We start from the raw sequence: 144,179 nt of genomic DNA on the forward strand, positions 1-144,179 counted from the left end.
CACTCCCAGGTCTTTGACGTTGGTGTTTCGCTCTATTTTGTGGCCAGAATTTGTTTTGTACTCTGATGAAGATTTAATTTCCTCATGTTTACCATATCTGAGTAATTGAATTTTCTCATCGTTGAACTTCATATTGTTTTCTGCAGCCCACTGAAAGATTTGGTTGATGTCCGCCTGGAGCCTTGCAGTGTCTGCAATGGAAGACACTGTCATGCAGATTCGGGTGTCATCTGCAAAGGAAGACATGGTGCTGTGGCTAACATCCTTGTCTATGTCGAATATGAGGATGAGGAACAAGATGGGAGCGAGTACTGTGCCTTGTGGAACAGAGCTTTTCACCGTAGCTGCCTCGGACTTTACTCTGTTGACGACTACTCTCTGTGTTCTGTTAGTGAGGAAATTATAGATCCATCGACCGACTTTTCCTGTTATTCCTTTAGCACGCATTTTGTGCGCTATTACGCCATGGTCACACTTGTCGAAGGCTTTTGCATAGTCTGTATATATTACATCTGCATTCTTTTTGTCTTCTAGTGCATTTAGGACCTTGTGGTAGTGATCCAATAGTTGAGACAGACAGGAGCGACCTGTTCTAAACCCATGTTGCCCCGGGTTGTGTAACTGATGGGTTTCTAGATGGGTGGTGATCTTGCTTCTTAGGACCCTTTCAAAGATTTTTATGATATGGGATGTTAGTGCTATTGGTCTGTAGTTCTTTGCTGTTGCTTTACTGCCCCCTTTGTGGAGTGGGGCTATGTCTGTTGTTTTTAGTAACTGTGGGACGACCCCTGTGTCCATGCTCCCTCTCCATAGGATGGAAAAGGCTCGTGATAAGGGCTTCTTGCAGTTCTTGATGAACACGGAGTTCCATGAGTCTGGCCCCGGGGCAGAGTGCATGGGCATGTCATTTGTCGCCTGTTCGAAGTCATTTGGCGTCAGGATAACATCGGATAGGCTTGTGTTAATCAAATTTTGTGGCTCTCTCATAAAAAATTAATTTTGATCTTCGACTCTCAGTCTGGTTAGTGGCTTGCTAAAAACTGAGTCATATTGGGACTTGAGTAGCTCACTCATTTCCTTGCTGTCATCTGTGTAGGACCCATCTTGTTTAAGTAGGGGCCCAATACTGGACGTTGTTCTCGACTTTGATTTGGCATAGGAGAAGAAATACTTTGGGTTTCTTTCGATTTCATTTATGGCTTTTAGTTCTTCCCGCGATTCCTGACTCCTATATGATTCCTTTAGCTTAAGTTCGATGCTTGCTATATCTCTGACCAGTGTCTCCCTACGCATTTCAGATATATTGACCTCTTTCAGCCGCTCTGTTATTCTTTTCCGTCGCCTGTAAAGGGAGCGCCTCGATAGATGTTCAGTATCTTAACCTTAATAGGTGTTCAGTTTCTTCGAGTTTTATCTGTCTCAAGCAAAGGCTTGAGGGACCAGCCTTATATACTGGGCCAGAGGAAAGGTACAACATTTGAAGACAGCGTCACATCTGGGTGGGACCCACTAGTGGAAGTAGGTCATGCTCATAAGTCGAGCCCACAGTTATCTGAAGGTTACTTGGAGTCATTTCCGGAGGTGACCGCCCAAGCAGCCTGATTGCTGGCTTGATCAATTAGGCTGTTGGTGTCCGCCGCCCGTAGCCTGACATGCACCACATCCTGGCTGATCGGGAACTTGTCGAACTCCCTATTGAAAACAGCCAAGGGTCTGTTGGCAATCCCCATTAAGCATGAAGGGGAAGGCGTTAAAGAGTCGAGTCGTGGACCCTGTACACTTACTGAGTTTTCTCTCAGGATACTCATCGCTCCCCTATTCTTCATCGGAGCTGTGTTGCACGGTCTACCAAGCCACTTGATTATGGTATGCAGATCTGGGAGCAATTCCAGAATACTTCTTTTCTTATGCCAAATCTAGGGCAAAAACCACATCCAATATTGGACCGCTGCTTAAACAAGATGGGACTTACACAGATGACAACAAAGAAATGAGTGAGATACAGAAGTCCCAGTATGACTCAGCGTTTAGTGAGCCGTTAATCAGACTAAGAGTCGACAATAGAAATTAATTTTTTATGACCGAGACTCAAAATATAGTTAATTAAAAAATTTCTGATATTATCCTAACACCACAAGAATTTGAAAAAGCAGTAAATGACATGTCTGTGGAAATTTTTTACATATTTCCTAAATGTAGAACATTTAAACGAATAATGTAACAGTTGCGTATTAAAATGTGATGCTATTTGGACCCTTCGAGAAATTTCGAGTGAGGGGGAGGCAGAACAGCCGTGGGAGTGATGCTGCAGAGAGAGACACCATTGTAATTGGCGGACACGGGTTGTCGTGGGAAACTCTGCTAATAATCCAGCCCGTGCTAATGTTCCCTGCTGAAGAACTGGGAGAGGGGATTTGCGGGACTTCAAGAATTACGTGTGGATGGTGGAAGATAAGGGATACGATCACTCGCAGAGAAGCCTATCTGATGTTATCCTGACGCCAAATGACTTCGAACAGGCGATAAATGACAAGCCCATGCACTCTGCCCCAGGGCCAGACTCATGGAACTCCGTGCTCATCAAGAACTGCAAGAAGCCCCTGTCACGTGCTTTTAACATCCTATGGAGAGGGAGCATGGACACAGGGGTCGTCCCACAGTTACTAAAAACAACAGACATAGCCCCACTCCACAAAGGGGGCAGTAAAGCAATAGCAAAGAACTACAGACCGATAGCGCAACAATCCCATATCATAAAAATCTTTGAAAGGGTCCTAAGAAGCAAGATCGCCACCCATCTTGATACTCATCAATTACACAACCCAGGACAGCATGGGTTTAGAGCAGGTCGCTCCTGTCTGTCCCAACTACTGGATCACCGCGACAAGGTCCTGGATACACTAGAAGACAAAAAGAATGCAGATGTAATATACACAGACTTTGCAAAACCCTTTGACAGTGTGACCATAGCGTAATAGCACACAAAATGCGTGCTAAAGAAATAACAGGAAAAGTTGATAGATGGATCTATAATTTCCTGACAAATAGAACACAAAGAGTAGTAGTCAACAGAGTAAAGTCTGAGGCGGCTACGGTGAAAAGCTCTGTTCCGCAAGGCACAGTACTCGCTCCCATCTTGTTCCTCATCCTCATATCAGACATAGACAAGGATATGAGCCACAGTGCCATGTCTTCCTTTCCAGATGACATCCGAATCTGCAAGGCTCCAGGCGGACGTCAACCAAATCTTTCAATGGGCTGCAGAAAACAATATGAAGTTCAATGATGAGAAAGTTCAATTACTCCAATATGGTAAATGTAAGGAAATTAAAACTTCATCAGAGTATAAAACAAATTCCAACCACACAATAGAGCAAAAACTAACGTCAAAGACCTAGGAGTGATCATGTCAGAGGATCTCACCTTCAAGGACCATAACATTGTATCAATCTCATCTGCTAGAAAAAATGACAGGATGGATAATGAGAACCTTCAAAACTAGGGATGTCAAGCCCATGATGACACTCTTCAGGTCGCTTGTTCTATCTAGGCTGGAATATTGCTGCACACTAACAGCACCTTTCAAGGCAGGCGAAATTGCTGACCTAGAAAATGTACAGAGAACCTTCACGGCACACATAACTGAGATAAAACACCTCAATTACTGAGAGCACTTGAAGTTCCTGAACCTGTACTCCCTGGAACGCAGGCAGGAGAGATACATGATTATATACACATGGAAAATCCTAGAAGGACTAGTACCAAACTTGCACACGAAAATCACTCCCTACGAAAGCAAAAGACTCGGAAGACGATGCAACATCCCTTCCCCCAATGAAAAGCAGGGGTGTCACTAGCACGTTAAGAGACAACACAGTAAGTGTCAGGGACCCAAGACTGTTCATTTGCCTCCCAGCATACATAAGGGGGATTACCAATAAACCCCTGGCTGTCTTCAAGCAGGCACTGGACAAGCACCTAAAGTCGGTACCTGACCAGCCGGGTTGTGGTTCATACGTTGGATTGTGTGCAGCCAGCAGTAACAGTCTGGTTGATCAGGCCCTGATCCACCAGGAGGCCTGGTCACAGACCGGGCCGCGGGGGCGTTGACCCCCGGAACTCTCTCCAGGTAAACTCCAGGTGAACATTTAGATCTCTAGCTGGCTAGTGGAGGGTCTAGGTGTCAGTCCGGTGTTGTGGTGTGATCCATCTACAATAATTAAATGGTAAATGGCAATACAAATTTCTTTTGTGTACCCAGCAAGCCTAATCATATACAGTCCACAATTTTAATTTACCAGAGTAGCTGGCTTTTTGTGAGAGTGGTGAAGAAGTGTGCATCGAGGGAGTTACAGTTCGGCGACCTACTGTGACTTAAGTCCCGCTTATCTTGCCCAAATTACTTGCATGTAATAAATCAGGTAATACCCTGTAAACATCATGCAGGTAATTTACTCACATAATAATAATAATTTACAATGCCCATGCACTCTGCCTCAGGCCCATACACGTGGAACTCCGTGTTCATCAAGAACTGCAAGAAGCCTCTTTCACGTGCCTTAAGCATTCTATGGAGAGGGAGCATGGACACAGAGGTCATCGCACAGTCACTTAGACCAACAGACAAAGCCCCATTCCACAAAGGTGGCATGAAAGCAATTGAAAAGAACTTCAGACTGATATCACTATCGTTTCACATAAAAATCTTTGAAAGGGTTCTAAAAAGATGGCCATCAGTTACACAACCCAGTACAGTATGAGTTTTGAGCAGGTCGCTCCTGCCAGCCCCGACTACTGCACCACTGTGACATGGTCTTGGATCCTCTGGAGGACAAACAAAATGCAGATGTATACACAGACTTTGTGAAAGCCTTCAACAAGTGCGATCGCAGTGCAATAGCACACAAAATGCGTGATAAAGGGATAACATGAAAAGTTATGCCAGAGGCGACTACAGCGAAAAGCTCCATTCCACAAGGTACAGTACTCACACCCATCCTGTTCCTCATCCTCATATCTGACATAGACAGAGATGTAAGCCACAACACCGTGTCTTCCTTTGTGGATGACACCCGAATTTGCATGACAGTGTCATCCATCGATGACACTGCAAGTCTCCAAGCGGACATAAACCAAATCTTTCATTGGGACGCAGAAAACAATGTGAAGCTCAATGAAGTCAAATATCAATTACTTCGCTATGGAAAACTCGAGAAAATTAAAAATTTATCTGGGTATAAAACAAATTCTAGCCATACAACAGAGCGAAAAACTAATGTGAAGGACCTGAGAGCGATAATATCAGAGAATCTCACTTTCAAAGATCACAAAAATGTATCTACCACATCTAGAAAAATGATAGGATGGATAACGAGAACCAATAAAAACTAGGGATGCCAAGCCCATGGTGATTCTCTTCAAATCGTTTGTTCTCTCTAGGATGGAATATTCCTGTACACTAACGGCCCTTTCAAGGCTGGCGAAATTACAAACCTGGAAAATATACAGAAAAGTCTCACTTGATAAAGCACCTAAATCACTGGAAAAGGTTGAAGTCCCTTCATTTATATTCCATGGAGGGCAAGCGAGAAAGATACATGATAATATATATTTGGAAAATCCCAGAGGAATTAGTCCCAAATCTGCACACGAAAGTCACTCCCTACGACTTTGTACTTGGTCACGAGTGTGACCAGATCTAGTTCATTACCTTTGTAACTTGCTCAGCTATCAGAACTTTGGAGTCTAGTCCCTGGACCAATTATGTACCTCTGTAATCTTTTGACTACCGCCCACAGGATGGGTATGGGGTGCATAATAAACATATTAAACTAACCTACGAAAGCAAAATTTAGGTGTTTGGCTGAGGTTATATGGGCTGCGTAGGTTCCCTGTACATTTTCCAGCGCTGCAACTTCTCCCTTCTTAAAGGAAGCTGTTATAATACAACAATATTCCAACCTAGAGAGAATGACTTGGAGTGTGTCATCAGTGGCCTGGCATTTCTTGTTTTGAAGTTCTAGTTTTCCAGCCTATCATTTTCCTAGCAGATGTAGTAATGACATTGTTGTGCTCCATAAACATGAGATCTGACATTATCACTCTCAAGTTTCACATAAGACTTATACTCTACTGAGTAGTTTGAGTTTGTTTTGTACACCGGTCTTGTTTTTATTTCCTCGATACTTCTGTAATGTAGTAACTAAAATTTGCTCCCACTGATCATCACACTGTTGTCAGTAGCTTGCTGGAAGACTTGTTTGATATCAGCTTGGAGGTTTACTGTGCCTTGTTTGGATGCCGGTCTCATGCAGATTCTTGCATCGTCAGCAAAGGGTGATACAGTGCTATGGTTAATGTATGTCCCTGTCAATGTCAAATATGGGAATGAGCAAGAGAAGGGACAGAGGGCTAGTACTGTGCCTTGGAGGACAGAATTCTTCACCGCAGCGGCCCTTGATTTTACTCTATTTACTACTACTTTTTTGGGTTCTATTAGTTAAGAAGTTAAATATTCCTCTGTTCATGGCAACAGAGATGTAGAGTAATTCTCTAACATGATTCCATGGTGTTGATGTGTCAGACAAATATCATTACATTAATGGTTTACATTACTGATAAATTGACGAATGAGACACATGTGCAACACCTGGCTGTCTTCACTGACCAGAAGTCTTGGTTGCACAGCAGGTTTTTTCAGTCTAATACAGAAGTGACTATTATACTGGAGATAGTGGAAGAATGGAGAGGTAATTTTATAGTGTTCAGTCCCTAAGGCGTGATAGGTGTTGTCTCTTAGCCTTGAAACAAGGTGTTCAGTTCCTTAGCCTTAATATACTACATGTATATCAGAAGTGCGAGTATGATGACTTGCATATAGGAGACAGAAGAGAGGTGCAGCAACTGAAGACAGCATTACAAGTGGGGAAGATCAACCCACTAATCAAGTAGATCATGCCCAGCATATGGGTATAACCTACTTCCATTAGTGGGTCCCGCCCATCTAAGATGCTATCTTCAACTGCTGCCTACTGGTTTAGCACTTCCCAATAATAATAATAATAATAATAATAATAATAATAATAATAATAATAATAATAATAATAATAATAATAATAATAATAATAATAATAAGAAGAAGAAGAAGAAGAAGAAGAAGAAGAAGAAGAAGAAGAAGAAGAAGAAGAAGAAAAAGAAGAATTCAAGTGATGCATCTCTTTAATTTACATAACTTGAGGGGGCATTGACCCCCGAAACTCTCTCCAGGTATAGATTATGTGATGGTTAATAACTGAGTGAAGCCTGAGCTTGCTACCATCTGCAGCTCATAACACTGCCATCCCCATGAGCCCCTTTGAGGCGGGGTAGATGGCAGACCAGAGGCCTAGCTTCTCCCTACGAGCCCCATGAGGGCGGGGAATGTGGCTAGGCCTGGGGACACTTGGTCCCAAAGATGAGGAGGTACTATACCTCCTCCCATGGGAGACTTAAGTCTCGAGACACTCCCCAGATAGGGAGCCAAGGCCGGGTCACCACTACTTGGAAAAGACCCGGGCTGGGAGAATACCGGCGAATAAAAAAAAAAAAAAATAACTGAGTAGAGATTGCTTGATGCTGGTCCTGCAGTGAGGAAAGGTGAGCAACATTGTCCCTAAGGTGTGACGGGACTTAAAATTGTGCAACCTACGTCCTGTTGCAAGAGAAGGAAGTCATAAGGTTACGTTACCGTTACGAACGGTGGAGGTGTTATTTTGTTTATCATGAAACAGCACAGTGTCTCCTGACACAATATAATGAATCGTTCAGTGGTATAGCATCCGCCGGCCAACTCCAGCTAGACTCTCACCCAGTTAAAAAAAAAATATATAAAATAGTCTCCTGGGATGCTTCCAAACAGTGGAACGTGTAGTTTCCAACTATTGAAATCAGATGTTACTCGCCCCTTATTGTAATTTATTGTTGGTTAATTATCCACAAACTGAGGTTCAATACGGTTGATGTGAGTTAACCTAAATTAATATTTAAGTATCTCAAAAGGAGGACTTTTAAGAGGTTGCCTGAATTTTTTTCTTTTTTTTTTTCTTACTCCTCTTATTCATCTATGTCAATGATCTCCCCAATGCATCCCAACTCCTTACACCAGTTCTGTTCGCAGATGACACTACATATGTCTACTCCCATTCAGACCCAGCTGTACTTAGAAACACTAAACAATGAACTGCTAAAGATATATTCCTGGATGATGACCAACAAACTCACACTCAACATAGACAAAATATACTTCATGCTGTTTGGCAACAGAGCTTCAAATATCCAACTCAACATACTGTTAAATGGTTCCCCTATATCAAGATACACAGAGGGCAAATTTCTAGGTCTTCTCCTTGACTGTAATCTTAAATTTCAGTCCCATATCCATCACATAGCCAAGAAAATTTCCAAATCAGTAGGACTCCTTTCCAAGATACGATACTATGTACCACAAACGACTCTCCTTACCCTATACCACTCTCTAATATATCCTTACCTCACCTATGGTATCTGTGCCTGGGGCTCAACCACTGCCAACCACCTTAGACCCTTAATAATCCAACAAAGAGCTGCTGTGCGGGTGATAACCAGCTCCTGTGCTAGACAGCACATCCCACCACTTTTCAAAAGACTCAACTTGCTAAATATACAAGACATAAAACCTATTTACTCACTGAGTTATTTAAAAGTTGATCAGTCTTCCTTAGAGAAAAATTTGGATTGGTTTTGGCCTGTGTATGTTCCATTTTCATTTTTAGAACATAATTTGAAAAAAAATGAATACTGCTGTCCATGAGGTAATTTCTGAGCATTGCATCTGATTAGCTTCAACCCTTCCATGCTGATAACTAGATAATGCAGTTTCTGAGTGGCTTTAACATTAATGTGTTTTGGTCTCTTTGATTAGATTTTGCCACCGAAGTGGCTAGTTTATTGTGCACCTCATATCCATCCTGTGGACGGTAGCGCAAGAGCATATGGTTACACAAAAGGCCTAGGAACTGGGCCCCAAAAGGGTTAACAGGTGTACATATGGATTTATATCTATATATCTAAAGTTTACATATCCGTTACAAGCAAATTTAGGAAATTTGCTTAGTATATCTGGTATCTTATTTTCATTAATAAGATACCTAGTCTATCTCTGTATTCCTCCATAAGTGGACAATTAAGCACACAGTGTTCAAGACAGTGACCATATGCCTGATCACATAATTTGCATTTAGTTTGATCATCATCTGTGTGTCTCCCAAACTGCCAGAAGTACTTGTAACCAAGCCTAAGCCTGGCCACTACAACATCAATCAGACTGTTCACATTGCAAGTTGCTCCATAAACATACTTATCTACGTTCATGTTATCGTAGTGGGTTATAGATCTACTCAGGCTTCTAACTGCATTCCTATAACAATCATTTTCATTATTTACCTCTCTCCTAATATTATTCCTAATGCTAGACACAGATATATTAAAGTTATATTCTATATTCACCTTCTGGGTACTCTTCTTGGCTAACATATCAACTTTATTATGAAGGAGTAATCCAATGTGCGATGGGATACATAGCAATTGTACATTAATTCCATTGTCCTTGATTTTTGAGTATCTATACCTGGCTTCTCCAACGAGCATGATGTTGGAGTCATTATGAGTTAAGAGCATTTAATGATGACATAGAATCAGGCAAGAGACTAAGTTTACTGAAAATATCTCCAAATGGCACAGGGATTATGAACCTGAGGAGTTTATTGATAATATTGTAGCTGCAATACATTTTTTAAATTTAGAGTCAACTAAAAAGAAAGGCAGAAAAAGGTAGCATGAAGGACAGTTACGCACCTTAAGGAAACCTTTAAAAATGAAGGACAGCGTCAATATTATGATGACCTCAAACTGAGAGAGCTTAAGTCAGGAGCTAGACAAATTTGGAAAGGTTATAAGCGCCACAGGACTCCTCAAAAGCTTAAATTATTTCAAGCCTCTCTTGGTGCTGTAAAGGAAAGACTAACTGAACTTAGGCAAAATGACTAGGAAAAATATGTTCGTAGACTCAAATCAACACACTTCCCTAAGCAAAGCATGGAAGGGTGTTAATAAAATAATTGAAAAAACGGAGTAGACAAGTTGCTGACCCAAATCCAATACACATGGCAAAGGAGCTAATCACGAAATAGGCACAAGTTTCTTGTTATAACATGTTACCATCACATATTAGGAGGACTTAGAAAGGCCAATGATAGATGTAAACTTATCCAATTTATGCTAAATAAACAGCCTGATGAGTGTGATATCCTATATACAGAATATGAACTAGATGCTGCCCTCATCAAGGACAAAGCCATTGCCCCTGGGGAGGACAACATTACCAATGACATCATTAGATTACTAACACGTATACCTGGTAACCCACTGTTAAAACTGTACAATATAGGTTATGTTTTGGGTCAGTTATCTTCCTCGTGAACCAATGGCATTATTGTACCAATTCCCAAGCCTGATCAACATAATGTGTTTCGCCCCATCTCGTTCACTAGCTGTCTGCATAAAACATTTGAAAGGATGGTGCTAAACAAATTACTGTACAGAATTAAAGAATACATGTCACCCAATATAATGGGTTCACACATGGCAAAGGTGTATCAAATTATGTCGCAACATTTTTAATTGTGTAAGGGACCCTAGGCACAAGTATACGACTCTTTTCGATATTAAAACTGCTTTCTATATTTCAAATAGACAAGTAATTTTGTCTTAACTAGTTAAAATGGACATTGTTGATGTACTTTTACATTGAATACTTGGGTTATCTCACTAACAGAAACTCAGCTGCATTGTTTCAGGGATACATATGTAAAACTAAAGAAAGGTAACTTGGCACTGTCCAAGGCGGTGTATTAAGTCCTACGCTGTATAACGTATTAATCAATGCCCTATATGAAAAATTTTGAATTTTCCCAAATTCAGCATGTGTAAATTTGAGTAATATAATAATTATGTATTAAAATGATGCTGATTTAACCTTCAAGAAATTTTGTGTGAAGGAGGGTGTGTAACAGCTGTGGAGTGATACAGGAGAAGCCATTTGTAATTTGTGAGCACTGGTTGTCGTGGAAATTTCAGCTAATAATCCGGCGTCACTGAGGCCAGATTGGTGGGTTTCTGCCTGAATTTGTAATAGGAACCCATATTAATGTCCCCTGTTGAAGAATTGGGACAGGGAATTTGAGGGACCACCAGAATTACATGGGGATGACTGAATATAAGAAGACTACATCATCACTCACACAGGGAAGTGTGCCATTAGTCCTTCCATTTAGATTTCTCATTAGTATTATTGTTTAATATTGTAATTATTAACTTAATATTAGTTATAGCTTTTTTGAGAGTGGTGATGTAGTGTGCATCGAGGGAGTGACAGTTCTGTAACCTAGTGTGACTAAGTCCCACTTACCTCACCCAAATTACTTGCAGGTAATCCTGTACCCTGTAAACCTCATGCAGGTAATTTTCCACACCCTACTTAAATCTATAACAGATACCTCCCAGCAATATCATGATTAGCTATGCTGATTTTATTCTTGTGTATACTAAATCGCATCGTGAAGTGCGAACCGCACAAATCAAATATAGACAGCCTGTGATAATCTTGTACTTATAATTTCTGCAGAAAAGACCAGTGTTTAACAGTAGTCATAAATGTGGACCATCAATATTAAAGGTCAATGACAGACATATTGATTATGTGTACTATAAATACCTATTTATTACTTTTCCGTGTACACTAATAGCTGTGAATAAAATTAACCAACAATGTAAGGATGAACTTAAGCCTTCAACACTGTCGTAGGGAATAATCCCAAACATGATGCAAATGATAGAAATACAAAAATGATATACTTAGTAAACATAAGATCGCTGACAAATTACTATGCATCAGCTTTAATCCTGTAAGACAGTACAACCAGTGAAAAACTCGAAAAAAAATGAAGCCCTGAAAATTATTCTGGGCTGTCATATGACTACCAAGATACTTAATAAGATGAAAGAATTAAATATACCTAGTGTGGTTGACAGAATACGTGAAATCAGCGTTGTGACAGTACCGAAGCTCCTGCCTGGTGATCAAAATGATTTATTTATTTATTTATTTATTTATTATTAATTTGGACATGATACATAGATGTACAAAGAAACACAGTGGTTAAGTGTAACATGCCAAAAGCCCCTTGTATGCAGAGCATTATGGGCAGGCTTAAAATTAACTTAAGATTAACTAAGCAATGATATATTCAGTGGTAAAAATTATAGTAAATGACCACTTGACCTGTCTTTGAAATACTCATTTGTGCTTAATTGTTATTTGTTTACTATATTCAGTGGTAAAAATTATAGTAAACAAATAACAATTAAGCACAAATGAGTATTTCAAAGACAGGTCAAGTGGTCATTTACTAAGTTGCTGAGCATTCAGTAGAATGGAATATTCTGTTAGGTAATGTAATAAAAAAAAAAAAAAAAGTTTGATAGGGTCACAGGTTAAACAATTATGAGATACAGTTATTCAGTATTTATTTAGTTGTGGGTGAGTAAGTGATTTTAAAGAAGAGACTTGAATTTATAAGCTGTTTCTTTTATATTCACAGACAATAAATTCCAGATTTTTGGGCCTTTTATGTGCATTGAGTTTTTGCATAGTGTGGGATGGACACGTTATGGTCATGTGTTCTGTTGAGGTTGGTAAGGAGACGTTTGAGGGAAGGGTTTATATCCGAGTTAAGTGTTCTTTGTATGTAGTAGGTACAATAATAAGTATGAATGTTTTGTACGGTGAGTAGGTTTAGAGTTTTGAATATTGGTGGAGTGTGCTGCCTGTAGTGGGAATTTGTTATCATTCTGACTGCAGCTTTTTGTTGGGTAATTAATGGTCTGAGATGGTTAATTGTTGTTGAGCCCCATGCACAAATTCCATAGGTGCGATAGGGGTAAATAAGAGTGATATAGGGCCAGGAGGGCTGACTGTGGAACATAGTACCGTATCTTCGATAGTATGCCTACGGTCTTGGAAATTTTCTTGGAAATCTGTTGTACATGTGTTTGAAATTGGAGTCTATTATCAAGGTGGATTCCTAAGAATTTTCCCTCTGTGAGCTTTGTGATAGGTGATCTGTTTATCATTATGTTAAGAGGGACATCTGTAGCTCTGTTTCCAAACTGAATGAAGTAGGTTTTGTCAATGTTGAGAGTAAGTTTGTTAGTCATCATCCAGGCAGATATTTGCTGTAATTCGGTATTTACAGTATTGGCTAGCATGACTGGGTTTGGGTGAGAGAAGACGTATGTAGTGTCATCTGCAAATAGTGTGGGTTTGAGTAGTTTCGACGCATTTGGTAGGTCGTTTATGTAAATGAGAAAGAGAAGAGGGGCCAAGGACACTTTCCTGTGGGACACCAACTGTAATTGGCTGCACGGAAGAGTTTACTCGATTTGCGTACACATATTGGCTTCTGTTGCTGAGGTATGACTTTAGGTAGTTGAGGGAGTGCCCTCTTATACCATAGTACGACAATTTTATGTGGAGCAAATCATGGTCAACTGTATCAAAAGCTTTACGTAAATGTTGTCTCTAAAGAATTACTAGAACATATAACTCATGGGACATGTGAATAAAGATGGATTCCGATAACATGAACTGTATCATGTTAGCAAACAACAGCATTTCCTGCCACTCTGGCAGGTAACAGCTTCTGATATCACTATGTGCACCCTATCCTCTCAAGAAACAAATCAGTATACACAATCCTCAACATAGATTACTTTCTAAAACCAGTGCTAAGGAACACGTACACACGACCTTAGATCAAGGAATACTATCATACAGACTATTTATGCTAGAGGCTCCCTTAACATGACAGTGGGAGGGCAGAAAGCGCTATTATTACCTGATGGCAATATAATAAGGAGGTATACTGGATTTAATAAATGAGTTTCCACCCTACAAAATGAGCTATTTTTCATACTTGTTGTTCTCAAGATTATGCTGTATCCCAGCTACAAGGCACCGACGACGAGTGTAGCTAACTGCTACACTACTTGTGCTGAAGACTCACTGTACCCTTCTCAAAGGGCTGCCCCAGTCATAAGGCTGTAAACGGTACTCCACTTGACTTGAAGGAGACCCACCGTGCTTTTGTTATTAGGTTGCCCCCGCTATAGGGCTGGAAACGGTACTCCATTTGATTCGAATGCTCACTGTGCCCCTGCCGTAATAATAATCTTTATTTCTACAAGTACATGTACATGGTATACAGGCCTAGTTGACATCAGTGACATACTACTCTACAAAAAGCCCCTTGTTATGTAGAGCATATCGGGCAAATTATGTCAGCTTTTTTCTAGGATGCGACCCACACCAGTCGACTAACACCCAGGTACCCATTTTACTGATGAGTAAACACTGGACAGCAGGTATCTTAAGGAAACACGTCCTAATGTTTTCCAGCCGTACCGGAGCTCGATCTCTGGACCACTGTGTGAGCTGAGTGCGCTAGAAATCGAGATAGGGATGTAAACGGTACATCACTTGTAAACACTCTGGTACTCCTTCTGGAGCCACTACCGGGTAAGACAAGATAAGATTTTGTTCGGATTTTTAATCCCGGAGAGTTAGCCATCGAGGATAATCCAAGAAACTCAGTGCGTCGGCTATTTTATTTAATTCATAGTTTTTTTAGGTTCTTTCATTATACACAATATTAAAAAAATGGCTAAAAGTTTTCTGAAGCATCGCCTCCATTAATTTTAGCTACGAGCCGTCACTGGTAGGACCCATCTTGTTTAAGTAGATGCCCAATACTGGATGTTGTTCTCGACTTTGATTTGGCACATGAAAAGAAATATTTTTGAGTTTCTTTCAATTTCATTTATGGCTTTTAGTTCTTCCCACGTTTCTTGACTCCTGTAAGATTCCTTTAGCTTTAGTTTGATGTTTGCTATTTCTCTGACCAGTGTCTCCTTACATATTACAGATATATTGGCCTCTTTTAGCCGCTCTGTTATTCTTTGCCTTTGCCTGTATAGGAAGTGTCTTCTCTTTCTAGTTTACATCTTCTCCTTTTCCTTAAAGGAATATGCCTTGAGCATACCTCGAGTGCCACAGTTTATTTGTTCTTGACATGTGTTTGGATCCAGTTTATATCATTAAGAACCTAGTTTACTTGGTCCCACCTTATGTTTTTGTTATTGAAGTTGAATTTGGTGAAGGCTAGTTAGTTAGTTTAATATGTTTATTATGCACCCCATACCCATCCTGTGGGCGGTAGTCAAAAGATTACAGAGGTACATAATTGGTCCAGGGACTGGACTCCAAAGTTTTGATAGCTGAGCAAGTTACAGAGGTAATGAACTCACAATTTACAAAGGTAATGAACTCACAATTTACAAAGGTAATGAACTCACAATTTACAAAGGTAATGAACTCCAGGTAAGTCTGGTCACAATCATGACAAGTTACAAAGGTATTTACAGATTACAGAGGTACGTAATGGGTCCAGGGACTGGGCCCCCAAAGTTTTGATAGCTGAACTAGGTACAAAGGTAATGAGCTCACAAGTTACAAAGGTAATGAATTCTGTAGAATGGTTACTTACGTTTATACTTTGGCTACAATCATGAACAAATTATAGAGTAATGAGCAATTCACACTTCCACACCCGGTCACAACTGTAATGAAGGCTCCCTCGTGACTGGTCACATTTTGTTGGTCTGGGGCCCCGTGCATACTTGTCTGAACCTCCATTATGTTGTGATCTGAGTATATTGTTTTTGATATGGTAATATTTCGCATCAGATCATCACTGTTAGTGAAATTGAGGTCCAGTGTATTCTCTAATCTTGTAGGCTCTATTGTTTGCTGGTTTAAGGTAAGTTTGATGCAGAGATTTAAAAGCTTGGGTGTGTGTGCGTGTGCGAGTTTTCATCTGAGCTGCTTCCTGAGACTGGTGCTATTTTTAATTTGTATTTTTATATTATTAGATTAAATATAGTTGTACTATAGTTCATTCTAGCTCAAAACATAGACTCCACAAAAGTCATTATATTAGACCTTAGTGCAATTACAAGTGAGAGTCTTGTTCTATTTTAAATTTGTATTTTTATATTACTAGTTTATACCTAGTTGTACTTTGGTTCATTCCAGCACAACATATAGACAACATCAACTTCATTATATGTAGTAGTGACTATACTCTATATGACCAAAATACTCTAGCTATATACTTATCCAAACTTCCCACCACTACAGATATCAGTACTAGAACTCAACACACAACTCAGGATATAAATAACCATAATTTAAACCTAGAAGATGATTGATCACGTTGACCCTGATCTAAACCTCCATAATCTGACACCCAATCAAAACCTATTGGAAAGTAACTGCCTTTATTACACAGCAACAAAAGCCAGCACTATCCTAAACAATGCTAAAAGTCTATCAGTATTTAACTACAACATCAGGTCCTTAAGCAAACACAATGATGACCTCCTGGCACTCCTTGAATCACTAAAGACACCCTTCTCCTGCATTATTCTTACTGAGACCTGGCTTAAGCAGGACACAATAGATATCTACCCTCTACCAGGATACACAGCAATTCACAACTGCAGACCAAACCAAGTTGGGGGTGGTATTGCAATCTATTACTCTAACCAATTATCTTGTATTAGTACCACTTGCTTTAGTGATGAATATGGGGAATACATTTTTGCTAATTTTACTGTAAAAAACAATCGGTGCCATTTACCGGATACCTCATACAAACATCCCAAATTTCAGTGAGAAATTAAAGTCACTAATAACAAACAGACAAATGAATAAGCACCACCTTCTCTTAGCTGGAGACTTCAACATCAACCTTGGCTTACTAGATGATCAGCCTGTAACTGATTTCATCAACAATATGAACAACACACTTCTCTTACCAACAATAACTAAACCAACCAGGCTCACTGAGACAAGTGCAACCATAATAGACCACATATGGACCAATATACTAGCCCCCCTTAAATCAGGGATAATCACAGATAGCACTACAGACCACTACCCTACCTTCCTCCTGACAAACATTAGTAAACCACCACTTGAATACAACAAAGTCTCATTTAGACTCCATGACGAGGCCTCAAAAAGGAAGTTCACAGCTGACCTAGAGATTGTTGACTGGCCTACAGAATTCTCCAAGGCCAATGGTATTGATGACTGGACAGACATTTTTCTTAACAAATTACTTAGACTATACAACAAACATTGTCCTATAAAAACGAAACAGATCACAAACAAACGGCTTGGTTGCCTATGGCTAACCAGTACCAATCTGAAATCCATTGACAAGAAACACCAATATGAAAAGCAATATAGACAGGCCTTAATACACAAAGATATTCTTAAACACTATTCATCAGTTCTCACCAAAGTAATAAAGAAAGCCAAACAACTATACTACTCCAGTAGATTCACAGACACTAGAGGAGATATAAAAAAGACCTGGAAAACACTCTCTCAGATTCTAGGGGCCCACAAACTGAAAAAAAACAAGAATATTGTCCTAACTAAACCTAATGAAACACCACTACATCCCACTGACACAGCTAACAAGATAAACGACTTCTTCTCAACCATAGGATCTAATCTCGCCAATAAAATCCCACATACCAATGCCCATGCTGGGGACTACCTAGATGGGAATTTCCCAAATTCCTTCTATCTTGCACCAACTGAGCCCTCGGAAGTCACCGAGATTATAAAGTCACTTAAAAACAACTCAGGGAATCTGTCTAATGTCCCACCATTACTGTACAAGCGAGCGGCCCATATCCTTTCGCATGCCATTTCATTACTTTTTAACAAGTCACTAGAAACTAGCACCTTCCCGAAACTACTCAAGATGGCAAGGGTTACACCAATACAAAAAGGTGGTGACCCTACAGACTTAAACAACTATAGGCCAATATCAAACTTACCATTGCTATCCAAAATCTTTGAGAAACTCGTGCACAGGAGACTATATTCATTTATAACAACACAAAACATACTCAACCCCTGCCAATTTGGATTCAGGAAAAATAAAAGCACTAATGATGCAATCATAAAAATGCTAGATCTGCTTTACACAGCATTGGAAAATAAGGAATATCCACTAGGAATTTTTATTGACCTAAGAAAAGCTTTTGACACAGTAGACCACGACATCCTACTCCACAAACTTGACCATTATGGTATAAGAGGCCATGCGCTTGCTTATTTCAAATCTTACCTTACTAATAGGTATCAGTATGTCACCATTAAAGACACAGCATCAACAACACGGCCACTTGATACTGGAGTTCTGCAGGGAAGTGTCCTTGGTCCCCTGCTCTTCCTCATATACATCAATGATCTTCCAAACGTATCCCAACACCTGAAACCCATTCTCTTTGCTGACGACACGACTTATGTCATCTCTCACCCTAATCTTGCCACCCTCAACACCATTGTTAACGAGGAGCTGATCAAAATATCGACTTGGATGACAGCCAATAAACTTACGCTTAACACTGACAAAACCTACTATATTATGTTTGGTAGCAGAGCAGGAGATGCACAAATTAACATTAAGATCGACAACACTCTAATTACCAGACATAATGAGGGCAAATTCCTAGGCCTATACCTTGACAACAACCTGAATTTCAGCACCCATATCCAACACATATCAAAAAAAGTATCCAAAACTGTTGGGATCCTCTCCAAGATACGATACTACGTGCCGCAAAATGCCCTTCTCACACTATACCACTCACTTATTTATCCATACCTCACCTATGCTATTTGTGCTTGGGGATCAACTGCAGCAACACACCTAAAGCCAATAATAGCCCAACAAAAAGCTGCAGTAAGAATAATCACTAAATCCCATCCCTGGCAACACCCCCCCCCCACTCTTCATAGATCTAAACTTACTCCCTGTTCAGTACATCGACACTTACTACTGTGCAATCTACATCTACAGGACCTTAAACTCCAATATCAACCTTGACCCCCCTAGGGAAATCCCGGGAAATGCAGACCCCCTTCATCCCCAAAAAAACTACCATTAGAAACATCTTATTCCTTTTAAAACCCCCCTCCCAAATAACTACACGGGAAAACCCCCTGGTGGGTTCACACTTCCCCACTCACCCATTTTTACCATAAACAGAAATATTAATCTCCCAAACTTAAAATAATGGAAACCCCTTTATACTCCCAAAACTGGAAAAAATATTCTGTGCCAAAAAAAAGCATTCACATTTTCTAAACTCACAAAAGTATTTATCACTTAGCCCATAAAACCAACTTACCTCATAATTTGTTATTTTAAAATAAAAGGGAAATTTAAAATTTAAATCTGCCCCAAATGCCTAGCCATGCTAACGTTCCCAAAAAGTTTCACTCTGTAATCATTATTTAACTTTTCATTAAACCACACAACAACCCCAAAATTTAAAAATTCAACATTGTAATCTTTATAGAAAAATAAACTTTGAATAATTACAGGGGGGTTATAGAACCCCCTTTGCTGGGGCCTTTGGAAAAAATTAGATTAATTTTTTGAAAACCAAAAATTTACAAATTGTGGAAATAATTGATAAATCTGGTTGTGGTTTTAATGTGAGTTTTTGGAAAATTTTTATAGTTTTTATATTAGTATCACCAGCTTTTTGACTGGGTTTGGAATTTAAATTTTAAAATTAAAAAATACATATTTCTGTTGCCTTTTCCCAAAAGGGTGAATGGTGTTTTAAAAAAAGAACCACCAGTAATTTTTATGTAGTTGGTTGGGGGGTTTTCCCAGAAGATGTTTTTCTAACGGGTGGAAAGAAAGGGGATGTGTGTCTCTTCAAATTTTGAGTTAAAGGGGGTTTCCAAAACCCCAAAAAGGGACGAAAACATTGAAATTTAGTTCCCGGGCGAGGAAAAGAATGTTTGTGTCTGGGGTTTGCCCTTTTTCTGTCAACTATCAAAACTTTTGGTCAGGGGGTTTTGTAATTTTAAAGGGCTGTAACATTATGGGGGAGTAAAATTTTGGAAAGTTCTGAACGAAATTTGGGTTAGTCAGAAAATAAAATTCCGGGGATTTGTGTTTTCTTCGCGGCTTTTTTTGAAATTTTTGGCTTTGGAAAAATTTACTGGTTGGGTCCCCAACACAAATCATAAATAACATGGGCAAATGAGTGAAAAGGGAAATTGGCTTTTGCGGCCCTAAAATTTATTCTTGGAAAAGGGGTCCCCCCTGTTTTTAAAACTTTGATATGTAAAAATTTAACAACAAACCAATTTCGGAAAGTATGAACCAGGGAAACCCTTTATTCTGGCAATTTGAAGTGCTGTCGTCTTTGTTTGGTGTCCCCACCCGCTCTGCTGCCAAACATTATGGGGGGTCGGTGTTAAGTGGAAAATTTTGGCTGTCTCAAAATTAATTTTTGACAGCTCCTCGTTCTTTAATTTTGAAATAACCGGGGGAAGTGGAAGTTGATTGTCAACAAATAGTTTCAGGTGAGGAAAAATTGGGAAAATCTTTATTAAATGAAAAAGGAGTCAACAAAACTTTCCGCGGAACTCCCGTATCAAGGGTTATATTTATGGTTTTACATACTGATTTTTTTATTTATTTATTTATTTAAAAATTTGAGCCCCACATACAGAGGGGACAACAAAAGCAGGTAAAACGGTATCCCGGGCCCCTTATACCTAACTTTAAATTCGGCTGGCTTAAAAATTTAATTTAAAATTAACTAAGCAATGATGAAATCAATTTATATTATTAATTTTTTAATCAAAAAAGCGCCTTAAAACCCAAAGGGGTATACAAAAAATCAGTGATAAAACATTAATGTAAACAGGTTTTCTATAAAAACACAAATGAGTATTACAAAGACAGGTCAAAGGTTGTATGTTGTTGGGCCCTTCAGTAGAATGGGGTATTCTGTTAGGTAGTGTATTTAAAAAAAAATAAAGTTAGATTGGGTTTTTGGGTTTTAAAATTTTGTGATATTTGTCTAAAACGCTTTCTTGATAGTTGTGACAGAACCCACAGGCATAACACCAGACACAAACATCTCTATGACATTCCCCGTGTCTGACTAAACCTTTACAAAAATTCAATGTATGTCAAAGGCCCTAAAATCTGGAACACCCTACCTGAGAACTCTAGAACTGCAGACACATTCATCAACTTCAAAACTACCATTAGAAAACATCTTATCTCCCTGATACACCCCATCAACTAACTACACGAATACCACCTGGTGGTTCACACTTACACTCACTCACCCATTTGACCATAAACAGAAATATTAATCTCAATCTTAAAATAATGAATCCTATGATACTCCAATACTGAAACTATGTACTGTGCCAAAACAAAAGCATTCACATTGCTAAACTCACAAACTAGTATTTAGTCACTTAGCCATAATACCAACTTACCTCATAATTTGTAATATTTTAAAATAAAGAATTAAACTAAGTCTGCCCGAAATGCCTAGCCATGCTAGGCGTTCTAGTGGTACACTCTGTAATCATTATTTAACTACATGTAAACCACACAACAACCAAATTCTGTAAATTCAACATTGTAATCTTTATAGAGAATAAACTTTGAATAATTACAGAGGGGGTCACTAGAACACCTAGCATGGCTAGGCCTTTAGGGCAAACTTAGATTAATTCTTAACCCTAAATTATTACAAATTGTGGAGTAAGTTGACTAAATACTAGTTTGTGAGTTTAGCAATGTGAATGCTTTTGTTTTGGCACAATACATAGTTTCTATATTGGAGTATCACAGGCAAACTTGTGACTAGTTAGGAATCATAATTTTAAGATTAAGATACATATTTCTGTGCTTATAGTCAAATGGGTAAGTGAGTGAGTGTAAGTGTGAACCACCAGGTGGTTTGTATGTAGTTGGTTGACGGGGTGTATCAGGGAGATAAGATGTTTTCTAACGGTAGTTTTGAAGGTGATGAATGTGTCTGCAGTTCTAGAGTTTTCAGGTAGGGTGTTCCAGATTTTAGGGCCTTTGACATACATTGAATTTTTGTAAAGGTTTAGTCGGACACGGGGAATGTCGTAGAGATGTTTGTGTCTGGTGTTATGCTTGTGGGTCCTGTCACAACTATCAAGAAAACATTGTAGGTCAAGGTTAATATTGGATTTTAAGGTCCTGTATATGTAGATTGCACAGTAGTAAGTGTGGATGTTCTGAACAGGGAGTAAGTTTAGATCATTGAAGAGTGGGGGGGTGTGTTGCCAGGGATGGGATTTAGTGATTATTCTTACTGCGGCTTTTTGTTGAGTTATTATTGGCTTTAGGTGTATTGCTGCAGTTGATCCCCAAGCACAAATAGCATAGGTGAGGCATGGATAAATGAGTGAATGGTATAGTGTGAGAAAAGCATTTTGCGGCACATAGTATCATATCTTGGAGAGGATCCCAACTGTTTTGGATACTTTTTTTGATATGTGTTGGATATGGGTGCTGAAATTCAGGTTGTTGTCAAGGTATAGGCCTAGGAATTTGCCCTCATTATGTCTGGCAATTAGAGTGCTGTCGATCTTAATGTTTAGTTGTGCACCACCTGCTCTGCTACCAAACATAATATAGTAGGTTTTGTCAGTGTTAAGTGTAAGTTTATTGGCTGTCATCCAAGTTGATATTTTGAGCAGCTCCTCGTTAACAATGGTGTTGAGGGTGGCAAGATTAGGGTGAGAGATGACGTAAGTCGTGTCGTCAGCAAAGAGAATGGGTTTCAGGTGTTGGGATACGTTTGGGAGATCATTGATGTAAATGAGGAAGAGCAGGGGTCCAACGACACTTTCCTGCGGAACTCCAGTATCAAGTGGCCGTGTTGATGATGGTGACATACTGATTTATTTATTTATTTATTTATTTAAAAATTTGAGCACACATACAGAGGTACAACAAATACAGGTAAGAGCAGTATGCCAAAGCCACTTATACTATGCATAGCATTACGGGCTGGCTTAAAATTAACTTAAGATTAACTAAGCAATGATGAAATCAGTGATATTATTATTATTATTATAATCAAAAAGAAGCGCTAAGCCACAAGGGGTATACAGGAAATCAGTGATAAAACATTAATGTAAACAGGTTACTATAAAGCACAAGTGAGTATTACAAAGACAGGTCATATGGTTGTATGCATTGTTGTACATTCAGTAGAATGGAGTATTCTGTTAGGTAGTGTATTTAAAAAATAATAAAGTTAGATTGGGTTTTAGGTTTAACATTTATGTGATATAATTGTGAGAAACATTTAAGATATACAATTTATAAGGTTCAGTTATTCAGTATTTATTTGGTTTTGGGTGAGTAAGTGATCTTTGAGAAGAGACTTGAATTTATAAACAGGTAGTGTTTCTTTTATATTTACAGGTAATGAATTCCAGATTTTAGGGCCTTTTATGTGCATTGAGTTTTTACATAGTGTGAGATGGACACGAGGAACATCAAAGAGTGATCTGTGCCTTGTGTTATGGTCATGTGTTCTGTTGAGGTTGGCAAGGAGATGTTTGAGGGGAGGGTTAATATCAGAGTTAAGTGTTCTATGTATGTAATAGGTGCAGTAGTAAGTATGGATGTTTTGTATGGTGAGGAGGTTCAGTGTATTGACTATTGGTGGAGTGTGCTGCCTATAGTGAGAATTTGTTATCATTCTAACTGCAGCCTTTTGTTGGGTAATTAGTGGTCTGAGATGGTTACTTGTTGTTGAGCCCCATGCACAAATTCCATAGGTGAGATAGGGGTAAATAAGAGAGTGATATAGGGCCAGGAGGGCTGACTGTGGAGCATAGTACCGTATCTTCGATAGTATGCCTACAGTCTTGGAAATTTTCTTAGAAATTTGTTGTATATGTGTATGAAATTTGAGTCTATTATCAAGGTGGATTCCTAAGAATTTTCCCTCTGTTAGCTTTGTGATAGGTGATCCGTTTATCATTATGTTAAGAGGGACATCTGTAGCTCTGTTACCAAACTGAATGAAGTAGGTTTTGTCAATGTTTAGTGTAAGTTTGTTAGTTCTCATCCAGGTAGATATTTTCTGTAATTCGGTATTTACAGTATTGGCTAGCGTGACTGGGCTCGGGTGGGAGAAGACGTATGTAGTGTCATCTGCAAATAGTGTGGGTTTGAGTAATTGCGAAGCATTTGGTAGGTCATTTATGTATAGGAGAAAGAGAAGAGGGCCAAGGACACTTCCCTGTGGGACACCAACTGTAATTGGTTGTGCAGAGGAGTTTGCCCCATTTGCATACACATATTGGCTTCTGTTGCTGAGGCATGACTTGAGGTAGTTGAGGGAGTGCCCTCTTATACCATAATGTGACAATTTTACGTGGAGCAAGTCATGGTCAACTGTATCAAAAGCTTTACGTAAGTCAATGAAGATCCCCAGTGGGACTTCTTTTTTCTCTATTGCAGTGTATATATGTTCTAGCATGTGTATAATAGCATCATTAGTATTTTTATTAGGCCTGAATCCAAATTGGCAGGGGTTGAGTATGTTTTGGGAGATAAGGTAGGAGTAGATTCGTTTATGAATTAATTTTTCGAAGATTTTTGAGAGAGGGTGTAAGTTGGATATTGGCCTATAGTTATTCAACTCTGTTTGGTCTCCTCCTTTGTGGATCGGGGTGACCCTTGCTATTTTGAGTACTGTAGGGAAGGTGGAGGATTCAATGGATTTGTTAAAGAGTGTTGCAATGATTGGTGATAGCACTTGTGACACTTTTTTGTATATAAAGGGTGGTAAGGTATTTAAATCTCCTGCCTTGTTTTTTAGTGTGTTGATAATAAGGGAGACTTCGTATGGGTTAGTCGGAGCTAGGAACAGTGTGTTCGGGTAGTTGCCGGTGAGGTAGTCATTTGGTGGGGTATCTGAGCTTGGGATTTTATTGGCAAGGTTTTGTCCTATAGTGGAGAAGAAATCATTAAGTCTGTTTGCTGTTTCTGTTGGTGGGAGTTGGGGTTCATCTGATTTTGCTAATTTTATTTCGCTATTTCGTGATATCTTTTTTGTTCCTAGAATTTCTGATAGGGTTTTCCAGGTCTTTTTTATATCACCTCGTAAGTTGGATAATCTGTTCTCATAATACAATTTTTTTGCCCTTCTTATCAGGCTGGTTAGGATTGACGAGTAACGTTTTGTTTGGTCTCTGGTTATGTGACCCATTCTGTACTGTTTTTCATATTGGTGTTTTGTATTTATGGATTTGAGAATGCTGGGTGTTAGCCAGGGACTGTTCAGTCTCTTAGCTGTCATCTGTTTAGTTTTTTTTAGGGCAGTGCTTGTTATAGAGGTATTGGGTCTTTTTTAGAAAATTATTAATACATTCGTCAATATCTGTATAGATTTCTAGCTCAGTGTGCCAGTCAATGTTTGCTACTGCTGTTGTGAAGTTATTAATGGCTGCCTCATTGTGAAGTCTGAAGGTGACTTTAGTAGTGTCTTGGGGTAATTTACCAAGAGTTGTTATGAGGAAAGTCGGGTAGTGGTCTGTGGTATTATCTGTAATTATGCCTGATTTTAAAGGGGATATGGTGTTGGTCCAGATGTGGTCAAGTAGGGAAACACTAGTCTCTGTAACTCTTGTAGGTTTTGTTACTGTTGGTAGCAACATACAGTTACTCATTGTGTTTGTGAATTCAGTAACGTGTGGGTCCTGGTCTTGCAGGAGATTTATATTGAAGTCACCTGAGAGTAGTAAGTGATCTTTGTTCATGCGTGCATCAGTTATCATACTTCCTAGGTTTTGACTAAATTGGCTAATGTTTGACTGTGGAACTCTGTAGATGTTTATCAATGTGAGAGGTTTTTGTAGGTATTTGGATTTGAATTTGGCTATTATATATTCCCCATGTTCATCCCTTGTGCAAGTATTAGTGATACATTCTAGTTGGTCTGAGTAGTATATGGCTGTGCCACCCCCTTGTTGGTCTGGCCTACAGTTGTGTATGGCTGTGTAACCAGGAATGGCATAGACATCTGTACTATCAGGCTTTAGCCAGGTTTCAGTTAGTGTAATGATGGACATATTGGCATGTAAGGAATTTAGTAATGCTATGAGGTCATCGTAATGCTTGCTTAAAGATCTGATATTGTAGTTAAAGATAGTTATGTTGTTGTTGGCACTGAGAAGTGCCTTTGATTGTTCTGCAGTGTAGTAATTACAGTAACTGTTTGATTCATTTAAGTCATTAAATAAGAGATTGGTATCAGGATCAATGCTTGTAATCATAAGATTTGTAGTGAATCTATAGTTAGAATTAAGTATAAAACAAAGTAAATAGTCTTAAGCTAAAAAATAGCACCTGAATTATTTAACAAATGTAAAATAATGAGCTAAGGTAGTAAGGTAGGATTTGAAATATGCAAGTGCATGGCCTCTTATACCATAATGGTTAAGTTTGTGGAGTAGGATGCTGTGGTTTACTGTGTCAAAAGCTTTTCTTAGGTCAGGAGACACCTTATTTTTCAAGGAATCCGGTTGGGTGTTAAGAGCACCTAGAAACTTTTTCAGCTTTTGAATCCGGTCATTGGTTCTTATTTCTTGGACGAATCCGGTCAGTGGATCACGTATTTGAATGAAACCGGTCGGTGATTTTGAACTAGCTCGTGTAAGGACTTCTGGAATATTATTTAACAGAAAAATATGCATTCAGTTTGATACAAAAAGTACAACTTGCGTATTGGAGAAACCGATGACTTCCGCCAGCTTCTACTATGACGAACAGCCGGTGACCTCTAGCACCCTTTTTTTTACAGCCTGAGGTTTTGGGCACTTATACATCACTGTATTTAGCTTTTCTAGAGTTTTTTTTCACCTCCACCACTTCAAGTACTATTTTATCACTATTGTTGGCTATGGTAGGGCGACGTTCAAAAAAGAAGAATTTTCTAATGTTCGGCACTCCACTACACTAAGTCAGTGACATCAGTGACATACTACTATATAGAAAGCGCCTTGTTATGCAGAGCATTTCGGGCAAATTAGGTCAGTTTTGTCCCAGGATGAGACCCACACCAGTCGACTAACTCCCAGGTTCCCATTTTACTGATGGGGAACATAGACAACCGGTGTAAAGAAACACGCCCAATGTTTCTACCCTCGCTGGGAATCGAACCCAGCAAGCGGCACAGAGTGGTGCCCCGTTACAATTATTCAGGTATACACAAATACAATTACATAGATTATCATACATAGCAGCATATATCTAGAAAACCTAGGATAACCCAAAAAAGTTAGAGTGCTTTATTTCCATTGGGGTAGAGGCCCAGTTATTGATGCGTGCCCCAATTTCTTTATGAGAGCCATCACAAAGGAACCAAGTGGAAATAAGTCACTGACTTTTTTGGGTTATCCTAGGTTCTCTACACATATGCTGTTATATATAAATTATGTAACTGCTCGAAATGCCTCGGAATGACAGCGGCTTTCTTTGCTCCAATCATATTATGATATGTAAACACACATTGTAACCTTAGCAAATAAATAAATATTTTATTTTATTTTTATTTATTTTAACTGTATTTAAGTATACCTGAATAAACTTACTCTATATGGCAACAGCAGCACTATCAGCCCCACCCGTGGATTACTGAACAGAACCATCAACATAAAATAATTCGTGAGTGTGCTGTGTGACTAAGTTGTCAGTACAGATTAAGGCATCCTTCTTGGTTTTAAGGACAAGATTTTTTTTTAGATTTTGCCACCGAAGTGGCTAGTTTATTGTGCACCCCATATCCATCCTGTGGTCGGTAGCGCAGGAACATATGGATACACAAAAGGCCTAGGAACTAGACCCCAAAGGGTTAACATGAGTACATATGGGTTTATATCTACATATCTACAGTTCACTTATCTGTTAAAAGCAAATTTAGGAAATTTGCTTAGTATATCTGGTATCTTATTTTCATTAATAAGATATCTTGACATGTCACATAGGTTATTATACTGTCTATCTGCAAGGAAAAGCTTTGGTTGTGATTTAAGAAGTTTTTGGAAGGGAAATGGAGGGATGGTAGTTTGAAATGAGTAATATCCCATGGAGCGGGGAAATGCCGCTGTTGCCTTACTTGGTCCAAGTTGGACCGAAACTTCGTCCTAAGTTTCGTTCTCAAATGTGCGGGTTATTCATGCTTTGTTGGAATCATGTTAGTTTAATATCTTTATTATGCACCCCACACCCATCCTGTGGGCGGTAGTCAAAAGATTACAAAGGTACATAATGGGTCCAGGGACTGGACCCCAAAGTTATGATAGCTGAACTAGTTACAAAGTTAATGAACTCCTGGTAGATCTGGTCACAATTTATTTATTTATTTATTTAATAATTTGAACATGCATACATAGGTACAAAAAAATACAGGTAAGAGCAGCATGCCAAAGCCATTTGTATGCATAGCATTACGGGCAGGCTTAAAATTAACTTAAGATTAACTAAGCAATGATATAATCAGTGATAAAACATTATTGTAAACAGATAACAATAAAGCACAAATGAGTATTACAAAGACAGGTCATATGGTTGCATGCATTGCTGTACATTCAGTAGAATGGAGTATTCTGTTAGGTAGTGTATTTAAGATAAGATAAGATAAGATTTCGTTCGGATTTTTAACCCCGGAGGGTTAGCCACCCAGGATAACCCAAGAAAGTCAGTGCGTCATCGAGGACTGTCTAACTTATTTCCATTGGGGTCCTTAATCTTGTCCCCCAGGATGCGACCCACACCAGTCGACTAACACCCAGGTACCTATTTGCTGCTAGGTGAACAGGACAGCAGGTGTAAGGAAACGTGTCGGAATGTTTCCACCCGCCGGGAATCGAACCCGGGCCCTCCGTGTGTGAAGCGGGAGCTTTAGCCACCAGGCCACCGGGCCACCAATAACAAAGTTAGATCGGGTCTTAGGTTTAACATTTATGTGATATAATTGTGAGAAACATTTAAAATATACAATTTATAAGGTTCAGTTATTCAGTATTTATTTGGTTTTGGGTGAGTAAGTGATCTTTGAGAAGAGATTCGAATTTATAAGCAGGTAGTGTTTCTTTTATATTTACAGGTAATGAATTCCAGATTTTAGGGCCTTTTATGTGCATTGAGTTTTTGCATAGCGTGAGATGGACACAAGGAACATCAAAGAGTGATCTGTGCCTTGTGTTATGGTCATATGTTCTGTTGAGGTTGGCAAGGAGATGTTTGAGGGGAGGGTTAATATCAGAGTTAAGTGTTCTATGTATGTAATAGGTGCAGTAATAAGTATGGATGTTTTGTATGGTGAGTAGGTTTAGTGTTTTGAATATTGGTGGAGTGTGCTGCCTGTAGTGTGAATTTGTTATCATTCTGATTGCAGCCTTTTGTTGGGTAATTAGTGGTCTGAGATGGTTAATTGTTGTTGAGCCCCATGCACAAATTCCATAGGTGAGATAGGGGTAAATAAGAGAGTGATATAGGGCCAGGAGAGCTGACTGTGGAACATAGTACCGTATCTTCGATAGTATGCCTACGGTCTTGGAAATTTTCTTAGAAATTTGTTGTATATGTGTATGAAATTTGAGTCTATTATCAAGGTGGATTCCTAAGAATTTTCCCTCTGTTAGCTTTGTGATAGGTGATCCGTTTATCATTATGTTAAGAGGGACATCTGTAGCTCTGTTACTAAACTGAATGTGAGTACAAGGCCTCTCTGCCTTGTACTCACCTCTGTCGCCTCTCTTCACAGATGTGGGAGACAGCCTCTGTCCCCCCACGTTTGGTTCAGCCTTCCTTTGTAGCCAGGGCCCAGCGTTCCCTGACCTGCCTTACTCTTCCTGCACTTGTGGTGACTCCCTCCCCTCTCCACTCTCCGGCACTCCCCTGGCTGGACCTGACACGATACATCCACCTGGATTGGCACTACAGGAACAGGGAACCCCCTCAGTTAGTTGCATTTCTGTCTGAAGAGTTTCGCTCTGTTACATATGGCTCTTCATTCTCCGTCTACACGGATGGCTCGGCACGGTCCTCCCCCCTTCTACATCATCTGCGGCCTTCTTCGCTAACCTCTCCCTGTGTCAAACGTGGCGGTTGGACCCTGCTCATTTTGTTCTGGCAGGGGAGCTCTTCGCCATTCACCAGGCTCTGGCTTTTGTCATAGATCACATTCCCCCACAACCACTGGTCCTCTTCTCTGATTCCCAATCTTCCCTGGCACTTTTGTGCTCTGCCCGTCCACGATCACTGTGCGTCCTCGTTCGTCAGACACAATCTCTCCTCATGCGCATCTTGCGGAGCCCAGGTTGGAGCATCTCCCTTCAGTGGGTTCCCGCCCAAGTTGGAATCTGGGGCAATGAAGTGGCAGATCGGGCGGCCTCCCTCGCGCACACACTTCCTACTGTTACCCCTCTTTCCCTGGGCCACAGTGATTTCACAAGGGCTGTCTGGAAGGGAATCCGTCATCAGTGACAAGAGGGCCTTGCACACTCCCTCTCTTCTTCGGCGTTGGGCTCTGTCCGAACTTTTAATGGCCCCTGCCCTTGGGCTCGCCATCCCAACCGCTCGGTGGACGTTGTACTGACTCGCCTTCGATTCGGGCACTCGCGACTGGTGGCTCATCTATATCGCCTTCGGATGACGGACTCTCCGTACTGCCAGTGGTGTCCCTCACAGCCTGAGACGGCGGAACACTTCCTGCTGTGGTGCCCACGTTATCACTCTGCACGGACTACTCTCTGTGCGGCCTTGCTCACACTTGGGGTGCATACTTTCACTCTATCTGTCCTCCTCAACGGGGAGGGGTTTCGCCCTCTGGACCGTCAGGAGATATTGGCTTGTACCTGCTGGCTTCAGGACGTATCAGAGACATATGATATTAGTCAAGACATTCTTCCACTTTGGTCGATATTCCCTCCTAGCACTGGACGGCCTGGCTCAATACGGCGTATGCTGTCAGTGGCCCTGAAACCCCAACAGAAGAAGAAGTATGCTGTAGGTAATAACATCCTCACCAGGCGACGTGGAGTTGCCCTTAGTTGGTGCTGCATCAAGTTCATAATTAGTGAAAGGAATGTTGCAGTCATAGTTATAGTTATCTGTTTACAATAATGTATTATCACTGATTTCATCATTGCTTAGTTAATTTTAAGCCAGCCCGTAATGCTATGCATAGTATAAGTGGCTTTGGCATGCTGCTCTTATCTGTATTTTTTTTGTACCTCTGTATGTATGCTCAAATTGTTAATTAAATAAATAAATAAATCTGCCTTGCTGACTTTACTCTTTATAAAGCGTCAGCTCTGGTGGCCCTAAATAACCCCAACGACGACGCCCTAACCAATGAAAGAAAAGGAAGTTAATGATTCATGGGGTAAACGCAATAAGTGGTGAATGAGGCTGTTGTCAAAATCAAATATCAGTACAGTTAGTGTTTTTTTTATTTAATCTTCCCCTTTGAATTGAACCTGAATTGCTTCCCATCTTCCAGGTGTTGTATGTTCCCTACGGGTTAGTAAGTTTATTATTAATAATAATTTCTTTATTTTCTACAAGTACATGTACAAGGTATACAGGCCTAACTGACATCAATTACATACTACTATATAGAAAGCCGCTTGTTATGCTGAGTATTTCAGGCAGAACTACTATATAGAAAGCCGCTTGTTATGCAGATTAGATCAGTTGTCCCAGGATGCGACCCACACCAGTCAGCTACCATCCAGGTACCCATTTTACTGGGAGTGATCATGTCGGAGGATCTCACCTTCAAGGACCATAACATTGTATCAATCGCATCTGCTAGAAAAATGACAGGATGGATAATGAGAACCTTCAAAACTAGGGAGGCCAAGCCCATGATGACACACTTCAGGTCACTTGTTCTATCTAGGCTGGAATATTGCTGCACACTAACAGCACCTTTCAAGGCAGGTGAAATTGCCGACCTAGAAAATGTACAGAGAACTTTCACGGCGCGCATAACGGAGATAAAACACCTCAATTATTGGGAGCGCTTGAGGTTCCTAAACCTGTATTCCCTGGAACGCAGGAGGGAGAGATACATGATTATATACACCTGGAAAATCCTAGAGGGACTAGTACCGAACTTGCACACGAAAATCACTCACTACGAAAGCAAAAGACTTGGCAGACGATGCACCATCCCCCCAATGAAAAGCAGGGGTGTCACTAGCACGTTAAGAGACCATACAATAAGTGTCAGGGGCCCGAGACTGTTCAACTGCCTCCCAGCACACATAAGGGGGATTACCAACAGACCCCTGGCAGTCTTCAAGCTGGCACTGGACAAGCACCTAAAGTCAGTTCCGGATCAGCCGGGCTGTGGCTCGTACGTTGGTTTGCGTGCAGCCAGCAGCAACAGCCTGGTTGATCAGGCTCTGATCCACCAGGAGGCCTGGTCACAGACCGGGCCGCGGGGGCGTTGACCCCCGGAACTCTCTCCAGGTAAACTCCAGGTGAACATAGACAATCAGTGTAAAGAAGCATGCCCAGTGTTTCTACCCTCGCTGGGAATCGAACCCAGACTTCGCCGTGTGAAGCGAGAGCTTTGGCCTTGTAATATTATTTAAGATTTAAAAGTTAAAACAGCTGAGTAACTCAACTCTGTGCTTCCAGTGGCCTGGTGGCAGAAGCTCTCGCATCACACGGTGAGGATCCAGGGTTGATTCCTGGCGAAGGGCTGGAAACATGAGATGTGTTTCCTTACCCATAACAAACAAAACAAAATTTATTTCTTTGCAAGATTACATTGAAATTATGAAATTACAATAATGAGTTGCAGTGGAAAGAGAGTCACTATAATGCCTAGGAATTATGGGCAGATTTAATTTAATGGCTTACAGACTACTTAATACTAAAGAAATTGATCATAGTTTAAGTTGTACACTTTTTTTTTATTTATAGTTGACAGTAATTTTACTCTAATTACAATAGTTTCAAAAATAAATATTGAAATTATATTATGGGAATATAACATTGTGAGTTGTTGAAAGTAGTTTACAGTCTGAGAATGCTACAATTGGGTGTAAGGCAGTATTGTTTTGGGTAGGTGTTTATACTACAGTGTAGTATTAATAATGTATGAACATGGGCATCTAGATTTGAAGTTTTAAGCTTTAGGTAATTGGGAGATTTTTAATAAAGTTAAATACTGAGTATTGAGTATTTAGTTTAGGGTGAGTAGGTGGCTCTTGAGAAGAGCCTTAAATTGGTGTTCAGACCTGGTTACTTTAGTATTTACTGGTAATGAATTCCAAATTTTGAGGCCTTTTATGTGTATAGAGTTTTTACAGTGAGATATGGACACAGGGTACATCAAAAAGAGATCTGTGTCTTGTGTTGTGGTCGTGTGTCCTGTTAGGGTTGGTGAGAAGTTTGAGTGAAGTGTTCTATGTATGTAGTAGGCACATGAATAAGTATAAATGTTCTTAATGGTGAGCAGTTTTAGACCTTTGAATATTGGTGGAGTATGCTGTTAGGAGTGGGAATTTGTTATCATTCTGACTGCAGCCTTTTGCTGGGTTATTAGTAGTCTTAGGTGATTTAATGTTGTTGATCCCCATGCACAAATTCCATATGTGAAATAAGGGTAGATGAGTGAATGATACAGTGCAAAGAGAGCTGATTGTGGAACATAGTACCTTATCTTTGATAGTATGCCTACTGTCGTAGAGATTTTCTTAGAAATTTGTTGTATGTGTGTCTGGAATTTGAGGCTACTGTCTAGGTGGCTTCCTAGGAATTTTCCCTCTGCGAGTCTTGTGATGGGTGATCCATTTGGCGTTATGTTTAGTGGAACATTTGCAGCTCTGTTTCCAAACTGAATAAAATAAGTTTTGTCAGTATTAAGGGTAAGCTTATTTGTCATCATCCAGGTACTAGTTATTTTCTGCAATTCGGCATTAACAGTGTTAGCCAGTATGACTGGGTTTGGGTGAGAGAAGATGATGTTGTGTCATCTGCAAATAATATGGGTTTGAGTAGCCATGATGCATTTGGTAGGTCATTGATGTAAATGAGAAAGAGGAGTGGGCCAAGGACACTTCCTTGTGGAACACTGACTGTGATTGGTTGCGTGGAAGAATTTGCTCTATTTGTGTACACATATTGGCTTCTGTTACTAAGGTACTTGGGTGTTAGTCGACTGTGTGGGTCGCATCCTGGGACAAAACTGACCTAATTTGCCTGAAATGCACTGCATAACAAGGGGCTTACTATATAGTAGTATGTCATTGATGTCAGCTAGGCCTGTATACCTTGTACATGTACTGGTAGTAAATAAAGATATTATTATTATTATTATTATTATATTGAAGCCTCATGCATAATTTTACAATAGTTTTATAAATTATGTAGAATTCAATCTAGGATAACTCAGTTAAGTTGGTGTTAAACTACTCACATTGGTAGTGCTTGGCTCTCATCCCAGAGGACTCCAGGTGAGGTCAAATCCTGGATGAAACAAGACTGAACGGTAAGTATTAATACCTGTTGTCCCTTTTACTTAGCAGTAAATAGATACCTAGGCAGTAGTCAACTGTTGTAGTCTAATTTATCCTTGATTTTTTTTACTTGGTTATATGGTTCATACGAAGTAGTAAATAGGGAGGCAAGGTCAACATTACAGTAGTTTCAGGTGTTGGCATCTTGAGTCAGCAAATATTCCCCAGCACTAGTAAATCTGCAAGTCTGTGTGGAGTGTTACCTACAGCATACCTGAAGTGATCACTTATAGGAAAGCAGAGTGTTAGTTTTAAGGGTTTTCGGTAACCAATAAGTCTGGCAAGTCTGAGGTTGCAGGACCTCTTAGGGGAGGTTCCCTGATGCTGGTGATGGGTTCTTGATCCAGGGAATTGAACTTATGCTCCAGTTTCTTGAATCGTTTACAGTGCCTTTCATTCTCCCAGGCACTGTACAACTCTTGTGAGTTTAGCATTTCCCCATTGAATGTAATAATTATGAGGTTGCTGGAGAGAATGTACATTAATTTCTTTCCTTCGTAAGTCTTCCAGAGTGCACTGTGGGTTTAACTGAGGAAGTTCTTGGTGTCTACTTGCCACTGCTGGTCTGACATAGTTCAGGTGTTGCAGTCTTCTAGAAGGCTGTGGATCTTGAAATTGTAGTCTCTCATGGTCATTATTAGTACAGTATTACATTCATGGAGGTAGCACTAAACCCATAGGGGTCATACAGCACCTAGGGGAACAGGAGCCACTCATGTTCAAGCCAAGGAGAGGGAGGGTAAGTCCAGTTCATTGTATTAGGAACCCCTTACCAGCATCAAGGAAGTCTGTAATGCTCACAATGACTACACTGCCTCCTTTATCAGTGGTAGTGATGGGTATACTGTCATCCTCAGGTCAAGTATGTGAGTATGTTGAGGTAGCACAGTGGAATGATAGAGTTAGTAAAATTTGTGACAGCTGCCTTGATAATACCCTTTGTAAACCTTGTGTCACCAAACCAATGGTTTTAGATGATGGTGTCTAACTCTTGTAAGTTGAGTTTGTATACTCCAGTAGAGAATTTAAGCCCAGGCCCATAGTGTGTGAGTGTGTAGATGGATAAATTGTTCATGGTGTCTGCCCATCTACCTTCACTTATTGTTAGAACAAAAGTGCTAGAGTTTGCCATTAAGTCAAACCTTCCATTGTAAGCTGGCAATCATAATTCATGAAATATAATAGCTGTAACATGATTGCAGATGGATCACACTGGTCTATGAGTTTTAGGACTTGCCTGCCATGGGTTCAAGCTTCACCTGTTCTGTGACTGGGCAGTCAAAATTTTGCTGAGGATTGTTTCAGAAGTGTTCTGGTCAACACTGGGAACCTGGTCCTCAGTGTGTGTGCTATTCTAGCGAGTAGCAGCAAATGGAGACAAGGTGGAAGCGGAGAAATGTTGAAGAACTGAAGTAAGGTATGAATATATCCCTATTCTGTCTTTCAGGAAAGAAGAGCAGTTGTGGAAGTCCTAAGATATCAAAAGAAGTGAAGGGAACTCTGCAGTAAATATTCATAATGTATATGTTCTTACTGTTGCTTTTGTCTTTATTTCATAGTTATTTGTATTGTCATTCTGTGCTTGTATTATTGGTAGTGTTGTTTCCATACTCTTTCATTTTTACCACTTAAGCAGACAGTTCTGTTTTGTTTTGTGTGGTTTCTGTGTATAATTTTGGCCGTGAAATAGTATTTTCAGTGATGTGCAAATAGTAGACAGTAAATGAATGATCACATAGCCTAACCCATAGTGATGAGGACCAATGGTTGTGTATACATATACAGGCAGGCTCCACTTTACAGCATTTCACCAATACAGCAGTTTTTAATTATACCCATTCTTAATTTGTTCAGACTGCCTGTGATAAATGTATTCACCACTCATTATGAGCTAAGGATGAAAATTTTTGAGGTAAGTAATGTGTATACTATATGCTTTTTTTTTTTTTAGACGTAGCTCTATTGCTTACTTAATACATGATAGTGTAAACATGTTATCTGGCTTTTAAATGCATTTCAGAGTGACAAAAAGACTATGATTCACTCTGTGGCAATTTTCGCTATGCAGCAGTAGCCTAGAACCTAACCTGCTGTATAAGTGGGGACTACCTGTACTGTATTTCAAGACCAAAATGAATAGTTTATGCTGTATCCCAATTTTTACATGATGCTATCTTAAATTACCTCACCATTAATCTAAATTAAGCTGTCTTTCTTCAGTAATGTATTTTTTTCTCAATTCATGCCTTTTTTCGTTTCTTTGAACTTTTATCATTCTATTTTTATTTTAATTATTTGTCTTGGAAATTTATTTAATACTGAGCATTGCATCAGAAGTTGTTTTATATATACCTGGAGTTTACCTGGAGTTTACCTGGAGAGAATTCCGGGGGTCAACGCCCCCGCGGCCCGGTCTGAGACCAGGCCTCCTGGTGGATCAGAGCCTGATCAACCAGGCTGTTGCTGCTGGCTGCACGCAAACCAACATACGAGCCACAGCCCGGCTGATCCGGAACTGACTTTAGGTGCTTGTCCAGTGCCAGCTTGAAGACTGCCAGGGGTCTGTTGGTAATCCCCCTTATGTGTGCTGGGAGGCAGTTGAACAGTCTCGGGCCCCTGACACTTATTGTATGGTCTCTTAACGTGCTAGTGACACCCCTGCTTTTCATTGGGGGGATGGTGCATCGTCTGCCAAGTCTTTTGCTTTCGTAGTGGGTGATTTTCGTGTGCAAGTTCGGTACTAGTCCCTCTAGGATTTTCCAGGTGTATATAATCATGTATCTCTCCCTCCTGCGTTCCAGGGAATACAGGTTTAGGAACCTCAAGCGCTCCCAATAATTGAGGTGTTTTATCTCCGTTATGCGCGCCGTGAAAGTTCTCTGTACATTTTCTAGGTCGGCAATTTCACCTGCCTTGAAAGGTGCTGTTAGTGTGCAGCAATATTCCAGCCTAGATAGAACAACTTTGATTTTTTTTTATTATTATTAACACACTGGCCGATTCCCACCAAGGCAGGGTGGCCGAAAAAAAGAAAAACTTTCACCATCATTCACTCCATCACTGTCTTGCCAGAAGGGTGCTTTACACTACAGTTTTTAAAATGCAACATTAACACCCCTCCTTCAGAGTGCAGGCACTGTACTTCCCATCTCCAGGACTCAAGTCCGGCCTGCCGGTTTCCCTGAATCCCTTCATAAATGTTACTTTGCTCACACTCCAACAGCACGTCAAGTATTAAAAACCATTTGTCTCCATTCACTCCTATCAAACACTCTCATGCATGCCCGCTGGAAGTCCAAACCCCTCGCACACAAAACCTCCTTTACCCCCTCCCTCCAGCCTTTCCTAGGCCGACCCCTACCCTGCCTTCCACTACAGACTAATACACTCTTGTAGTCATTCTGTTTCGCTCCATTCTCTCTACATGTCCGAACCACCTCAACAACCCTTCCTCAGCCTTCTGGACAACAGTTTTGGTAATCCCACACCTCCTCCTAACTTCCAAACTACGAATTCTCTGCATTATATTCACACCACACATTGCCCTCAGACATTACATCTCCACTGCCTCCAGCCTTCTCCTCGCTGCAACATTCATCACCCATGCTTCACACCCATATAAGAGCGTTGGTAAAACTATACTCTCATACATTCCCCTCTTTGCCTCCAAGGACAAAGTTCTTTGTCTCCACAGACTCCTAAGTGCACCGCTCACCCTTTTCCCCTCATCAATTCTATGATTCACCTCATCTTTCATAGACCCATCCGCTGACACGTCCACTCCCAAATATCTGAATACATTCACCTCCTCCATACTCTCTCCCTCCAATCTGATATCTAATCTTTCATCACCCTAATCTTTTTGTTATCCTCATAACCTTACTCTTTCCTGTATTCACTTTTAATTTTCTTCTTTTGCATACCCTACCAAATTCATCCACCAACCTCTGCAACTTCTCTTCAGAATCTCCCAAGAGCACAGTGTCATCAGCAAAGAGCAACTGTGACAACTCCCACTTTGTGTGATTCTTTATCTTTTAACTCCACGCCACTTGCCAAGACCCTCGCATTTGCTTCTCTTACAACCCCATCTATAAATACAGTGGACCCCCGGTATTCGATGGCATCGGTATTTGATAAGTCCGGTATTGATGCATTATATCGCAAAAAATTTTCCTCGGTATTCGATTGAAAACCCAGTATTCGATACGATTTGTACGAGACCTGTCCACGTGTGGCCTGAACTGCACCGTGTGTGCCAGTGTTTACAAGCCAGCCAGTGTGCGCGCATCTAAGGATACATTCGGTACATTCCATATTATCAATATTATCACTGTGTTTGGTGCTTGTTTCTGCAAAATAAGTTACCATGGGCCCCAAGAAAGCTTCTAGTGCCAACCCTGTGGTAAAAAGGGTGAGAATTAGTATGGAAATTAAGAAAGATTTTGAAGGGTTTGGGGCTAACCCTGAGAAGCCTATGCCAGTTGTGGAATCCATTGTGCCTACTTCAAAAATTAAGGAAATGTGTGCACAGTGGGTTGTAGTGCAAACTTTTAGGGATGAAAATCACCCTAACACAGCTATTGCAAGCCGTGCTGGTGACTATTACAATGAAAATGTTGTGGCCCATTTTAGACAAATCGTAAAGAAATGGGAGGTACAGAGCTCTATGGACAGATTTGTTGTGCGACAGAGGTCCAGTGACTCTCAAGCTGGTCCTAGTGGCATTAAAAGAAGAAGGGAAGTAACCCCGGAAAAGGACTTGCTACCTCAAATCCTAAAGGAAGGGGATTCCCCTTCTAAACACTAATACACCTCTCCCCTCCTCCCATCCCATCAATCATCACCAGATCTTCATTAAAGGTAAGTGTCAATTATTTTATTGTTATTGTAATTATTCTATTGCATTAAACTTAATATTTCATGTAGTAAATTTTTTTTTCATACTTTTGGGTGTCTTGCACGGATTAATTTGATTTCCATTATTTCTTATGAGGAAAATTGATTCGGTTTTCGATATTATCGGTATTCGATGAGCTCTCAGGAACGGATTAATATCGAATACCGGGGGTCCACTGTATATTAAACAACCACGGTGACATCACACATCCTTGTCTAAGGCCTACTTTTACTGGGAAATAATCTCCCTCTTTCCTACATACTCTAACTTGAGCCTCACTATCCTCGTAAAAACTCTTCACTGCTTTCAGTAACCTACCTCCTACACCATACACCTGCAACATCTACCACATTCCCCCCCCCTATCCACCCTGTCAGACGCCTTTTCCAAATCCATAAATGCCACAAAAACCTCTTTAGCCTTATCTAAATACTGTTCACTTACATGTTTCACTGTAAACACCTGGTCCACACACCCCCTACTTTTCCTAAAGCCTCCTTGTTCATCTGCTATCCTATTCTCCGTCTTACTCTTAATTCTTTCAATAATAACTCTACCATACACTTTACCAGGTATACTCAACAGACTTATCCCCCTTACTATACACTTTACCAGGTATACTCAACAGACTTATCCCCCTATAATTTTTGCACTCTCTTTTATCCCCTTTGCCTTTATACAAAGGAACTATGCATGCTCTCTGCCAATCCCTAGGTACCTTACCCTCTTCCATACATTTTTATTAAATAATAGCACCAACCACTCCAAAACTATATCCCCACCTGCTTTTAACATTTCTATCTTTATCCCATCAATCCCAGCTGCCTTACCCCCTTTCATTTTACCTACTGCTTCTCGAACTTCCCCCACACTCACAACTGGCTCTTCCTCACTCCTACAAGATGTTATTCCTCCTTGCCCTATACATGAAATCACAGCTTCCCTATCTTCATCAACATTTAACAATTCCTCAAAATATTCCTTCCATCTTTCCAGTACCTCTAACTCTCCATTTAATAACTCTCCTCTCCTATTTTAACTGACAAATCCATTTGTTCTCTAGGCTTCCTTAACTTGTTAATCTCACTCCAAAACTTTTTCTTATTTTCAACAAAATTTGTTGATAACATCTCACCCACTCTCTCATTTGCTCTCTTTTTACATTGCTTCACCACTCTCTTAACCCTTTCAGGGTCCGTCCCGTAGATCTACGGCTTTATGTTCAGGGTCCAAACCGTAGATCTACGCCATGAGCTCAGCTCACTCTGATAAACTGTGAGTGGTACATTTGGGCCTAGATATGAGAGAATACATCTATGTGGTATGTGTGCACCACATAAAACAGATCCTGCAGCACACTGTGCATAATGAGAGAAAAAAAATGAAATCATGATTTTTCGATTAAAACAGCAACTTTGCAGTGTTTTTTCGTATGTTTTTTATAGTTGTATTTGCGATTTCTTGGTCTCATTTGATAGAATGGAAGACATATTACAGAAATAGAGATGATTTTGATTGGTTTTAGCATTGGAAATGGCTTGAAACTGAGCTCAAAGTAGCGGAAATGTTAAATTTTTGCCGATATTCAAGAGTAAAGAAACGACCTCACACGTCTAATACACATCAGCTGGTGGGTCTAATATACATTCACAAATATGGTGATGATATTTATACAATTATTACAGTATTGCATAACAGTAAATCTTCTATTTTTTGGTGTGAATAAAAATTCATTATGTGAATAAAAAATCAAAATGCAATTTATTTGTAAAGCCTCAAAACATAACTAATGAACAGAGGAAATGTTAGTTTAGTGCCAGGAATGCCTACATTGTTCATTCTGGACCCTATTTTGAAATTGGAATATTTTGAACTTTGTGTTAAATTGGCCAAATTAACAATTTCCGATCACTTTATTTTGTAGTTGAAACAGTTGACTTGGCGATTTATTGTGCTCAATCGATAGAATAGAAGTAATACTAGTGAAATAGCTAAGAATTTGGTTGATTGGAATAATGTAATTGGCCTAAAATGGGAGTCAAAGTCGGCAAAATCGCCGATTCGTAAATATCGCTGACACATCAAAATTTGCGAGAGCATAATTTCGTCAATTTTCCACCAATTTTCGTACTTTTTGTTTTATTACCTTCACAAAAAGATTCTCTACGATTTCATAAGAAAAAATAACAAATTTTTTTTTTGAAATATCTTGGACACTGGTGCGTGACTCCAGATTTGGGCCTTGGACCCTGAAAGGGTTAACCTCTCTCTTTTTCTCCATATACTCTTCCCTCCTTGCATCACTTCTACTTTGTAAAAACTTTTCATATGCTAACTTTTTCTCCCTTACTGCTCTCTTTACATCATCATTCCAACAATCGCTCCTCTTCCCTCCTGCACCCACTTTCCTGTAACCACAAACTTCTGCTGAACACTCTAACACTACATTTTTAAACCTACCCCATACCTCTTCGACCCCATTGCCTAAGCTCTCATTAGCCCATCTATCCTCCAATAGCTGTTTATATCTTACTCTAACTGCCTCCTCTTTTAGTTTATAAACCTTCACCTCTCTCTTCCCTGATGCTTCTGTTCTCCTTGTATCCCATCTACCTTTCACTCTCAGTGTAGCTACAACTTAAAAAGTGATCTGATATATCTGTGGCCCCTCTATAAACATATACATCTTGAAGTCTACTCAACAGTCTTATCTACCAATACATAATCCAACAAACTACTGTCATTTTGCCCTACATCATATCTTGTATACTTATTTATCCTCTTTTTCTTAAAATATGTATTACCTATAACTAAACCCCTTTCTATACAACGTTCAGTCAAAGGGCTCCCATTATCATTTACACTTGGCACCCCAAACTTACCTACCACACCCTCTCTAAAAGTTTCTCCTACTTTAGCATTCAGGTCCCCTACCACAATTACTCTCTCCTAATACATGTACTAATAAATATGTATGGCTCACAGATGTGTAGTATTTATAAGGATGAGATAAAGTATGTATGGTATTTTGAGATGAGACTTTGTGGGACATATCCCAGTAGGCAATGATATACGTGGAGATTTCACAAGAAATGTTTTCTGTATAAATTTTTATGTATTTGTTATGAGACTAGGGCTCTTTAAGGGAGGTGCCTTGATGCTGGTGAAGGCACTTCATGCAGTGAATTGGAGCTAACCCCTACCATTTCTTGGATTGCCTCCCATTCCCCCCTTTTTCCCTCTGGGCTCAGTAAAAAAGAACTATAATAATGTGAGCCTAGAAAATCTCACGAGTTTTCATTTTTCAGGCTTAAAACTGCAGTGTATTCTTGTCATCTCTTAACTTCGATGAGTGATATAAAGAGTACACATGTATCACAGTCATAATGGCAACTAGTGTAAGTTTTGGTATGTGTTCTTTGTTTCATTATTGACAATGTAATTTTTTAAATATACATTGTATTTCTTTTGTTTTTAAAACATAGTCATACGATATAGATATACATTTTTTTTTTCAACAAGTTGGCCGTCTCCCACCAAGGGAGGGTGACCCAAAAAAGAAAATCCCCAAAAAGAAAATACTCTCATCATCATTCAACACTTTCACCTCACTCATACATAATCACTGTTTTAGCAGAGGCACCCAGATACAACAGTTTAGAAGCATATATAAAAATATATAATATATCCCTCCAAACTGCCAATATCCCAAACCCCTCCTTTAAAGTGCAGGCATTGTACTTCCCATTTCCAGTACTCAAGTCTGACTATATAAAAATAACCAGTTTCCCTGAATCCCTTCACTAAATATTACCCTTCTCACACTCAACAGCTCATCAGGTCCCAAAAACTATTCATCTCCATTCAGTCCTATCTAACATGCTCACACCTGCTGGCTGGAAGTCCAAGCCCCTTGCCCACACAACCTCCTTTACCCCTTCCCTCCAACCTTTTCGAGGATGACCCCTACCCCGCCTTCCTCTCCCTTCAGATTCATACGTTGTCCATGTCATTCTACTTTGATCCATTCTCTCTAAATGACCAAACCACCTCAACAACCCCTCTTCAGCTCTCTGACAAATACTTTTATTAACTGCACACTTTCTCCTAATTTCCACACACTGAATCTTCTGCATAATATTTACACCACACATTGCCCTTAGACAGGGCATCTCCACTGCCTCCAACTGTCTCCTCGCTGCAGCATTTACAACGCAAGCTTCACATCCATGTAAGAGTGTTGGTACCACTGTTCTTTCATACAATCTCTTCTTTGCCTCCATAGATAACATTTTTAGTCTCCACATATACCTCGATGCACCACTCACCTTTTTTCAAAAAACTTCATCAATTCTATGGTTAACCTCATCCTTCTTAAACCCATCCGCAGACACGTCAACTCCCAGATATGTAAAAACATTCACTTCTTCCATACTCCCTCTCTCCAATGTGATATCCAATTTTTCTTTATCTAAATCATTTGATACCCTCATCACCTTACTCTTATCTATGTTCACTTTTAACTTTCTGCCTTTACATACCCTCCCAAATTCGCCCACTAACCTTTGCAACATTTCTTTAGAATCTCCAGTAAGCACAGTATCATCAGCAAAAAGTAACTGTGTCAGCTCCCATTTTGTATTTGATTCCCCATAATTTAATCCCACCCCACTCCCCAACATCCTGACATTTACTACTTTTACAACCCCATCTCTAAATATGTATATTAAACAACCATGGTGACATTACATATCAATGTCTAAGATCTACTTTTACTGGGAAGTAATCTCCCTCTCTTCTACACACCGTAACCTGAGCCTCACTATCCTCATAAAAACTCTACAGTATTTAGTAACTTATTACCTATTCCATATACGTACTTGCAACATCTGCCACATTGCTCCCCTATCCACTCTATCATATGCCTTTTCTAAATCCATAAATGCAGTGAAAACTTCCCTACCTTAATGTAAACACTTGATCTACACATCCCCTACCCACTCTAAAGCTTCCTTGCTCATCTGCAATCCTACTGTTTTTTAATAAGTCAACCGTCTCCCACCGAGGCAGGGTGACCCAAAAAGAAAGAAAATCCCCAACTCAACACTTTCACCTCACTCACACATAATCACTGTTTTTGCAGAGGTGCTCAGAACACAACAGTTTAGAAGCGTATACGTAAAAAGATACACAACATATCCCTCCAAACTGCTAATATCCCGAACCTCTCCTTTAGAGTGCAGGCATTGTACTTCCCATTTCCAGGATTCAAGTTCGGCTAATAAAAAATAACCGGTTTCCCTGAATCCCTTCACTAAATATTACCCTGCTCACACTCCAACAGATCGTCAGGTCCCAAATACCATTCGTCTCCATTCACTCCTATCGAACACGCCATTGCAGAAGAATTCGATCCACCCAAAGATGATAGCCATTCTGCATATGTAAATCTTACCCTCGCAGAGTTGGGTTTAAATGTACATAGTCTGTATAATTAGATGTTCAAGATGAATGAAGTTGTCCACTGTGTGTTTGTTATTAGCTGATCAGTTTTTTTCAGAATATTTGTTTTTTTTTTGTGTTCACGTTCCCTCTGAATTCTGAGATTAGCAGTAATGATCTGTGTGTGCCAGATCTGCCTTTGCTGTTAATTTACTTTCACCTTTGTAAATATATATTTATTCTTCCTCAGAATCCGTAGAGTGCATGAATACAGATCGATCGATCAATTCCATCCTTTATTATACCATGATTTGTTCTTATAATTCGTAATGCAATTACGTTAACATCCATTACGATACCATCCGTTAGTTCTAAGTTACATATGTCTTTGCCTTTGTATAGAATCAGCCCAGACCCGCCTGCCTGTTCAGCCTATAGCATAGTATTGTACAGTGGACCCCCGGTTAACGATATTTTTTCACTCCAGAAGTATGTTCAGGTGCCAGTACTGACCGAATTTGTTCCCATAAGGAATATTGTGAAGTAGATTAGTCCATTTCAGACCCCCAAACATACACGTACAAACGCACTTACATAAATACACTTACATAATTGGTCGCATTCGGAGGTGATCGCTATGCGGGGGTCCACTGTATGTTGAGATGACATACATAACATGACCGAGCTGTCAGCATAGTTGCTGATTCCCTGTATATGTATATGTTATCTGAGTGTCATAGTACCATCCATATGTTTTATATACATGACCCCTTGCTAGGCTAAGTGACTAGCTTGTGTGATGTCACGTGATGCCGATGTGAGCGCTGCGCTCCCGGCCCTCGTCCTCAGTTCCCGGTAGACCTACCAAGCAGCAGGGCAGGCAGGTTGGGCTCCCCCATTTCACACTCTGCCAATGTAAGTGTTACCATCCAACAAGTGTGTTTAACTCCAACCATCACATCTCCACAAACCCTCCCAACACTTGCACTAGTCCACCTTTCTGCCAATAGTTGCTTATATCTCACCCTAACTTAATCCTCCCTTAGTTTATACACTTTCACCTCTCTCTTACTTGTTGTTGCCATTTTCCTCTTGTCCCATCTACCTCTTACTCTAACTGTAGCTACAACTAAATAATGATCTGATGTATCAGTTGCCCCTCTATAAACATGTACATCCTGAAGTCTACCCATCAATCTTGTATCCACCAATACATAATATATATCATACCTTGTATACTTATTTATGCTCTATGTGTAGAAAGAGGTTTGGTAATAATTACTTATTACCAAACCCCTTTCTAGACATAACTCGATTAAAGGCTCCCCATTTTCATTTACCCCTGGCACCCCAAATTTACCTACTACTCCCTCCACAATGTTTTTACCCACTTTAGCATTGAAATCCCCAACCACAAGTACTCTCACACTTGGTTCAAAACTCCCCATGCACTCACTCAACATTTCCCAAAAATCTCTCTCCTTTACAGTTCTCTCTTCTCCAGGTGCATAAATGCTTATTATAACCCACTTTTCACATCCAACCCTTATTTTACTCCACATAATCCTTGAATTCATACATTTATATTCCCTCTTTTCCTGCCATAGCTTATCCTTCAACATTATTGCTACTCCTTCTTTAGCTCTAACTCTATCTGAAACCCCTGACCTAATCCCATTTATTTCTCCCCACTGAAACTTTTCCACCACCTTCAGCTTTGTTTCACTTAAAGCCAGGACATCCAGCTTCTTCTCATTTGCACGACATCCATGCACATTCCATCATCCTGCTTAGACGGTTTTCTTTTTTCTTTTTAGTAGGCTATACAGGAAGAAGGGTTACTAGCCCATTGTTCCTGTCATTTTAGTTGACTTTTACAACACGCATGGCTTACGGAGGAAAGATTCTTATTCCATTTCCCCATGGATATAAAAGGAAAAGCAATAAGAACAAGAACTATTAAGATAAAATCAAAGAAAGCTCAAGCGAGTGTGTATACATAAACATGTACATGCATGTGTAGTGTGACCTAAGTGTAAGTAGAAGTAGCAAGATGTACGTGAAATCTTGCATATACAGTGGTCCCTCGTTTTTCGTAGTTAATCCGTTCCTGGAGTTGCTACTATTAACGAAATCTACGATTTGCGAATAAATTTTCCCCATAAGAAATAATGTAAATACAATTAATCCATTCTTGACACCCAGAAGTATTAAAACAAAAAAATTTTTTACATGAAATATACATGTAGTACATAAACAATACAATGGGAAATGATGAATGATACATTAACAGCATAACACTAACCTTTATTGGAGATTCTTCTTAGTGTATGGGAGACTGGAGGAGGAGAGAGATTGGATTGTTTATAGTTTGGAAGGGGAATCCCCTTCCATCAACACCTCAGGTACCAATTGCTTTTCTGGGGTTGCTTCTCTTCTCTGTTTCTTAATGCCACTAGGACCACCTTGAGAGTCACTGGAGTCCTGTCTCGCAAAATAACTGTGGAGAGAGAGCTCTGTTTCTGGCGTCTCTTTAACACTTCCCTAAAATGGCCGAAGACTTTGTCACTGTACATGTTGCCAACATAGCTTGCAACAACCTTGTCAGGGTGATGTTTCTCCATATTGTTCAATGATGTTTTTCGTAAATTCAATCGTATTTCTCACCTTCTTTACCACAGGCTTGGCACTAGGAGCTTTCTTTGGAGCCATGGTAGCTTATTTAGTACTTGCAAGCACTAAAATAAATGGAATATTATGAAATATTTCGCTGGAGCACATGAGGGGACCTTTGCTCACTGGTAAACAATGCCAGACTGGCTGCCGCCCCGGCTCACGCCGTGGGTACGCGTCCTGGATGAACTACTACTCGCGAGTCAACCTTTTGAAAAGCGAGCCCATGTTTATACGAAAATACCCTATGATTTCTGAAATCTATGATTGCCGAGAACTACGAAAAGCAAGGGACCACTGAACATACTGGATATACATACTCTTCCTAAGTACAAGAGAATGTTATTAATTTAATTTTGCTATTTAATGCTCTTGTATTATTGTTACTATACTGTGATGTTTGGGTCAGATCAGCATTCAAGGTCTATTCAGCCTCTGAGGTGGAATAGGCCAGTATCAGCACCCTACCTTTCCTCTGAGAAAACTTCCCCTCAGTCTACCTGTTATTGCTCTTGAAACATTGCATAACTCCTGATGATGCATGGGAATGTGTGAAAGATCTTGGGTCCTGAGAGAGGTAGCAGAGGTGCTCTGTGTACCAGTAACAACAATCTTCAACACATCTGTCAAAACAGGGCAACTACCTGAGGTATGGAAGACAGCAAATGTAGTCCCAATTTTTAAAAAAGGGGACAGACACACAACATTAAACTAGAGACCAGTATCATCAACTTGTATGCAAAGTCATGAAGAAGATTATCAAAAGAGTGGTGGACCACCTAGAAAGGATTGAGCTTATAAATGACAAGCCAGCACAGATTCAGAGATGGGAAATCCTGTGTCACAAACCTGGAGTTTTATGACAAGGTGACAGCAGTAAGACAAGAGAGAGAGAGAGAGAGAGAGGGGTGGGTAGATTGCATTTTCTTGGACTGTAAGAAGGCTTTTGACACAGTCACACACAAGAGACTAGTGCAAAAGCTGGAGAACGAAGCACGTAAAACAGGGAAGGCACTGCAGTGAATCAGAGATTACATGACGGGAAGGCAGCAGTGAGTCATGGTACGTGATGAGGTGTCAGAGTGGGCACCTGTGATGAGCTGGGTTCCACAGAGGTTAGTCCTAAGGCGGCCAGTGCTGTTCCTGGTATACAGTGGACCCCCGCATAACGATCACCTCCGAATGCGACCATTTATGTAAGTGTATTTATGTAAGTGCGTTTGTACGTGTATGTTTGGGGGTCTGAAATGGACTAATCTACTTCACAATATTCCTTATGGGAACAAATTCGGTCAGTACTGGCACCTGAACATACTTCTGGAGTGAAAAAATATCGTTAACCGGGGGTCCACTGTATATGAATAACATGATGGAAAGAATAGAAGTGTCCCTGTTTGCAGATGATGTGAAGTTAATGAGGAGGATAAGGCTGGACTACAGAGGGATCTGGACAGGCTGCACTCCTGGTCCAACAACTGGCTTCTAGAGTTCAGTCACACCAAGTGTGTAGGCATGAAGATCGGGAAAGGGCAAAGAAGACCGCAGACAGAGTACAGTCTAGGGGGCCAAAGACTACAAACCACACTCGAAGAAAAAGGATCTTGGATTGTGTATAATATCGAACACATTTCCTGAGGTGCGCATCAAACAAATAACTGCTGCAGCGTATGAGGAACTAACGAACCTAAGAATAGCATTCCGACATCTCAGTAAGGAGTCGTTCCAGATCCTGTACACCATGTATGTCAGGCCCATATTGGAGTATGCAGCTCCAGTTTGGAACCCTTACCTGGCCAAGCATGCCAGGAAACTAGAGAAAGTGCAATGAGACTAGTCCTGGAGCTAAGGGGCATGCCCTACAAGGAGATGTCCCTCCTGTCCTCCAGTGTCATCAGGTCAAGAAGGACATGATAATGACATAAAATACTGAGAGGAATCGACAAGGTGGACAGAGACAGGGTGTTCCAGAGATGGGACACAGCAACAAGGGGTCACAATTGGAAGTAGAAGACTCAAATGAGTCACAGGTGTGTTAGGAAGTATTTCTTCAGCCATAGAGTTGTCAGGAAGTGGAATAGTCTGGAAAGTGAGGTAGTGGAGGCAGATACCATGCATAGTGTTACGAGGTATGATAATGCTCATGGAGTGGGGGGAGAGTGGACTTAGTGGCAACTAGTGAAGAGGCAGGGCCAGGAGCTGTGACTTGACCCCTGCAACCACAGGTGATTACATGCACATTCATATACGTATATATTAACATGCTGGTCGTCTCCTACCTAGGCAGGGTGACTTGAAAATAAAAAACTTTCACCACCATTCACATTATCACTGTCTTGCTACAGACATGCAGATACAAGAATTTAGATGTCCCTTGAAATAGCAAATATCCTAAACCCCTCCTTTAAAATGCAAACACTGTACTTCCCACCTCCAGGACTCTGTCTGGCTAACAGGTTTCCCTGAATCCCTTCACAAAATATTACTTTGCTCACACTCCAACAGCTCGTCAAGTCCCATAAACCATTTGTCTCCACTCCTGTCTAACAGACTTACATGTGCCTGCTGTATGTCCCAACCCATTACACACAAAACCTGCTTTACCCCCTCCCTTCATCCTTCCCTAGGTCAATAAAATTGTTTCATTAACAATTTACCATCATGATGTATTCTGAATGTAATTTCTGTATTTATTCTGCTTTCCATAATGATTTTTACTCCTTATCAGAGTAAATTACTGTATATATTTTTCTTTGATACAGTGGACCCCTGGATTACGTAATTAATCTGTTCCAGAGAGTGACTTATCCCAAATCTGACTTATTCCGAATTAATTTTCCCCATAAGAAATAATGGAAATCCAACTAATCCCTTTCAGACACCCAAAAGTAATAAAAAAAATGTTTTCTACATGAAATATATATTTACCTACACAGAAAACAGTGATACATGAGGAATAAAACAATAACATCACACTTAGCTTTATAGAAGACATGGTGATGTATTCAAATTCAAATTTATTTATTTCTTTGCAAGTAATACATTGTATTTATGTATTTACAATAATGGGTTGCAGTGCAAAGAGAGCCTCTGTTATGCTTGCGCATTATGGGCCAACTTAACATTAAAGAAATTTATCATAGTTGTACAATAGTTCTGTTATTTATAAATGAATCTAACTTATATAAACCAAAGAATATACGTATTCATATTTTCAAAAATACATTTTTTGAAACATGATTCAATTATATTCGTGTCGACAGTGGATAATAGATTCAAAAGTAATTATTGTAATTATGTTATGGGAATGTAACATTGTGATTTGCTAAAAGTAGTTTACAGTGTGAGAACGCTACTATTTGGTGTAGGGCAATACTGTTTTTGGGTAGGTATTTATACCACTATGTAGTACAGTATTAGTCAGTGTATGAACTTGGTCGTCTAGTCTTGAAGTTTTAACCCTTTGACTGTTTCCGACGTATAAATACGTCTTACGAGCCAATGTTTCTGACGTATTTATACGCATAAATTCTAGCAGCTTCAAATCAAGCAGGAGAAAGCTGGTAGGCCCACATGTGAGAGAATGGGTCTCCATGGTCAGTGTGCACCATATAAAAAAAATCGGGGAGCCAGTGGTGCATTGTGGGAATGCCATTTCAGTTGTCATTTTTCAGCATGTCTAGCGGTAAGAAATATGTGATTCCCCAGCAAATCTGGGACTCTTCTCTTCCCAAGTGATGCTCTAACACAGATGGAAGTGTCAGTGAAGATCAATTTCATGATTTGGAGGAGTTTGAGACCAAAAGCAATGGAGGAGGAGGAGGGGGAGGAGGGGAGGAAGAGGAGGAGGAGGAGGAGGAGGAGGATGAGGAGGGAAGGAAGAGGAAGAGGAGGAGGAGGAGGAGGAGGAGGAGGAGGAGGAGGAGAAGAGGAGGAGGAGGAGGAGGAGGAGAAGAGGAGGAGGAGGAGGAGGAGGAGGAAGAAGAAGATGTAATAATATTGTTCCCTTGAAGCAAGAAAAAAAAAAGTCCACCCCATGACAGTGACAAGATAAGGGGAGATAACATCTGATAAGAGCTGACTTTGATGAGCGTAAAGGAGGGTAATATTACATGACCATCGCCCTCCCTTTGTTTTTGCTGGTACACAAACATTTCTGTCTGTCTATTTGTCTGTCTGTCAAGCTCCCTGTCTGTCCATCTAGCTCTGTCTCAGAGAGAGCCACAAGACTGTGTCATCACGTTTACTCACATCTTCAAGCAGAGTATAGCACTTTGTCTGGATTTCTTGGGTTATCCTAGGTAATTTACACTATGTATACTTGTATTTATGTGTACCTGTGAGACAGAGATAGGCAGACAGATAGAAAGAGAGACAGATTGAAAGATATAGAATGAGGGAGAAAGATAATTAGATAGAATGGAGGAGGGGAAGCAGCATCCGACCCCATTGTTTTGACAGGCAGTAGGGGTAGTGACTAATGAGACAATATGTCACTTTGACAGCTGCCGACTTCTGACTCAAAACAATTATAAGCCACACACTCGCACACAAGACAAGGAGGAGGAGAAGGAGGAGAAGGAGGAGGAGAAGGAGGAGGAGGAGAAGGAGGAGAAGGAGGAGAAGGAGAAGAAGGAGAAGGAGAAGGAAGAGGAGGAGAAGGAGAAGGAGAAGGAGAAGGAGAAGGAGAAGGAGGAGGAGAAGAAGGAGGAGGAGAAGGAGGAGGAGGAGAAGGAGGAGGAGAAGGAGAAGGAGGAGAAGGAGGAGAAGGAGGAGGAGGAGGAGGAGGAGGAGAAGGAGAAGGAGAAGGAGGAGAAGGAGGATGAGAAGGAGGAGGAGGAGGAGGAGGAGGATGATTGTTTGTTTGTTTTTGTAAACAAGTTTTGTAAACAATATATTGATAATTATGTTTGTGTGCTTATTGTGTTGTATACAATGAGTGTATATATGTACATTGCACCTTACTTTGGTCTCATAGGCCACTTAAGTTATGTGAAAAAATAAAATAGTGAAAAAAACAAAAAACCTTCAATTACAAGTAAACTAAAGTTTACCGGGTGAGCGGCAGTCGCCGCTGTTGCCATACGCGGCTCATTTTCTGCAAACTTCACGGCTCTATATCTCGGTAAGTACCGATGGCAAAAATTTTTTTTTTGGACTAAAACACTCAGAAAAATAATCTTAACATTTTCATAAGAAAAAATAATTTTTGTTTTTTTTTGAATATTTGGCGACATAGAATGACAGTTTCAGAGAGGGGCCTGAAACAGTCAAAGGGTTAAGATTTAGGTGATTTATTGGTAAAGTTAAATACTGAGTACGTATTGAGTATTTAGTCTAGGGTGAGTAAGTGGCTTTTGAGAAGAGTCTTAAATTGATTTTCAGACCGGGTTTCTTTAGTATTTTCTGGTAATGAATTCCAAATTTTGGGGCCCTTTATGTGCATAGATTTTACAGTGTGATATGGACACAGGGTACACCAAAAAGAGATCTTGTATTGTGTTATGGTCGTGTGTCCTGTTAAGGTTGGTGAGGAGAAGTTTGAGTGGGGGGTTTGTTTGTGTGCATTGTTATATGTATGTAGTAGGCACATGAATAAGTATGGATGTTCTTCATGGTGAGCAGATTTAGACTTTTGAATATTGGTGGAGTATGCTCTCGGGAGTGGGAATTTGTTAGCATTCTGACTGCAGCCTTTTGCTGTGTTATTAGTGGTCTTAGGTGAATTGATATTGTTGATGCCCATGCACAGATTCCATATGCAAGATAAGGGTAGATGAGTGAATGATACAGTGCAAGGAGGGCAGATTGTGGAACATAGCACCGTATCTTTGACAGGCTATAACGCCAGCCAATGATAAAGTGTAGCATTAACAGTGTAGCAAGTAAGTTAAGTGATTAATCGATAGAAAAAGGACAGCATGAAACTGACGCCTCCAGTGTTGTTGGAGGTATATAGGGCTACTGCCTAACACCACCACCTCTGCTGCCGCCATCACCACCGCTATGTAAGGCTTATTTTTCAGTGGCCCTTATACACCCAACAACAAACACAGCAACACTCTTCACATATGTAATGCTATATTTTATTCATTCTAGAGTATATATCATGTTCCTATGTTATTAATATTGTTTCTTTCTTCTTTCAACACACTGGCTGTATCCCACCGAAGCGGGGTGGCCCAAAAGGAAAAACGAAAGTTCTCCTTTTACATTTAGTAATATATACAGGAGAAGGGATTACTAGCCCCTTGCTCCCAGCATTTTAGTTGCCTCTCACAACACGCATGGCTTACAGAGGAAGAATTCTGCTCCACTTCCTCATGGAGATAAAAGGAAATAAACAAGAACAAGAACTAGAAAGAAAATAGCAGAAAACCCAAAGGAGTGTGTATATATATGCTTGTACACGCATGTGCAGTGTGACCCAAGTGTAAGTAGAAGTAGCAAGACGTACCTGTAATCTTGCGTATTTATGAGACAGACTAAAGACACCAGCAATGCTACCATCATGTAAAACAATTACAGGCTTTCGTTTTATACTCACTTGGCAGGACGGTAGTACCTCCCTGGGCGGTTGCTGTCTACCAACCTACTACCCAGGATTAATATTGTTTATTATGTCATATTAGATGAATTGTGCTAGATAAATAAGCTGTAGAGTTGATATTAGTGTCATATTGAAGGACTATCTTGTCCCTACTTCAAACACTCCCCTGCCTCAGTCACAATTCCTAACATATGCCAGAAACAGACCTCTCTGGAACACTTTTTTGAGTAACAGGTGTCCAGTGACTCTCAAGCTGGTCCTAGTGGCATTAAAAAACAAAGAAGGGAAGTAACCCTGGAAAAGGACTTGGTACCTGAAGTCTTTATAGAAGGGGATTCCCTTTCCAAACAGTAATTTCTCCATCCTCTCCCCTCCTCCTGTCTTCAATAAAGGTAAGCGTCATGTTATTATTGTTTCATTCTTCATGTCTCATTGTTTTCTGTGTAGGTAAATTTCATGCAAAAAAAAAAAAAAAAAATTTTTAATGCTTTTGGGTGTCTGGAACAGATTAATTGGATTTACATTATTTCTTATGAGGAAAGTAAATTTGGAAATCGTCAAATTCAGCTTTAGTCTCGTACTCTGGAACGAATTAATTACGATAACCGAGGGTCCACTGTATTTGGGAAGTCTGATATGCTTTGTTCTTTGTCATAAATACAGTGAACCTCGCTTTTTGTTTGCCCTGCTTTTGTCGAATTCGGTTTTCAGTGACTGTTTTTGTCAAAATTTTGTCCGATTTTGTTCATCACCTTGGTTTTCGTCGGTCTGCCGTACTGAGCGTGTTCACCTGCCTGCGCCCACACAAAGCATCCCATGCTTTCTAAGTCAGTCTGGCTTTGTTTCTCGTCGAGTGAACATTACACTGCGCATGCATCCTAAACATTTTGCAATAATCCATTGTTTTTTGTGCGTGTTTATTGAGCGAGACTGCTAAATATGCCACCATGGGGCCAAAGGAAATTACGAGTGCCAGCCCTTTGATAAAGAAGACTAGAAACAATAAAATTCAAGAAAGAACTCATAGCACAGTATGGGGTTGAATGTGAGTGCCAGGATGTGGAAGAGTTGGTGGACGACCACAGGGAAGAGCTAACCACTGAAGAGCTGCATCACCTTCAACTGGAACAGCAACAGATTGCAGCTGAGGAAATTACTTCAGAGGAGGAAAACGAGAGAGGGGAGAATGTACCTTCTTCAGTGATTAAGGAAGTGTGCAAATTGGAGCGAGTTGCAAAGTTTTTGTGGAGAAATATCGCCCTAACAAAGCTATTGCAAGCCCTGTCGGCATCATGTTCAATGACAATGCCTTGTCCCATTTTAGGTAAATCTTAGAGATGCCAGAAACAGACCTCTCTGGACAGATTTTTTGTGCGACGGGTTCGGTGCCAGTTAAAGACAAAGGAGGAGTAACCCCAGTTAGGGACTTGATACCTGAAGTCCTTATGGAGGGGGATTCCACTTCCAACCAATAACCTCTCCTCCTCTCTCTTCCCTCCTCGCATCTTCCATACGCCAACAAGAGTCTTCAGTAAAGGTAAAAGTGATATTAAATGTTCATTTATCCATTTCATTAGTCCTTTATATTTATTTCTCATTGTTTTCTGTATGAAAAACTATAGTTATTCTCTATAAATTGTATTCTTTGTTAATACTTTTGGGTGTCTGGAACAGATTAATTGGATTTACGTTATTTATTTTATGGGAAATATTGCATCAGTTTTTGTCAAATTTGGTTTTCGTCAGACTTTCTGGAACGAATTAATGATGAAAACCGAGGTTCCACTGTAATACAAATTTTGAGTGCAAACAGACAAAACATAAGCATGAGTAATTATGGTAGTCTCTTGTGAAAGACCAGCATACAAGGAACAATTTTTTTTTTTCCAGGCAGAGGATGAAGATCGACCGTGTGTGTGTCCGACCATTGCTTATCATACACTACCTGGTGTAAGCATACAAGTTATTATTTTCTGAAATATTTTGTCTAAAATATATGTTTTAAATATTTACCTAACGAATATTTTTGTATAACTGAATGGTGTATGCATCATTTTCTCCAGGCATGTTTTGTTTGAAATGTACAATAGTGTACAGTGACTGTTCTTGCAGTCATGATCATTTACTAATACATATTTAAAGCTAATGCAGTTTCATACAACTTCAGCAAAATTTACTGTATTTGTTTGAAGTTATGTTATTGCATTGTTTAGCGGTTGTGCCTAAAATATATGCATGTTGGTAAGACATTGTAGTGAAACCTTGATCACCACACTTCATTCAGGATTGAGCTTTATCAAGTAATAAAGGCTTCGCTCCAAGCATAGTGTTTTTCTCACTACTTGTCAGCAACTGTTATTGTTGTAGAGGAAAGTAAATAGAAAATTGTAAAGATATGCCAAAGGCTGTAGTCTTGTGGGTGCCTTTCTTGTTCAAATATCGAGGTACCACTGTATCTACAGTGGTACTTCGATATTCGAACTTGATCCGTTTCAGGAGGTTCAAATAGTGAGTTCTACGAATATTGAATGAATTTTTCCCAGAATAAATAATGATTATTTCCCAGTAAAAGTAGGCCTTAGACAAGGATGTGTGATGTCATCATGGTTGCTCAATATATGTATAGATGGGGTTGTAAGAGAAGTGAATGCTTGGGTGTTGGCAAGAGGTGTGGGGTTAAAAGATAAAGAATCTGACATAAAGTGGGAGTTGTCACAGTTGCTCTTTGCTGATGACACTGTTCTTTTGGTAGAGTCTGAAGGGAAGTTGCAGAGGTTGGTGGATGAGTTTGGTAGGGTATGTAAAAGAAGAAAATTAAAAGTGAATATAGGAAAGAGTAAGGTGATGAGGATAAAAAAATTAGGTAACAAAAGATTGGATATCAGATTGGAGGGAGGGAGTATGGAGGAGGTGAATGTATTCAGATACAGTAGGGCCCCACTTATTTGACAGGTTAGGTTCCAGGCTACCGCCGTAAAGCGGAAATCGCCATAATGTGGAACACCCTTTTTTTCCACTTATAAATGCATACAAATACTAGATAAGTTTACACTAACATCTATTAGTTAGCAATAGAACTAGGCATTAAAAACAATAAAAAAGTAAAATACACATATAGTACACTCATTACTTACCTTAAAATTTTTGTAGTCTTAATCTAGGGTGAGACAAGTAGTATTTATTGTAAGAAATCAAGTGTGGTATGTATTGTAGCCAGCCAGGCTACCATACCAGGCCAACCCACCTGTGGAAAATTGCATTTATCTGAATGTATCCTTATGTACATAACAGTAAATGAACAAAGATAATTATTATTTATCAGTTAGACAAGTAGGAATTTGGGACACCTAGGTCGCAAAAAATGTCCCCCTTCGATACCTACCACTGTCATATCCACAAGTTGCTCTGGACCCATTAATTACAAATAAAATATGCATCACCACGAATGTTGGTAAATATATAAATTTGTGGACTGTATATTAAAAATAATAAATGATTATATATATATACATGTACATAACAGAAAGAGAATATCTTAATATCACTCACCAATTTGACTGGAGATTAAGGTGTATCATACTCAGAAAACCTCACTAACTAAATTTATGAAAACACTGGCCAGAATTATAACACAAATCTAAATAGCTTATCTGAGGTTCCTGGAGCTGTCTTGTTCAGTCGCCTGATATCTCAAGTTATGCAGGAATGCACATCCAACAATTTCGCCTCCTATTTGAGAGGTGTCAACCCAATTTTACCTCTAGAGCACGAAAATTCTTCACATTATTAACAAATGTCTGTTACTCTCAATTCAAAACAAACAACAATGGCCAGTGTCGTCTGCGCAGGCGCAGGTTCCCATTTTCCATAACATAATTTATTAAATACAATATAGGCCATCTATTTACCTATAAATTACCGTATTTCTGGAAAATACATACAGTATTTTCCACACCACCAACACACAATATTCTTTGACATTTAAGCAACCCAGAGCGATAAAATGCATATACAGCTCACTCATTACTTGCCTTAAAATATTTGTAGTCTTAATCTAGGGTGAGATGAGTAGTATTTATTGTAAGAAATCAAGTGCGGTATGTATGGTAGCCAGCCAGGCCACCCCACCCACACATAATATTCTATGATATTGAAGCATCCCAGAGCTATAAAATGCATATACAGTTAACTCATTACTTATCTTAAAATATTTGTAGTCTTAATGTAGGGTCAGGTGAGTAAACGAGATAAAACAAATAAATGAGAGAGAGAGAGAGAGAGAATGAGTACATGAGAGAGGACAGGCGCAGATTTATGTAAACAAACTAGGCAAACGCCAGTTTTGTAAACAAGCCAGGCATACACATCTGGTTTGTGTATAAGTTACATTGTGTACAAGTTGTCTCTTCATTGATACGGTAGAATAAATAAAGAGGAACACTCTCGTTCTCATATAACACCATTTTTAGAAGAAATGACGCTCTGAGTGAAGGCATTGGAAAAAAGTCACTCTGACTTTTTTGGGTTATCCATGGTACTTTACACATATGCTGCTATGTATGATAATCTATGATACTGTATTTGTGTATACCTGAATAAATCTACTTACTTACATACAAGAGGAATAATTTTCTAGTTATCCCCAGTAACACATTTTCTCTTATGTTGGACTAGAGAAAATGTTATTCTTGCCATCACTTGTGCAAGTTATCTGGCTACCACATCTTATAATTATTTTTTTTTTTTTTTTTTTTTTTCAACAAGTCGGCCATCTCCCACCGAGGCACGGTGACCCAAAAAAGAAAGAAAAATCCCCAAAAAGAAAATACTTTCATCATCATTTAACACTTTCACCACACTCGCACATTATCACTGCTTTTGCAGAGGTGCTCAGAATACAACAGCTTAGAAGCATATACGTATAAAGATACACAACATATCCCTCCAAACTGCCAATATCCCAAACCCCTCCTTTAAAGTGCAGGCATTGTACTTCCCATTTCCAGGACTCAAGTCCGACTATATGAACATAACAGGTTTCCCTGAATCCCTTCACTAAATATTACCCTGCTCACACTCCAACAGATCGTCAGGTCCCAAGTATCATTCGCCTCCATTCACTCCTATCTAACACGCTCATGCACGCTTGCTGGAAGTCCAAGCCCCTAGCCCACAAAACCTCCTTTACTCCCTCTTTCCAACCCTTTCGAGGACGACCCCTACCCCTCCTTCCTTCCCCTATAGATTTATATGCTTTTCATGTCATTTTACTTTGATCCATTCTCTCTAAGTGACCAAACCACCTCAACAACCCCTCTTCTGCCCTCTGACTAATGCTTTTATTAACTCCACACCTTCTCCTAATTTCCACACTCCGAATTTTCTGCATAATATTTACACCACACATTGCCCTTAGACAGGACATCTCCACTGCCTCCAACCGTCTCCTTGCTGCTGCATTTAACACCCAAGCTTCACATCCATATAAGAGTGTTGGTATTACTATACTTTCATACATTCCCTTCTTTGCCTCCATAGATAACGTTTTTTGACTCCACATATACCTCAACGCACCACTCACCTTTTTTCCCTCATCAATTCTATGATTAACCTCATCCTTCATAAATGCATCCGCCGACACGTCAACTCCCAAGTATCTGAAAACATTCACTTCTTCCATACTCCTCCTCCACAATTTGATATCCATTTTTTCTTTATCTAAATCATTTGATACCCTCATCACCTTACTCTTTTCTATGTTCACTTTCAACTTTCTACCTTTACACACATTCTCAAACTCATCCACTAACCTTTGCAATTTTTCTTTCGAACCTCCCATAAGCACAGTATCATCAGCAAAAAGTAACTGTGTCAATTCCCATTTTGAATTTGATTCCCCATAATTTAATCCCACCCCTCTCCCAAACACCCTAGCATTTACTTCTTTTACAACCCCATCTATAAATATATTAAACAACCATGGTGACATTACACATCCCTGTCTAATACCTACTTTTACCGGGAAGTATTCTCCCTCTCTTCTACACACCCTAACCTGAGCCTCACTATCCTCATAAAAGCTCTTTACAGCATTTAGTAACTTACCACCTATTCCATATACTTGCAACATCTGCCACATTGCTCCTCTATCCACTCTATCATATGCCTTTTCTAAATCCATAAATGCAATAAAAACTTCCCTACCTTTATCTAAATACTGTTCACATATATGCTTCAATGTAAACACTTGATCTACACATCCCCTACCCACTCTGAAGCCTCCCTGCTCATCTGCAATCCTACATTCTGTCTTACCTCTAATTCTTTCAATTATAACCCTTCCGTATACTTTTCCTGGTATACTCAGTAAACTTATTCCTCTATAATTTTTACAATCTCTTTTGTCCCCTTTCCCTTTATATAAAGGGACTATACATGCTCTCCGCCAATCCCTAGGTACCTTCCCCTCTTTCATACATTTATTAAACAAAAGTACCAACCACTCCAACACTATATCCCCCCCTGCTTTTAACATTTCTGTCATGATCCCATCAGTTCCAGCTGCTTTACCCCCTTTCATTCTACGTAATGCCTCACGTACCTCCACCACACTTACATTCTGCTCTTCTTCACTCCTAAAAGATGGTATACCTCCCTGGCCAGTGCATGAAATTACTGCCTCCCTTTCTTCTTTCTTTCTTTTCTCCCTTTATGTTCTTGTTTATTTCCTTTTATCTCCATGAGGAAGTGGAGCAGAATTCTTCCTCCGTAAGCCGTGCGTGTCGTAAGAGGCGACTAAAATGCCAGGAGCAAAGGGCTAGTAACCCTTTCTCCTGTATATCTTACTAGAGGTGAAAGGAGAAACTTATGTTTTTCCTTTTGGGCCACCCAGCCTCTGTGGGATGCGGCCGGTGTGTTGAAAGAAAGAAAGATATAAAATATGATTTTTTTTTTTTTTTTTAACAAGTCGGCCGTCTCCCACCGAGGCAGGGTGACCCAAAAAAGAAAGAAAATCCCAAAAAAGAAAATACTTTCATCATCATTCAACACTTTCACTTCACTCAACAGTTTAGAAGCATATACCTGTAAAGATACACAACATGTCCCTCCAAACTGCTAATATCCCGAACCCCTCCTTTAGAATGCAGGCATTGTACTTTCCATTTCCAGGACTCAAGTCCGGCTATATAAAAATAACCGCTTTCCCTGAATCCCTTCACTAAATATTACCCTGGTCACACTCCAACAGATCGTCAGTTCCCAAATACCATTCGTCTCCATTCACTCCTATCTAACAGGCTCACGCCTGCTTGCTGGAAGTCCAACACCCTTGCCCACAAAACCTCCTTTACCCCCTCCCTCCAGCCTTTTCGAGGACAACCCCTACTCCGTCTTCCTTCCCCTACAGATTTATACTCTCTCCATGTCATTCTACTTTGATTCATTCTCCCTAAATGACCAAACCACCTCAACAACCCCTCTTCAGCCCTCTGACTAATACTTTTATTAACTCCACATCTCCTAATTTCCACACTCCGAATTTCCTGCATAATATTAACACCACACATTGCCCTTAGACAGGACATCTCCATTGCCTCCAACCGCCTCCTCGATCCTGCATTCACAACCCAAGCTTCACACCCATATAAGAGTGTTGGTACTACTATACTTTCATACATTCCCTTCTTTGCCTCCATAGATAATGTTTTTTGTCTCCACATATACCTCAATGCACCACTCACCTTTTTTTCCTCATCAATTCTATGATTAACCTCATCCTTCATAAATCCATCCGCCGACACGTCAACTCCCAAGTATCTGAAAACATTCACTTCTTCCATACGCCTCCTCCCCAATTTAATATCCAATTTTTCTTTATCTAAATCATTTGATACCCTCATCACCTTACTCTTTTCTATGTTCACTTTCAACTTTCTACCTTTACACACATTCCCAAACTCATCCACAACCTTTGCAATTTTTATTTAAAATCTCCAATGAGCACAGTACCATCAGCAAAAAGCAACTGTGTCAATTCCCAATTTGCATTTGATTCCCCATGATTTAATCTCACCCCTCTCCCGAACACCCTAGCATTTACTTCTTTTACAACCCTATCTATAAATATATTAAACAACCATGGTGACATTACACATCCCTGTCTAAGACCTACTTTTACTGGGAAGTAGTCTCCCTCTCTTCTACACACCCTAACCTGAGCCTTGCTGTCCTCATAAAAACTCTTTACAGCATTTAGTAACTTACCACCTATTCCATATACGTACTTGCAATATCTGCCACATTGCTTCCCTATCCACTCTATCATATGCCTTTTCTAAATCCATAAATGCAATAAAAACTTCCCTACCTTTATCTAAATACTGTTCACATATATGCCCCAATGTAAACACTTGATCTACACATTCCCTACCCACTCTGAAACCTCCTTGCTCATCCGCAATCCTACATTCTGTCTTACCTGTAATTCTTTCAATTATAACCCTACCGTACACTTTTCCTGTTATACTCAGTAAACTTATTCCTCTATAATTTTTACAATCTCTTTTGTCCCCCTTCCCTTTATATAAAGGGACTATACATGCTCTCTGCCAATCCCTAGGTACCTTCCCCTCTTTCATACATTTATTAAACAAAGATACCAACCACTCCAACACTATATCCCCCCTGCTTTTAACATTTCTGTCATGATCCTGTCAGTTCCAGCTGCTTTACCCACTTTCATTCTACGTAATGCCTCACGCACCTCCCCCACACTCACATCCTGTTCTTCTTCACTCCTAAAAGATGGTATACCTCCCTGGCCAGTGCATGAAATTACCGCTTCCCTTTCTTCGTTGACATTTAAAAGTTCCTCAAAATATTCTTGTCATCTACCCAAAACCTCCATCTCCCCATCTACTAACTCCCCTACTCTGTTTTTAACTGACAAATCCATTTGTTCTCTAGGCTTAACTTGTTTAACTCATTCCAAAATTTTTTCTTATTTTCATTAAAATTCCTTGACAGTGCCTCTCCCACTCTATCATCTGCTCTCCTTTTGCACTCCCTCACCACTCTCTTCACCTTTCTTTTACTCTCCATATACTCTACTCTTCTTATAACACTTCTTCTTTGTAAAAACCTTTTATGAGCTAACTTTTTCTCTTTTATCACACCCTTTACTTCATCATTCCTCCAATCACTCCTCATTCCTCCTGCACCCACTCCTATAACCACAAACTTCTGCCCCACATTCTAATACTGCATTTTTAAAAGTTTTCCAACCCTCTTCAACCCCCCCCTCCCTACTCATACTTGCACTAGCATATGAAATAACTTTTAAAAACACTTGAAATTTTCAAGTTTCCAGATATAATGGAGAGACTTAGTGCTTATGGATCTCACGGAGAATGTAAGCAAACCAGGTGGGACGCCGTGACCATATTAGAAAGTCAGGTGGGGGAGCCATATAGGGAGTTTTGGTCATAATTTGAAATGGCTGTATTAGCGGAACACCGCAAAGCAAAACGCCCTGAAGCGGGGCCCTACTGTACATCCGTTCCATGACCTAGCTTGTAACCTGATCTGCTCGTATGCTGAGTCAATTTTCCTTATTTAACCCTTTGAGGGTCGACAGGCCCTCTCCGAAACTCGTTCTCAGGGTCGGCCAAATTTAAAAAAAAAAAAAGATATTTTCTCTTATGAAAAGATAGAGAATCTTTTCCCGATCATAAAGACACCAAAAGTTTGAAATTTGATAGAAAACTTACGGAATTATGCTCTCGCAAAGTTAGCGGTCTCGGCGATGTTTACGCATCGGCGATTTTGCCCACTTTGAGCCCCATTTTCGGCCAATTTCACTGTACTAGTCGACAAAAAACATGAATATTTCGCTAGAACTCCATTTTTTCTATCGAATGGGTGCAAGAAACCACCCATTTATGAAATTCAACTATCCAGTACAGTGGTCAGAATTTAGCAATTTTGCCAATTTCACACAAATTTCAAAAGATGCCAATTTCCGAATAGGGTCCAGAATAAACAAGAAAGACATTCCTGGCACTAAAATGACATTTCCTCTAGTCATTAGTCACGTCTCAAGGCCCCTCTTATATTCTTTTGCTTTCCACTTTGAATTTTTATTCTCACAAAAAATATAAGATTTACTGTTATGCAGACTACTGCATTAGTGTAAAAAATGGTATAAATATTATTGGTGCACTTGTGAAAGAATATTAGACTCACCAGTTGACGTGTATTGCACGCTTGGCACGATTTGTTTACTTTTGAAGTTTGGTAAAAATCGAACATTTCTACTACTTTGAGCTCAATTTCAAGGCACCTTTCATTGTAAAACCAGTCAAAATCATCTCAATTTCTGTAATATGTCTTCCATTCTATAAAATGAGACCAAGAAAACTAGAATACAACAATAAATACCATACGAAAATACACTGCAATGTCGCTGATTTATTCCAAAAAAATGGTCAAAGTTTTTTTTTCTCATTATGCACTGTGTGCTGCAGGATTTTTTTTAGACTGTGCACACTGACCACATAGACCCATTCTTTCATATGAAGGCCTACCAGCTTTCTCCCACTAGATTTGAGGCCTCTAGAATTTATGCGTACTAGTACGTCAAAAACCCCTACGCGTAAGACGTACTAGTACGACCAAAACCCTCAAAGGGTTAAATTAACTGAAATGCCATTAATCCATTCCATTGGAATTCCTGCACACCTCTCTTGTGTTTATCTATGATTTCATGCTTTAATTCCATCGACATCATACTCTTTTTCTTCTCAGCACTGTCCTTTGCACTTAATTTCTTAGGACCCATGGTTAGAAAAAAGAAATTTGGCAAAATAACTCACAAAACATAAGCAAAACATGAGACAAATCCTTCCACTGTGAGGTAAGCGCATGCACTGGTGATGGTGAGCGTTGTTGTGTTATTCACTGTGCTATCTAGTGGCGGCATTCTCAAGCTCACTTGTTATTATAGTATTATTATTATTTTTTAGTTTTTTTTTTCAACAAGTCTGCCATCTCCCACCGAGGCAGGGGTGACCCAATAAGAAAGAAAATCCCCAAAAAGAAAATACTTTCATCATCATTCAACATTTTCACCTCACTCACACATAACCTGTCTTTGCAGAGGTGCCCAAATACAACAGTTTAGAAGCATATAGTATAACATACCCCTCCAAACTGCCAATATCCCAAACCCCTTCTTTAAAGTGCAGGCATTGTACGTACTTCCCATTTCCAGTACTCAAGTCCTGCTATATAAAAATAACCGGTTTCACTGAATCCCTTCACTAAATATTACCCTGTTATTATAGTATTATTATTCTTTTTTCTTTCAACAAACCGGCCGTATTCCACCGAGGCAGGGTGGCCCAAAAAGAAAAACAAAAGTTTCTCTTTTTCTTTCTTTCTTTCTTTCAACACACCGGCCGTATCCCACCAAGGCAGGGTGGCCCAGAAAGAAAAACGAAAGTTTCTCTTTTAAATTTAGTAATTTATAGAGAAGAGGTTACTAGCCCCTTGCTCCCAGCATTTTAGTCGCGTCTTACAACACTCATGGCTTATGGAGGAAGAATTCTGTTCCACTTCTCCATGGAGATAAGAAGAAATAAAAAAGAACAAGAATTAGAAAGAAAATAGCAGAAAACCCAGAGGGGTGTGTATATGTATATGCTTATACATGTATGTGTAGTGTGACCTAAGTGTAAGTAGAAGTAGCAAGATGTACTTGAAATCTTGCATGTTTATGAGACAGAAAAAAGGACACCAGCAATCCTACCATCATGTAAAACAATTACAGGCTTTCATTTTACACTCACTTGGCAGGACGGTAGTATACCTTCCTGGGCGGTTGCTGTTTACCAACCTACTACCTAGGTATAGTATTATTATTATTATTATTATTATTATTATTATTATTATTATTATTATTTTATTTTATTATCACACCGGCCGATTCCCACCAAGGCAGGGTGGCCCGAAAAAGAAAAACTTTCACCATCATTCACTCCATCACTGTCTTGCCAGAAGGGTGCTTTACACTACAGTTTTTAAACTGCAACATTAACACCCCTCCTTCAGAGTGCAGGCACTGTACTTCCCATCTCCAGGACTCAAGTCCGGCCTGCCGGTTTCCCTGAATCCCTTCATAAATGTTACTTTGCTCACACTCCAACAGCACGTCAAGTATTAAAAACCATTTGTCTCCATTCACTCCTATCAAACACGCTCACGCATGCCTGCTGGAAGTCCAAGCCCCTCGCACACAAAACCTCCTTTACCCCCTCCCTCCAACCCTTCCTAGGCCGACCCCTACCCCGCCTTCCTTCCACTACAGACTGATACACTCTTGAAGTCATTCTGTTTCGCTCCATTCTCTCTACATGTCCGAACCACCTCAACAACCCTTCCTCAGCCCTCTGGACAACAGTTTTGGTAATCCCGCACCTCCTCCTAACTTCCAAACTACGAATTCTCTGCATTATATTCACACCACATTATTCTTTCTTTCAACACACCGGCCGTATCCCACTGAGGCAGGGTGGCCCAAAAGGAAAAACGAAAGTTTCTCCTTTTACATTTAGTAATATATACAGGAGAAGGGGTTACTAGCCCCTTGCCCCTGGCATTTTAGTTGCCTCTTACAACACGCATGGCTTACGGAGGAAGAATTCTGTTCCACTTCCCCATGGAGATAAGAGGAAATAAACAAGAACAAGAACTAGAAAGAAAATGGCAGAAAACCCAGAAGGGTGTGTATATATTTGCTTGTACATGTGTGTATAGTGTGACCTAAGTGTAAGAAGAAGTAGCAAGACGTACCTGTAATCATTGAACCCCTGTGTGAAGGTATTTTCTTTGGTAGAAAATAGCTTGCATGCTGAACAGTACACTTTTCCTGAGCTTTCAGAGTATACCATCCATGATCTTTTCACAGTTTCTGAATTTGCAAGCTTCCTATAAAACAAAGATGACTTTAAACAACGACGACTTCCATCATCATAAATCCTTGCTGATTTCCTAAAGTCAATGTTCAGAGTTTGACTGAAGTTTTCTGCAATGAAAGCATTACGTAGAGAATCTGGGATTACATTTGGCCATGAGGCAGGATCTTTTAAGACAAATCCTGTGGATGAAATGTCCGTTGAGACATTGAGAGGAGACACAAAAGAAGTAGATGCTGGCTGAGAAATAATGGAGGGAGGGCTTCCTGTAAGATCTGACGTATCTGCAGATTCAACTGTACTGGTAACATCAGAAACTGTTTTCGTGGGCATGTCTGTGATCTTTCTGCAGCTTCCTACATCTTTCTTTTTCTGTTCTTCTTCTTGAATTTTCTTCTTTCTTTTCTGTGACCCACTCGCATAAGAACGTCCAACATCACGTTCACGAGATGCCATAATGAGGATGTATCACTGTCTGTAATCATGCAAATACAAATTTTTCATTATCAATTATTATTAATTTTTTAATTATTATTAAATTTTTTTTTCTGTCACTTGGGGGGGATATGGTCCTTGTAGCCCCCTTTCCTCTGGCTGCGCATCTAAAAATTCAAGACGTTACCAGAAAGGAGTCATATACAGAACTTTTACCATAGATTAGGTTAGTGATTTGGGCTACGAATATTTTACTAATTCATCCTCCTTGATCTCCAATTTACTTAAACAGAAATCATACTGAGTCCAAGAACAATGCACAATGGTATTTATATTACCATTTTCATAACTAAACTAATCATTATGTTTTGCATGATATATGGCCTACCACCATAGATAAGGACATGAGAATTAAAGAATGCAGGGACAATTTTCAGTTTCACCCAACCAATGATTTTCTGATGTGGCTTATGTGTTTCTGGGGAAATATGTAGTAAATTAATTGATGTTCTACATCACTTCCGTCGCAACTTGAAAACTAAGCATTTACGACGGAAGTGATGTAGAACATCAATCAATTGAGATCTGTTATTGAAATGATAAAGACTTAGACAGGACAAAGTGCTTTTAAAACCTACAAACGGAAGTCAGTTTGCGTTTTTAGGTTTTTCTTTATAGTATTTTTACCAAAAATGCGTCTTTACTGGTCCATGCATCTTTACTGGTCAAGTAACCCTATCAGGTGCCTCCTTTAACATTTAGAGGCAAAAACAAACATTTATCCATACACATCAATGTCTATCAACAACACTTCAGTTAATTTGTCACAGTACAAGTCTAGATAACATGTAATTACTACAGAAAATTGGAGAGGAATCTCCCATACTCACCCATTAGCGGGAAAACACAGCTGTTCTGATGTAAACAAAGGCGTGTTGAGTGTTGCCATCTATGGTTAGGTTTATTTATTTTTATTTTATTTTATTTCATTATTTATTTTTGTTTTGATTAATTTTTAAAAATCAATTTTACTCTCCAAACACTTTTTAGGTAGGGACCCCTTTGCACTTGCACCATGTGCGCAGTCTTGGATGAGCCCCTGAACCCCTTGGACCGCGGGGCCCCCAAATGCGCGGGGCCCTAGGCAAATGCCTAGTTTGCCTATACAGTAATCTGGCCCTGTGTATACCTGTATCTAAATAAACTTGCACACTGTGCTGGTGTGCAGGTACACATTAAAATCAGTAAGTGTCTTATGTCTCGAGACAACATATTAGTAATAATAATAATAATAATAATAATAATAATATAATCACCGAGTCTCATTGAATGTCATGTATTAAGTTAATACAGTGGACCCCCGCCTTAGGATATTATTTCATTCCAGAAGTCTGTTCGGGTGCTGTTATAGACCAAATTTGTTCCCATAAGGAATATTGTGAATTAGATTAGTCCGTTTCAGACCCCCAAAAATACACGTACAAAAGCATTTACAAAAATACACTTACATAATTGGTCGAGTTGGGAGCTGATCGTAAGGTGGGGGTCCATTGTATACATATTTTCGTTAATCCACCTATGATATTTCTTCAAAATTATATAATAAACACGATACATAACATATGAAGGTGATAAATACACCCAACAGTAGAATAACATTTTCTCTAGTCCAGCGTAAGAGAGAATGTGTTATGGGGGTAACTGTAGAAAATTATTCCCTTCGTATGTAAGTTAGTTTATTCAGGTATACACAAATATAGTTACATAGATTATCATACATAGCAGCATATGTGTAAAGTACCTAGGATAAGCCAAAAAAGTCAGTAGCAGCATATGTGTAAAGTACCTAGGATAAGCCAAAAAAGTCAGAGTGACTTATTTCCATTGCCTTCACTCAGAGTGTCATTTCTTCTAAAAATTGTGTTTCAGAATGGGAGTGTTCCTCTTTATTTATTCTACTGTATCAATGTAGAGACAACTTGTACACAATGTAACTTGTACACAAACCATATGTGTATGCCTGGCTTGTTTACAAAACTTGCATTTGCCTGGTTTGTTTACATAACTCTGCGCCTGTCCTCCCTCATTTACTCATTCTCTCTCTCTCTCTCTCTCTCTCATTTATTTGTTTTATCTCGTTTACTCACCCCCGACCCTACATTAAGACTACAAATATTTTAAGGTAAGTAATGAGTGAACTGTTTATGCATTTTATCACTCTGGGATGCTTAAATGTCATAGAATATTATGTGTGGGTGGGTTGTCCTGGTATGGAAGCCTTCCTGGCTACCATACATATCACACTTGATTTCTTACAATAAATACTACTCACCTCACCCTAGATTAAGACTACAAATATTTTAAGGTAAGTAATGAGTGTATTATATGTGTATTTTACTTTTTTATTGTTTTTTAATGCCTAGTTCTATTGCTAACTTAATAACTTAACCCTTTCAGGGTCCGTGCCGTAGATCTACGGCTTTATGTTCAGGGTCCAAGCCGTAGATCTACGCCATGAGCTCAGCTCACTCTGATAAGCTGTAAGTGGTAAATTTGGGCCTAGATATGAGAGAATACGTCTATGTGGTATGTGTGCACCACATAAAACAAATCCTGCAGCACACAGTGTATAACGAGAAAAAACTGAGACCCTGATTTTCGATTAAAACAGCGACTTTGCAGTGTTTTTTCGTATGTTTTTTATAGTTGTATTTGCGATTTCTTGGTCTCATTTGATAGAATGGAAGACATATTACAGAAATAGAGATGATCTTGATTGGTTTTAGCACAGGAAATGGCTTGAAACTGAGCTCAAAGTTGCGGAAATGTTAAATTTTTGCCAATGTTCAAGAGTAAACAAATGACCTTACACGTCTAATACACGCCAGCTGGTGGGTCTAATATACATTCACAAATGTGGTGATGATATTTATACAATTATTACAATATTGCATAACAGTAAATCTTCTATTTTTTGGTTTGAATAAAAATTCATTATGTGAATAAAAAATCAAAATGGAATTTATTTGTAAAGCTTCAAAACATAACTAATGAACAGAGGAAATGTTAGTTTAGTGCCAGGAATACCTACATTGTTTATTCTGGACCTTATTTTGAAATTGGAGTATTTTGAACTTTGTGTTAAATTGGCCAAATTACCAATTTCCAATCACTTTATTTTGTAGTTGAAACAGTTGACTTGGCGATTTCTTGTCCTCAATCGATAGAACAAGAGTAATACTAGTGAAGTAGCTAAGAATTTGGTCGACTGGAATAAGGTAATTGGCCTAAAATGGGAGTCAAAGTCGGCAAAATCACCAATTCATAAATATCGCTGACACATCAAAATTCGCGAGAGCATAATTTCGTCAATTTTCCATCAAATTTCATAGTTTTTGTTTTATTACCTTCAGAAAAAGATTCTCTACCATTTCATAAGAGAAAATAAAATTTTTTTTTTTTTAAATACTTGGACCCTGGTGTGCACTTTGAAATTTGGCCTCTGGACCCTGAAAGGGTTAATACATGTTAGTGTAAACTTGTTATCTAGCACAGTGGACCCCCGCATACCGTTGGCCTTACATAACGTTAAATCCGCATACCGATACATTTTATCGCTAAGATTTTGCCTCGCATACCGCTAAAAAACCCGCTCAACGCTGTTCGTCCGGTTTTGGTGATTTTATCTGCAAAATAAGTGACCATGGGCCCCAAGAAAGCTTCTAGTGCCAACCCTACAGCAATAAGGGTGAGAATTACTATAGAGATGAAGAAAGAGATCATTGATAAGTATGAAAGTGGAGTGCGTGTCTCCGAGCTGGCCAGGTTGTATAATAAACCCCAATCAACCATCGCTACTATTGTGGGCAACAAAAAGGCAATCAAGGAAGCTGTTCTTGCCAAAGGTTCAACTGTGTTTTCGAAACAGAGATCGCAAGTGATGGAAGATGTTGAGAGACTGTTATTGGTATGGATAAATGAAAAACAGATAGCAGGAGATAGCATCTCTCAAGTGATCATAAGTGAAAAGGCTAGGAAGTTGCATCAGGATTTAATTAAAAAAATGCCTGCAACTAGTGATGATGTGAGTGAATTTAAGGTCAGCAAAGGTTGGTTTGAGAGATTTAAGAAGCGTAGTGGCATACATAGTGTGATAAGGCATGGTGAGGCTGCTAGTTCGGACCACAAAGCAGCTGAAAAATATGTGCAGGAATTCAAGGAGTACATAGACAGTGAAGGACTGAAACCTGAACAAGTGTTTAATTGTGATGAAACAGGCCTGTTTTGGAAGAAAATGCCAAGCAGGACCTACATTACTCAGGAGGAAAAGGCACTCAGAGGACATAAGCCTATGAAAGACAGGCTTACTCTGTTGATGTGTTCCAATGCTAGTGGTGATTGCAAAGTGAAGCCTTTATTAGTGTATCACTCAGAAACTCCCAGAGCGTTCAGGCAAAAGAATATCCTCAAGGCTAATTTGTGTGTGCTGTGGAGGGCAAACAGTAAGGCATGGGTCACTAGGGACTTTTTCTATGACTGGTTACACCATGCATTTGCCCCCAATGTGAAAGATTACCTAACTGAGAAGAAATTAGACCTTAAGTACCTCCTGGTGTTAGACAATGCCCCTGGTCATCCTACAGACGTGGCGGAGCGACTTTATGGGGACATGAGCTTCATTAAGGTGAAGTTTTTGCCTCCTAATACCACTCCTCTCCTGCAGCCCATGGACCAGCAGGTTATTGCAAACTTCAAAAAACTGTACACAAAAGCTCTGTTTGAAAGGTGCTTTGTAGTGACCTCAGAAACTCAACTGACTCTTAAGAGAGTTTTGGAGAGAGCACTTTAATATCCTCAATTGTGTAAACCTTATAGGTAAGGCTTGGGAGGGAGTGACTAAGAGGACCTTGAACTCTGCTTGGAAGAAACTGTGGCCAGAATGTGTAGACCAGAGGGATTTTGAAGGGTTTCAGGCTAACCCTGAGAGGAGTATGCCAGTTGAGGAATCCATTGTGGCATTGGGAAAGTCCTTGGGGTTGGAGGTAGGTGGGGATGATGTGGAAGAGTTGGTGGAGGAGGACAATGAAGAACTAACCACTGATGAGCTGCTAGATCAACTTCAACAGCAAGAGGCCAGACCTGAGGAAACTGGTTCAGAGGAGGGGAGAGAGAAATTGAAGAAGTTGCCTACTACAAAGATTAAGGAAATCTGTGCAATGTGGCTGAAAGTGCAAACCTTTATGGATGAAAATCACCCTCACACAGCTATTGCAAGCCGTGCTGGTGACTATTACACTGACAATGTTGTGAAACACTTTAGGGAAGTCATAAAGGAACGTGAGGTACAGGCCACTATGGACAGATATGTTGTGCGACACAAGTCCAGTGACTCTGAAGCTGGTCCTAGTGGCATTAAAAGAAGAAGGGAAGTAACCCCAGAAAAGGACTTGACACCTCAAGTCTTAATGGAAGGGGATTCCCCTTCTAAACACTAAGACTCTCTCCTCCTCCCATCCCATCAATCATCACCAGATCTTCAATAAAGGTAAGTGTCATGTAATTGTGCATGCCTTTTTCAGTTTGTGTGTATTAAAATTAATATTTCATGTAGTAAAAATGTTTTTTTTTCATACTTTGGGGTGTCTTGCACGGATTAATTTGATTTCCATTATTTCTTATGGGGAAAATTCATTCGCATAACGATAATTTCGCATAACAATGAGCTCTCATGAACGGATTAATATCGTTATGCGGGGGTCCACTGTATTTATATGCATTTATAAGTGGAAAAAAGGGTGTTCCACTTTATGGAGATTTCCGCTTTACGGCGGTAGCCTGGAACCTAACCTGCCGTATAAGTGGGGCCCTACTGTATGTATACGGCCGAAACAGTCGAAGAGTTAATGTGCCCAAGATTGATTATTACTATATACATGTATTAGTATTATTACTATGATGTTAAGACTATAGGGACACTCTAAGTGAACGAGTAACAAAGGCATGTTTATATGCTATGTAATATGTTTCTTATATAATTTTGAAGAAAATATCATAGATGGATTAATGAACATGTCTATATTAACACAAAATAAGACATTTAATGTGCCTAAGTGTGAGTCACGAACATATGAACGGCCCAGACAGACGCATCTGGTACAGACAATTTCTGAGTGATGTACAAACACCCGGGGTAGAATTTCGTCAAAAACAGTGGTTGAAATCCAAATTGTACAATTTCCACACTGGACGAAATCCGGGGATCCACTGTATTATATTTTTATTATTATTATTTATTATATTATTATATATTATTATTATGTATTATATTTTATTATTATTATTATATTATTATTATATTATTATTATATTATACAGTGGAACCTCTACTTAGGAGTTTAATCCGTTCCATGACTTTGCTCACATCTGGATTTACTCTTTTGCCGAGTCAATGTTCCTCATTTAAATTAATTGAAATGGAATTAATTCGTTCCAGTGGAATTCCAGGCACGAGAAAATACTTAAATAATTTCCCTAATATCAACTCTATGGCTTATTTATCTATCACAATTCATGTAATATGACATAATAAACAATATTAACCCTTCATCGCGCAATTGGTCCGAAAATTTGAAATTCGAACTGAACTCCCTATGGTGGATAGAGTAACTCAATACAAGGTCACTGATCCCATATAAATTGATTTCTGATGGTTAGTTTTCGAGCAATTGCCAATCTCCGAAGACCGAAAATATTAGGCCGCCCCCGACAAAGTGATTAAAAAATTCTATGTTGCAAACTTGCAATTGTTAATGAAACACACCAAAACAATTTTTTAAATTTAATATACAAACAGACAATATAAAAAACATAAATGGAACTTTTATCAAAACATTTTTTAATACTTACAAAAATATAAAAAGGAAGCAAATATCAACAATGCCAAATTGCAAAGTGATGCAAGTTTCAATCCCTATATTCCTGAGATTCATTTGGAAGACCAATGATTCTATATTGCTAATTGGCAAGATGGAAGTCTGTGAAACAATTTCTATCAGTCTTTATGCACAGATTTACTTTGCATACACTACAGACGAATGACGATGTTACCGTTTTTTTCGAGGTGCTGCAATACTTGCAAGTAAACGGCCTTTGCCCTGCCATTGGAAAGTGCATTAGAGTCATGTCTTTCCTAACACTGTCATCAGGCAATTCTGTACGTGTTCCCCTCCCAGGTTTCACTATGCCAACACCATTGGAAGTACATGGTGAATTAGTTGGTGAAGGTCTTGGAGTTGTTCTTAGGCTGCTCCCTCTAAGGTTTTGTCCTTTAGACCTTGCAATTTCAGAGATAGAATTCCTGAAATACTTCAGTTGCATACACTTTTGCTTTATTGCTCGAGAATCACGGCAATAAAGCACCCATGCATTCACAACAGCAAGATCAATAATATAGGCAAATAGCCGCATGTACCAACGTTTTGATTTCATTGGTGTTTTGTAGAGATGCACCAACATGTTGCTTTTGTCAATACCTCCCATGTTTGCATTATAGTTCTTGATGACTGCAGGGCACGATATTTTCTCTTTCCTCTTTGTACCCTTGTTGTATCTCTCAACAAGACTCATGGGCTCGACCCCAATATCAGTTGTCACTAAAGTCACAACTTTGGTGTCCTTCCATCGTACAACAAGGACACCATCATTGTTGTTGAAGCAAAAATTGCCCCTGGCCACACTGTTTTTTTCCATTTGTTTGATAGGCACCAGATGTGGCTTACCACATCTATTGTCACGTACTGTTCCAGTGTATCTGCAGTTATACTTATCTCTTAGTAGCTTGACCAAAGGCATACTTGAAAAGAAATTGTCAGCATAGATTGCTGATGTGTTTGTCTTGTTCATAGTTTGTGCAAGTACCAGAACAATCTTTGTACTTATTGGAAGTTTACATTCTTCCTGTGGCAGCTGTATGGGATGTGTGTCAAAAGTTGTTGTGCCTTGATACATGAGTATATCATGTATGAGTCCATCTTGACTTGCACGACAAAAAAGTTTGAAACCCCACTTATCTGGTTTTGTTTTGATGTACTGCCTTAGGTTTCCAGCAGTTTTACCCTTGAAACCAACCATGACTTCATCAATAGATTGCTTGGGTGTAGCTGGAATTTTCAAGCAAGCATTAGTTAGTTCAGTGTAAAGAGGCCTTACTTTGTAGAATCTGTCATTATCCTTTTTTGTGTTGTCATTGAAATGAATATGACTTCTAAGGTACCTAAACCTCTTAGACGCCATGCTCTCTGCAACCTGTTGGCTCCTAAAACCAGCTTTCCAATAGTCTTCGAGGGATGGTAGTGAATTAATACCCATGAACAACAAAATACCTATGAACCTCATGATCTCTTCAGAATCTGTTGAAAAAGTACTATTTACGTCTTGTTGCCTTGTATACAAATTTGTTTGATATGCTATGTTATCTATCATGGCTGGAGTAACGAACATACGAAAATACTCATATGGAGACCTAATTGCAAGAGGCTTTTCATGTTCATATGCCGGCAAAGGATCATTTTCAATGTCATCTACGGTCCACTCAGATGAAACTTGAAGAGCAATATTCTCATGGATCTCTTCCTCATCCGGGTATTCCTCAATCCTAAAAGTTTTCTTTTTCCTCATTACTTTCTGCTTTTTGGCTGGCCTTTCTTCCCTTTCTTCCTCATCATCAGTTGACATCTCTGCATCCTGTGCATCCGTTGGCAAGTATTCATCACCACTATCCAGCAATTCTGGTTCGTCTACCTCTGGTTCTGAGTCACTGTCTTCAGAAACGCAGATATACCTCGACCTGCTGGTCGACTGCTCCCCATAAAACAGCCTCTCATGGAACTGGAAGGACAATAGAAACCTCCTGTATAAATCCAGACCACTACAGAGTTCATATATGCAATTGAAAATTTTTTATAAATATTTATTTGACTAAAATTGGACATTCCCGGAAACTCGCGCAATACCGAAATAATTCGGACTAAAATGCATGCACTTTTTTCAACTGCATGCTACACTCATATTATGCTTCACACGGACTTTAGGTATATATCAAAATATGCCTAAACTATTCATGTAAGCACTAAACACAACAATCAGTACTTACCGACATTGTAGAATATATAATCCAAGAGTAGATTAGCAAGGGTGGAGGGAAAAATGCGCGTGTGTTCGAAGCAAAGCCGCTAGTGTTTATATTTTGATCTCTCAACCAATGGGAAGGCGGCAGAAGCGAACTGTACTTAGCTGAAGAGACTCAGGGAAGGCTTGTGATTGGTTGGAACTAAAGAACGGGAAGCTGGCTGCGCGGGGCGCGAAGTATGACACGCGCCAAAAACACGTAATCAATACCGAATTATTTCGGCCCACCCCGATAAAGGGTTAATAACAGAAATGAATAAAATACATGTCATTACGTATGTGGCTAGTGGTGGTGACAGCAGCCATTGTTGTTGGGGTTTATAGGGCCACCACAGCGTCCATTCCTGCTCCTGACACGTGTAGAGAACCTACGATAACTTCATAATGTCTGCCACTGCTGCTTCATGATTTCTGCCACTGCTGCTTCATGATGTCTGCCACTGCTCCTTCATGATGTCTGCCACTGCTGCTTCATGATGTCTGCCACTGCTACTTCATGATGTCTGCCAATGCTGCTTCATGTTGTCTGCCAATGCTGCTTCATGTTGTCTGCCACTGCTGCTTCATGTTGTCTGCCACTGCTGCTTCATGTTGTCTGCCACTGCTGCTTCATGTTGTCTGCCATTTCTGCTTCATGATGTCTGCCACTGCTGCTTCATGATGTCTGCCACTGCTGCTTCATGATGTATGCCACTGCTGCTTCATGATGTCTGCCACTGCTGCTTCATGATGTCTGCCACTGCTGCTTCATGTTGTCTGCCACTGCTACCTCATGATATCTGCTCCCACTTTTGCTAGCATGTTGAAAAGCTTTGCAATATGTGAAGGTTGAGGGGCAGTGCCAATTGGAACTGGAGCACAGATACAATTCCCTAGATCAGGAGCCCCTCACCAGCATCATGGAACCTTCCTTAAGGGGGAAGCTCACAACCTGAATTTTTCCTCGTATCCAGGAGCAAAAAATCAACCAAGCGATTTCTCGTATCCTGAAAAACTCTTATGGTGAAGCACTCGTAAGCAGAGGTTGCACTGTATTAGGAGTGGCTGTGTCAGCAGATGGGTCTATGAAAAGTGCGGTGAATCATAGAACTGACGAAGGAGGAGTCTTTGCAGACAAAGAACTTTGTCCATGGAAGCAAAGAGGGGAATGTATGAGAGTATAGCTATACCAATGCTCTTATATGGGTGCGAAGCATGGGTGGTGAATGTTGCAACAAGGAGAAGGCTGGAGGCAGTGTAGATGTCATTTCTGAGGGCAATGTGTGGTGTGAATATAATGCAGAGAATTTGTAGTTTGCAAATTAAGAGGAGGTGCAGGATTACCTAAACTATTATCCAGAGGGTTGAGGAGGGGTTGTTGAGGTGGTTCAGACATGCAGAGAGGATGGAACAAAATAGAATGATTTTGAGAGTGTATAAATCTGTAGTGGAGGGAAGGTGGGGTAGAGAATGACCTAGGAAAAGGTTGGAGGGAGGGGGTAAAGTAAGTTTTGTGGTGATTGGGACTGGAAATGTAGGGCTGCATTTTGGAGTTTTCATCACAGATTAATTAGTATGCCTTTTAGATATTTTAGACATATTTTATGATTGTTATTAAAAGATACACTAGTCTCTCTAAATTTCTTGATTTTGACAGTTTTTAGGTTTTTCTTACAAATGCTTAATAATAGCAGAACATTTGAGTTTTTTTTTTTTCAGGCCATTTGCATGTGTTTGTTTCAATACCCTTCCAGAATGTGAAACAGAAAAGTTCCATATTTCTTGATTTGCATAAACATACCACATGTACCAAATGTTCATATACAAAAATTATAAATTGTCAAAAAAGGACTGATAAAAAGAAGCAGGATTTATGAGCTGTCTCTTAAATAATGTATGGCCAAAATCTACATTCCTTGATTGACATAAGAAAATGAGCATAATACACATGCACTGAGTAGTCACTTAAATAAATGAATTGCAGTTGGATCTGAAAAATAAATTAGAAAATAAATTAAGCACTCAGTTATAAAGACTTCAGGTAGTGGTTTTTGTGGCTTCTGAGATTGTTCATATCTTTACAAATGTATCTACTTCATATGGAGGATTAGAGCACTACATATTCTAGAATAGTTTCAAACAAATGTGTTTATCCACATCATTAATCTAAACCACTGTTTCTGCTTTTTTAAAGTGCTGCCAGCTGTTGTAAAATTGATATACAGTAGGGCCCCAGTTATACAGCAGGTTAGGTTCCAGGCTATCACCAGAAAGCTGAAAGCCATTTTTTCCCATTTATAAATGCATATAAATGCCAGACAACAAGTTTACAATAACTTATATTAAGTTAGTAATAGAACTAGGCATTAAAAAACACAATAAAAGGTAAAATACATACACAGCACATTCATTACTTACCTTAAAATATTTGTAGTCTTAATGTAGGGTGAGAGGTGAGGAGTACTTTTGTAGGAAGTCATGTGTAGGTAGCCCTGGCTCCCCGTCAGAGGCCAAATTTCAGAGTGTGCACCAGGGTCCAAGAATTTTCAAAAAATAATATTGTTATTTTTTCTTAAGAAATGGTAGAGAATCTTTTTCTGAAGGTAATAAAACAAAAACTACGAAATTTGATGGAAAATTGACGAAATTATGCTCTCATGAGTTTTGATGTGTCGGCAGTATTTACGCATTGGCGATTTTGCTGACTTTGGCTCCCATTTTAGGCCAATTACAGTATTCCAGTCAACCAAATTCTTAGCTATTTCACTAGTATTACTTCTATTCTATCGATTGAGCACAAGAAATCGCCAAGTCAACTGTTTCAACAACAAAATAAAGTGACTGGAAATTGGTAATTTGGCCAATTTAACGCAAAGTTCAAAATATTCCACTTTCAAAATAGGATCCAGAATAAACAATACAGAATAAACACATACTCTAACTTGAGCCTCACTATCCTCGTAAAAACTCTTCACTGCTTTCAGTAACCTACCTCCTACACCATACACCTGCAACATCTGCCACATTGCCCCCCTATCCACCCTGTCATACGCCTTTTCCAAATCCATAAATGCCACAAAGACCTCTTTAGCCTTATCTAAATACTGTTCACTTATATGTTTCACTGTAAAAGTGAACAGTATTTAGATAAGGCTAAAGAGGTCTTTGTGGCATTTATGGATTTGGAAAAGGCGTATGACAGGGTGGATAGGGGGGCAATGTGGCAGATGTTGCAGGTGTATGGTGTAGGAGGTAGGTTACTGAAAGCAGTGAAGAGTTTTTATGAGGATAGTGAGGCTCAAGTTAGAGTATGTAGGAAAGATGGAAATTATTTCCCAGTAAAAGTAGGCCTTAGACAAGGATGTGTGATGTCACCGTGGTTGTTTAATATACAGTGGACCCCCGCATAGCGAACGCCTTGCATAGCGAACAATCCGCATAGCGAACGCTTTGTTCGCTAAAATTTTGCCCCGCATAGTGGACAAAAACCCGCTCAGCGACCTTCGTCCGAGACGCGTCCAATGTGCGGCCTCAGCCAGCCTCACATGTGCCGCCCGTCCCATTGTTTACCAGCCAGCCTCCGCGGTAACATTCAAGCATACACTCGGAATATTTCGTATTATTACAGTGTTTTCGGTGCTGTTTCTGGAAAATAAGTGACCATGGGCCCCAAGAAAGCTTCTAGTGCCAACCCTGTGGTAAAAAGGGTGAGAATTAGTATGGAAATTAAGAAAGATTTTGAAGGGTTTGGGGCTAACCCTGAGAAGCCTATGCCAGTTGTGGAATCCATTGTGCCTACTTCAAAAATTAAGGAAATGTGTGCACAGTGGGTTGAACTGCAAACCTTTATGGATGAAAATCACCCTGACACAGCTGTTGCAAGCCGTGCTGGTGACTATTTCAATGACAATGTTATGGCCCATTTTAGACAAATCGTAAAGGAACGGGAGGTACAGAGCTCTATGGACAGATTTGTTGTGCGACAGAGGTCCAGTGACTCTGAAGCTGGTCCTAGTGGCATTAAAAGAAGAAGGGAAGTAACCCCGGAAAAGGACTTGCTACCTCAAGTCCTAATGGAAGGGGATTCCCCTTCTAAACACTAACACTCTCTCTCCCCTCCTCCCATCCCATCAATCATCACCAGATCTTCAATAAAAGTAAGTGTCATGTAATTGTGCATGCCTTTTTCAGTTTGTGTGTACTAAAATTAACATTTTTTTGTGGTAAAAAAAATTTTTTTTCATACTTTTGGGTGTCTTGCACGGATTAATTTTATTTCCATTATTTCTTATGGGGAAAATTAATTCGCATAGCGAACATTTCGCATAATGACCAGCCCTCTTGCACGGATTAAGTTCGCTATGCGGGGGTCCACTGTATTTATAGATGGGGTTGTAAGAGAAGTAAATGCGAGGGTCTTGGCAAGAGGCGTGGAGTTGAAAAATAAAAAATCACACATAAAGTGGGAGTTGTCACAGCTGCTCTTTGCTGATGACACTGTGCTCTTGGGAGATTCTGAAGAGAAGTTGCAGAGATTGGTGGATGAATTTGGTAGGGTGTGCAAAAGAAGAAAATTAAAAGTGAATACAGGAAAGAGTAAGGCTATGAGGATAACAAAAACATTAGGTGATGAAAGATTGGATGTCAGATTGGAGGGAGAGAGTATGGAGGAGGTGAATGTATTCAGATATTTGGGAGTGGACGTGTCAGCGGATGGGTCTATGAAAGATGAGGCGAATCATAGAATTGAGGGGAAAAGGGTGAGTGGTGCACTTAGGAGTCTGTGGAGACAAAGAACTTTGTCCTTGGAGGCAAAGAGGGGAATGTATGAGAGTATAGTTTTACCAACGCTATTATATGGGTGTGAAGCATGGGTGATGAATGTTGCAGCGAGGAGAAGGCTGGAGGCAGTGGAGATGTCATGTCTGAGGGCAATGTGTGGTGTGAATATAATGCAGAGAATTCGTAGTTTGGAAGTTAGGAGGAGGTGCGGGATTACCAAAACTGTTGTCCAGAGGGCTGAGGAAGGGTTGTTGAGGTGGTTCGGACATGTAGAGAGAATGGAGCGAAACAGAGTGACTTCAAGAGTGTATCAGTCTGTAGTGGAAGGAAGGCGAGGTAGGGGTCAGCCTAGGAAAGGTTGGAGGGAGGGGGTAAAGAAGGTTTTGTGTGCGAGGGGCTTGGACTTCCAGCAGGCATGCGTGAGCGTGTTTGATAGGAGTGAATGGAGACAAATGGTTTTTAATACTTGACGTGCTGTTGGAGTGTGAGCAAAGTAACATTTATGAAGGGGTTCAGGGAAACTGGCAGGCCGGACTTGAGTCCTGGAGATGGGAAGTACAGTGCCTGCACTCTGAAGGAGGGGTGTTAATGTTGCAGTTTAAAAACTGTAGTGTAAAGCACCCTTCTGGCAAGACAGTGATGGAGTGAATGATGGTGAAGGTTTTTCTTTTTTGGGTCACCCTGCCTTGGTGGGAATCGGCCAGTGTGATAATAAATAAAAAATAATAAACAATGCAGGCATTCCTGGCACTAAACTAACATTTCCTCTGTTCATTAGTTATGTTTTCAGGCTTTACAAATGAATTCCATTTTGATTTTTTATTCACATAGTGAATTTTTATTCAAACCAAAAAATAGAAGATTTACTGTTATGCAATACTGTAATAATTGTATAAATAATATCACCTTCAAGGACCATAACATTGTATCAATCGCATCTGCTAGAAAAATGACAGGATGGAAAATGAGAACCTTCAAAACTAGGGAGGCCAAGCCCATGATGACACTCTTCAGGTCACTTGTTCTATCTAGGCTGGAATATTGCTGCACTCTAACAGCACCTTTCAAGGCAGGTGAAATTGCCGACCTAGAAAATGTACAGAGAACTTTCACGGCGCGCATAACGGAGATAAAACACCTCAATTACTGGGAGCGCTTGAGGTTTCTAAACCTGTATTCCCTGGAACGCAGGAGGGAGAGATACATGATTATATACACCTGGAAAATCCTAGAGGGACTAGTACCGAACTTGCACACGAAAATCACTCACTACGAAAGCAAAAGACTTGGCAGACGATGCACCATCCCCCCAATGAAAAGCAGGGGTGTCACTAGCACGTTAAGAGACCATACAATAAGTGTCAGGGGCCTGAGACTGTTCAACTGCCTCCCAGCACACATAAGGGGGATTACCAACAGACCCCTGGCAGTCTTCAAGCTGGCACTGGACAAGCACCTAAAGTCAGTTCCTGATCAGCTGGGCTGTGGCTCGTACGTTGGTTTGCGTGCAGCCAGCAGCAACAGCCTGGTTGATCAGGGGCTGATCCACCAGGAGGCCTGGTCACAGACCGGGCCGCGGGGGCGTTGACCCCCGAAACTCTCTCCAGGTAAACTCCAGGTAAACACTTGTGAATGTATATTAGACCCACCAGCTGTCATGTATTAGACCTGTGAGGTCATTTGTTTACTCTTGAACATTGGCAAAAATTTAACATTTCTGCTACTTTGAGCTCAGTTTCAAGCCATTTCCAGTAAAAAAAAAACAATCAAAATCATCTCTATTTCTGTAGTATATCTTCCATTCTATCAAATGAGACCATGAAATTGCAAATACAACTATAAAACACATCGGAAAAAACACTGCAAAGTCGCTGTTTTAATCGAGAATTATGGTCTCAGTTTTTTCCTCTCATTATGCACTGTGTGCTGCAGGATTTGTTTTATGTGGTGCACACATACCACATAGATGTATTCTCTCGTATCTAGGCCCAAATTTATTGCTTGCAGCTTATCAGAGTGAACTGAGCTCATGGCGTAGATCTACGGTTTGGACCCTGAACGTAAAGCCGTAGATCTACAGCACGGACCCTGAAAGGGTTAATGTATGATATTTAAAGCAGCCCAGAGAGATAAAATACAGATACAGTACACTCATTATTTACCTTAAAATATGTGTAGTCTTATGTAGGATGAGAGGTGAGTAGTGTTTATTTGTAGGAAGTCAGTGTAGGTAGCCAGTAGATGTAGGTAGCCTGGGCTACATAGTTATATGATATTTAATGTGGCACAGAGCCATATTATTACCATTGACATATCTTGTTCACTGAATTTAATCGTTTCTAACAACTACCTTTAGCTGCCATCATAAACGAGGGGAGAAGTAATAAATAATTCATGCTGAGAATTGTAAACAAAAGCTGAGTGGGGGAGTGACTAGGCCAAAGACAGATTCATACATGTTTTCTTTGGTGTACCAGAGAAAACGTAATGTTTTCCCTCTGCCTGGCATATAAACATAGCATATTTATGTGCTATGTAACGTGTTTCTTGTATAATTTTGAAGAAAATACCATGGATGGATTAATGAAAATGTCTATATTGACATAAAATAAGAGTTATAATATGCCGAAGAGTGATTATTATTACATAGTACAGTGGACCCCCGCATAACGATCACCTCCCAATGCGACCAATTATGTAAGTGTATTTATGTAAGTGCGTTTGTACGTGTATGTTTGGGGGTCTGAAATGGACTAATCTACTTCACAATATTCCTTATGGGAACAAATTCGGTCAGTACTGGCACCTGAACATACTTCTGGAATGAAAAAATATCGTTAACCGGGGGTCCACTGTACATGTATTACTATGGCATTAAGACTAGAGGGACACTCTTAGTGATTTTAATGTGTACCTACACGCCAGCATAGTGTCTAAGTATATTTAGGTACAGGTACACAAGTATTATTATCAGAACACATATAAAATATGCAATAACTTTAAAACACTTGAAATTTTGTAAAGTGTCCAGATATAATAGAGATATGTGCTCACGGAGAACGTAAACAAACCAGGTGGCGTGTGCCATATTTGAAAGACCACTCTCAGTATAGAAAGTTTTGGTTATAATTTGAAATCGTTGTGTTAACGGAATGCCATAAAGCGGGGCCCTACTGTATGTTCATATTATACTCTGTAGTTAATGTTGTTTAATTCTTCATAGAGTATGTATCTGGCTGCCAAGAATGGGGAACTTGATGAAGTGAGACAATATTTACAAGCTGGAAATGACATAAATGCAGCAGATGGGGATGGTTACACCTTGCTGTCTAGTGCATGTGTGGGAGGACAGCTAGCACTGGTGCGTTATTTGCACCAACAGCCATATCTCCATCGCAATACTCGAGATTGGGCTGGCGACACACCATTAATGCATGCTGCTATGATGGGCCACACTGATGTGGTGTATGAACTGATGACAACACCTCATCCAGTTAGTATATAGCATGTTGATTTACCAATGCATATTATATACAGTAGTATCATAATAGATGAAAACAATTTTGAGAATTAAATAATTTAAATACAATGCAGTAGTTCGACAGTCTTACCAATATTTAAAAATTTTTAGTAAGTGCCTTAATCTCACACCAGACAATTGGTACTGAATATTTTTAGTCTCAAAACATGGCAATCAAAGCTTTAATTTACTGTCTAACCAGTCACTTGTTAGTTACCTGGAAAATTGATTTTCTGAACACTTTTTGGAACTTCAGTTAAGACTTTACAGTAATTAAGACTTTTCAGTTCTCTTGGTTTTTATACATAATTTTATTTTCAGTGTCGCTTAAATGTGAAATCTGTGAACGACTATAATGAAAGTGCACTAACCTTGGCAATTTCAAATGAATATACGGAGGTGTCAAACATCATAAAGAGTGTACAGCTGCCACAGGTGAGTTGTTTTTTGTCTTGTTCTTTTTGTTGAGGTTTATAGTTGATGCTGTGTTGAGCCGTGATTCTTGGTGTATAGGGAAAAAAATATTGCCTAAATCTGGGCAGAAATTAGGAAGGGAACAAGCTTCCTTCTTGAAATTGAAATGGGCACATTCTTTCAAGTAAATCAGGTGGACCCATCTGCCTCAATCCCAGCAGAGCCAGATGCCCACACTCCACCTGAGTTAATAACCAGCTTTACCCCACAGTTGTAGAAACCTGCAAAAAAAAAAAAAAAAAAAAAGCTGATGATATAGCATCAACTGATTGCCTAGTAGGCAATGTATGAAGCTGATAGGGGACAAGAAGCAATGGTAAATAAATCAGAATACTCAGACCAAGGGTAGAGTAGGACACCTACTCTTTACCAAAGCTAGTTCAGAAATTGTTGTTTGCTTTGTGACTTTTTTCCTTCTAACCTTTTCAGGGTCTGTCCCGTAGATCTACAGCTTTGAAGCCAGGGTCCAAGCTGTAGATCTGCGCTATGAGCTCAGCTCACTCAAATAAGCAGTGAGTGGTAAATTTGGGCCTAGATATGAGAGAATACATCAATGTGGTAAGTGTGCACCACATAAAACAAATTCTGCAGCACGCAGTGCATAATGAGAGAAAAAAACTGCCACTGTAATTTTGGATTAAAACAGTGACTTTGCAGTGTTTTTTCCTATGTTTTTTACATTTGAATTTGTGATTTCTTGGTCTCATTTGATAGAATGGAAGATATATTACAGAAATAGAGATGATTTTGATTGTTTTTAGTACTGAAAATGGCTTGAAATTGAGCTCAAAGCAGAAATGTTAAATTTTTGCCAATGTTCAAGAGTAAACAAATGATGTGCATCTAATACGCATCACCTGGTGGGTCTAATATACATTCATAAATGTGTTGGTATTATTTATTCAATTATTACAATATTGCATAACAGTAAATCTTCCGTTTTTTGGTGTGAATAAAAATTCATTATGTGAATAAAAAATCAAAATGGAATTCTTTTGTAAAGCCTAAAAATGTAACTAATGAACAGAGGAAATGTTAGTTTAGTGCCAGGAATGCCTGTACAGTGGACCCTCAACCAGCGATGGCATCAATTAACGATAAATCTGACTAGCGATTCACTTAAATGCAAAAATTTTGCCTCGACTAGCGCTTAAAAACCCGACTAGTGCTTAAAAACCCGACCAACGCTTTTCGTTCCGTACCATAAGCATCCACTTTGGTCTGAGCGCGCCTCACTTGTCCCTTTGGTGCCAGTGTTTACAAGCCAGCCAGCCACCGCGGTCGCTTCCAAACATACAACTGGAACATTTCATATTATCACAACCTTTTTAGTGATTGCACCTGCAAAATAAGTCACCATGGGCCCCAAGAAAGCTTCTAGTGCCAACCCTACAGCAAAAAGGGTGAGAATTACTATGGAGATGAAGAAAGAGATCATTGATAAATATGAAAGTGGAGTGCGTATCTCTGAGCTGGTCAGGTTGTATAATACAGTGGACCCCCGCATAACGATATTAATCCGTTCATGAGAGCTCATTGTTATGCGAAATTATCGTTATGCGAATGAATTTTCCCCATAAGAAATAATGGAAATCAAATTAATCCGTGCAAGACGCCCCAAAGTATGAAAAAAAACATTTTTACCACATGAAATATTAATTTTAATACACACAAACTGAAAAAGGCATGCACAATTACATGACACTTACCTTTATTGAAGATCTGGTGATGATTGATGGGATGGGAGGAGGAGAGAGTCTTAGTGTTTAGAAGGGGAATCCCCTTCCATTAAGACTTGAGGTGTCAAGTCCTTTTCTGGGGTTACTTCCCTTCTTCTTTTAATGCCACTAGGACCAGCTTCAGAGTCACTGGACTTCTGTCGCACAACATATCTGTCCATAGAGGCCTGTACCTCTCGTTCCTTTATGACTTCCCTAAAGTGTTTCACAACATTGCCAGTGTAATAGTCACCAGCACGGCTTGCAATAGCTGTGTAAGGGTGATTTTCATCCATAAAGGTTTGCACTTTCAGCCACATTGCACAGATTTCCTTAATCTTTGTAGTAGGCAACTTCTTCAATTTCTCTCTCCCCTCCTCCGAACCAGTTTCCTCAGGTCTGGCCTCTTGCTGTTGAAGTTGATCTAGCAGCTCATCAGTGGTTAGTTCTTCATTGTCCTCCTCCACCAACTCTTCCACATCATCCCCACTAACCTCCAACCCCAAGGACTTCCCCAATGCCACAATTGATTCCTCAACTGGCATAGGATTCCTAGGGTTAGCCTCAAACCCTTCAAAATCCCTTTGGTCTACACATTCTGGCCACAGTTTCTTCCAAGCAGAGTTCAAGGTCCTCTTAGTCACTCCCTCCCAAGCCTTACCTATAAGGTTTACACAATTGAGGATATTAAAGTGCTCTCTCCAAAACTCTCTTAGAGTCAGTTGAGTTTCTGAGGTCACTACAAAGCACCTTTCAAACAGAGCTTTTGTGTACAGTTTTTTGAAGTTTGCAATAACCTGCTGGTCCATGGGCTGCAGGAGAGGAGTGGTATTAGGAGGCAAAAACTTCACCTTAATGAAGCTCATGTCCCCATAAAGTCGCTCTGCCACGTCTGTAGGATGACCAGGGGCATTGTCTAACACCAGGAGGCACTTAAGGTCTAATTTCTTTTCAGTTAGGTAATCTTTCACATTGGGGGCAAATGCATGGTGTAACCAGTCATACAAAAAGTCCCTAGTGACCCATGCCTTACTGTTTGCCCTCCACAGCACACACAAATTAGCCTTGAGGATATTCTTTTGCCTGAACGCTCTGGGAGTTTCTGAGTGATACACTAATAAAGGCTTCACTTTGCAATCACCATTAGCATTGGAACACATCAACAGAGTAAGCCTGTCTTTCATAGGCTTATGTCCTGGGAGTACCTTTTCCTCCTGAGTAATGTAGGTCCTGCTTGGCATTTTCTTCCAAAACAGGCCTGTTTCATCACAATTAAACACTTGTTCAGGTTTCAGTCCTTCACTGTCTATGTACTCCTTGAATTCCTGCACGTATTTTTCAGCTGCTTTGTGGTCCGAACTGGCAGCCTCACCATGCCTTATCACACTATGTATGCCACTACGCTTCTTAAATCTCTCAAACCAACCTTTGCTGGCCTTAAATTCACTCACATCATCACTAGTTGCAGGCATTTTTTTAATTAAATCCTGATGCAACTTCCTAGCCTTTTCACTTATGATCACTTGAGAGATACTATCTCCTGCTATCTGTTTTTCATTTATCCACACCAATAAGAGTCTCTCAACATCTTCCATCACTTGCGATCTCTGTTTCGAAAACACAGTTGAACCTTTGGCAAGAACAGCTTCCTTGATTGCCTTTTTGTTGCCCACAATAGTAGCGATGGTTGATTGGGGTTTATTATACAACCTGGCCAGCTCGGAGACACGCACTCCACTTTCATACTTATCAATGATCTCTTTCTTCATCTCTATAGTAATTCTCACCCTTATTGCTGTAGGGTTGGCACTAGAAGCTTTCTTGGGGCCCATGGTCACTTATTTTGCAGATAAAATCACCAAAAACACTGTAATAATATGAAATGTTCCGATTGTATGCTTGGATGTTACTGCGGAGGCAGGCTGGTAAACAATGCCACCGGCGGAACATGTGAGGCTGGCTAAGGCCGCACATTAGACGCGTCTCGGACAAACAGCGTTGAGCGGGTTTTTTAGCGGTATGCGAGGCAAAATCTTAGCGATAAAATGTATCGGTATGCGGATTTAATGTTATGTAAGGCCAACGGTATGCGGGGGTCCACTGTAAACCCCAATCAACCATCGCTACTATTGTGGGCAAGAAAACGGCAATCAAGGAAGCTGTTCTTGCCAAAGGTGCAACTATGTTTTCGAAACTGAGATCGCAAGTGATAGAAGATGTTGAGAGACTTTTATTGGTGTGGATAAACGAGAAACAGATAGCAGGAGACAGCATCTCTCAAGCGATCATATGTGAAAAGGCTAGGAAGTTGCATGGCGATTTAATTAAAAAAATGCCAGCAACTAGTGATGTGAGTGAATTTAAGGCCAGCAAAGGTTGGTTTGAGAGATTTAAGAAGCGTAGTGGCATTCATAGTGTGATAAGGCATGGTGAGGCTGCCAGTTCGGACCGCAAAGCGGCTGAAAAATATGTGCAGGACTTCAAGGAGTACAGAGACAGTGAAGGACTGAAACCTGAACAAGTGTTTAATTGTGACGAAACAGGCCTGTTTTGGAAGAAAATGCCAAGCAGGACGTACATTACTCAGGAGGAAAAGGCACTTCCAGGACATAAGCCTATGAAAGACAGGCTTACTTTGTTGATGTGTGCCAATGCTAGTGGTGATTGCAAAGTGAAGCCTTTATTGGTGTATCATTCTGAAACCCCCAGAGTGTTCAGGAAAAACAATGTCCTCAAGGCTAATTTGTGTGTGCTGTGGAGGGCAAACAGTAAGGCATGGGTCACTAGGGACTTTTTGTATGACTGGTTACACCATGCATTTGCCCCCGATGTGAAAAATTACCTAATTGAAAAGAAATTAGACCTTAAGTGCCTCCTGGTATTAGACAATGCCTCTGGTCATCCTACAGATGTGGCAGAGCAACTTTCTAGGGACATGAGCTTCATTAAGGTGAAGTTTTTGCCTCCTAATACCACTCTTCTCCTGCAGCCCATGGACCAGCAGGTTATTTCCAACTTCAAGAAACTGTACACAAAAGCTATGTTTGAAAGGTGCTTTGTAGTGACCTCAGAAACTCAACTGACTCTAAGAGAGTTTTGGAAAGATCATTTTCCCATCCTCAATTGTGTAAACATTATAGTTAAGGCTTGGGAGGAAGTGACTAAGAGGACATTGAACTCTGCTTGGAAAAAACTGTGGCCAGAATGTGTAGACAAAAGGGATTTTGAAGGGTTTGAGGCTAACCCTGAGAATCCTATGCCAGTTGAGGAATCCATTGTGGCATTGGGGAAGTCCTTGGGGTTGGAGGTTAGTGGGGATGATGTGGAAGAGTTGGTGGAGGAGGACAGTGAAGAACTAACCACTGATGAGCTGCTAGATCATCTTGAACAGCAAGAGGGCAGACCTGAGGAAACTGCTTCGGAGGAGGGGAGAGAGAAATTGAAGAAGTTGCCTACTTCTAAGATTAAGGAAATCTGTGCAATGTGGCTTAAAGTGCAAAGCTTTATGGATGATAATCACCCTGACACAGCTTCTGCAAGCCGTGTTGGCAACCTGTACACTGACAATGTTGTGAACCACTTTAGGAAAGTCATAAAGGAACGAGAGGTACAGGCCTCTATGGACAGATATGTTGTGCGACAGAAGTCCAGTGACTCTCAAGCTGGTCCTAGTGGCATTAAAAGAACAAGGTAAGTAACCCCAGAAAAGGACTTGCTGCCTCAAGTGCTAATGGAAGGGGATTCCCCTTCTAAACAGTAAGAAGATAACGCTCTCCCCTCCTCCCATCCCATCAATCATCACCAGATCTTCAATAAAGGTAAGTGTCATGTAACTGTGCATGTAATCTTCAGTTTGTGTGTATTAAAATTAATATTTCATGTGGTAAAAAAAAAATTTTTTCAATACTTTTGGGTGTCTTGCACGGATTAATTTGATTTCCATTATTTCTTATGGGGAAAATTAACTTGACTAACGATTATTTTGACTAACGATGAGCTCTCAGGAACGGATTAATATCGCTGGTTGAGGGTCCACTGTATTGTTTATTCTGGACCCTATTTTGAAATTGGAATATTTTGAACTTTGTGTTAAATTGGCCAAATTACCAATTTCCGATCACTTTACTGGGTAGATGAAACAGTTTACTGGGCAATTTATTGTGCTCAATTGATAAAATAGAAGTAATACTAATAAAATAGCTAAGAATTTGGTTGACTGGAAAAATGTAATTTGACTAAAATGGAAGTCAAATTCAGCAAAATTGCCGATGCGTAAATACTGCTGACACATCAAAATTCGCGAGAGTGTAATTTCGTAAGTTTTCCATCAAATTTTGTACTTTTTGTTTTAATACCTTCAGAAGAAGATTCTCTACCATTTCATAAGAAAAATAACAAAGTTTTTTTTTTTTTTTTTTTTAAATTCTTGGACCCTCTTAGATTTGGCTTCTGGACCCTCAAAGGGTTAAGACACAGAGGGTACAACATGTATGTTTCATTTTATTGAGATTTCTTTGATTGGGAACCTGCTCTCTCTGACACAAAGGGTATCAGTTTTTTTTTTTTTTTTGACTTGCTTCACCTATGAAAAAAAGGGTATCACAGGTGTGTTGTGTTTTGTTAGTCACTTGTTTCCTGTAGGATAGATGGGGTATTGCACGTGTTCTGTTTTACTGGGGGTTTATTCATTCTAGGACACAAGAGGTACCACATGTATCATTTTTTCCCAGAATATGTTATCCATTAAACATCTTTAATCCATCTTTCTAACTAAATGTCAGTATTTTACTGTGACTTAAGGCTATTCAGTAAAATAAAGGAAAGAAAAGAAATTTTATCCACATTACTGCATTTTTTTTTTCAACAGACTAGCCTTATCCCACCAAGGCAGGGTGACCTAAAAAGAAAAAGGAAAGTTTCTCTTTTTAAACTTAGTAATACAGTGGATCCCCGACTTATGATATTAATCCGTTCCTGAGAGCACATTGTAAGACAAAATTATCGTAAGTCGAATTAATTTCCCCATAAGAAATAATGGAAATAAAATTACTCCGTTCAAGACACCCAAAAGTATGAAAAAATTTTTTTTTACCACATGAAATATACATTTTCCTACACACAAAAAGAAGGATACATGCACAATATATATTGTGTATGTACTAAATGAAGAATAAATGACACCTTTATTGTAGATGTAGTGATGAGTGATGAGACACTGTGTCTTGGGAGTGCCTTTTCCTCCTGAGTAATGTAGGTCCTTTTTGGCATTTTCTTCCAGAACAGGCCTTAACACACTGTGTATGCCACTACAATTCTTAAATCTCTCAAACCAACCTTTGCAGGCCTTAAATTCACCAATATGAGCACTAGTTCCAGGCATTTTTTTCCTGTTCACCTAGGTGTTAGTCGACTGGTGTGAGTTGCATCCTGGGAGCCAAAATTAAAGACCCCAATGGAAATACGTTAGACAGTCCTCGATGATACACCGACTTTCTTGGGTTATCCTGGGTGGCTAACCCTCTGGGGTTAATTGTTTCTCGGTATTCTCGATAAGCCACACCAATAACAGTCTCTCCATATCTTTGAGTAGTACAGCTGACCATGGTACAGTAGCAGCAGCTGACAGTGCTACAGCAGCAGCAGTTGACGGTGCCACAGCAGCAGCAGCAGCTGACGGTGCTACAGCAGCAACAGCAACTGACAGTGCTACAGCAGCAACAGCAACTGACGGTGCTACAGCAGCAGCAGCTGACCGTGGAGTAGCAGCAGCTGACCGTGGTGCAGCAGCAGCTGACCGTGGTGCAGCAGCAGCTGACTGTGGTGCAGCAGCAGCTGACCGTGGTGCAGCAGCAACTGACCGTAGTGCAGCAGCAGCTGACCGTGGTGCAGCAGCAGCTGACTGTGGTGCAGCAGCAGCTGACTGTGGTGCAGCAGCAGCTGACCATGGTGCAGCAGCAGCTGACAGTGCTACAGCAGCAGTAGCTGATGGTGCTACAGCAGCAGCTGACGGTGCTACAGCAGCAGCTGATGGTGCTACAGTAGCAGCAGCAGCTGACAGTGCTACAGCAGCAGCAGCAGCTGACAGTGCTACAGCAGCAGCAGCAGCAGCAGCAGCAGCTGACAGTGGTACGATAGTATTTCGATAGTATTTCTCACCCCTTTTTATTGCAGGGTTGGCACTAGAAGCTTTCTTTAGGCCCATGGCGGCTTATTTAGCAGTTACAAGCACTAAAAACACTGCAATAATATAAAATTTATCGAATGTATGCGTGCAGCCATCTGCCCCGGCTTGTAAACAATGTCACACTAGCTCAGTTGAGGTGCTCAGGCCAGACGGACCAGATGGCTGTGTTCGGGACGAAAGATGTAAGTCAAGTTTTTCAACGTAGGTCAGGGTTAAATTTTTATACTGACAAGCATCGTAAGTCGGTTTTAACGTAGGTTGAGGACATCGTAAGTTGGGGGTCCACTGTATATACAGGAGAAGGGGTTACTAGCCCCTTGCTCCTGGCATTTTAGTCTCCTCTTACGACACTCATTGCTTACAGAGGATGAATTCTGTTCCACTTCCCCATGGAGATTAGAGGAAATATACAAGAACTAGTAAGAAAATAGAAGAAAACTCAGAGGGGTGTGTACATGCATGCTTGTACATGTATGTGTAGTGTGACCTAAGTGTTAGTAGAAGTAGCAAGATGTACCTAAAACCTTGAATGTTTGAGACAAAAGAAAGATACCAGCAATCCTACCATCATGTAAAACCATTATAGGTTTCCGTTTCACACTCACTTGGCAGAATGGTAGTACCTCTCTAGGTGGTTGCTGTCTACCAACCTACTACCTAAGATTACTGCCCTTATTAGTATTAAATATTTGTTTACAGTTCTGGCCATCATCCACTATGGTAGTGTGGCCCAAAAAGATTTAGCATTAAATCTTCATTTTTCTCTCATAGGCAGTTCTTTTATGATAGTGAGGGGGCCATTGATTCAAGAAATTGAACATGACCTTCCCCTCCTTGGATTGAACCTGTTTGCTTCCTATTACATCGGGTATTGTATTTCTTCTACTGGTTTAGCAACCTTTGTTGAATCCTTGGGCATACCTCCTCTTTGTTTTCTTCCTGCTCCTTATTATTCCCTACCACCTTGGAAAATCTCTAGGTAACCAGTTCATCCTTCTCTTTTATCCCTGAAGCCTTATCTTTTGACTTTGAACATGCGCTCACTTTTTCTTTTTTATTTTTTAGTCACACTTAGATGCTACATTTTTTTTTTTTCCAACAAGTCGGCCATCTCCCACCAAGGTAGGGTGACCCAAAAAGAAAGAAAATCCCCAAAAAGAAAATGCTTTCATCATCATTCAATGCTTTCACCTCACTCACACATAATCACTGTTTTTGCAGAGGTGCTCAGAATACAACACTTTAGAAGCATATACGTATAAAGATACACAACATATCCCTCCAAACTGCCAATATCCTAAACCCCTCCTTTAAAGTGCAGGCATTGTACTTCCCATTTCCAGTACTCAAGTCCAGCTATATAAAAATAACCGGTTTCCCTGGATCCCTTCACTAAATATTACCCTGCCACACTCCAACAGTTCGTCAGGTCCCAAATACCATTCGTCTCCATTCACTCCTATCTAACACGCTCAGGCACACTTGCTGGAAGTCCAAGCCCCTTGCCCACAAAACCTCCTTTACCCTCTCCCTCCAACCTTTTCGAGGACGACCCCTACCCCACCTTCCTCCTCCTACAGATTTATACCCTCTCCATGTCATTATACTTTGATCCATTCTCTCTAAATGACCAAACCACCTCAACAACCCCTCTTCAGCCCTCTGACTAATACTTTTATTAACTCCACACCTTCTCCTAATTTCCACACTCTGAATTTTCTGCATAATATTCACACCACACATTGCCCTTAAACAGGACACCTCCACTGCCTCCAACTGTCTCCTCGCTGCAGCATTTACAACCCAAGCTTCACACCCATATAAGAATGTTGGTACTACTATACTTTCATACATTCCCTTCTTTTCCTCCATAGATAATGTTTTTTGTCTCCACATATACCTCAATGCACCACTTGCCTTTTTTCCTTCATCAATTTTATGATTACCCTCATCCTTCATAAATCCATCCGCTGACACGTCAACTCCCAAATATCTGAAAACATTCACTTCTTCCATACTCCTCCCCAATTTGATATCCAATTTTTCTTTAAATCATTTGATACTCTCATCACCTTACTCTTTTCTATGTTCACTTTCAGCTTTCTACCTTTACACACACTCCCAAACTCATCCACTCACCTTTGCAATTTTTCTTTAGAATCTCCCATAAGCACAGTATCATCAGCAAAAAGTAACTCTGTCAATTCCCATTTTGCATTTGATTCCCCATAATTTAATCCCACCCCTCTCTTGAACACCCTAGCATTTATTTCTTTTACAACCCCATCTATAAATATATTAACCCATTGACTGTTTTGGTTGTATCTATACGTCTTATGAGCCAGTGTTTCAGACGTATATATACTCAATAATTCTAGCGGCTTCAAATCAAGCGGAAGAAAGCTGGTAGGCCCACATGTGAGAGAATGGGTCTGTGTGGTCAGTGTGCACCACATAAAAAAAATCCTGCAGCACACAGTGCGTAATGAGAAAAAAAAAACTCTGATCGTTTTTTTGGATTAAAACGCCGACTTTGAGGTGTATTTTCGTATAGTATTTATCAATGTATTTGCGTTTTCATGGTCTTAGGTGATAAAATGGAAAACATATTACAGAAATAGAGATGATTTTCATTACTTTGACGATGAAAACGACCTTGAAACTGAGCTCAAAGTAGTGGAAATGTTTGATTTTTACCAATGTTCAGGAGTAAACAAATCACACCACACGTCCAATACACGTCAACTGGGGAGTCTAATATTCTTTCACTAGTGCACTGATATTATTTATACCATTTTTACAATAATGCAGTAGTCTGCATAACAGTAAATTTTGTATTTTTTCGTATGAATAAAAAATCAAAATAGAAAGCAATAATAATATAAGAGGGGCCTAGAGATGTGACTAATGAACAGAGGATATGTTATTTTAGTGCCAAGAATGTCTACCTTGTTTATTCTGGACCCTATTTTGAAATTGGCATCTTTTTTAATTTGCATGAAATTGGCCAAATTGCCAATTTCTGACCACAATATTGGGTAGTCCAAATTGGTAAATGGGAGGTTTCTTGTACTCAGCTGATAGATAAAATGGAGTTCTAAAGAAATAGCTATGAGTTTGGTCAACTGGAACAACGGGATTGGCTGAAAATAGGGCTCAAAATCGGCGAAATCGCCGATACGCATATGTCGCCGAGACCGCTAACTTCGCGGGAGCGTAATTCCATGAGTTTTCGACCAAATTTCGAACTTTTGGTGTCATTACCATCGGGAAAAGATTCTCTATCATTTCATAAGAAAACATAATTTTTTTTTTTTTTCAAAAATTTAGCGACATAGAATGACAGTTTCAGAAAGGGGCCTGAAACAGTCAAAGGGTTAAACAACCATGGTGACATTACACATCCTTGTCTAAGACCTACTTTTACTGGGAAGTAGTCTCCCTCTCTTCTACACACCCTAACCTGAGCCTCACTGTCCTCATAAAAACTCTTTACAGCATTTATTAACTTACCTCCTATTCCACATACTTTGTAACATCTGCCACATTGCTCCCCTATCTACTCTATCATATGCCTTTTCTAAATCTATAAATGCAGTAAAAACTTCACTACCTTTATCTAAATACTGTTCACATATATGTTTCAATGTAAATACTTGATCTACACATCCCCTACCCACTCTGAAACCTCCTTGCTCATCCGTAATCCTACATTCTGTCTTACCTCTAATTCTTTCAATAATAGCCCTACCGTACACTTTTCCTGGTATACAGTAGACCCCCGCCTTATGATATTATTTCATTCCAGAGGTCTGTTCGGGTGCCATTATAGACCGAATTTGTTCCCATAAGGAATATTGTGAAGTAGATTAGTCTGTTTCAGACCCCCAAAAATACATGAATAAAAGCACTTACAAAAATACACTTACATAATTGGTCGAGTTGGGAGCTGATCATAAGGCAAGGGTCCACTGTACTCAGTAAGCTCATTCCTCTATAATTTTTACAATCTCGTTTGTCCCCCTTCCCTTTATATAAAGGGACTATACATGCTCTCTGCCAATCCCTAGGTACCTTCCCCTCTTTAATACATTTATTAAACAAAAATACCAACCACCCCAACACTATATCCCCCCCTGCTTTTAACATTTCTGTCATGATCCCGTCAGTTCCAGCTGCTTTACCCCCTTTCATTCTACGTAATGCCTCACGCACCTCCCCCACACACACATCCTGCTCTTCTTCACTCCTACAAGATGGTATACCTTCCTGGTGAGTGCATGAAATTACTGCCTCCGTTTCTTCGTCGACATTTAAAAGTTCCTCAAAATATTCTCGCCATCTACCGGGTACCTCCATCTCCCCATCTACTAACTCCCTTACTGTTTTTAACTGACATATCCATTTGTTCCCTAGGCTTTCTTAACATGTTTAACTCACTCCAAAATTTTTTCTTATTTTCATTAAAATTTCTTGACAGTGCCTCTCCCACTCTATCTTCTGCTCTCCTTTTGCACTCTCTCACCACTCTCTTCGCCTTTCTTTTACTCTCCATATACTTTGCTCTTCGTATAACACTTGCTCTGTAAACACCTCTCATAAGCTACCTTTTTCTCTTTTATCACACCAATTACTCCTCTTTCCTCCTGCACCCACCCTCCTATAACCACAAACTTCTGCCCCACACTCTAATACTGCATTTTTAAAACTATTCTAAACCTCTTCAACCCCTCCACTACTCATACTTGCACAAGCCCACCTTTCTGCCAATAGTTGCTTATATCTCACCCGAACTTCCTCCTCCCTTAGTTTATACGCTTTCACCTCCCTCTTACTTGCTGTTGTCATTTTCCTCTTGTCCCATCTACCTCATACTCTAACTGTAGCTACAACTAAATAATGATCTGATATATCAGCTGCCCCTCTATAAACGTGTACATCCTGGAGCCTACCCATAAACCTTTTATCCACCAATATATAATCTAATAAACTACCTTTATTACGTGCTATATCATACCTTGTATATTTATTTATCCTCTTTTTTCATAAAATATGTATTACTTATTACCAAACCTCTTTCTACACATAGCTCAATTAAAGGCTCCCCATTTTCATTTACCCCTGGCACCCCAAATTTACCTACTACTCCCTCCACAACATTTTTACCTACTTCAGCATTGAAATCCCCAGCCACAAGTACTCTCACACTTAGTTCAAAACTCCCCATGCATTCACTCAACATTTCCCAAAATCTCTCTCTCTCCTCTACACTTCTCTCTTCCCTAGTTACATATACGCTTACTATAACCCACTTTTCACATCCAGCCTTTATTTTACTCCACATAATCCTTGGATTAATACATTTATAGTCCCTCTTTTCCTGCCATAGCTTATCCTTCAACATTATTGCTACTCCTTTAGCTCTAACTATTTGAAACCCCTGACCTAATCCCATTTATTCCTCTCCACTGAAACTCTCCCACCGCCTTCACCTTTGTTTCACTTAAAAGCCAGGACATCCAGCTTCTCATTCATAACATCCACAATCATCTCTTTCTTATCATCCGCACAACATCCACGCACATTCAGACATCCCGCTTTGACAATTTTCTTCTTATTCTTTTTAGTAATTACAGGAAAAGGGGTTACTAGCCCATTGTTCTCGGCATTTTAGTTGACTTTTACAACACACATGGCTTATGGAGGAAAGATTCTTATTCCACTTCCCCATGGATATAAAAGGAAAAGTAATAAGAACAAGAACTATTAAGATAAAATCAAAGAAAACTCAGATGAGTGTGTATAAATAAACGTGTACATGTATGTGTAGTTTGACCTAAGTGTAAGTAGAAGTAGTAAGACGTACCTGTTATCTTGCATATTTATGAGACGGACAAAAGACACCAGCAATCCTACCATCATGTAAAACAAATACAGGCTTTTGTTTTACACTCACTTGGCAGGACGGTAGTACCTCCCTGGGTGGTTGCTGTCTACCAACCTACTACTGCTACAGTTATGTACACCAATTGCTTCAAATCCACCACCTGAGTCAGATACGAACCTATCTTTCCTAATTAAGACTGGCTATTGCAGGTAGCTTGTATTCTTTTAGAGCAGAGTTTTATACTGTTCTCATTGTTGTTATCCACATTGGAACTTGATTGGCCACATCCTTCTGTTACTAGTTGTTCGTTTTGGCAAACATCAGCTGGGAGCCACACAGTGCTCATAGCCCAAGTTGGCAAGTAACATGCAACTAGTGGAGGTGGCAGAAACTATGGGTTTCCTGGGTCTCCTAACACAAAAATCTACCTTTTGTACTTCAGATCAGTTTCCTGAGGTTGGGGAGGGCAAGAATTCATGAGGCAGCTGTTGCTCCGAGGCAGAACCCATGGGTCATACTCACTGACCATAGCTCTAGTACTACTCCAGTAGTTTTTCCATTCATTACTATAGCTCCTTCAGTATAGTATATACATCAACTACTGATATCTGTACTCCCATTTAGTTTCACATTCCTTCATGAAACTTGTCAGTGCATTTTAAAATTTCTCCACTCATGTGGTTTCAGAGAAATTATGTAGGAGTAAGCCTTCTTTGTTTGTAACCAACATAAGATAGATGTACAATGCTAGCTCCAACTGATTATCTGATTCATAATGTTTCACAGACAATGTATGACATATTTTAAGTTGGGATGCCAGCTAATATTTGGTATTGACAGACTTGGAATATTATAATGGACAGTGCTATTTGGCAGTTGAACTGCTAAAAGTATTTTGCCTGATGACTTTTGTAAAGTGTTACAGAAAGTGCCCTGTCTTCAGTGCATAATGCATTATATACATTACTGATAATTTTTTAAGCTCCCAATTGTTGTCATATATGTAATAACATAAACAATATCTTTTAAGATAAATGCAGTTAAACTTAATGATTCAGAGAGATTAGGTTCCTGGAAAGTGCTAATATATAAACCTCGGATAGAGGTGCATTATTGCAGCCTCCTGCCAAACTAGCGGTTAAATTGTTAACCTGCCGGCCGGCAGTACCAAGGGTACGTCATCAAACCCCATGTGGGGACTGCTGAGCCGGCCTTAGAAGCAGTATTTACCAGAACACCTTACGGTATACATCTACTGGCAGTAGAGAGTATTCGTCTGACCATCTTATGGTATATATCTACTGGCTTCTGCTGGCTTTAGAAGAAGCGCTCACCGCAGCTCACTGAGTCTGATGACCTCAGTTACTTGACGGCCGCATTCAGTGAACTCGCAATATAGTGTGTTCTGCAAGCAGTATTCACCAGACCACCTTACGGTGTATATCAACTGGTCTTAGAGGCAGTAGACAGTACTCACCAGACCACCTTATGGTGTACATCTACTGGCCTTAGAGAGTATTCACTTGACTGTCACGGTATACATATGGCCTGTTCCCGTGTGACACTGAAATGGGCTGGGACCGTAGTGTGACACTGACGGAAGTATGACGGAGTGTAACACTGAAGTAAGATAATAGGATCGTAGTGGAACACTGAGAGACGAGAGTGTCGTGTGACACTGAAGCAAGATAGGGTCGTAGTGTGTCAATGGAATGGCCTCTCTTCAAGAAGAGATCTTCTTACTTAGTAATTGGTGATGTCTACGGACTCACCACCGACTCAAGTCAACTGTGGGCCAAGTCATGCTGACGCTGTAGTGTGGCACTGTATGAAGATAAGGTTGGAGTGTGACACTGAAATGGGCTGGGATCGTAGTGTGACACTGACGGAAGTATGACGGAGTGTAACACTGAAGTAAGATAATAGGATCATAGTGGAACACTGAGAAGACGAGGGTGTCGTGTGACACTGAAGAAGATAGGATTGTAGTGTGACACTGAATAGTGTCGACAGGCTGGCCTCTGACAAGAAAGATGCTAGCGGGTGTTACTGAGATGAATTAATTGCAACTTATTATTGTAGAATTTATATATATGTACAAAGATGTTACTTATAATTTATTATTTTAGCATATATATATATATATATATATATAGTGACACGGTAGTGTCAGAAAGTTGTACCGTGTGTGTGGTAGGGTCATGAATTTTTTATTATTATTATTATCACACTGGCCGATTCCCACCAAGGCAGGGTGGCCCGAAAAAGAAAAACTTTCACCATCATTCACTCCATCACTGTCTTGCCAGAAGGGTGCTTTACACTACAGTTTTTAAACTGCAACATTAACACCCCTCCTTCAGAGTGCAGGCACTGTACTTCTCATCTCCAGGACTCAAGTCCGGCCTGCCAGTTTCCCTGAACCCCTTCATAAATGTTACTTTGCTCACACTCCAACAGCACGTCAAGTATTAAAAACCATTTGTCTCCATTCACTCCTATCAAACACGCTCACGCATGCCTGCTAGAAGTCCAAGCCCCTCGCACACAAAACCTCCTTTACCCCCTCCATCCAACCTTTCCTAGGCCGACCCCTACCCCACCTTCCTTCCACTACAGACTGATACACTCTTGAAGTCATTCTGTTTCGCTCCATTCTCTCTACATGTCCGAACCACCTCAACAACCCTTCCTCAGCCCTCTGGACAACAGTTTTGGTAATCCTGCACCTCCTCCTAACTTCCAAACTACGAATTCTCTGCATTATATTCACACCACACATTGCCCTCAGACATGACATCTCCACTGCCTCCAGCCTTCTCCTCGCTGCAACATTCATCACCCATGCTTCACACCCATATAAGAGCGTTGGTAAAACTATACTCTCATACATTCCCCTCTTTGCCTCCAAGGACAAAGTTCTTTGTCTCCACAAACTCCTAAGTGCACCACTCACCCTTTTCCCCTCATCAATTCTATGATTCACCTCATCTTTCATAGACCCATCCGCTGACACGTCCACTCCCAAATATCTGAATACATTCACCTCCTCCATACTCTCTCCCTCCCATCTGATATCCAATCTTTCATCACCTAATCTTTTTGTTATCCTCATAACCTTACTCTTTCCTGTATTCACTTTTAATTTTCTTCTTTTGCATACCCTACCAAATTCATCTACCAATCTCTGCAACTTCTCTTCAGAATCTCCCAAGAGCACAGTGTCATCAGCAAAGAGCAACTGTGACAACTCCCACTTTATGTGTGATTCTTTATCTTTTAACTCCACGCCTCTTGCCAAGACCCTCGCATTTACTTCTCTTAAAACCCCATCTATAAACATATTAAACAACCACGGTGACATCACACATCCTTATCTAAGGCCTACTTTTACTGGGAAATAATTTCCCCTCTTTCCTACATACTCTAACTTGAGCCTCACTATCCTCATAAAGACTCTTCACTGCTTTCAGTAACCTACTTCCTACACCATACACCTGCAACATCTGCCACATTGCCCCCCTATGAATTATAATTTATTATTTTAGGATTTGTTGTACAAAGATGCTAATAATTTATTATTGTAACATGTATGTGTATATTATCAGACGTTAACATTTACAGAATACCTCTAGACCTAAGATTGTTTTTATATAATATTAAAGATAATTTATTTTAATTTTTATTTAGTATCCCGAACTCTTATATTATGACACTAATGGAAGGCCAGTTGGTGTTTTTGTAATATGCATCAAACGAAAAAGACAATGGAAGACTAAGAAACACCGAATCTTGGGAATGAGGAATAATGGGGTTTACCTGTATCTGGAAATGTGTTTCTAAATTATTTATTTTTATTGTTTCTTAAAGGATAATTTTAATTATATAAAAATGGAATAGTTAAAAACTTATAATTTTTGCCTGAAAGGGCAGAAAAGAATGTCTTCCCTTAAATGGCTGGATGAGTGTTTTTTATATCTTGACAAACAAGTATGTAGTTAGGGCAGGTTGGGTGAAAAGAGCATTGGGTATCTCTCATGATGTGTGCATAAAGTATATAGCTGTGCTTACTTTCAGATGCCAGCACCTGAAAAATTTGCAGAGAAAAAATCACTTGTCAAAGCTAAAGGATACCTTGATGTAAGTATCAGTATGTACCAGGTATTAAAATTAATTTTAATTGTTATTGTATAGTACTTTCAGTTGATCATTATATTCCTTTCTGTTGTATATTTTCTGAATGGTATAGCTTATATATAACAGTACCTTGCCATACAATAGTTATACTGTACCACTTATGCCTTTTCATAAAATTCTTCCATTTTTGTGGTATTGGGATTTTCATAATTACTTGCATAAAATAATAGGCACCATATATGTATACAACTATAGTACAGTGGAACCTCAAATTTCGAACTTAATCCATTCCAGGAGCTAGTTCTAAATTCGAAAAGTCTGAAATTCGAAGCAATATTTCCCATAAGAAATAATGGAAATACAATTAATCCGTTCCAGAAACCCAAAAATATTCACACACAAAAAAATATTTTATAGAGATTAATTACAGTTTTACATACACATACACACAACAAATGCTATAGTCTTTAATTATGTATAGTAATATAAAATAACATTTTTACTTACCTTTATTGAAGATTTTAATGCCACTAGGACCAGCTTGAGAGTCATTGGACCCCAGTCTCACAAAATAACTGTCCACAGTCCTCTGTACATCCTGGCAAGCTCAACAAGTCTCACTCCAATCTCATACTTCTGTATTATTTCCTTCTTCACATCTATGGTGTTTCTCACTTTCTTTACCAAAAGGATACCGCTAGCAAGTTTCTTTGGGCCCATGGCAGCTTATTTCACAGCCCCACAAGCACTAAACACAATTAAATAATCGTAAAATGTGTGAGATCGCAGGTTAGTGTTCACTCAAGCATAAACAAAGCTAGACTGCTCACGGCGCCTGCGCAGGACGCGGACAGAGTGGGCCAGTGGACAGGTCACATACCCGGCGGACCGAAAATAGGGGCGCGTTCGATAATAGGGACACTGTCCGAAAAAATAGTCTTATTTTTGAAACGTTCGATATGTGATACGTTCAATTTTTGAGGTTCCACTGTACTTTGTAATGATGCTAAGGTGCAAAATAAATGAATCTTCGGAGTTATGGAGTACAGTGGTCCCTCGTTTTTCGTAATTAATCCGTTCCTGGAGGAGCTACTATAAACGAAATTTACGATTTGCGAATCAATATTCTCCATAAGAAAAAATGTAAATACAATTAATCCGTTCCTGACACCCAGAAGTATTAAAACAAAAAAAATTTTTACATGAAATATACATGTAGTACATAAACAATACAATGGGAAATGATGGATGAAACATTAATAGCATAACACTTACCTTTATTGGAGATTCTTCTTAGTGTATGGGAGACTGGAGGAGGAGAGAGAGTGGATTGTTTATAGTTTGGAAGGGGAATCCCCTTCCATCAACATCTCAGGTACCATTTGCTTTTCTGGGGTTGCTTCTCTTCTCTGTTTCTTAATGCCACTAGGGCCACCTTGAGAGTCACTGGAGTCCTGTCTTGCAAAATAACTGTCCAGAGAGCTCTGTTTCTGGTGTCTCTTTAACACTTCCCTAAAATGGCCCAAGACTTTGTCACTGTACATGTTGCCAACATGGCTTGCAACAACCTTGTTAGGGTGATGTTTCTCCATAAAGCTTTCCATCTTACCCCACATAGTAAAAATCTCTTTAATTTCTGAAGAAGGCACCTTCTTCCATCTCTCTTCCTCCTCCTCTGCAGCAAGATTCTGAGCTGCCATCTGTTGCTGTTCCTGCTGAAGCTCTTGCAGCTCCTCAGTGGTGAGCTCTTCGTTGTGGTCTTCCACCAATTCTTTCACATCCTCCTAACTCACATCCAACCCCATGGAACTCCCCAGTGCCACAATTGATTTTACAACAGACATAGGCTCATCAGGGTCAGTCCCAAACCCTTCAAAATCCCTCTTGTCGACACAATCTGGCCACAGTTTTCTCCAGGCAGAGTTCAAAGTCCTGGTAGTCACTCCCTCCCAAGCCATACCTATAAGGGTTATGCAATGGAGGATGCTTAAGTGTTCTCTCCAAAATTCCCTTAGGGTCAAGTGAGTGTCTGTGGTCACAGTCAAGCACCTGTGAAACATTGCTTTTGTGTAGAGTTTTTTAAAGTTTGCAATGACCTGCTGGTCCATGGGCTGGAGGAGAGGAGTGATATTCAGGGGCAAGAACTTTACTGTGATGAACCCAAACTCCTCGAAAATTAGGTCATCCAAGTTTGGAGGATGAGCAGGTGCATTGTCCATTACTAGCAGGCACTTGAGATCCAATTTCTTTTCCAGGAGATACTCCTTCACACTAGGGCCAAACACTTCATTGAACCACTCAACGAAAATTTCCCTCGTGACCCATAACTTACTATTAGATTTCCAAAACACACACAATTTACTCTTCATAACATTGTTTTTCCTGAACACTCTGGGATTTTCAGAATGGTACACTAGTAATGGCTTCACTTTGAAATCCCCACTAGCATTAGCACAGAACATTAGCGTCAGCCTGTCTTTCATAGGCTTGTGTCCTGGCATTGCCTTTTCCTCCTGTGTAATGAAGGTCCTCTTTGGCATTTTCTTCCAAAAGAGGCCTGTTTCGTCACAATTGAACACTTGTTCAGGTTTCAGTCCTTCAGCCTCTATGTACTCCTTGAATTCATGCACATATTTTTCAGCTGCCTTGTGGTCCGAACTGGCAGCCTCACCATGCCTTACCACACTGTGTATGCCAGTACGGTTCTTAAATCTCTCAAACCAGCCTTTGCTGGCCTTAAATTCACTCACATCACCACTAGTTGCAGGCAATTTCTTTACCAAATCGTCATGCAACTGCCTAGCCTTTTCACAAATAATCGAAGTCATAAGAGTATCTCCTGCTAATTATTTCTCATTTATCCACACCAGTAATAACTTCTCAACCTCTTCGAGTACTGGTGATCTCATTTTTGTCAGCATATTTGCAACAACAGCATCCTTGATTTCCTTTTTCTTGGCCACTATGGAACATAAGGTTGTGTAGGGTTTCTTATACATAATGGCCAGTTCGGCCACACTTGTACCACTTTCATATTGTTCAATGATGTTTTTCTTAAATTCAATCGTAGTTCTCACCTTCTTTACCACAGGCTTGGCACTAGGAGCTTTCTTTGGAGCCATGGTAGCTTATTTAGTACTTGCAAGCACTAAAATAAATGGAATATTATGAAATATTTTGCTGGAGCACGTGAGGTGACCTTCGCTCACTGGTAAACAATGCCAGACTGGCTGCCACCACGGCTCACGCCGTGGGTACGCGTCCCGGACGAACTACGACTTGCGAGTCAACCTATGGAAAGCGAGCCCGTGTTTATACGAAAATATCCCTATGATTTCCGAAATTTACGATTGCCGAGAACTACGAAAAGCGAGGGACCACTGTATAAGGGTAAAGAGGTTTTTGTGGCATTTATGAATTTGGAAAAGGCGTATTACATGGTGGATAGGGGGGCAGTGTAGCAGATGTTGCAGGTGTATGGAATAGGAGGTAGGTTACTGAAAGCAGTGATGAGTTTTTATGAAGATAGTGAGGCTCAGGTTAGAGTATGTAGGAGAAAGGGAGATTATTTCCCATTAAAAGTAGAACTTAGACAAGGATGTGTGATGTCACCATGGTTGTTCAATATATTTATAGATGGGGTTGTAAGAGAAGTGACTGTGTGGGTGTTGGCAAGAGTTGTGGGGTTAAAAGATGAAGAATCTAACATAAAGTGGGAGTTGTCACAGTTGCTCTTTGCTGATGACACTGTGCTTTTGGGAGATTTGGAAGAGAAGTTGCAGAGGTTGGTGGATGAGTTTGGTAGAGCATGTGAAAGAAGAAAATTAAGAGTGAATATAGGAAAGGGTAAAGTGACGAGGATAAAAAAATTAGGTAACAAAAGATTGGATATCAAATTGGAGGGAGAGAGTGTGGAGGAGGTGAATGTATTCAGATATTTGGGAGTGGGCATGTCAGCAGATGGGTCTGTGAATGATGAGGTGAATCATAGAATTGATGAGGGGAAAAGGGTGAGTGGTGCACTTAGGAGTCTGTGGAGACAAAGAACTTTGTTCATGGAAGCAAAAAGGGGAATGTATGAAAGTATAGCTATACCAACACTCTTATATGGGTATGAAGCATGGGTGGTGAATGTTGCAACAAAGAGAAGGCTGGAGGCACTGGAGATGTCATGTATGAGGGCAATGTGTGGTGTGAATATAATGCAGAGAATTCATAGTTTGGAAATTAGGAGGAGGTGCGGGGTTACCAAAACTCTTATCCAGAGAGCTGAGGAAGGGTTATTGAGGTGGTTCAGACATGTAGAGAGAATGGAACAAAATAGAATAACTTTGAGAGTGTATAACTCTCAAAGGTGGGGTAGGGGTCAGCCTAGAAAAAGTTGGAGGGAGGGGGTAAAGGAAGTTTTGTGTGTGAGGGGCTAGGACTTCCAGCAAGCGTGCGTGAGCGTATTTGATAGGAGTGGAGACAAATGCTTTTTAGGACTTGACGTGCTGTTGGAGTGTGAGCAGGGTAACATTAATGAAGGGATTCAGGGAAACCAGCAGGCTGGACTTGAGTCCTGGAGATGGGAAGTACAGTGTCTGCACTCTGAAGGAGGGGTGTTAATGTTGCAGTTTTATAACTGTAGTGTAAGCACACCTCTGGCAAGACAGTGATGGAGTAAATGATGAAAGTTTTTCTTTTCCGGGTCACCCTGCCTTAGTGGGAAACAGCCGATGTGTTGATAAAATAAATACGTATAATAATTGTCTAAGCTTTTCATAATGGTTTCATACATGTTTAAAAGTTTTTAAAGTGAGTATTTGAAGAAAATCTATTTCCAGTGTTGAGCCATTTACATGTTACTATACACAGAGATCCTTCTCAGTTACATAACAAATGTATGGCTATGAAAGATAGGTGAGATTGTCTTAATTGTGGATTTTTTTTTTATTTTGATCACACTATTAGAGCATTTGAAGGTGGTTGTATATGTTGTATATTCTTCCTTCTTTCCTTGTTGTTCTTTACAGCATTTGATTTTTTTTTTTTTTTTTTTTGGATATTAGTAAACCTAATTTTTAACTGGTGGGTAGTAGGTTGGTATATAGCAGCCATCCAGGGAGGTACTACCATCCTGCTAAGTGAGTGTAAAACGGAAACCTGTAATTGTTTTACATAATGGTAGGATTGCTGTCTTTTTTCTGTCTCATAAACATGCAAGATTTCAGGTACGTCTTACTACTTCTACTTACACTTAGGTCACACTACACATACATGTACAAGCATACATATACATGCCCCTCTGGGTTTTCTTCTGTTTTCGTACTAGTTTTTGTTCTTGTTTATTTTCTCTTATCTCCATGGGGAAGTTGAACAGAGTTCTTCCTCCGTAAGCCATGCGTGTTGTAAGAGACAACTAAAATGCCAGTAGCAAGGGGCTAGTAACCCCTTCTTCTGTATAATTACTAAATTTAAAAAGGAAACTTTCGTTTTTTTTCTTTTTGTGGGGGGGGCCACCCTGCCTCTGTGGGACATGGCCAGTTTGTTGAAAGAAGAAGCATGAAAGACCTTAGGTACATCTTTCTACTTCTACTTACACTTAGGTCACACTACACATGCACGTACAAACATGTATGTACACACCCCTCTGGGTTTTCTTCTATTTTCTTACTAGTTCTTGTTTATTCCCTCTCTGTCTCCACGGGGAAGTGGAACAGAATTCTTCCTCCATAAGCCACGTGTGTTGTAAGAGGCAGCCAAAATGCTGGGAGCAAGGGGTTAGTAAACCCTTCTCTTATATACACTACTAAAGTTTAAAGAGAAACTTTCATTTTTCTTTTTGGGCCACCCTACCTTGGTGGGATTCTGCCGGTTTGTTGAAAGAAAGAAGAATTTTTAACTGAAAATTTTTAGTGTTGTAAATAACTAGATATCATGTTTGAGAGCAATCTGTTTTTCTTTCAACACACTGGCCGTATCCCACCGAGGCAGGGTGTCCCAAAAGGAAAAACGAAAGTTTCTCCTTTTACATTTAGTAATATATACAGGAGAAGGGGTTACTAGCCCCTTGCTCCTGGCATTTTAGTCGCCTCTTGCAACACGCATGGCTTACGGAGGAAGAATTCTGTTCCACTTCCCCATGGAGATAAGAGGAAATAAACAAGAACAAGAACTAGAAAGAAAATAGAAGAAAAGCCAGAGGGGTGTGTGTATATATATGCTTGTACATGTATGTGTAGTGTGACCCAAGTGTAAGTAGAAGTAGCAAGACGTACCTGAAATCTTGCATGTTTATGAGACAGGAAAAAGACACCAGCAATCCTACCATCATGTAAAACAATTACAGGTTTCCGTTTTACACTCACTTGGCAGGACGGTAGTACCTCCCTGGGCAGCGAGTTATCAGAAGTATTATTCAGAGGGCTGAGGAGGGGTTGATGAGGTGGCTTGGACATTTAGAGAGGATGGAGCAAAATAGAATAACTTGGAGGGTGTATAAATCTGTAGTGGAAGGAAGGCAGGATAACGGTTGTTCTAGGTAAAGTTGGAGGGATAGGGTAAAGGAGGTTTTATGTGCACAGAGCTTAGAGTTCCAGCAAGCATGAGTGAGTGTGTTAGATAGGAGTGAGTTGAGGCAAATGGTTTTTATGGCTTGACGTACTGTTGGAGTGTGAGCAAGGTAACACTTATGAAAGGATTCGGGGAAACTGGTTAGCCGGACTTGAGTCCTGGAGGTGGGAAGTATAGTGCCTGCACTCTGAAAGAGGGGTGGAGATACATTGCAGTTTTTGAACTGTAGTATCGGCATGCCTCTGGCAAGACAGTGGAGTGAGTGATGATGAAAGTGTTTCTTCTTTTTTTGGGTCACCCTGCCTTGGTGAAAAATGGTCATTGTGTTAAAAAAAAATAATATCTGAATATCTGCAGATAGAAGTGATGAAGGAAAAAAGGCGAGTGGTGCATTGAGGTATATGTGGAGACCATAAACTTGATCTATGGAGGCAAAGAAGGGAATGTATGAAAGTATAGTGGTACCAACACTCTTATATGGGTGTGAAGCTTGGGTTGTAAATGCTGCAGTGAGGAGGCAGTTAGAGGCAGTGGAGATGTCCTGTCTAAGGGCAATGTGTGGTGTAAATATTATGCAGAGAATACGAAGTGTGGAAATTAGAAGGTGTGGAGTTAATAAAAGTATTAGTCAGAGGGCTGAAGAGGGGTTGTTGAGGTGGTTTGGTCATTTAGAGAGAATGGATCAAAGTAGAATGACATGGAGAGTGTATAAATTTGTAGGGGGCGGAAGCTGGGGTAGAGGTCGTCCTCGAAAAGGTTGGAGGGAGGAGGTAAAGAAGTTTTTGTGGGCGAGGGGCTTGGACTTCCAGCAAGCATGCATGAGCGTGTTAGATAGGAGTGAATGGAGACAAATGGTATTTGGGACCTGACGAGCTGTTGGAGCATGAGCTGGGTAATATTTAGTGAAGGGATTCAGGGAAACCGGTTATTTTTATATAGCCGGACTTGAGTACTGGAAATGGGAAGTACAATGCCTGCACTTTAAAGGAGGGGTTTGGGATATTGGCAGTTTGGAGGGATATGTTGTGTATCTTTATACGTATATGCTTCTAAACTGTTGTGTTCTGGGCACCTCTGCAAAAACAGTGATTATATATGAGTGAGGTGAAAGTGTTGAATGATGATGAAAGTATTTTCTTTTTGGGGTTTTCTTTCTTTTTGGGTCACCCTGCCTTGGTGGGACATGGCAAGCTTGTTAAAAAAAAAAATCTGCAGATTCACATTCATAAGTAATTAAAGTACATAATTAGTTTCATAGTGTACTGATGATAAATGTAAGTGTTGATAACTCGTATGGTTCTAGGCCTTGGGCCTACTTTTTGGTGGCCTGACATTTGACAGTAATGCTCAGTAACCACCAGTGGTACATGATATTGCTTATGACTATTCATGTTATGATTTACTGGTACTTAAAGCAAATACAGTCTCTCCTCACGATGTACGCGTTTACCGATGACTTGGACTTATGATGGGCTCTCTGACCAGTATGCATACCTAAATAATGTATATTAGAGCTGATTTTCTCTATTCTGTTTATTACAACATACAGTACACTACTGTATAAACATTTAAAAATATACTAAAAATGTTATAAATGGCACAAAGGTGACTTCTTCTTCTTTCAACAAACCGGTCGTATCCCACCGAGGCAGGGTGGCCCAAAAAGAAAAATAAGTTTCTCTTTTTAAATTTAGTAATTTATACAGGAGAAGGGGTTACTAACCCCTTGCTCCCGGCATTTTAGTTGCCTCTTACAACACGCATAGCTTACGGAGGAAGAATTCTGTTCCACTTCCCCATGGAGATAAGATGAAATAAAGAAGAACAAGAACTAGAAAGAAAATAGCAGAAAACCCAGAGGGGTGTGTGTGTATATATATGCTTGTACATGTATGTGTAGCATGACCTAAGTGTAAGTAGAAGTAGCAAGATGTACCTGAAATCTTGCATGTTTATGAGACAGAAAAAAGGACACCAGTAATCCTACCATCATTTAAAACAATTACAGGCTTTCGTTTCACACTCACTTAGGAGGACGGTAGTATACCCCCCTGGGTGGTTGCAAAGGTGACATTAAAACAATATCAGAGATGGTTGACACAAACCCGCTTCCAGTATAGTATGCTCCTTGCTTAGCGACAAATTTGTTTACCGACATGGTCTTCCTAACGTGACTCTTTCATTAAGTGAGGAGAGGCTGTACTTAGAATATAGTGTGTTGAAAGACATTGATGTATTGTATTTTAACCAACAGGTAAAGTTTGAATGTCAGGTTTGTCTTGAATGCTACAACAATAACGAAAGGCGCCCACGTTCCCTGAGCTGTGGTCATACCTTCTGCACAAAATGCATTAATGAAACTCTGATAAGAGGCTCCCTGAGATGTCCATTTTGCCGCAGTGAACACACACCTACAGTAACAGTGGCTTCTGATGTCCCAGTGAACTTCATCGTTGATAGTATAATACAAGAACAGTTGCTATAACACTGTAGTATAGTGATTTTTCAGCAACTCTGCTGCCTGTGATGGTTTACATTGGTAATAATATGCATAAAAAAAAAGTTCTTTGTTTTCATATAAATAAATTCAGTGTACTGTAAAACAGTTCTTCATTTTAACGAATAAATTGAATTTTTGTTAATTGTGCAGTGCTTCTCCTTATTGTTGTACTCTGTTCAAAATACTGTGATGTGAAATTGAATTTTTCATTTTGCTATGACATCAGTTTTTTTTTTTTTCAATAAGCCAGTCATATCCCACCGAGGCAGGGTGATTTAAAAAGAAAAACGAAAGTTTCTCACTTAGAATTTAGTTATGTATATAGGAGAAGAGGTTACTAGCCCCTTGCTCCCGGCATTTTAGTTGCCTCTTACGACATGCATGGCTTAGGGAGGAAGAATTCTGTTCCACTTCCCAATGGAGATTTTTTTTTTTTTTTTTAACATGTCGGCCATTTTCCACTGAGGCAGGGTGACCCAAAAAGAAAATACCTTCATCATCATTTAACACTTTCACCTCACTCACACATAATCACTGTCTTTACAGAGGTGCCCAGATACAACAGTTTGGAAGTACAGTAGGGCCCCACTTATACGGTGGGTTAGGTTCCAGGCTGTTGCCGGAAAGCAGACATCGCTGGAAGGCAGAACTCCATTTTTTCCATTTATAAATGCATATAAATGCCAGACAACAAGTTTACACTAAATTATATTAAGTTAGTAATAGAACTAGGCATTAAAAACACACAGTCACAGTAAATTCATTACTTATCTTAAAGTATTTGTAATCTTAATGTAGTGAGAGAGGTGAGTAGTACTTATTTGTAGGAAGTCAGGTGCAGGTAGCCCAGGTGTAGGTAGCACTGGCTCCCCGTCTCATACTTAATACACAATATTTAAAACATCCCAGAGAGGTAAAATACACATACAGTACACTCATTATTTACCTTAAAATATGTGTAGTCTTAATATAAGAAGAGAGGTGATTAGTATTTATTTGTAGGAAGTCAGTGTAGGTAGCTGGTAGGTGTAGCCCGCCTGGGCTACACCTACTGGCTACCTACACTGTGGCCCAGAGCCATATTATTAACATCGACATACCTTGTTCACTGAATTTAATCATTTCTAACAACTACCTTTAGATGCCATCATAAACGAAGGTAGAAGTAATGAATAATTCATGCCGAAAATTGTAAACAAAAGCAGAGTGGGGGAGTGGCTGGGCCAAACGCAGATTCATACACGTTTTCTCTGATGGCTGAGCAGAGAAAACGTAATGTTGTCCCTCCACCCGGCTCCACAAGTATTATTATCAGAGCATATAAAATATGCAATAAATGCCAGACAACAAGTTTACACTAACTTATATTAAGTTAGCAATAGAAATAGGCATTAAAAACACAATAAAAGGTAAGATACACACAGAGTACACTTATTACTTACCTTAAAATATTAATATTAATGTGTGAGAGGTGAGTGGCAGGGTGTTTATTGAATAAAATCAGAATGGCACACCATCATCCTCTAACTTGGCACTTAAAGCAAGAGGCTTATGACTTCTTTTTATCACAGCTAACCTTAGACACCATCGTCAATGAGAGCCAACTAGTTAACAAAAGAGTAAACGAGAGAGAGAACGAGATACAGAGTTGAGACAATGTAAGAACACAAACTGAATAGGTAGTGGACGATCACTTGGTCAGGTGAAATAAATGCGTATTAATATGTGTCTACTTTTAGTTCATTCACGTCCATTTGTAAGAGTTTGTAAAACATTTACCTCAATATTTTTTAATTTTAATAATAATTACCTCACAATACAAATACTTTTACATTGTGTACAAGTTGTACAAGTTAGTTCAGAATAAACAAATAGCAACACACCATTTTTAGAGTGAATGAAGATAATAATATTATTATTATTATTATTATTATTATTAATAATAATAATAATATTAATAATAATAATAATTAGTATTATTATTATTTATTATAAAAAGCACTAAACCCACAAGGGTCGTGAATTGCTATACATAGAGTAAAGGCATACGAAAAGAATATTTTTCTACAGTTACCCCCCAGTGTTTGACTAGAGAAAACGTAATTCTTCCGACACCGCCTACACAGCTGCTTTGTAAACAAATCTCATATTTACATCAATTTTTATTTTGTGTGTATATATCATGTTTATATGCTATGTAATGGGTTTCATATATAATTTTGAGGAAAATATCATAGATGGATTAATGAAAATGCCTATATTGATGTAAAATAAGACAAGAGTGATTATTATTATGTAGTATTGGCGTCATGAGTAGAGAGAGACTTAGCGATTTTAGTGTGTACCTGCACACCAGCACAGTGTGTAAGTATATTTAGGTACAGGTACACATAAGTATAATTATCAGAGTACATATAAAATATGCAGTAACTTTAAAACACTTGAAATTTTGGAAAGTTTCCTGACATAATAGATGTGGTCACGGAAAATGTAAACAAACCGGGTGGGGGGCGCCGTATTTAAAAGACCGCTTGCCGTATAGCAAATTTTGGTCATAATTTGACATTGCCGTATGAGTGGAACGCCGTAAGGCAAAACGCCGTGAAGCGGGGCCTTACTGTATATACAGTGGAGCCTCAAATATCGAACATTCTTTGTTCCAGACGGCTGTTCGAGTGCTGTTACCAAACGAATTTATTCCCATCAGGAATAACGTAAATTAGATTAGTTCATTTCAGACCCTCAAAAATACACTTATAAAAGCACTTACAAAAATACACTTACATAATTGGTCGAGTTGGGAGCAGTTCAATATTTGAGAATCCACTGTATAGCATACCCCTCCAACCTGCCAATATGCCAAAACCCTCCTTTAAAGTGCAGGCATTGTACTTCCCATTTCCAGTTCTCAAGTCCGGCTATATAAAAATAACCGGTTTCCCCTGAATCATTTCACTAAATATTACCCTGATCACACTCCAACAGTTCGTCAGGTCCCAAAAACCATTCGTCTCCATTCACTCGTATCTAACATGCTCACACATGCTTACTGGAACTCCAAGCCCCTCACCCACAAAACCTCCTTTACCTCCTCCCTCCAACCTTTTCGAGGATGACCCCTACCCCGCTTTCCTTCCCCTACAGATTTATACGCTCTCCAATTCATTCTACTTTGATCCATTCTCTCTAAATGACCAAACCGCCTAGTACATTCCCTTCTTTGCCTCCATGGATAACTTTTTTTGTCTCCACATGTACCTCAATACACCACTCGGCTTTTTTCCTTCATCAGTTCTATGGTTAATCTCATCCTTCATAAACCCATTTGCTGACAAGTCAACTCCCAAGTATCTGAAAACATTCACTTCTTCCATGCTCCTTATCTCCAATGTGATATCCAATTTTTCTTTATCTAAATCATTTGATACCCTCATCACCTTACTCTTATCTATGTTCACTTTCTACCTTTACACACCCTCCCAGACTCATCCACTAACCTTTGTAACTTTTCTTTAGAATCTCCCACAAGTGCAGTATCATCAGCAAAAAGTAACTGTGTCAACTCCCATTTTGTATTTGATTATCCATAATTTAATCCCACCCCTCTCCCCAACACCCTAGCATTTACTTCTTTTACAACCCCATCTATAAATATATTAAACAGCCATGGTGACATTACACATTTTTGTCTAAGACCTACTTTTACTGGAAAGTAACCTCCCTCTCCTACACTCTCTAACCTGGACCTCACTATCCTCATAAAAGCTCTTTACAGCATTTAATAACTTACTACGTATTCCATGTACGTACCTGCAACATCTGCCACATTGCTCCCCTATCCACTCTATCATATGCCTTTTCTAAATCCATAAATGCAATGAAAATTCCCTACCCTTATCTATATACTGTTCACATACAGTGGACCCCCGATTAACGATATTTTTTCATTCCAGAAGTATGTTCAGGTGCCAGTACTGACCGATTTTTTTCCCATAAGGAATATTGTGAACTTGATTAGTCCATTTCAGACCCCCAAACATACACGTCCAAACGCACTTACATAAATACACTTACATAATTGGTCGCATTGGGAGGTGATCGTTAAGCGGGGGTCCACTGTATATGCTTCAGTGTAAACACTTGATCTACACATCCCCTACCCACTCTAAAGCCTCCTTGCTCATCTGCAATCCTGTCTTACCTCTAATTCTTTCAATATTAACCCTACCGTACACTTTACCTGGTATACTCTGTAAACTTTTTTTTTTTCTTCTTGTTCTTCTCGACAAACTGGCCGTATCCCACCAAGGCAGGGTGGCCCAAAAAGAAAAACGAAAGTTTCTCTTTTTAAATTTAGTAATTTATACAGGAGAAGGGGTTACTAGCCCCTTGCTCCCGGCATTTTAGTCGCCTCTTACAACACACATGGCTTACGGAGGAAGAATTCTGTTCCACTTCCCGATGGAGATAAGAGGAAATAAATAAAAACAAGAACTAGAAGGAAAATAGAAGAAAACCCAGAGGGATGTGTATATAAATGCTTGTACATGTATGTGTAGTGTGACCTAAGTGTAAGTAGAAGTAGCAAGACATACCTGAAATCTTGCATGTTTATGAGACAGAAAAAAGGACACCAGCAATCCTACAATCATGTAAAACAATTACAGGCTTTCGTTTTACACTCACTTGGCAGGACGGTAGTACCTACATGGGTGGTTGCTGTCTACCAACCTACTACCTATATTATTATTATTAAAGTTTCCTCCTTACCCGATTACACATAGTAATGTTGATACTGCCCCTCCATACTTTATTTTTTTTTTTATTATCACACTGGCCGATTCCCACCAAGGCAGGGTGGCCCGAAAAAGAAAAACTTTCACCATCATTCACTCCATCACTGTCTTGCCAGAAGGGTGCTTTACACTACAGTTTTTAAACTGCAACATTAACACCCCTCCTTCAGAGTGCAGGCACTGTACTTCCCATCTCCAGGACTCAAGTCCGGCCTGCTGGTTTACCTGAACCCCTTCATAAATGTTACTTTGCTCACACTCCAACAGCACGTCAAGTATTAAAAACCATTTGTCTCCATTCACTCCTATCAAACACGCTCACGCATACCTGCTGGAAGTGCAAGCCCCTCGCACACAAAACCTCCTTTACCCCCTCTCTCCAACCTTTCCTAGGCCGACCCCTACCCCGCCTTCCTTCCACTACAGACTGATACACTCTTGAAGTCATTGTGTTTCGCTCCATTCTCTCTACATGTCCGAACCACCTCAACAACCCTTCCTCAGCCCTTTGGACAACAGTTTTGGTAATCCCGCACCTCCTCCTAACTTCCAAACTACGAATTCTCTGCGTTATATTCACACCACACATTGCCCTCAGACATGACATCTCCACTGCCTCCAGCCTTCTCCTCGCTGCAACATTCATCACCCATGCTTCACACCCATATAAGAGCGTTGGTAAAACTATACTCTCATACATTCCCCTCTTTGCCTCCAAGGACAAAGTTCTTTGTCTCCACAGACTCCTAAGTGCACCACACTCACAATTGGCTCTTCCTCACTCCTACAAGATGTTATTCCTCCTTGCCCTATACACGAAATCACAGCTTCCCTATCTTCATCAACATTTAACAATTCCTCAAAATATTCCCTCCATCTTCCCAATACCTCTAACTCTCCATTTAATAACTCTCCTCTCCTATTTTTAACTGACAAATCCATTTGTTCTCTAGGCTTTCTTAACTTGTTAATCTCACTCCAAAACTTTTTCTTATTTTCAACAAAATTTGTTGATAACATCTCACCCACTCTCTCGTTTGCTCTCTTTTTACATTGCTTCACCACTCTCTTAACCTCTCTCTTTTTCTCCATATACTCTTCCCTCCTTGCATCACTTCTACTTTGTAAAAACTTCTCATATGCTAACTTTTTCTCCCTTACTACTCTCTTTACATCATCATTCCACCAATCGCTCCTCTTCCCTCCCGCACCCACTTTCCTGTAACCACAAACTTCTGCTGAACACTCTAACACTACATTTTTAAACCTACCCTATACCTCTTCGACCCCATTGCCTATGCTCTCATTAGCCCATCTATCCTCCAATAGCTGTTTATATCTTACCCTAACTGCCTCCTCTTTTAGTTTATAAACCTTCACCTCTCTCTTCCCTGATGCTTCTATTCTCCTTGTATCCCATCTACCTTTTACTCTCAGTGTAGCTACAACTAGAAAGTGATCTGATATATCTGTGGCCCCTCTATAAACATGTACATCCTGAAGTCTACTCAACAGTCTTTTATCTACCAATACATAATCCAACAAACTACTATCATTTCGCCCTACATCATATCTTGTATACTTATTTATCCTCTTTTTCTTAAAATATGTATTACCTATAACTAAACCCCTTTCTATACAAAGTTCAATCAAAGGGCTCCCATTATCATTTACACCTGGCACCCCAAACTTACCTACCACACCCTCTCTAAAAGTTTCTCCTACTTTAGCATTCAGGTCCCCTACCACAATTACTCTCTCACTTGGTTCAAAGACTCCTATACATTCACTTAACATCTCCCAAAATCTCTCTCTCCTCTGCATTACTCTCTTCTCCAGGTGCATACACGCTTATTATGACCCACTTCTCGCATCCAACCTTTACTTTAATCCACATAATTCTTGAATTTACACATTCATATTCTCTTTTCTCCTTCCATAACTGATCATTTAACATTACTGCTACCCCTTCCTTTGCTCTAACTCTCTCAGATACTCCAGATTTAATCCCATTTATTTCCCCCCACTGAAACTCTCCTACCCCCTTCAGCTTTGTTTCGCTTAGGGCCAGGACATCCAACTTCTTTTCATTCATAACATCAGCAATCATCTGTTTCTTGTCATCCGCACTACATCCACGCACATTTAAGCATCCCAGTTTTATAAAGTTTTTCTTCTTCTCTTTTTTAGTAAGTGTCTACAGGAGAAGGGGTTACTAGCCCATTGCTCCCGGCATTTTAGTCGCCTCATACGACACGCATGGCTTACGGAGGAAAGATTCTTTTCCACTTCCCCATGGACAATAGAAGAAATAAAGAAGAACAAGAGCTATTTAGAAAAAGGAGAAAAACCTAGATGTATGTATATATATATGCATGTGCGTGTCTGTGAAGTGTGACCAAAGTGTAAGTAGGAGTAGCAAGATATCCCTGTTATCTAGTGTGTTTATAAGACAGAAAAAGAAACCAGCAATCCTACCATCAGGTAGTAGGTTGGAAGACAGCAACCACTCAGGGAAGTACTACCGTCCTGCCAGATGACTGTGAAACAGAAACCCTTCATACTTCTGCCCAATAATTTAGGTACAACCACTACCAATACTAGTATTACCACCACTACCAATACTAGTATTACCAATACCACCAACACTACCAATACTAATATTACCACCACTACCAATACTAGTATTACTACCACTACCAATACTAGTACAGTGGACCCCCGGTTTACGATATTATTTCATTCCAGAAGTATGTTCAGGTGCCATTACTGAACGAATTTGTTCCCATAAGGAATGTTGTGAATTAGATTAGTCCATTTCAGACCCCCAAACATACACGTACAAACGCACTTACATAAATACACTTAAATAATTGGTCGCATTGGGAGCTGATCGTAAAGCGGGGGTCCACTGTATTGCCATCACCACCAATACTAGTATTACCACCACTACCAATACTAGTATTACCACCACCACCATTACTAGTATTACCACCACTATCAATACTAGTATTACCACAACCACAATTACTAGTATTACCAATACTGCCAATACTAATATTACCATCACCACCAATACTAGTATTACCACCACTACCAATATTAGTATTACCACCACTACCAATACTAGTATTACCTGTAATCTTGCATATTTATGAGACAGACAAAAGACACCAGCAATCCTACTATCATGTAAAACAATTACAGGCTTTCGTTTTACACTCACCTGGCAGGACGGTAGTACCTCCCTGGGCAGTTGCTGTCTACCAACCCACTACCTAGGACTCCGTAAACTTATTCCCCTATAATTTTTACAATCTCTCTTGTCCCCCTTCCCTTTATATAAAGGAACTATACATGCTCTCTGTCAGTTCATAGGTACCTTCCCTCTTTCGTACATTTATTAAACAAAAATACCGAACACTCCAACACTATATACGCCCCCTGCTTTTAACATTTCTGTCATAATCCTGTCACTTCCAGTTGCTTTACCCCCTTTCATGTTTAGATAATTCTATAATAAAAATAAATTTCTGGTTGGTAATATGTCTTGGTTTGCTCCAGTTTATGAGGAGGGGTTTATAGGATATATAACTGGTTCTAATAATTATGACATGCTGTGTGTTAGATTTTATAAATCTTTTAAAGGTCTTACCTGCATATACATATATTGTTCCTTTTATAACTGTCTTGATCAATCTTTTCAAAGTAGATGTTTTGCATAATCAGTGATGGGGGTTTTGATTCACCTGCTGCCTAGTAAGCCTTCCCTTGATTCAGAAAACATACTTATCATTCTGCTTCTAATCGTATGCTCCTTTCTAAATTTATTGAATGTTTTATTTTTTATTTAGTGTTTCATTTGTCTGGAGCGCAATAATGTTTTACCATGTGTTCAGTCTGCGTAAAGGCTATTACATTTAACCGAGACTGCTTTGTGTAAAGTTTATAATGGTTTGGTTTTGAACACCTGTCTAGGAAATATCTGTGTCATTAAATGATTTGTTCAGGAAATGCTTCATTAGTGACCTAAGAGATACTGCATTGTTGCTTCTCAAATTGTATCTTTTGGGTCGGTCATGTTAAGCAGTAGTTGATGATTCTGTATGAGATTATCTATTTTGCATTATGATTTTTCTCAGAGCTGTTTTTGAACTGGTCTTGTTTGCTCTGTTAGTGGCTTAGCCTTATTGTTGGATGCTCATGGGGTTGAATATCTTTTTTATGCTGGCTAAACAAAAGTTTACATCCAGGTTCTATATGTGAAAGATGCAAAATTCTGCTTTAATTCTCCTTTGCTGGATGTTCAGACTTGGATGGCAAATAAAAAATTTAAAATAAATCAGGGTAAGCCAGGGATTTCGATTGTTAGGGAGAAACTTCAAGGTATTACAAACTGGAGGTTTTGGTACCTTTGATTGTGGTACTGTCAGTTTGCAGCCTGTGGGATTAGTGAAGGATCTGGGTATCTACCTATACTCTTCACTGTCACTTGTTGGACACATCAACCAAATTATTAGATCTTGCAGTTTTCATATTTGTAACCTCTATGCAGTCAGTAAATGTCTTGATAAGCAGACTCTCTTTGTTATTATCTACAGATTTCTTTCATTGAGCTTTGCAATTGTTTGTTTGTGGGTTTGCCTAACTACTATTTAAAAAGACTTCATTCTGTACTAGGGATGTATCAGATATCCGTATCCGCATCCAGGGAACATCTGCACAATTTCTTACATCCACATCCGCATCCTTATTTTTTCTAAATGAGATATCCGCATCCGCGTCCGCAATCACGATTAAATATTTATCTGCATTTGCATCCGCATCCGTGCCAAACAAAGAGGATGTGGAAGATATTATAGCCTAAATTACAGAGCTTGCATGTTTATTTCCCAACAATAGGCTTGTTGCCCCATACTAGGCAGGTCCTTCACAAATCCAACCCACTAACAGAATAAACGTTACCTAAGCAATAAACCTTGGCAATTCCATTTAGTACTCACGTGCAAGTCCTGCTCAAATCCAGCCCCTCTCCCTCATGTACTTATCCAACCTAAATTTGAAACTACCCAAGGTTTTAGCTTTGATAACCCTATTAGGGAGACCATTCCACTTATCAGCTACCCTATTACTAAACCAATACTTTTCTGTAACCTTTCTAAATCTAAACTTACCTAATTTGAATCCATTATTGCGGTTTGTATTTATCCAACCTAAATTTGAGACTACCCATGTGTAAGTCCCACTGTGTGTGTGAGACTGTGTGACTGTGTGTGTGAGACTCACACTCAGTCACTCACACTGGAGGTGTATGAATGGAGTGATGACATATACTTAGCTCTGTGAAATTCTGTCCAGTGTGTTCTCCATGAATCTGCACAAGATATCCTCTCTTGAGCAACTGAACCAGCAGCTGAAAGAGGAGCTTAGGGCTGCTAAGCTTGAGATACGGCGACTGACGGAGAAAAACAAGAGGATTCGAAGTAATACTCCTGTTGTGAGTCCTCAGGTCAAGAGAGGTACCTGGTCAGTGGCCGGCCAACATGGAACAAAGCTGAAAATCAAGAAGTCTGTTGGAGTGGCGGAAACAACGAAGATCCAGAAGACTGCTGTGGAAACTTCAAACCCATTTTCGGTGTTACCAGACGAATGTGGGTTGTCTATTGGGAACGTCACAACGAGCACCAAGGGAGCATTGGCAGACGTGAGTGAGACATCCCTTGATACCCCAATGAAGACCATCAAGAACGTCATGACAAATTCCACAAATGAAGGTAAGAACATTGGTTTAGTTGGAGACAGTCAGGTTAAGTTTATGGATAGGGCCTTTTGTCTTAAGGACAGGAAGAGGAGGGTCAGGGTATGTTTTCCTGGGGCTGGGATGGGGGATATTGTTAGCCATCTGGATGACATTATGACAGGTAATGGGAGCAATCCTATTATCTGCCTCAGTGCAGGAGGCAACGATGTTGGCAGACGTAGGACTGAGTACCTGATTAGCAAGTATAGGTCAGCAATAGAAATAATTAGGAAGAAGGGTGGGAACCAGGTCATATGTGGTATTTTGCCAAGGAGAGGAGTTGGAAACGAATGGTTGTCCAGGGCAATTGGTGTCAATTGCTGGCTGGACAAATACTGTAAGGAGAATGTGGTAACATTCATTGACAACTGGGACCTCTTCTATGGCAGAAATGACAAGTATGCCAGGGATGGGGTTCACTTATCTAGGTCTGGGGTGGGGGTACTGGCAACGGCAGTGGAGGGAGCTGTTAGGGCTTTAAACTAGGAATATATAGTGGTATGGGTTTTGACGAAAATACAGTGAAGTCCCAGTATAGTAATGCTATGAGTTCTAGGAGAACTAGTAATAGGCAGAATGAGGTGGATATTGGAACGCCAATGGCACTAGGCGACAAGGACAGTAATAGGTTCAGTGAAAAAACAGCAGGAAGGGTAAAGAGAAAGGAGGGTCTTTAAAATTATATTATGCTAATAGCCGTAGTGCTAGGAATAAGATGGATGAGTTGAGATTAGTTGCTAGTGCAGGTAACATTGATGTATTTGCAATCACTGAGACATGGTTTAATTCCAAAAGTCGGGACATGCCTGCTGAATGTCACATTCAGGGTTTTAAATTCTTTCAAGTAGATAGAAATATCGGTAAGGGAGGTGGCGTGGCACTGTATGTCCGATATCATTTGAACTGTTGCATAAAAACGGGTATTAAGTCTGAGGTAACACATACAGAGTCTGTCTGGATAGAATTTTCAGATGGGCATAAAAAATTGATTCTAGGAGTGATATACTGTCTCCCAAACTTAGATAGGGACCAAGGGAAATTACTGTGGGAGGAAATTGTTAAGGCCACAAGGCACGATAATATAGTAATTCTAGGGGACTTTAACTTTAGTCACATTGATTGGAATTTCTTGACTGGGAATTTAGAATCAAATGACTTCTTAGAAGTAGTTCAGGAATGTTTTTTGAAGCAGTTTGTGACAGAACCTACAAGGGGAAATAAACTTCCTGATTTGGTTCTGGCAAACAAGGAAACCCTGGTTAGTAATTTAGAAATTAATGAGGAACTCAGCACAAGCGTTCACAGATCAATTACCTTTAGCATAGAATGGAAGTATGATAGTAGGGACAACTCAGTAACAGTTCCAGATTTTCGCTTAGCAGATTACAATGGGCTTAGAGAACACTTATCATCTGTTGACTGGGGTAACGAAGAGCGCTATCAATATGACAATTTTCTGAACACCATACATGCTGCTCAAAGAACGTTTATTCCGTATAAAGAAATTAGATCAAATAGAAATGACCCAAAATGGATGAATAATAGGCTGAAATATCTACTAGGGCATAAAGGAATTTATAGGCGTATCAAAAGAGGTGAGGGTCATCTTATGAATCAGTATATTGACATTAAGAGGGAAGTTAAAAAGGGGATAAGAAAAGCTAAAAGGGACTATGAAATTAAAGTTGCTAGGGATTTTAAAACTAACCCAAAAAGTTTTTTCCAGGTCTATAGAACGAAAGTTAGAGATAAGATAGGTCCCCTTAAAAATAACTATGGGCATCTTACTGACAAAGAGAATGAAATGTGCTCCATTTTAAATAATTATTTTCTCTCGGTTTTTACACAGGAAGACACTAACAATATTCCAGTAATTAATTTTTATAGTAGGCCTGAAGAAGATAAATTATGTAACATCACAGTCACTAGTGAAATGGTTATGAAACAAATAAACCGACTGAAGCACAATGAGTCGCTGGGTCCTGACGAGCTTTTTCCAAGGGTTCTTAAGGAATGCAAAATGGAACTCTGTGAACCATTAACTAATATTTTTAATTTATCTCTTCAAACAGGTGTAGTGTCTGATATGTGGAAGATGGCTAATGTAATTCCTGTTTTTAAAGCAGGGGACAAGTCATTACCGTCAAATTACCACCCCATAAGCCTAACCTCAATTGTAGGCAAATTACTAGAGTCAATTATAGCTGAGATTATAAGAAGCCATCTGGATAAGCATAGCTTGATTAATGGTACTCAGCATGGATTCACGAGAGGCCGTTCTTGTCTAACTAATTTATTAACTTTCTTCAGTCAAGCTTTTGAGGCTGTTGATCACGATAAAGAATTTGATATTATTTACTTAGATTTTAGTAAGGCTTTTGATACAGTTCTGCACCAAAGACTGTTAAAGAAAGTGGCAGCTCATGGCATTGGGGGAAAAGTGCTCTCTTGGATCGAGTCATGGCTCACTGACAGGAAGCAGAGAGTGTCCATAAATGGGGTTAAATCCAAAACAAAGGCAATATAACATGTCCTTTATTGACTACATTTTGCCCATAGTGGGCTTTATAAAGTCCACTGTGTGGGTGAAATGTAGTCAATAAAGGATCTTATTATACTGCATTTGTTTCTATTTTTCCATCATGTCGGTGTTTTATACCATTTATCTCCAAAAAATGCAGTTAGTACCAAGACAAGTGAAGTAAAATTTCCAGTAAGAGGTGTATGAACACATTTTTCTTTTGTAAATTTTTGACTGTGCATCTTCATTAAGTCATTCATTCATCAATAATTATATATTTAATTTAAAGGTGTAATAAATGTTAAAAAAAAGTCATATTTCCATGAATTCCTCTGAATTAATTCTTTTCCATTAAACTTATTTTGTGGTAGTGCAGGATAATGCAGTCAATTCTGTGTTGAACACAAGTTTACTTAATGAAACTGATCTAATATTAAATAATCATTTGATTGGGAGCTCTTTGTTGTGACAAATGAATGAAATGCTAGGTTTTTAAAAGGAAGCCAGATTGTGTGAAGAGCTTAATTGCTCTAGTAAGCTCAGTAAAAGTACTGGGTAATGGAAAGATGGGGAAAACTATGAAAAAAAGATACATGTAAAAAAAAACTGCTTGCTAGAACGGCAATCAGAGGTTTGATGCCCAGGTGCTGCTGTCTCTTCAAACTGTACTTATTCTTCAGTGTTATCCTTATGAATCAGTGCTGTATGACCCTGCCAGGTTTAACGCTTAGTTCTGATTATAATAATAATATCCTTATGAACAGTTTGTTTCTGTACACTGTAACTCCTGAAAAAAACTGAGTAATGTATTTATTGAGCTGAGAATGAGATATTTTCAATTTTATTTTTGTATGACTAACACAATTTTAACATGGAAATTTCAAAAATATATGCAGCTATTAAGGTTTATCACCATTTGTGTAGCTTTAGATATTTTTTTCATTATTTCTTTTATATACTGTTTTCTCAGTTGCATACAATTACACCTATGCTGGATATTTAACTTAAGAGTACAGTACCACATAATATTAGATTAATTGTATCTTTGCTTTAAAAAGTATTAAGCAATGAATGATGTAGCCACCATATGTTGGAGCTACCAAGTGACTGAAAAATCTGCAGGTGGAACAGTGAGTAAAGCAACCTGTGAAAAATGACTAGGTATCCTCAAGGGGCAACCATTGATTCATTGCTTGATATTGTTTATTTGGTGCAAAGTTTTTGTTTATACTGTAACTTGAACACCTCATCTGATTGGTTTCATTTTTACAAAAGTGATGTACCATAACCAGAAAAAGGTTCATAGAACTATTGGCATGTGTAGGTGCCCTCTGGTCAATTTTATATAGACCATTTCCACATTATTATTATCAAAAAGAAGCGCTAAGCCACAAGGACTATACAGCGCTGCAGGGCAGGAAGGAAGCGAGGGCATCAGGTGGCAAAAGGGAGATGGATGAGTAATAGGTTACGGATAACAGCGGGGAAGTGGATGGTGAAAGGGTAAAGGGCAGCAAGAGACTGAACTAGAAAGGGCTGAGGGGAGTGCGAAAAGTATCATCAAAGTTTGTGGAGTAAATCAGTCGTTGTCAAGAAGTCAATGAGAGAGTCAGGATTAAAGGAGGGCCCATCAGCAAGAAGGGAAGGTAAAGAGAGAGTAGTAGAACGAAGACGACGTTGGAGGTAAATTCTGCGTACTCGTTGATAGAGAGGGCAGTCTAACAGAATGTGGCTAATTGATACTGGAACTTGACACTGCTCACAGAGAGGACCAGGGTGCCTCTCCATGAGATACCCACGAGTAAGACGAGTGTGGCCAGTGCGAAGGCGGGAGAGAGTGGTCTCCCAACCTCGGCACTGATGACAAGAAGACTGCTAGTAACCTATGCTCGGTTTAATAGAATGAAGTTTGTTACCAAGCAGAGTTGACCAACGTTGTTGCCAACGGGTGCGAAGGTGGGTAGCTATTGCAGCAAAATAGTCCAGAAATGGAACACCTCTATAGGAAATTGGTAGGTCATGTACTGCTGACCGCGCAGCAGTGTCTGCCTGTTCATTGCCCTGTACGTCGACATGACCAGGGACCCAACAAAAAACAATATCTTTATGTTTGGTAGAGATACGGTGTAGCCAAAGTTGGATACGAAGAACTAGGGGGTGAGATGTATCAAATTTTCGTATAGCCTGTAGAGCACTAAGGGAGTCTGAGACTACTACAAATGATGACACAGGCATAGATGCGATACGAATAAGTGCTGCAAGAATGGCATACAATTCAGCAGTAAAAATGCTAGCCGAAGATAGTAAATGCCCCCGCACGACGCTGTCCGGAAACACTGCTGCGAATCCGACGCCGTCTGAAGACTTAGAGCCATCTGTGTACACAGCGGTGGCATGAGAATGGGAGTGGAAGTGATCAAGGAAAAGAGAGCGGGAAGCCACCGTAGGCAGTTGAGCTTTCGAGCAAGGGAGTGAGAAAGAACAGACCCGAACAGCTGGAACTTCCCAGGGGGGTAGGGAAAAGTGAGATGCTACATGAACATATAAAGGTGGTAACTGAAGGGAAGATGAGTGAATGTAGGCGAAGAGAAAAGGGACAGAGCAAACAGGGGCGGCGAATGAATAAAGAATGTCTACTAATATCGGTGACCATTCTATAAATGGAAGGGTTGTGGAGATCGTGAGAGCGTACATAGTAGCGAAGGCAATGGGCATCACGGCGATCAGACAAGGATGGAACATTCGCTTCTGCATAGAGGCTCTTAACAGGGGAAGAGCGAAAAGCACCAAGGCACAAACGTAATCCTTGGTGATGGATAGAGTTAAGGCTAGAGAGAGTAGCAGGAGAGGCCGCGGAATAAATCTGGTCACCATAATCGAGTTTCGATAAAATGAGGGTTGAATGTAGGCGAAGCAGAGTTCGACGATCAACTCCCCAGAAAAGATGAGCAAGGGTTTTAAGAAGGTTTAGCCGGCTGTGACAAGTTGCCTTCAGAGAGGTAATGTGAGGTTTCCAGGATAACCTATGGTCAAAGAGAAGGCCTAGAAACCTGACTGTATCACGTTCGGGGATACGGGAGCCATAGAGATACAAAGGATGATCGGAGATGACAGAGCGTCTAGTGAAAGTAATTTGGTGAGTTTTGGTACTTGAAAATTTAAACCCATGCATGGTGGCCCAAGTGGAAACACGGTCGACCACATGCTGGACAGAAACTGCAATGAGATGACAGTCAGCACCTGCACAAGCAATAGTGAAGTCATCAACATAGAGTGATGACCAAATATTGGGTGGAAGAACAGAGGCCAAATCATTTATAGCAAGGAGAAAAAGTGTTGTGCTTAGAACACATCCCTGAGGGACACCTTCAGCTTGGACGAAGTCCGGGGAAAGAACATTATTGACTCGAACACGGAAATGTCTGTCAGTTAAAAAGTTCTTAAGGAAGGATGGTAGATTGCCTCGGAGGCCTAAGGAGTGGGCCTGGGCCAAAATATTATACCTCCAAGTTGTGTCATATGCCTTCTCAAGGTCAAAAAATATGGCAATAACCGAGTGATTATTTGCAAAGGCATTACGAACATACGTATCCAAGTGTAGTAAGGGGTCTATGGTAGAACGACCCTTACGAAAGCCATATTGACTTGCAGATAGACTGTTGTGCGTCTCTAAATACCACATTAAACGTCGATTTATGAGACGTTCCATCACTTTGCAAACTGCACTAGTAAGAGCGATGGGACGATAGTGGGAGGCATCATGTCCTGTAGTACCCAGTTTACGGAAAGGGAGAACAATGGCAGATTTCCACAGCTGGGGAAGAACTCCTTGTGCCCAAATAAGATTGAAGAGGTGTAAGAGGACTACAAGGGCTGACCGATGTAAATATTGTAACATACGAATATGAATGTCGTCAGGCCCAGCTGCCGATGATCGGCAAGCTGAGAGCATTGCCTCTAGTTCTTGAAGTGTAAAAGGCACATTATACTGTTCTTCTCTGAGAGAAGAAAAGTCCAAGGGTACTAACTCTCTGGCAGACTTTGAGGAAAGAAACGAGGGGCATAGATGGAGCCCCCGGGAAATACGGACCAGATGTGTGCCAAGTTCAATGGCAACGTTGAGAGGGTTTGCTACATCAATACCAGCGACCCGTAGAACAGGAGCCGGGTCAGGAGAGTATTTACCACTCAATTTCCTCACTTTTTTCCAGACTGCACTCATAGAAGAAGCAGAGGTGATGGTGGAAACATAGTCTTGCCAACAAGTGCGTTTAGCTTCACGGATGACATGGCGAGCGATCGCACGCTTCTGCTTAAAATCAAGAAGTCTCTCAGCAGTTCTATTGTACCGGTACCTGCCCCATGCAGCATGTTTCAAACGTACTGCACGAGCACAAGCAGGAGACCACCAAGGCACGCACTTCTGAGAATGCCTGCCTGAGGTTTGGGGTATAGAATGAGAAGCTGCGGTAGAAACTGACTTCGAGAAGAGGTGTAGGAGCTCATCAATGGAGGATGAAGAAGGAACCTCACTAAAAGCAGTGAGGTGTGAGTAAAGATCCCAATTTGCCCGATCAAATTGCCAGAAGGTGGTGAATAGGAAGGAGAAGTAAGAATGATTGGAAAATGATCGCTGTCATGTAAGTCCGGTAGAACAGACCAGGTGAAGTCTAGTGCAGTGGAGGAAGAGCAGACTGATAAATCGATGCAAGAGAGAGTATGAGTACGATGATCAAAATGGGTGGGAGTACCCGTATTTAAAACATGGAGGGGGTGAGAGGCGAGAAAAGCCTCTAACTGGATGCCACATGAGTCACAATGAGACCCCCCCCAGAGGAAATGGTGGGCGTTAAAATCACCAAGTAACAGAAGTGGTGGTGGTAAGGATGAAACAAGAAAGGCAAAGTCTGGGATAGAAAATGCTCGAGAAGGAGAGAGATATAAAGAACATATTGTAAACCACTTATTCAAGTGGATACGGGCTGCAGTGTAATGCAGCGAGGTATGGACAGATAGTTGACAGTACGGAATATCATTGTGTAGAAGAAGGGCACTTTCATTAAAGGTCCCATCTGAGAAAGGATCCGAAGAATACAATAAATTATAGCCTGAGATAGGTTGGAAAACAGCCGAGTGTAATTTTGGTTCTTGTAAGCAAGCACCAACAGGGGAAAACCTGGAAAGCAACATCTGAAGCTCACCCCGATTACCCCTGAGGCCGCGGATATTCCACTGTAAATAGGCCATGATTGGCGATGAAGAAAATACCAGGAATCCATAGGGAAAGGCACCTACAGACTAGAGGGGCTAGAAAAGTCAACGTGTGGTGGCATTGGAAGACGTTCAAGCAGCGAAGGAACGGAGTGTTGCGAAGAATGGGGTTGTGAAGATGGACGAGAGGGAAGAGAAGGAACAGGAAGTGAATCAGTGTCCATTGAAGGTTTAGTCTCTGCAATATATTCTGAAATGGCTTCAAGTGTTTCTAAATTCAAAGATGGATGGGAGACCATATTGGAGATAGAAGGAGGAGGGTGAGTAAAGATTGGGACAGGAATGGACTGTACCAAAGTAGAGGGGGAGGGAAGAGTGTAAGGGACTGGAGATGAAGTGTGGGGGGGACAGAAGAGGCAGAAACCTGGGAGGTGGCAGAAGAGGGAGAAACTTGGGAGGGGACGGGGGTGGAAGGCATAGTACAAGGAGGAGGGTGAATCTCCACACTTGTAATAGAGCCAGAGAGAGGGGAAGAACTAGGTACAGAGACTGGAAAGGTAAAGTGTGGAGGTGGAAGAAGGGAAGGAAGGGGCAAAGAAGATTTGAGCAATGTGGATTTTTTGGACTTCTGAGAAGTAGAGGGGCGATTGGTATTAGGTGTCGTACGAGGTCTTGTCGATACTGGGGCTTGTGAGGAAGGACGTGAAGATGTGAGAACAGACTGAGTTGTAGTCGGGACGTCAGAGCCAAGGACAGCAAAAGGATTAGATGCCGGAGTGGCTATGGGAGGGGTAACAACAGAGGAGGCTGCAGAAGATGGGACCCCTGAAGTGGGGGGATGTTTTGAAACACGAGAATAAGAAACACGGGGTAGTCTCCCTTGGAGGCGGAGATGAGTAACTGCCATAACATAAGGGAGACCTTCTGCCTCTTTGAGGCAACGGATTTCATGTTCATTTAAGTAGACCTGGCAATGGCGGAAGTATGAAGGGCGAGCTTCATTACAATTAAGGCAAGATGGAGGTTGACTGCAAGATGTATTAGAATGGTCGTCGGCACCACAGACTGGGCATTCGGCCATAGATCTGCAATATTTCGCTGGGTGACCAAAACGCCAGCAATTTCTACACTGTTGCGGTGTAGGTATCACCTTTTGAACTTGTAACCGATGTCCCATGACATATACAGAGGACGGGAGTTCTCGGCTGTCAAAAGTTAAACGAGCCACATTGCAAGGGTAACGTCTCCGCCCACGGGCAGGAAGGACATAAGTGTCTACTTTGAGGATTGGGAGATCCTGGAGCTCCAGCTGTTCAAGAATGTCATTGCCACATGACTGGAAATTCTGTTGGACTATGGTATGGAGCAGAATGGCAGTACCACTACAAGAATTGAGAGAAAGATGTTTTTCAATAGTGATAGTAGTAGTATCGATATTCGAAAGGAGAGAAAGATCATGAGCTTGGGTAGCATTCTGGACAGTGACGATGCGCGTACCGCTCTTGAGAGCATGAAATGAAATATCTCTACCAACATGACGCAGGAGTGCTTTGCCAATACTATGGTCAGAAAGGTAGGCAGAAGAAGAAGTCAGTCTTAAAGTAAAGATTTTAGTCCATTGTGTGGTCCGAAACTGAGCATGGAGAGGGAGTGCTTGACGTGTCGGTCTTTTCCGAGTAGAATGGGAAGGTAACGAAGGAGCATCATCAGGAGATTGACGTTGGCGTTTAGGAGTAGGACCGGAGTTGGTCAGGCATGAAATGGGCGGGCGATTCAAAAATTGCTGTACCGTAGAGGGAGAAGCCGGAAGCATAGTCAAAGGAGAGCGGAGTTCAGACAAATCGAAGGAGTCAGTCGAAGCCCCGGTACCTGAAACGGGTGAGGAAACAGCACCAGCAAGAGGTACAGGGGCATCAGGAGTGTCCGAAGAGTGGTCTAAACACAAGGCAGGGTCAGAATGGGGTGCGGTATCAAGAAGGGGCCCGGGGGTAGTGGGTTCATGGATTGGGTTCTCCATGGTTAGGTTACTCCTTTGGTTTTTGTTTTTAAGAAAAAAAAAGAAAGAAGAAAAGAAAATAAAAATAAAAAAAAGAATAAAAAAAAGGGGGGAGCAGGGAGGAATAGTTCCCAGGAGGAATGAAAGGGCCTACCCTTCATGCCAGTAAACCAGCAATCTGGGATAGCAACCTCACATCTGCCGAGCTACCTCGGTGGACAAAAGAGAGGGTGGCCGGATATCCGCCACAAAGCATACCTCCTTCAGCCACCACCCCTGGAATCCGAAAGGTGGCTTCCAGAGATACACCCGTCGCCCGAAAGACACCCAAAGCTACTCTGGGATACCAGAGAGGGATCGGGACATCCCCAGGCGATCCAGATTCCACGGCAAACTATGCCACCGCCAAGAACCTCAACGGAATGGGATGGACCCCGGTATCCTTTCCTCTACCTAGGAACTAGCGCGCCTGTGGGAGAAATCCCAAAGGCCAAAAAGAGGAAGGGCAAAAGGGAGGGGTGGGGAGGGGGAGGAGGAAAGGAAAAAGGGGAGGATGGGATAGGGGAGGGGAGATTGGGGGGTAATTAGGTTTGGTCTGAGGAAGAAGACCGACAGGTCTAATTCCTCAGACCAAGAGCCTCTTCACCACGCCAAGGAGCCCCCCTTGAAGAGGACCATTTCCACAGAGAAATGAATAAAAAGGCTTCAAGGAAAATTACTTGGATTTTTTGTTGAGGCTGTTTGAATATTCTGCTTCTACCACCCCATCATTTTTACATAAATTTATATGCTTTATTATGCTATATGGTACACAAGCTCGCTGATAGTGTTTTTTTCTAACTCATTTACTTTTTATAACTTAACACCTTATTCGATCAGTTTCAGTTTTTGATGCTAGTGAACTGTAACAATGAAAATGTTTATGGTACTGTTGGGATGGGCAGGTGTTCAGATATTTGGAGTAGACTCGTCAGTGGATGGGTTTTTGAAGGACGAGGTAAACTATAGTATGCATTGATGAAGGAAAAAGGGTGGGTGGTGCATTGAGGTATCTGTGGAGACAGAGAACATTATTCATTGAGGCAATGAAGGGAATGTATGAGAGTATAGTAGTACCAAGACTTATATGGGTGTGGAGCATGGGTTGTAAATACTGCAGCAAGAAGGGGGCTGGAGGCAGTGATGTCCTATATAAGGGCAATGTGTGGTGTAAATATTATGCAGAGAAATTGTAGTGTGGAAGTTAGGTGGAGGTGTGGAGTTACTGAAAGTATTATTCAGAGGGCTGAAGAGGGGTTGTTGAGGTGGTTTAGTGATTTAGGATGACTTGGAGGGTGTATAAATCTGTAGTGGAGGGGAGGAGGGGTAGGGGTCATCATAGGAAAGGATGGAGGAAGGGGGTAAAAGAGGTTTTGTGTTCAAGGGGCTTGGACATGCAGCAGGCATGTGTTAGGAGTGACTGGAGATGAATGGTTTTTGGGACCTGGCGAGGTGTTGGAGTGTGAACAAAGTAATATTTTGTGGAGAGATTCACAGAAACCACTTAGCTGGACTTGAGTCCTGGAGGTGGGAAGTACAGTGCCTGCACTCTAAAGGAGGGGTTTGGGATATTTGCTGTTTAGAGGGCCACCTAAACTGTTGTATCTGCGTGCCTCTGGGAAGACAATAAGTGTGAATGATGATGAAATTGTTTCTTTTTGGGTCACCTTGCCTTAGTGGGAGACGGCCACTGTGTTAAAAAACTATATGTACAGTGAGAGAGAGCGAACAAATGTAGTCCCAATTTTTAAGAAAAGAGGCAGATAGACATCATTAAACTACAGACATCACTGACATGTATAGTATATAAAGTCATGGACCCCTCGAGGAAGGCTCCTTGATGCTGGTGAGGGGCTCTTGATCTAGGGAATTGGATCTGTGCTTTGGTTCCCTGAATTAAGCCTGAATACCTTCCACATTCCCCCCCTCTCCCAAGCGCTATATAATCCTATGGGTTTAGCGCTTACCCCTTGATTATAATAATAATAAAGTCATGGAGAAGATTATAAGAAGAGTGGTGGGGCACTTAGAAAGGAATTGGCTCATACAAGACAACCAGCACAGATTCAGGGATGGAAAATCCCGTAACAAGGTAACAGAAGTAAGACAGGAGAGAGAGGGATGGGTATCTGGAGTTTATCTGGAGAGAGTTCCGGGGGTCAACGCCCCCGCGGCCCGGTCTCTGACCAGGCCTCCTTAGGTCAGTGTCCCAGGATGCGACCCACACCAGTCGACTAACACCCAGGTACCCATTTTACTGATGGGGAACATAGACAACAGGTGGAAAGAAACACGTCCAATGTTTCTACTCTGGCTGGGAATCGAACCCAGGCCCTCACCGTGTGAAGCGAGAGCGTTAACCACCAGGCCACCAGAGCATTTTCTTGGACTGTAAGTCTTTCGAAACAATATCACACAAGAGACTGGTACAAAAGCTAGAGGAGCAGGCAGGAAAAGCATTGCAGTGAATCAGGGAATACCCGGCAGGAAGGAAATGAGTGATGGTACGTGATGAGGTGTTGGAGTGGGCGCTGGTGTTGAGTGGGGTTCCATGAGGATCAGTCCTAGGGCTGCTGCTGTTTCTTGTGTATGTGACTGACGTGACAAAAGGGATAGACCCAGAGGTGTCCCTGTTGGTGGATGATGTGAAACTAATGAGAATATTAGTGGGTGAGGATCAGGTATGATTACGAAGGGATCTGGACAGGCTGCAAGCCTGGTCCGACAAATGGCTCCTGGAGTTCCACCCCACCAAGTGCAAAGTCATGAAGCTTGGGGAATTATAAAGAAGATCGCAGGGGTACAGGCCCAGGGGTCAAAGACTGCAACCTCACTCAAGGAAAATGATCTTCGGTTAAGTATCGCACCAAAGACATTCCACGAGTTGCACAACCAAATAACTGCTGCAGCATATTGGGGCCTGGCAAGCCTAAGAACAGCATTTTGACATTTAAGTAAGGAGTCATTCACGACACTGTACACCATGTACGTCAAGCCCATATTTGAGTATGCAGCACTAGTATAGAACCCACATATGGTCAATCATGTAAAGGTTTGCAACAAGACTAGTCCCAGAGCTAAGGGGTATGTCCTATGAGGAAAGGTTAAGGGAACTCAACTTGATGAAAATGTAGGATAGGGGACACATGATAATGACAAAATACTGAGAGAAATTGACAAGGTGAACAGGGACAGAATGTTGCAGATGGGATACAGGAACTTACAGGAGTCAGAGTGATGTTAGGAACCATTTTTTCAGACTTAGAGTTGTCAGGAAGTGGAACAATCTGGAGAGTGAAGTATGTAGCAAAGGCAGGATCCAATAAGGCTCTTGGAGCCAGGAGTAGACCTAGTAGCGACCAGCGACGAGGCTGGGTCAGGAACTGTGAATCCACCTCTGGAGTTTACCTGGAGAGAGTTCCGGGGGTCAACGCCCCCGCGGCCCGGTCTGTGACCAGGCCTCCTGGTGGATCAGAGCCTGATCAACCAGGCTGTTGCTGCTGGCTGCACGCAAACCAACGTACGAGCCACAGCCCGGCTGGTCAGGAACCTCTGCAACCACATACAGGTGATAACGCATGCACACATTTTTTTAACACTGGCCATATCCCATCGAGGAAGGGTGACCCGAAAAGAAGCACTTTCACCATCATTCACTCCATCACTTGTCGTGCCAGAGGCACGCAGATACTGCAATTCAGGACCAAGTTAATGAGTGTAACAGTGGTGTCCATAACGATGATAATGTTGATGAATGCAATAGTGGTGTTGATAATGATAGTGGTCATAATGATGAGGGTAATTGTGTCGATGATGATAGTAATAATGATGAGTGCAATGAAAGTAGTGAGGGGGATGTAAGTGGTGGTGCCACCTGTCATATATTCCTGTGGAAAATTGCATTTATCTGAATGTAACTCATTATATACATAACAGAAAATGATAACAAAGATAATTATTATTTATCAGTTACATAGACAAGTAGGAATTTGGGACACCTAGGTCGCAAAAATGTCCCCCTTCGATACCTACCACTGTCATAACCACAAGTTGCTCTGGACCTATTAATTAAATGAATTATACATCACCAGGAATACTGGTAAATATATAAATTTGTGGACTGTATTTTAAAAATAATAAATGGTTATATATATACACAATTACATAACAGAAGGAAAACATATCTTAATATCACTCACCAATTTGACTGGAGATTAATGTGTACCATACTCAGAAAACCTCACTCTAACTAAATCTATGAAAATAATGCTGGCCAGAATTACACACAAATCTAGAGAGCTTATCTGAGGTTCCTGGAGCTGTCTTGTCCAGTCGTCTGCTATCTCAAGTTATGCAGGAATGCACATCCACTAATTTCGCCTCCTATTTGAGAGGTGTCAACACAATTTTAACCTCTAGAGCACGAAAAATTCTTCTCATTACACCAATGTTTGTACAAAATTCAAAACCAAGATGGCGAGTCTCCTGCGCAGACGCAGGCTTTCCGTTTTCTATCACAAATATTATTAAATACAGTATTGGCCATCTATTTACCTATAAATACTGAATTTCTGGAAAATGTATACAGTATTTTCCACAATTCCCATACGAAGGGCGTCATGATCCCTGTAAACAAAAACTCCCATGGTGCCTCCATAATGGAAGTGCACATAAGGAAATTCATGGAGATGGGAAATCCTGTTCATATTGATAGTGTCTGTTTTCTGTTAAGGAAATTCTTTCATTATGCTCTGTATAGTCCTTGTGGCTTAGCGCTTCTTTTTGATTATAATAATAATAATAATTTCATTATGCTAAGAAACTAAATACTATCCCAAGTCTTCTATAATGGAACAAAACTCTTATAAACTTTGTTTTGAGTTGAAACATTGCATCACTTAGGAAAAGATTTCCTGACCTTCACTATAAAGTAACTACTGAGCCCACTGATGTTGTGCATCTACAGGAGTGAAGAGTCCCTGAAAAATCCCCACCCCCTAAATTGGCCTCATTTGTTACATATCACCTTAAATCTACTAACTCCTGTATTCTGTATATTAAAAAATCGCTTCCCCATCAAATAAGAAAACTGAAGGGCTTCAATACCATGGTGTAAGTAATTATATTGGGAACTTTGCTCTAAACATATTTAACTTGTATGCTTCTGCTGATAAGTTTAGTTATATGGAGCTCCCAACTTGTGCTGTCTGAACCTACTCTTATTATTGGAGATTATAATGCAAGACACAAAAGCACTGGAAGCTCACAATTTAGTAATTATAATGGGGAACAGTGCCCCTGCGGCCCAGTCTGTGGCCAGGCCTCGTGGTGGATCAGAGCCTGATCAACCAGGCTGTTACTGCTGGTCGCACCAAACCGATGTACGAACCACAGTCCAGTTGGTCAGGTAATGACTTTAGCTGCCTGTCCAGCACTTTCTTGAAGACAGCCAGGGGTCTATTTGTAATTCTCCTTATGTATGTTGGGAGGCAGTTGAACAGTCTTGGGCCCCTGACACTCATCGTGTTGTCTCTTAGTGTACTCGTGGTGCCCCTGATTTTTAATGGGGGGATGTTGCATCTCCTGCCCATTCTTTTGATTCCATAGGGAGTGATTTTCGTGTGCAAATTTGGGACTAGTCCCTCTAGAATTTTCCAAGTGTACTCACCTAGTTGTGGTTGCAGGGGTCGAGTTATAGCTCCTGGCCCCGCCTCTTCACTGGCCGCTACTGGGTCACTCTCCCTGCACCACGAGCTTTATTATATTTGCTTAAAGCTATGAATGGATCCTACTTCCACTACATCACTTCCCAAACTATTCCACTTCCTGACTGAAAAAATACTTCCTAACATCCCTGTGATTCATCTGTGTCTTCAACATTCAACTGTGTCCCATCTCTGAAACATTAATAACAAAAAAAGGCACAATACCATGACTGGAACGATACACAGGAGCTTACGATGACATTTCGGTCCGACTTGGACCATTTACAGTCACACTAATGAAATCAGATCATCAGAGGACTCACAGGTAAGGACCCACGAGGGGCGAGGGGCAAGTGGGGACAGTGCGAAGAAGAGACGGTGAGAGGAATGTCTTGAGTCGAAGAGAGGAGTCAGGACTAGACCCAACAGCTAAGCCTTGGAAGCAGAGGGAAACAGCAACACAAAAAACAGGAGAACACTCAGTCGTCCGGCTGGCAAGCTATCTGTATCTTGCATTCTTGATGTTGATTGGCGGCTGGCAGAAGCTGGAGGCGTGGTCAAGGGAGGCTAGCTTCTTGATTGGTCAGATGTCGTTAAAGTGCGAGTGAAGAGTTACATCATTTCTTCAGTGTTGGAGGCTTTCCTTATGTTGTGCAGTTGTTGGGAAGAAACGATGAGTAGTCTTGTAATCTTGGGTCGAAATGCTGGGTCGGCTTGTAACTGGTCAAAGGTCATCTTGAGTGCTGTGAAGGAGCAATGGGTTCCTTTACGATTTGTAAACTTGACTGTTCTGTCGAGTAATTTCTCGTACAAAGTGTCGACATTCATGGTGGGTTCTTGGTCAGGAGTCGTATAAAAAGTTATATCTTTCCAGTGCAGGTATTGATCTCGATGTTGGTCTTCTGTATTAATACGTCGAGTGATGACTGGTGAGGTTTTTGTTGGTGGTTGCAGCATTGAAGGTTCAATCGGTTGCAGCCCAGCCACCGTGGAGAGAAGACGTCGTCGTTCCTGCTCTTCAGCTGAGCAACTCTGAACACTGTTGCTCGAGAATTTACTTGGGTTATCCTGAGTAGTTCTTCACCAGAGCTGAGAGGAGACTTGCTTGCAGTCACTTCGAGCCCCATCCCATCAAGAGGGTAAGGCGGTGACTTGCTTGCTTGTTCACCCCTCTCATCCCCATCCCCCCATCCTTCCCCATCCTCCCCTCACCCATACATCAACACTGGCCCACACACTTAACACACTACATACATTGCTATCCTTCTGACTGTCCTATCTTCTTATTTTTCGGCAACTTCGCTTTGGCGAGTTAACACAAGGCATTTTGACCATCTGGTAGCCCGTGTGGTTTTTTAAAATCCAGCCGATCTTTGCCTTGGGCCCTTTCCCCTCACTACTCGAGGGTAGGCTATCTTAGGGGCTGACCTTCATAAGTCAGCTGAAATAGGATGTTAGGCTAACATTAAGGAAAGATACCTTTTTGTTAAGCAACTCCTCTGCCAGATGCACCTTCCCAGGCATCATGGCGAGGATTCGTGTAAGATTACGCATTGATGGAAATCAAATGTCCATGAAAGACATTCTCAAATGTATTTGCTCTAATTCAACTGTTGCTCCAGTGGATGTTTTTCAAACCCACGCTGGAGCAGTACTTCTCCTCTCTTCGGAAGAAGAGTTACTTCAACTCCTAAAGCATGATGTCTTGGATAAACTGAGGACTTCTGGTGTTATCCCAGTTGCACCTGACAGCTATCAAGCACAGAGGACTGTGTTTGTGGCCAGAATCAACAGTTTTATGAAACACAGCACTGTTAATGAAATTGTTGATAACATTAATGCCGAGAATTCTGACCTTAGGGCTGTAGAAGCACACAAATTCTCGAATCACAACAACAATAAGGTAACTTTAAAATTAATACTCGAGACACCTGAGGAGGCCAAACTTGTGTGTCAAAATGGCTTCAAATGTTTCAGTACCAGATGCACATCTGACCAAATTTCTATGGAACGTTTTGTCAGTGTGACACAATGTTTCAAGTGTTATGCCTTTGGTCATAACAACAACAAATGCAGTACACAAGGGCAAATTTGTAGCATTTGCTCTGGCCAACATTCCTATCGTGATTGTACCAATAAAAATACACCTAAATGTGTCCTCTGTAATGGAAAACATCATGCTGTTTCTGCTATTTGTCCTGAAAGAAAAAAAGGAAATGCAGAAAATTCTTGACGCCAAGAAACTATCCACTTCTAAGAAGACCACTCCTCAGGCACCGCCAACCATGTCCCAAACTTCCTTCCCAGCTCTGCCTGGATCAAGTGGGACTCCTCAGGTCTCTACCAATGGTTCCAATGTTTGGAATTCTGCCCCTCTTGGAGCGCCCCAATCTAACCCTCACTTACAACAGACACAACAACAAGGTTCAGTCGCATCTCATGTGTCTCAGGTATCCACAGACGGGGATATAACGAGAGCACAACTAATGTACTTGGTGGCCAAAGACACAGCAGGTGGTGATATTCAACTCTGCTCTCGTGTTTTAAATGATCTGTTAATGGCTAATGGGATCACTCCCATCATTATCCCTGAAAATGTGAAGGCCATTATGACCCAGCCTTCTCATAACAAGAAGTATGTACCATACTCTACATCTAAAAATAAGCCTAAGTCATCCCTGGCCCAGGGATCGCCCTCCTCGCAAACCCAGGTTGTCAACTCCTCTCAACCCGATAAGTCAACACCTGAACATAACAATGCCCCAGAAAGTGGTGCCTACTCTCTCGCTATTGTAGCTGATCCTGTTGAACAGGAACTTTCCCAAGGTAACTCACCTTGCCTATCTAATATTCACTTGGAGCCTACACAGTCTCCCATTAACTCTCACGAGCCTCTGCTTCCTGAAACTGAGAATAGCATACCTCAGTTTTATGATGATGACTCTAACGACTCTAACGATTCTAATGAGTCTGTTAATATTACTGCCTCTAGTGAAGATGATGGCATTTTTAATACACAAGCATCCACGCAAAAGTTCTCTCCTCCCCTTGACCAGTCCAGCAGGAATAGTGTAGATACAACACATGACATTACTTGCAGGCGTTCAGAACGCAGTGTACGAACGAAGAATAAGAAATAATGGGGATTACAATCTTCCAACTTAATGTTCAACATTTCTTTAATAACCGTTACCTTCTTGAGGTTGAACTACATAACTATAATCCCGATGTTATACTTTTGAACGAGACAGCTGCAAGAGTTGATCAACATATTAAATTACGTGGATACTGTACTGTTGAGAAATCGAGAGGACCGTTTAGTGGTGTAGCCATCTTGGTTAAATTAGGATATACATTTAAAAATATTCATGTTGATGAAGATAACATTCTTGCAATAGAACTAACAACGTCGCATGGACAACTAGTAATAGGAACTGGATATTTCCCCCCGAGACAGCCATATATAGAGTCAATTCCTCTACATAGATATTAAGCAGAAATATTCCAACAATTCTAGCTGGAGATTTTAATGCTCATCACCCTGCCCTCTTTAACTGTGGAGCTGGTATTCCACTGGGTGACTTAAAAGGAAAACAACTCTTTAATATCATGACAGCTAGAAACTTGTCATTTCAAGGCCCATTCTTCAAATCGTACATTGGACCTCATCCAGGAACACCAGATATTGTACTGACAAACAGAGACTGTGACATCTTTCACTGTCGTATATCTCCTGGTGGAAATGTAGGATCTGACCATATCCCTGTTATAATACAACTTCAAACTTCTCCATTGAGAATACCTGTAACTCCTAAACCCAATCTTAACACCCTAGGATTTGACCCCTTCAGGGCATATCTGGGTGAGGATGAAATTGTGTCTTTGGAAAATCTACCTTCCAGTGCAATTGATGATGCAATCAGGTCCCTGCACAATCGAATAATTGAAGCTACCAATGCAACTTGCCAATTAGCTTCCACAAAGATATACCAACAATATAAACCTACTAGAGAAATTAGAGACACTTTAAGAAATTATCAAGCAGAATGTCGAAGGCATCTTCAAACGCGACAACCACCAGCAGCTACACTGCACCGATTAAGGCATGAATTAATTAACATGATTAGTCAACACAAACGAGACATATGGAAATTTCTAGTTCTTCAAGCTAATCAATATAAACGTGAACCAGCAAAATTTTGGAGTAAGATCCGACAACTTTTAGGGGGAAAGCACAAGGTTCCTAACTACCTAGTTCATACCTTCACTGATGAGGATGATGAAGATGTTGAAATTAAACTTGACGATCCACAGGACCAGGCTAATTTGATGGGTGATGTATGGGAGAAAATTCTCTCTCACAATAACAGTCGTCAATTTAATAATAATCATTATCAGTTAGTAAATGAATGGAGAGATGAGAACTTGGATGATTTACAACCACTACCTACCATCGATACTTCAACTCTTGAAGATACCCACCCGCTTACTAGACCTATTACATTACTAGAGATAAGTCAGGTTATTGGAAGAATGAGAAATAGAGCCCCTGGCCTCTCTGGAATAACAATGAAACAAATAAAGTACCTACCTAGAAATTGCAAACAGTCCTTGGTAAATATCTTTAATGCCATCTTGGCCTCATGACATTTTCCAGTTGTTTTTAAGACTGCTAGGATGATCTTTCTTGCTAAGCCCAATAAGGACATCCACCAACCTGGGAACTATAGACCTATATCTTTACTTGAAGTCACTGGAAAAGTTCTTGAGAAAGTCATTTCCAACAGATTGAATTACTATATGGAGTTTAATCACTTGTTTACTGAAAAACAATTCGGCTTTAGAACACATAGAGGTACCAATCATGCAATAAATTTTATTTTTGACACTGTAGCAAGTCTAAAACAGCAGGGCAATCTTGCCTTAATTGCCACCAGAGATGTTCATAAAGCTTTTGATAGCTTATGGCATGATGGCCTTATATACAAACTCATTGACCTACCAGACCATAACTGGACTTTTCTCAGAGTAATTTATAATTTCTTAACTCAAAGAAAAATCATTCCCACCTTTCATGGCAAGTCGACAGAACCTTTTATACCGACCGCTGGTGTCCCACAAGGTTCTTGTCTTAGTCCACTTCTGTTTAACATTTATGTGAATGACCTTCCTCTACCAGAGTTTAATGACACAATTGTGACACAGTTTGCAGATGATGTTATTCATGTCGTCTCATCAACTCCAGTAACAGGAAAATACAAGTATGAAAGAGTCATAGAAAAAATGAATATTGAACTTCGTCGAACATCTAATTGGGAGAAGAAATGGAGAATTACGACTAATCCTGACAAGGTCCTTGTTAGCACGATAGGATGTTTTGCATCAACCATCGAAGATAAAGGGGGTATCTCCATCAGAGGTACACCTGTAGCCATTAGAAACCCTAACAAGATCTTGGGATATGAAATAGATAGGCTGCTCCACTCAACATTTCATGTAACTAAAAAGATCAACACAGCCAAAGTCGGTCTTAGCAGACTCTTTCGATTCAATCAAGCCCCTCAACATGTCAAAAAACA

At 40.3% G+C, this 144,179-nt stretch overlaps 1 protein-coding gene across 35 annotated transcripts; it reads left to right on the forward strand.

Moving 5' to 3' along the window:
• The first annotated feature begins 30,868 nt into the window (after positions 1-30,868).
• LOC128690307 (osteoclast-stimulating factor 1) lies at positions 30,869-112,674 on the forward strand. 35 transcript variants are annotated; one of them, XM_053778938.2, is made up of 9 exons: positions 31,401-31,488; positions 34,494-34,611; positions 36,087-36,159; positions 42,848-42,937; positions 56,092-56,151; positions 84,781-85,050; positions 85,399-85,512; positions 103,418-103,480; positions 112,287-112,674. In XM_053778938.2, the coding sequence occupies exons 4-9, from the start codon at positions 42,926-42,928 to the stop codon at positions 112,515-112,517; spliced, it is 750 nt and encodes a 249-aa protein (XP_053634913.1). In that variant the 5' UTR covers positions 31,401-31,488; positions 34,494-34,611; positions 36,087-36,159; positions 42,848-42,925; the 3' UTR covers positions 112,518-112,674. The 35 variants fall into 35 exon arrangements, with proteins under 35 accessions (XP_053634932.1, XP_053634943.1, XP_053634909.1 ...); XM_053778930.2 differs by lacking the exon at positions 36,087-36,159 and adding an exon at positions 35,842-36,056 and having other exon boundaries at positions 31,402-31,488; XM_053778932.2 differs by lacking the exons at positions 31,401-31,488; positions 36,087-36,159 and adding exons at positions 31,526-31,541; positions 35,842-36,056 and having other exon boundaries at positions 34,506-34,611.
• Positions 112,675-144,179: the final 31,505 nt, after the last annotated feature.

Source organism: Cherax quadricarinatus, chromosome 32 (genome assembly GCF_038502225.1).
Source record: "Cherax quadricarinatus isolate ZL_2023a chromosome 32, ASM3850222v1, whole genome shotgun sequence".
In the NCBI taxonomy this organism is placed as follows: domain Eukaryota; kingdom Metazoa; phylum Arthropoda; class Malacostraca; order Decapoda; family Parastacidae; genus Cherax; species Cherax quadricarinatus.

Excerpts from the sequence above, each read along its gene's own strand:
- LOC128690307 (XM_053778928.2), top strand. The coding sequence starts at position 31,509 with ATGAGGCTGTTGTCAAAATCAAATATCAGTACA. Across the intron at positions 85,051-85,398 it reads TGATGACAACACCTCATCCA|TGTCGCTTAAATGTGAAATC; the intron begins GTTAGTATATAG and ends TTTTATTTTCAG. Across the intron at positions 85,513-103,417 it reads AGAGTGTACAGCTGCCACAG|ATGCCAGCACCTGAAAAATT; the intron begins GTGAGTTGTTTT and ends GCTTACTTTCAG.